Here is a 144,179-nt window from a genome sequence, read left to right on the forward strand (position 1 = left end):
TCAGGGATGCGAGAATTCATATTCTCAAAAACAGCTCAGTACGCATAATCATGATGATGTAGCAATGGGCGTTATATGGGTGGATGATGTAACAATGGGTGTGGCTGATGACGTAGCAGATGATGTGGCAATGGGCGGATGACGTGGCAATGAGCATGCTATAGGTGCGGCAATGGGTGGATGATGTGGCAAGGGGGCGTCCCATAGGTGCGGCAGTGGGCGGATGATGTGGCAATGTAGGCGTGGCAATTAAGGCGACGTGGCCTTCTGTGATTGGTGCGTAACAAAATTCCTTAGCTACACTACTCACGTGCCATGCAGACTGCCTGTGATGTCACGGTTGTTCTTCCTGGCGCGCACTATGTATGCTTTCGCGCATGACAGAATTGGCCCCCATAGCATCTCCACCCTTTACCGAGACCAGAACACTATCAGTCTATCACCCAAGGGAACTCACCTCAGATTATCCGGGCTGAGTTGCGTTGCCGCACTGCCCGCCGAAGCATAAAACTCCGCGTCAAAGCTAGGAAATATTAACTACACTCATGTTAGGCCGCCACTTCGCGTATGCGAAGGCAAGCAATGCCCCGATTGGAATATGCGTCGGTATGTTCGTTTAGGTCGACTAACTCATGTTCAATTGCTGCTCATATGAAACCCTCCTCTTTTTTGACTTTAAAAACACACTTTCGAATATTCACTATTGCGATCGCGGGCGACTCATTCGGTTCTCGCATGCTACCGGTAGCTTGCCGACATCACATTCGTGATCCCTGGGTTAGAATCGCCATAGCAAAAATACGGAACCAATATCATTACATCAGAAATAACTTTTCAGCTTTAATCATTCATTTTGGGCATATGAAATGACCTTGTGAAATAACCGCTTGACATATATTTCCACAATCTGATGAATCTACTTACTATGTATTGAATATGATGTTACTCGAAAAGTCCAACACCTTGCACTGTAATAAAAGACTGTACCAGATGAGAGAACTTACTTAAGCAGGCGACCCTGATCGCTTCGTTCTCGATAAATGATTATTTTATTTATAACTGCTATTCTAAATTAATGTTCACGGACAACATGAGAAGTAGTCTGGTAATAATTGAAACACAGATATGGCGTTTATTCTTACGGTAGCCTCTTGGGTTAGGTGCAGGAACTATGCGTGCATTTTAAAGGTCATTGCAGCCACCATGTGCAAGATTCGAGTAAATGTCCTCATCCAATCGTCATTGAGTTTTTATTTATTGCGCGGCAATGACATAATAAACGTGTTTCCATTGGGTTATGACGTCCATGATGAATGAGTAGGCCTACTTCAGACAGCCTATATACAAATTATTTACCTGGATAATTTCAACGGAATTCGTTTCCTATTTCTAATTTACATAGTCTTGGCAAGTATTGGAATATGCTCTCTGCTAGCATTTGATTAGAAACGTGCGGGGACGACTTTCAATAGTAGATAAGCATCATTAGGAAGTACTAAGACTACGACATCTTTGTTTTACTATCACTATGTTCGAACAGTACTACTCATCTGAAATAATAGGAAACATTGGTAATTCTGCAGTAAATTGCAAGATTCCATGAGGATATTCTTCATTAATTCTGAACTCTCTTCTACCCTGATACGAATTTAACCGATATCAATTCTAATATTCTGACACTACAGGTGAATATAGAAAAACTAGTAGTTAACTACATCAAGCTATTACAATAATCAGAGAAGATATCACTTCGTTTCGATGGCAGAAGGAGGCTACGACCACGAGAGCGAGAATATCAAACCAGGTGACTTCTTATTTATACCATTTGTTCGACGTTAGGGCTGGACAAAACCGAATATATGCTTACCTGAGTATGCTGATTCCAAAACGAGTGTTGCGTTTGAGTCCAGTATCTCTCATAATGGCGTCGCAAAACGTTGTACATTCAGATTTGTTGTATATATTTCATGCGAATACGAAGGAAACAATAGCAGTTCTACCCCGTAAATATTTTGGTATCTTTTGGCCCGTATATCACTATGCCATGCTTTTTGTGGGAATGCTATCCGGTATTGAGGTGTGAAAAATCCGCTTTTTCCAAATTTCATCGACACAGGTTGCCTAAATACGTTTGACACCAAGTTTGGTCATTTCCGACCGGACGAGGAGAGCGAGGGAGACCAAATTGAAATTTCGGCCTATTTGGGAAATAATAGTATTTACGGGGGAAAATTGACATGCCTGAAAAGAGAGACGTGGGAAAGAGAGAGATGGAGAGAGACTAGAAGAAAGATAATAAGGGAGAGGGAGTGATAGAGATGCTTGTTCCATGCGATTCCACCTTGTCAAGGGCCTGTGATATAGTGTGAACAAACACGGCGCTAATTAATTGAAAAAAATTAGGACATTGATTAGTTGGAAATTAATCAACTTCATTGAAATAGCATTGTTCGAACGATTGTGATATATTTCGGAAATATTGTATTTTTCACTCTGAAAAAAAAATTGGAACCTAACAAACAAGTAAAATAGAGGTTAATATATATTTCTCAAATAATCTTCAATATTTAGTGTTATGACATCTTTTATCGCACTAATGTAGATTTATGCACGGCATCTAAACGAAGCTACGATATTATTTGCTTTTCAACACTCTTATATTACCCTCTCCAGCGAATTACGACTGATGTTATTTGAAATTGTGGTGCAGTATTTTCCTCTGCGGGTCGCATTTGTACTGCATTTGTACTTCTGTCTACCCAGATTGCAAGGACGGAACAGTGTCGGTACCGACAATTTCGGCGATCGGCGATATATATATATATATATCCGAGGTTTGGGTCAACCAGAACTGTCATTTTTGCGAAGGTTTTATCGCCACAGATCTTGTTGGCATCGCACGTTGCCAACCCTTATGCTGGTCATAATTTCGTGTCTTCATTTGATCCGGCGCGGAAGGGTTTGACCTCGAAATAGCTGTGTCTCATACGCCTTCACCCGCATATTGCACACCCATACACTAAAGCATCGCAATGGTACCCGAAGGTATTTTACAGTCAAAGCACTGTCGGATAAATCTTTTTATGAATTCAAACCAATTTGTGTAATACTAAGGTCGACACATTTTCGTCTCGCTTATTGAATATAGAAACCAACACAGTGACCATGCAAAGGCGCAAACTCACCACAGGAAATTGCGCGATGAATTTTTTTGTTGCAAATATTTTAACAAATATCACATACATAATAAAACATTTCTCTGGTGCTGTCGCGACCTATACTTCAAGAACGCTAGCCCTATGGCGTACAATAATTATAAAAGCTGTGCCACTCGGATCGGGTGTACTGTGATCATATTAACAATATAAAAACTAAAATCTCGCGTGGTGTCGGGGCTCTCTATCGCCTTAAAAATTTAATTCCTCATCAAACTTTCAGATCAGTATACTATGCCTTAATTCACTGCTATCTCATTTATGGGATCCTAGTTTGGGGACCTGCTGTGAAAAGACATCTGCAGAAATTGCAAGTCTTGCAAAACCGAGTCATACGAATTCTCTGTCGGAAATCTAGATATGAGAATTGTAATAGCATGTATCGTAGCGTTAGAATATTGAAAGTGGAAGAAATATTCAAATTTGAGGTAATGAAATTTATGCATAGCTATCATCAGGGTGAACTGCCACTATATTTTGATAATCTGTTCAAGATACCTTCGGATACCCACCAACATCATACCAGATTTTTTTCTAACTTGTCTCTGTCTGTGCAACACCACTCTACCAGTCTAGTACAAAATTCAATCAGTTTTATTGGTGTCAATGTTTGTAATAAGCTGCCACCTAATCTCCGCAATTTAGACTCTTGTGCTTTTAAAAAACAATGTTTTCATTTTCTTATCTCTAACTACCGCTAAATTGTATTTGCATTGTATTTCAAATTGGTCCGTGATACTGTGTCTTATTTTTCCTTTCGTTTGTTAGTTTATTTTAATTTTATTTTTTATTTATTAGTTATCGACTGTGAAAATTGCTCCTGTCCTGGGTGGCTCGGCTCTGAAGACTATGTCATATCGAGCCTCTCGTCTACCTTGCATGTCGCATTTCACTGTTATATTTTTGTAGTGTTATGTTGATATGTAATGTATACGAATAAAGATTCTCTCTCTATCTCTGTGATGTACCAGATACGCATTATAATGTACCGAATACTATAGCTCAGTGGTTCCCAACCTGTGGTATACACGTACCACTATTGGTACGCGAAGGGATACCAGGGGGTACGAGAGTAGATTCCTTTTTTTCGACCGAAGGGAGTTATTAGTTCAGATAGGGTGGATTAATAAGTTTTATGAAGCCATCGTCGTCGTGGGTAGGGGCAATCCCACCAATGACGGCCTATGTGGAGGAAATCTAGTCGTTAAGCATTGGGATTCTTACCTAACCAAATTCCGTTTCAATATATTTGACCACAAGAATGGTGAATGGATCCACAACAGAAATCATATACTGTGCCTTAAAATGGGGAGTTTACGGTAGAAACATTTTTGACCGCTTTCGACGCTCGTATAGGCTAGGTGGTACGCGAGCACTGCATACAACCTCGAAATGGTACGTGGGTGGAAAAAGGTTGGGAACCCCTGCTATAGCTATATCACAATTAATAGCTTACGCAACAATACTTCATAAGCATCAATACTTCATGCTTCATAACAGGTGGACCGGATGTGCAAAATCGCGCAATATTCATATCACTGTATCCAGCCTGTAAATACATTCGAGAAGCAAATATATCTCCTCATTAATTAACCGCTGATAAAGGACTTATTGGTTCCTTTTGCAGTAGAACAGGGTGACGGAGGTAATATGTGTTCAGCTTGCCACATCTGTCTATAATGATTATCGAGGAAACCCGACACGATAGCTCATGCATATTGAATTGGTATTACCACGAAAAGCTTATAGAGAGCACAGCGCAAATATTTGGAGGGTCGTACCCGGGGGTCTCACGGGGTAGTTCGTGAACCACTGTGTTGAATGGTGGTCCGGTAATCTCGAGCCATGCTTAGTATTTAGCATTTCCTACACGGTGCAGCCTTGCTGACTCCTATGTCGACTAGACCAGGGTGCCCAAATTGCGACCGGACAGCAGCATGCAGTCGTAAAACCATATCTGTGTGACCATCTACACATCTGCAACACCAATGGATTGTGGGTTCGTGTCCGACCGAGCTCGACTTCAGAATTCCTACCTAAGTGTTAGTGGTTTATTTCGCCTCCCCTCGCCATCTCACCCGTGCATTATAAAAAAAAGCCTAGAAGTAGGCCATTCTAACAGTCGGCAGCTAAGGAAAAATTAAGTAACTTGGCCTGGTGTAAATAACCAATTGACCATAGTAGTCGACAAACACCGCGAATACCATAAAGACAGTGCCTTTCAACCTGTGGAATGGTAAACACTTGTGCGAAATAAAAAAATTGCAGTGCGAATAATGAACGTGGTGCAAATTGTTCCAATTAAGACATTAATGAGTATGGATGAAAATCATAAATAATTGCTAATATTTCAGACGTGGAATAAGTCAAATAAACATATTAGGAAATCCAAGGGCAGTCTATCCCTAACCTTTGTAGTTACGGCGCAATTATGAAAAATTGTTTGAATTACGACGCACCACTAATCGTAGCTTTGTAACTCACAAGCCGTTGTGAATTATCGTTTTCACACTATATAATTATTACGTAGCGAAAAGCTTGGTTTGAAAGCCGGTGTAGTGACAGACATGTCTGCCCGTCCGAGCAGGAGACAGGCTGCATGGAAAAGGACGTCAAATTGACTTTCTGCTTTCTTTCGCTGAACAATCATCATATCTTCATAGTAACGGTTCGATTAGCGCAAGATACTGCAACGCAAATTTTTACTCGATTCAAGGGTTAATAAAGTATGGTGCAAAGGGTATAATTTTAGGTCGACACGGTGCCAGAGCTATCTGTCATTATGTATGTAATATTTCTTGAATTTAGTTCAAGAAATCCTGCAATAGTTTATACATATCCAAGGTCCCTCAGTTGGGCACTATATCAAATAAGCGAAACACGCAGAAATATGGCGTGATCATGAGAATGTGCCGACCTTTGGCTTGAATTCATGATCAGATTTGTCCGACTGGTTTTTCTGGAAACATGGTCGTAGACCGTTGGGATGAACTAGTGTAGGGGTGTGCATTGTGGAACAAGTGAGTTCAAGCCTATTCATTCATTCATTTTGAGGCTAACCCGATCTGCGTCGGTGCAATCGAAGATATAAAGTTTTGGCCAACATACCGCTGATTACATGTGGTGCCAACTACATCATCGGTGAGAAAACTTTGGCCAAAAATGACAGTCGCTGAACAGCCACACCTTTCGATATCTATATGCTCCGTTGCCATCAGTCAGCACTGAGTAGTTCAGTTCTTGCAATCTCAGTAGATAGTAGTACAAATGCGACTCACAGTGGCATTTATTTCACCCTCATTTGAAATCGCGTGCGTCAGACATGTTTCGTAGAGCTGTGTTGGGTACAGTTGCGGTTTGCTCGTTCCATATGTCATACATTCCCGTAAAATCGTAGAATATAACAGTCATACTCAAAATGAATTAGTTGTGAGTTGTGATGTGTGAGGCTCGAGTCTCGAGATGCCACAAAAACTCAGGTTTTGATCGTAGTATAAAAGGCTGCTTTAATGTTAATAAAGGGCAATTCCCTGCACAGACAACCGATGTTCCCACCACTACCTCTCCAAATCTCCTGAAATTTGATACACGCACAGATGAGCTAATTCCAAACAGGATGAACTTTATTTTATGAAAATTGGACTTGGGGGTCAAAAGTTACGTCACTTTAAAAATTGACAATTTTCTGCTCATTTCGGGTCTGCACTTTCAGGTTTTATCAATGCAATATTCAAGAAGGTGTAGCTAGATGTTAGACGACAGTTGAGATACGGTTCTTGGATTTATCTGAAGCTTGTCTGATCGTCTATATTTTCAAGTAAAATTTAATGCCCTGTAGGTTAGGGTCAAAGGTTAAATTGAGGGGGAATTTGGTCAATGGTCTAAAATCAGTCAGGCGTTACACGATTTAGACTGCGGATTGCTCAAAAACATATTAAAATATTTTGGAAAATAGGATCTTAAATGAAAGTTTGCTTCAAGGAGACTTCGTTCATAGCTGTTTGATTTTGGCTATTAGACTGTAAAGTGATGAAATTGCAGTTTCAAGAGCACACTTCATTTGTACATGGAAATGCAGTAGTAGTAGGGTGCGTTCGGACATCATGTCTGGGATGTGTTCCGACATCATGTCTTGGGTGTGTTCGGACTGTGTTGCCATTGAAACGTAGTGTCTGGGGTGAGTTCGGACTGTTTTTCCCCTCGGACATCGTGTCTGGGGTGGGTTCAGACAGTTTTGCAGCTCGGACATCGGGCCGAGGGTGTGTTCGGAATGTGTTGCCATTCGGACATCGTGTCTAGGGCGTGTTCGACATCATGTCAGGGGTGTGTTGCTACTCGGGCATCGTGTCTGGGGGGGCTCGGACATCATGCCTGGAGTGTGTTAGGATTGTGTTGTCAATTGGACATCGTGTCTGGATATTTTTGTGCTTCGCCAGATATGCCTCAGACGTGATATCTGCGCACAATTCTTGTCCAGACATGCTCCGGAGCTGATGCCTGCGTACTAAATACCTTCGGGCATTGTCCGAAACGGATATCTGCTCACTTAGTGGACACAGACATACGTCAGACGTGATACCCGCGTACTAAACGACGCGTGACGTATGACCTCTTTATTTGCGGTTTTTGCTTCTATCTGCGAGAGCTGGGTATATTCACAGTAGTGATAGCTGAGAATATCCACATCCACAGTAGTGATAGCTGAGTATATCCACAGCTATCACTACTCTGGATATACTCACCTCAACTATCACAGATATCACTACTGCGGATGTGGTAATACTCAGCTATCGCTACAGTGGATATACTCAGCTATCGCAGATATCAACAAAAACCGCAAATATAGAGGTCATAGGTCAAACGTCGTTTAGGACGCGGGCATCACGTCCGACGCATGTCTATGTCTATTAAGTGCGCAGATATCCGGTTCGGACCATGCCTGGGGGTATTTAGCACACAGGTGTCAGCTCCGGAGCATGTCCGGATAAAAATAGTGCGCAGATATCAGGTCTGAGGTGTTCGGATTGTTTTGCAACTCGGACATCATGTCTTGGGGGTGTTCAAATATTATGTCTTATGTGTGTTCGGACTGTTTCGCAACGCGGACATCGTATCTGGGGGGAATTCGGATTGTGCTGTCACTCGGACATCGTGTCTGGAAGGTGTTCGGACATCATGCCTGTGGTGTGTCCGGACTGTGTTGTTACTCAGACATCGTGTCTGGGATATGTTTGTGATGCGCCAAACATGCCTCAGACCTGATATCTGCCACTATTTTAATCTGGACAGTGGACATGCGTCGTAGCTCTTACCTGCGCACCAAATACCCCCAGGCATATTCCGAATCTGATATCTGCGGGCTTAAGGGACACATACATGCGTCAGACGTGATACCCGCGTCCTAAACGACATTTGACCAATATATGACCTCTATATTTGCTGTTTTTGCTGATATCTGCGATTGCTGGGTATATCTACAGCAGTGATAGCTGAGTATATCCACATCCACAGTAGTGATATCAGTGATAGCTGAGTATATCCACAGTAGTGATAGCTGTGGATGTACTCAGCTATCACTACTGTAAATTGGGATATACTCAGCTACCACTACTGTGGTTATACCTAGCTATCGCAGATATCAGCAAAAACGCGTCGTTTAGGACGCGGGCATCATGTCTGACGCATGTCTGTGTCCAGATATCCGTTTCGGACAATGCCTGAAGGTATTTAGTGCGCAGGCATCAGCCCCGGAGCACGTCTGGATAAAAATAGTGCGCAGATATCAGGTCTGAGGCATGTCTGGCGCAGCACAAACATATCCCAGACACCATGTCCGATTGACAGAACAATCCTAACACACTCCAGGCATGATGTCCGAACCCCCCCCCGCCTAGACACGATGCCCGAGTGGCAAAACAGTCCTAACACACCCCTGACATGATGTCCGAACACGCCCTAGACACGATGTCCGAATGGCAACACATTCCGAACACACCCTCGGCCCGATGTCCGAGTTGCAAAACTGTGCGAACCCACCCCAGACACGATGTCCGAGGGGCAAAACAGTCCGAACTCACCCCAGACACTACGTTTCAATGGCAACACAGTCCGAACACACCCAAGACATGATGTCGGAACACATCCCAGACATGATGTCCACACACACCCCAGACTCGATGTCCGAACGCACCCTACTACTACTGCATTTCCATGCGCAAATGAAGTGTGCTCTTGAAACTGCAATTTCATCACTTTACAGTCTAATAGCCAAAATCAAACAGCTATGAACGAAGTCTCCTTGAAGCAAACTTTAATTTAAGATCCTATTTTCCAAAATATTTTAATATGTTTTTGAACAATCCGCAGTCTAAATCGTGTAACGCCTGACTGATTTTAGACCATTGACCAAATCCCCCCTCAATTTAACCTTTGGCCCTAACCTACAGGGCAATAAATTTTACTTGGAAATATAGACGATCAGACAAGCTTCAGATAAATCCAAGTGCCGTATCTCAACTGTCGTCTAACATCTAGCTACACCTTCTTGAATATTGCATTGATAAAACCTGAAAGTGCAGACCCGAAATGAGCAGAAAATTGTCAATTTTCAAAGTGACGTAACTTTTGACCCCCAAGTCCAATTTTCATAAAATAAAGTTCATCCTGTTTGGATTTAGCTCATCTGTGCGTGTACCAAATTTCAGGAGATTTGGAGAGGTAGTGGTGGGAACATCGGTTATCTGTGCAGGAAATTGCCCTAAACTGTTATGAGATTTCAAGTTAGATTGAGCTAAAGAACCCAACACACGGTATCGTGACATTCCTTGCTCTTCTTATTTACACGCGAGACAGAAAATAAGTAATCGAGAAAAAAAAATACAACACAAATTGGAGAAATGTGTTATAAGGTAACGAGCTCTAATGTGCCTACTCTCCTTGGTCGTTTTCGAGTTTATTTTTCAAGACATTAGGCAAAAGCATCAATACAAACGTATGGACTTTTCACCCTTTCGACAAACGGAACCTCCGGGATTTTTGTGTCATCTCTCGATAACGAGTTTCCTTCGCGGAAAATACGGTGTATTTTGGATGGGAGTGCAGAACAGTTTGTAGGAACTGATCATCCAAGCACTAGTAGACGTTTTTGTGCAAACCCAATAACTTGTTTGGCCGAGAATGGTAACATTGAAAAAGTTGAAATCAAAACGAAGGAAAAGAGTTCTTCTCATAAATACAATTATATTTAAAAACAATTTTAGTGACGCACATAGCAACTATGGTCTTTTGCGTCACTGCTTAACAGTTGCTAATCGAATCGTTATGGCGAGAAGTAAATACAGTCAAATTAGCATTTAATACTGTCTCTTTGTCTTCGCTATGAATTCCCACAGTATAGGTAATATATAATCGGTGGTCAATATATTTTCGATGGTGAATGGTACTCTCAAGTCTCGTACGGTAGCTTTAAACTGGTATCTTTCGTTGGCGCACTTCGCACATTCGTTAATAACGTGCTCTGCAGTTTCTTCAACATGGCAGCATGTGGTACAATCAGGGGTATCGGAACACCCAATTTTGCCAAGATGCGAGTTGAGACGACAGTGTCCGGTCCGCAATCTGAAAATGGTGACTCCGCCCGGCGAGGCGTAGTTATAGTTGGTAGTTGCGTGTATACGTCACGGCAGATCTGCTTGAAATGTGCTCCAGCTGCGGTTTCGATGAAACGTTGGCTCCAATATTGTCTACAGTGACTTAAAAGCAATGAGTTGTCCTCGCTAGAAGTGATAACTCCACTTTGGTCCGTGAAGTCATGGACCGCAGCGTCTTTCGCAAGTCGTTCAGCGACTTCATTCCCTTTATTAGCACAGTGTCCTGGAATCCATTAAAAAGAAAGATATCTATCGCTATCATGTAAGAGATGGTGAGTCATTTCTAATATTTGATTGGTGATATTGGTATTTTCACCGAGATTGTTTTTTAACAACAACACTGCACTCGAAGAGTCACCCACGACAGCAACTCGTTCGATGGAATTCTCTCAAATCCATATCAATGCATCGAATATTGCTCTGAGCTAAATTGTGAAAATTGATAGGAGTTTCGAACATACTTTTGATGTTCTTATATTGCGATCGGGGATGTAGAAGGAGTACCCATCACCAATGATGTTTTTAGATCCATCAGTGTAAATTCGCATTCTGTTTTGTTATTGCTCAAAAATATAATCTGAGAATATAGTATCGGCAATGGGAGGTGGTGAGTCGCATCCGAGGGCTGTTTGCAATGGTGTATCAATCATAGCGCATTTCAATGCCCAAGGGCATATGGTATGAGGATGGTTACCTCTGACTTGCAAATCATCCAATATTCGAAGTCGGGATAAGATATTGAAAGTCACTCTTCGGTCGGAGAGTAGATTGTAAATATCCACTCATGGACCTTCCAATAAACTACGAGCTGGGTTTGATTGTTGTGTTCTGATCTTGGATCGGAATTCGAGACAAAGATATTGGTGCATGAAAAAGAGGCATATCGTTAATTATTGTATAATAAATATGCAAATTGTGTGAATTTGGGAGAAAATGCTCAAAATCTAGTTATTCATGAACATCATTAAAAAATCCCAATAGTAATTGAGGGTTTCCCGATTTCTGTTCACTCATCCTGACTACACGTTAGGCACTGCCTCACTTGCCACCCCTAATCCCAAGTCACTGATGCATCACAGCTTAAAGTGGGTAGGACTGTATACTGCTAATGCAGGAATATCTAGAACTTTCTAGATATCCCTTTGGTAATGTTTTGCTCCATCTACACATCTGATCATGGATTATCGCATTTAAAAGGAGCATCACAAAGAGCCTACGTTCTCGTTGCTGAAGCTCCGCACGCTCAAATACAGCTACCTGCATGATTAGTACGAGTTTTAACAGAGAAAATGTGGCGCTCACGGTGAAACGTGAATCCCATGTAATGAGTTCAAATTAGTACTACCATGACGTCAGTAATATTAAATTGTGACGTAACAGTTGATTGGTATGTGTGGCTCTTTTGGAGTTAATATATAAAATAGGGCCCATATGCGGAGGTGGTCAGTAACGAAGTACTTCTACTTTTTCGAAGTACTCAAGTAGTTTTCCTCTACTTCTGATACTTACTCAAGTAGATCTGATTTTCGCTACTTCTACTACTTCCTAATATTTTGTGATCTACTTACTTACTTGTCGCTATTTTCAGTTTGTCAAGTAGAAGTAGTTCAATCTTTCAATCAGGAAGATAGCCTGAGGAATTTCGGAGCTGTTTTCACGGAGTTTTAACATTTAATTTTCATAAATGTTTAGTAGAGCCCAGAATTTTTGTCGCGCTTCGCGCGCAGTGGATACGGAGTGACCAGTATGATTTCACGAAAGTATCGGCGAATATAATTTAGGTGGAGGGTTGGCGTGGTTCCGTTCACGCCACATTGTCACCCTTCGCCCATATGAAATAATTCATCACAGTATATATGGCTCATCATAACGTTTGAAACTGCTGTTTCGCAATCTAGCATTCTCTTGTCATATCGTAATTTAGCATGTCAATGGCGTGTCCTGATCTGGAAAAGTGGACTTTCGACTTTTTTAGTTTTAGAGCTGTTTTAGCATACCAATTTTAAAACTTTCTAGACTAAAAACATGAAATACATATTCTGCTTTTAGAAGTAGTATTAATATTTCACTTTCTATTCCCAGTATCATATACTTTGAGTTATAATTAATATCAGTTCTTCTGTCTGGATAACATACATGTTGAAGTAAAGAAGCAAGTGCAGTAATGCCTTTAATTTCTTGAAATAAAGCTACGCAATATGGCATTTTTACGGTCCACCATATTTTTTATTAACCTTTAGTAATCGCGCAAAGTGTTTACACCGTATCCTATACAACTTCTCCGTATTGCTCTTCGACTAAACTACGAGTCTTATAATATGGGGGATGGCGTTATACCATGCTATTTTCCAAAACGTGCTGTTGGATAAAACAGAGGATTAGCATCGCATTTCCTTATCAATACTATCATTTTCATCCCACGATGTGGGCGAATGCTTATGCTATCGAAAATTGGATACCTGCTGCTATGAATCAATATGAATCAAGCTCGTCACCTATCACATAGCTCAGTTTGCACCTTTTTATAACCCATCCAATCAGGATCGTTTTCACAACTAATTACTTACTTGAGTACTTTTAAAGTCAGACAATTCTACTTCTACTTCAAGTAGTTTCAGGTTGCTTATGAAATAAGTACTTCTACTTGTACTTGAGTAGATTTCTTCGTCGCTACTTCTACTTCTATTTGAGTAGCTTTCTTGACTCCTTTGACCACCTCTGCATGTCTCTTCGGACGGTAAATCTCCCCGACCCCTGTTCTACAGGTTCTGGGAGCTTCCTAAAATACTAAAAATATATCTATCCTGATGCCCATTTTACTGTATCACTTGCATTCAAATAGGCGCATGATAGATTTGTCCATTCATGCACTTACTTTGGTTGGGACAGAAATTCATTGACACCGACAAAGGTTTACGAAAATGAACGATGAAATTGTTTTGAAGATGTATACATATTTATATGACCGAAACATTTTTTACAGATGCAGAGAAAACACCGACTTCTATCGCTGACAAAATAAGATTTTTTGAAGGTGAGGATCAAAGCTATTAGTTCTATTTATATATCAAGCCTTTTCAGAAATGCTTCCAATATTTTCATTGCAAAAGCCAGTTTGTAACACTATTCCTTGTCATAAGCTCCGCCAAAGCCTACACTGTTAGAAGCTGCACTGCATGATTAGTACGAATTTTAACAAAGAAAATGTGGCGCACACGGTGAATACCATGTAGTGAATTCAAATTAGTGCTACCATGACGTCATGAATATTCAATTGTGACGTAACAGTTGATTGGTATGTATGGCTCTTTGGGAGTTAAATATATAAAATAAGGCCGATATGTCTCTTCGAACGAAGAAGACTCCCGACCTCTGTTCTACAAATTTATGGAGCTTCCTAAATACTAAAAATATTTGCAGCATGATGCCAATTTTACTGTATACCTTGCATTCAAATAGGCGGATTCGCGTGATAGATTTGTCCATTCATGCACTTACTTTCGCTGGGACAGAACTTCATTGACCGCGACAAAGATTTACGAAAATGAACGATGAAATTGTTTTATATATGTATGCATATTTATGACACCCAAACATTTTTTAGCAGATGCAGAGAAAACACCGACTTCTATCGCTGAAAAAATAAGATTTTTCGAAGGCGAGGATCAAAGCCACTGTTATTATTATTATTATTATTAATGGCACATTTACAGTGGAGCTTATCGCCTTTTTCAGGCTTTGTACACCACGACACGAATATTTGTAATGTTCATAATTCTTTGCCTTTGTATTGTTGAGGGCGACTTTCACTCTTTCTCTCACTCAGACGGTCTCTCTCGCTCCCATGCGTCCCCATCGTTGTCTTTGCTGCCGACTTCTAGCACGGCTCACTTTCAATCTCGGCTTTACAATGCACTGCAACTGCAGTGGGGTCGGCGATGAGGAGCCCAGAGAAACCTCCGACACATAGAAGTTGGTCCGAACCGGGATTCGAACCACTGTCATTGGTGTCGTGACAACTGCGCCACTCGCTTCCCCATCAAAGCTACTAGTTTTATTTATATATCAAGCCTTCTCCGAAATGCTCCTAATATTTTCATTGCAAAATCCAGTTTGTAACAGAATTCATTGTCTTAAGCTCCGTCAACGCCTACATTGTTAGAAGCGTGATTTTCGGCTGGTTTATTAGGCTACACCTCGTGTCACAATACACTCAGCAGGCTAGACTCATCGTTGCATTCCGCTTTCATAGAAGCAGCAAGAAAATATGTTTTCCCACGTTTAGGATTTTATAATCAATATCAGAACATGCAATAGAACGATCTCGTAACACATCTTTACCACGATTGTTGCTCTAATAATCATACCTTTTTAATATGCATATTGCATACCCTGAGAAGATTAGCCTTGCAATAACATATTATCCAATCTCTGATTTCATGATTTGTACGATCCAATATTGTATTATTTTATGACGGCAAAATCAAACGACACATTATGGCCGATGTCGCTATAGAATCTTTTTATCTCCGATTTCCTGCACAGTATATGGTTATATATTAGAAGAAGATAGAGACGATTGAATCGATGAAAATGAATATAGCTCATGCGTATTCAAGTCACTGACATACATTGTTGCAAGCAGAATAAACTCGAATGTGGAGAAATAATTACGCACACACTAATGTACTACAACATGCGCATTTCAGCTCAATGGCTCAATAAATATGTCCGTCTCGGCAGGTCCGTCAGGCGCGGACCATATTTGATAAGGGAAAACAAATGATGGGCGTTATTCCAATATGTCCTATGGAACAGGTTACTAACCACAGGATTTTATAATTTCTAGGTCAGCCACTCTTGGGCTCTGAGATATGGAGAAAATACATCACGGATAATCATGCAGGTGAAGTATATGATGGCGTGTCTCGCTGGTCATCAATCTTCTAAGCTATTTATCTTTGCGTAGCACTCGTTCCAAAGTACTCGCTGCCAACGGTTTCATTGTTGCGACCCGAAATCCCATTTAAAAAATTTTCGGACCCATTTTCTAATTTGGTAAGCTATTTGATAAAATTTCAACTCATTCTCCAACACCAACTTATTTGGGAAGTCCATGCGGGATATTCGTGGTTTGATCGAACGTGATGACTTTTCTTTAGTTAATATTACAAAATTTGAGTAACAAGTATGTGAATCGGGAGGATCAAATGAAAGTGATGACCTTTTTTAGTCAACTCACCAAAGAATGTTTTCACTCTTGATCAAATAGCATTTCTCATTTGGTAAAAGTGTCCTCCTTTATCGATTCCAAAATACGGTAAACCTAGCATATGGGTAATAGCGAACGCGACGTAGTCATCATATTAAATGCTTTGCTGCGACGATAGCAGACGACATATATGAACGTAAGACATCGGTAGCTTCAACACCCTATTTAACGTCCAGCTGTAGATGAATATAACTTCATTAGTTATGAATTTATATTCATTTACAAGTGGCCGCTAAATATAGGGTGTGGAAGATACCATGATCACACGGTTATCATATTAAAGAAAAAGATCCGAGTGCCTCTCTTCGTGTGCAGTTATTTTCTACAACCAAGAAATTTGGCTGATGTAATTGTAACGTTCCGGCTGTTTGGCTGTAAATCACGCATTAAATGCTCCAATTCCCTTTGAAACCGAAACGTGATTCGATTTGCTATTGATGTTGTGGAGTTTTTCATCCAACCCCAAGTTTCCACTACAATGAGAAAACGTTAACACGTAGAAGTTGAAACAAAAGGTTCGAGTTATATTACCTACTTTCATTATAAGCTAACGTTTAGTAGTGGATGCCCATGAGCAAGATTCGCTATTACGAACAAGTCCAATGGTGAGGATGACTTTGACAAGTCGGTAATATTCTTTCCTTGACCGTTCGATACTTGGCTATGTTTATCAAACAGATGTATTAACACTACCCATAATGGCTTTTCTCTCCCTCTCCGAACAAGTAGAGGAGCAAATGCAATAACCCCGCTGCCGGTCCGGTCCCTCAATCGACCTTCAGAGTGTTTAGAGACAAATGTACCTGTTCAATCCGGGTGTGATGTTTGTTATGTATTTTGGTTGAATGAAAGAATAAAGACTAATGTAGACTCGCTCTATCTCTCTCTCACTCTCCCATCAAGATAACATCGACTCTCGCCGTGTACTACGTCTGAAGTACCACATCATTATGGCAGCAGTCTCTACGCACCCCACTATGCAATACATAACCTGTTACCTACTTGTCATATTTCGCTATATCAATGGAAATTTGTTTTCTAATAACAAAATATCGTCAAACTTGGCAAAATAATTGTGGTGAATTTTGTATTATCCGTTGCAAGTGTGTTTTTGTTTAAAAAGAAATTGGTAAATCAATTATTTAGTGACACTAAAAGGGAAGTAACTATATGATATTATTGCATTTACTTTTGTATTGAACCCTTCAACGAAAAACATAGTGATTTACAAGTGGATTTTGGCGATGCGAGCTCAAATCAAATATTTCGAAGCAGATAACAACAATCAATTTGCTGCATATATGAGTTAACTGAGCTTCTCAATTACTTCAATTCTTTTTTAGTATGATAGAACTGAACTCACAGCTCAACAATGGTGAAAAATAGAAAATTGGATTTACGTTGTTGAACATGTACTTAAATACTTTATTCATATTGAAATGATCTCGAATATTTTCGGCTGACACTCGTCAGGCGTTATCGTCAGCAGCTAGTGGAGAATTCGAAAGAACATCGTATATCAGCAATCGTATTACAAAATATGACATCAGCAACATACAATGTCGAATACGAGAGCGTTTAATGTACTATTTTCAGATGGTACACGAACTCTTTTGGTTGAAACAGCCTTGTCTGTAGTATCTTGATAAAAGTCGCATCCAACGCACACAAATGAAAGTGTAATCGGCCCCTTCCGAGCTACGACACGAAATCTGACGTCTCTATAATTTTCCGCACAGGCGGGATTATCCGAGAAGTGTTTCTCAATAGCAGAATTTATGGCCTTTGACTCTTCCGCATCCATCTTAAGGCCGTAAGGTACTGCTGAACTAACAGAATTTTCCAATTTTTTTTATTGCAGAATCCTAAAGTATGAAACTAGTTCTTTTCAAAAATGCATTGCTCTTGTCTGATTTCGAATTAGAAGTATGTTAAAATACGATTTGAAATCAACCGTTTTCGTAGGAATTCACCCCCCATACAAGTTCATTTATTTAAACTCACTCAAAATTGTCTATAATCCCTCTGCCGTGCTGATAATATACAATAAATAGAAGAGCCATATCTGTAATCGATGAAGCGAGACATTCAAAACATTCAGCAGGCCAGCAGCAGAGATGAGCATGGATTAGGATTAGGTTTTGAAAAAACAGGATTTGTGAAATTTTGTCGGATTTGGATTGGATTTGGATTAGACATTTTTTTCAGAACGGATTAGGATTTGGATTGGATTTACCTATTTTCTGGGAGATTGAAGTGTCCTGTGACGAATGGCGCCAAACTTTATTCAGATCAGCTATTATTGTAATTATGGTTACCAAGTTATCTTGAATCAAGTGAATCGTTGCTTGTGAAAGAAAATTTTCGAATCCCTCCATTGCATAAATTAGTATTTTTTCTGAATTTTCAGGTGGAATCGGATTAGGATTGGACATGGACTTGAACATGAAAAAGTTATGGATTAGGATTTTGATTTGTAGGTTCGGATTTGGATTGGATTAGGACATAAAAATTTCAAATCCGCTCATCTCTGGCCAGCAGCCGTTCGCTCACCTGGGAATAGCTGAAAGCTGTCAATATTATGAATGTTGTTTATCATATTGTGTATTTTTCAAGATTTCCTTAGTATATTTTGATAGCTAATGGTTTAATTGACCAGTGGGACAAAGACATACACTACGAATGCATTTGGCAAAAGTAAAAGATAAAACCATAGTAGAAAGGTATACCAATGGTTCCTGAACAGCTGAACTGAACAATCTAAGAAATCTTCTGAGAAAGATTGAAGCTTTCACCGCATTCAACATCTGATAATGGTGGTTTGGATTCGGGGGAATCATTTTCCTCACAATTTCTACATTTTTGATGCAGTCGTTCCAAAGATTGTGAATTATCTGACTGTGGCTCATCTGTCAAAGGATATTGGAACTGCATACAGGCTACTGCATAAGGGTTATGCAACTCAAATTCGTATTGGAGTGTCATGATGAAATTGATGCTAAAAATTGTATGTTTGAAAGGTCTCGGGGGGAAATATGGATGTAGTATCTTCACCCATACCACCTGAAATGGGTATTTTGACAATGTCGCAGTATTCTTGATATGTTGTTTCATCTTTACAACATCTAAATGATGTCTAATCCAAGGTTTGCAAATTTTTCGAATATGGTATAGCGGTTTTGAGTAAAAAATCATCAAATCACTCATACTTTATATGACTGATTTTCCAGTTAGGTTCATCCAGTTGTCTTCAAATTTGGCTATCTACTGAATACAGCATGCCTGCACCATTTAAAAGCAACAGATTTCAAATACCTGCTCTACTTTTTCACCAAAATATTTTTCAATTTTCCAAATTGATTTTCTCCCAGTTCTAGTTTTTGGTAATATGGTGTCACGGGGACAGGAAATTTTGATATCAGAATACCTTCGATCCTGATCAAACTTATCTCAGTACAAGCAGTAGGACTGTTCTACCTGCTAAGACTATTGCTTTTGCTATAGGAGGTATAGTGTACTTACTATGGTACTTATTATCTGAATTTTTTGAAAAAATATCGAAAATTCCGCACCAGACTAGTACCAAACAAATATTTCGTAAAATTTTTCTTAAAATCGAAAGTTTCACGCATTTCAGCAGGTACTTAGAGGCCTCAAGACACTTTATAAAGCATTGCTTAGAATCTCTTGGCATCCATGGATCAGACAGGCGTTTCCTCGTGTCAACCCTCCGATTCACCAATCTCCCGCCCAATTTGGGCCCAAGGAATCAATGTAAAATGATGAAATTTATACAGCGTATGAAGTTGAGTATGAATAGCTTACACACCAATTTTTGGGAGTCCAGCATTTACTGTTTATAAAATATCGCAATTTGAAAATTTTGTGAGTCTAGCAGTACCTTACGGCCAAGCGGATGAGTCACGGGCGAGCTTTTCACAGAGCGTGATATGCGTGTTCTAATGGATCTAGGGACATTCTGATTTATCCGTTACTGCAAGCGCTTTGACGTTCTTCTCACGTAGCCACAATCACAGTGACACCTGAATTCGTAGACTACATTACTTTGATGAAGTGCAGGAAGCACGTCTTTACGTGTTGCAGAGAGCGGTTGCTCTACTAGTTGCTGACGACTACCCCTGACGAGTGTCACCCGAAAATGTTCGGGTTCATTATAATATGTATATATTATTCAACTGTATATTGAGGTTCTTTACCTCCATAAACCTGTTAAATATATAGTGCAGTTTAGCCCTACGCACCTTACTCCACCCTCACCCACATAAGGTTAATGATACGTGATAACGGAGAAATAATTACATTCACGGAATCTGTGTCTCCAAAATAGCCGAAAACAAGTGTAAAATCGAACCGAATGAAAAAACATTTTCTGATATTTTTACTTATATTGTCTTATTGATATACTTATAGCGCCAAGAGAAAAGATCACTGTTGAAGTTGAAAAGAATGGCCAAGAGTTGACGATAGGCGATTGCACAGTGACTTTTGATCGAGGAACTTTTACCGATGTTCAGGAGGTAACTATCACAGCTGAAATAAAACCTGAAAACTGGCCTCCTGGGAGACAAGCAGTTACTCCGATGCTACATGTCGAAGCGCAAGAGCTACTCAGAGATGCGACCGTCAGATTACATACCTGGTGTGCTTATGATGGTCGACAGCAGACGGTAGAAGTCATGCGTTACGACGAAACAAACATGAATTGGGAATCAGTACAATTCTGCAGTGTCCGTGAATCGCGCTACATTGAGTTCAGCGTGAAACATTTCAGCTGGGTTATCGCGGTCTTAAAAAACAATATTTCAGCATCCTATGTCTTGAAGCCGATCGTGTACTATGCCAACACTACCTTCATGTTGGTTCTTCTGCGAGACACAGAACTTCAAATACAGAAGTTTCAACACGAAATGAAAACGCTCTTTACTTCCGGATATAACGAAGTGACAATACAAGCGATTGAATGTAAGGAAGATGACGACATAGAGGCTTCGATTTCCTGCATCAAACCAGCAAGAGGCTTTAGATTTTTACCGGATACTATTTACATTCATTCAGTCAGATACATCGTCACAAATTCCAAGCCATCCTACCAAATACGCGACTTGACTAGTGATAAATCATCTCAACTAATCACGATTGAAGTTCAGTTGAATAAGGAGATGGAGTTGCTGTCACGAGATTGCTTTAGCTTCCGCTGGAATGCTGATAAAGGTAAGGACCAACCCTAAAGCAACCACCCAGCAGTGTTGGGATCAAGTCACTACGTTCGAGTCATCTCGAATCATTGCACATTTTGACTCGAGTCAAGTCAACCGAAACGATTTTCGAAGGCGACTCGAGTCAAGTCAAGTCTATTCAAGTCAGTAGTCAAGTCTAGTTGAATGTTTGAACTACAAGGCATGATTCAGAGTCATTGCATTTTCTAGCTGTTTAAATACAGATTGAGTCCCCATTTATTATGAACCAAGGGACGAATATAGATTTGATTATGTACGCAAAAAGGCGTTGTATCGCTATACATCTTACGTAGAACTCCTAAACCATCCCATCCCACCTATGTCTGTGGCATCGACTTCACGCGTGATAGGTTCTTTAACGCAACTTCTGTCACGCATTAGTTCAACATTGCAACGCTATAAAACAGGCACACAAGATGGCTTTTGTCAGTTTACGAGCCATTCGCACTCATTTTATGAAAGAATCGCATATTAGGTACAGAAAGGGGGCGCCCAACCGTTTTTGTTATAAAATCACGTTTGGTTTACTAATGATTGTGCGAGCCACTTGAGTATGCACCGGTAATTTGTACTCTTAGGCATGACTGACCTCATTTTCCTATTTGGCATATTCCAAATCAAAGATGAAGAATATATTTCACTGGTACACGCACGATTCTAAGAAATCAGATGAACGTCAAGTAGGCAAGAAAACAAAAATTATTACTGACATCATGATACTCTTGGATCACGAGTAGAGGGGACGTATGAGGACGTAACGATGTGGAAAATGGAACTTGAAACGAAGCAATTTTATAAAAGTAACATGAACAGTTGTGACTGTCTCCACTATAGAGACTGCAGACCAGTGCTTCCCCAACCTTTTAGAGAGCGAACCAAATCTGGGATTAGTAAGCGCTTCGTGTGCTAATCTATGATAATAAATGTATGAATTCCGTCTCTCGTTCAAAACAGAGAGTGTCAAAACAGTGAGTTTAGTAAAAGAGACGCAATCCAAATGACATTTCACTCAAGATATCAATTGACAAAACCGGTAGTCTATAAATAAGGAATGTCATAAAACTGAGAGAGTCAAGATAGCGACTCATTCCAGATCGAGATTATCAAAACAGCGAACGTCAAAACACGGAAACATTCAAAACAACCAGTATCAGAGCAATGACTAATACAAAATGACGGATTCCATATCAGATGGTAAATGAATCTAACAAGCATTAGGCACAAATACAGTTGGTGTCTAAATTAGTTGCTACATCCAGTTGACATCAAGCTCCAGCACAACTACAACTTACTTTACGCGAACCCTGCCGCCAACGCAAGCATTGACCCTGATGACTTTGAATGAGCTGTCACTATGACATTTTCTGTTTCGATATTGGTTTCCAATCACAACTCTGACGCCATCTATTTGACAATCAATATTTTTGACGATTCAATTAATTTTCCCGCGGTATACATTACGAGATAGATTTTAAAATACGGCTTCAGATTTACTCATATCAGTACAATCGACTATCACAAATTCAAAGATTTCTTGATTGATCGTGTTCAGATAAGAGTGTGTCTAACTGGCCATTCACTCACAAACACATCATAATACCACGTACCTTCCGAACTCTGAATTTGAATGTTCCTGCTGAACACAGTAACGAAATTGGATGGGCGATAGCTAGGTTGGTTGATCAATCGTCTGTTTGACAACATATCAATGAGATACAAAACATTACTTTAATTCTAAAAGTGGTTTTACAGCAACCGGTTGTTAGAATGTTAAAATGCTATAAACAAAACACACAGCAAACAGGATAGTACGGAATAGGTATTAGGAATGATGCGAGCATCTGACAGGTCCTGGTTGATGTGAAAGCGAACCTTCCGGAAACTTTCCAAGCTGCGGAAGTTTCCTAACGTAGAAAGATGTTTGTGCGGCCGACGACACGTAATTCATTTAGTACGTGAGAGAGAAAAAAATTATATTCCTGTTCGCCTGCACTATCGAGATTCTTTGACGACAGAGATGTATATGACCGCGAAGTCATCTAGTCAGTAACCCCGATTTTTCTCATCGATGCTTACTAGTGGATGTTGAGCGCTCAGTTCTGTGGTTCACAAACCTTTTTAGACACGACCCCCTTCATGATACTGAATAATTTCGCGCCCCCTTATCGTCCTATCACAATATCCAACCGGGATGCTAGCATTTCCAACAGATAGTTTGATGACAAGGAAGGGGATGACCGTTGATTAGAGCATTCTAAAATATGAAATTCGGACTATATAGAGAGATAAGTATGAGTTTAAGGTAAATCGCGCGGAGCGCGATTAAAATTTTGAGTTGACCGCTGCTTCGTGCCCCCTTTCTGATGCTTTAACGCTCCCAGTTTGAGAAGCACTGACTTAGCAGGACAGCCGCGGATACTACTTTTCAAATCTTTGGTCTGACCCGAATGGGGATCGAACCCACGAACTACCTATCAAGATGCCGGACGCATCATCATTACCCTATCTCGCTCGTTATGTGAAGCTACTTATATTGATGGGGGAATTCATGACCGTTCCCATCAACTGGTATTAACATAACCACTGACCTGACAATTTCGGAGCGTATGCTAAGCCGATATTTAGTCGTCAATTTGTGTGGAGTTCGTCGGAAATGGACATGGGCAGTTATACAAGGATAGTCGGCGTTCAGTTATAGTTCATTACGACCATGCCCTGAAATGCGGCCGTAGGCTACATGAGTAATAGAAATGCGGTCATGAATAGCTAAAAGGTTGGCCACCCCTGTTCTACGGGATCGCGAATGTGAACCTATATGACGTCAAGTGACGTCATGTTCTTAATTTTAACCCTACATTTCCGTGTACCGGCGTAAAGTAACATAATAAAGTCCACGATAACTAGCGACGGCTCAGTCCACATTTAAACAGGGTGCTGAAGTGAAAGCTAACTTTACTGTTTCAACGCCAACAATCAAAGACTATAAAATAATTCCATAAAATGAATATGTGTGTCATTTTCCCCACATTTATACAAGGGCTTGCAACGGAGTTTAAGTTAACGCCTAAACGGTCTGGGTTAGACTGGAAAAGGTATTCTCAAATCATCTGACTATTGCTACCTTGATATTGATAGGAGTAAAATACAGCTTTCTATACCTGCGGCAGAGATTGCCTCAAAACTAAGTTGTACAATAGCCAATATCCCGATCGAGCATATTTGATTTTTATGATACAATTCACATATCAAATCAAGATAAATCCGGCAAGCCTGCTGTACCATTAACATTTAACAACAATGCATTGTTTATATCAATTGCGTTGATGCCAATGATTGATGATGATTATTATTGCGCGCCAAGCTTACAGGAGGAAGTCACTAAAAATTCACAAACGAAAGCTCTATATTTTGAGTAAACTTTCCTAACAAAGCAGATATAAACATTTAAACGGGCAGGGTGCATGCTCGTTTGGTGTTAAATTATTTTTTCGCTTCCAGTCCCATGCAGAGAGTGGTTCGGATTTCAAATGGAAAGTATTTCAACCAAAGATGGTATGTTGACGTTAAAAATTGTGATACATGAAAATGTTCACATTGTAGAACCAACCCAGGTTCAATTGTGTACGCGAACCTACAAATTTCTGACGTCCACAGTCAGAACGCGAACATTAGGGTTGTTCAGAAATGACCGACTTTCAAAAAGTCTAGGTTTTCAGTCCGTTTCCCATGCCTCATACGTTAAAAACAAATTCTGATTACTTTTGTTTATAGTTCATCCCCTGCAGCTGTGCTGTGCGCATGTTGCCGTTTTATCATGCACCCAAAAACTTCTTCGGAATTAGGGGATTTCCCCGTTGTCAGTAACTCGGCAGGAATCGCATGTATTCTCATTGACGTGAAGCGTATGTTCTAGCGTTGATGAAGCGCTTGGCACCAGGGCTTTGGAGCCGGAGCCCGGAGCCGGAGCCCCGGAGCTGTGCATTCTCACCAGAGCTGGAGCCGGAGCCGGAGCTCTATATAAAATTCAGCCGGAGCTGGAGTCGGAGCTGGAGCCCGTTATTTGAGGAGTAGCTCCGGCTCCGACCTATATCCCAAGATGCCATTATATATATATGCAACAACCACATCTGCTGATTAATCATAATTGAACAGCAGGCCTGAATTTTAATGCTGTGTACACTGTACAGCAATGGCATAGAGTAAAAAGCAATCTAGTGCAAATATGATGTTGTCGACAATTGACAAGTATTCAGTATGACGTCACCTGCCAGCACGGCGGCACCTATATGTCTTCGTTGCTACATCGGATGTTGCTGACGGCTGACAGACTCTAGATCAGTGGTTCTTAACCTTTTTTCTTCCAGCGCCCCCTTGCCAAAAATATTGTGCTCCAGCGCCCCCAACTTCATATTGTCAGGAATGTAATAAAGACGATAAGTAAGAGGGAGGGCAGTAACAGCACTTCGTCAACCCCCCTAAAAACGATTGCCTTGCGCACCCATAGCGTGATAAACCAAAATTCTGAGGTCTTCGCCCCACGAATCCCATGGCGTAGTGATTTCGATGGTCAGCAAAGTTTGTGTGGCCTGGTCGCCCTAGGTACCAAAATTTTCTATAATGCATGAATGAATAGGTGGTAATCACATCGCTATAAACTTCTTATCCTCTCAGCCCACGTAATCAGATTTACCAGTAGCTCTGAGTGAGCTGTTGTATAGGAAAATAAAGGGCACGTAATTAATAATTAAACATATTCGGGCGTGCCCTCAGATACAATTATTCGTTACCAGGGCCGTAACAGCACTTCGTCAGCCCCCCCCCCCCCAAACAAAAATCGTTGGTCCTGGGCCCCCATCGGGTGATAAACCAATCTTCCGGGGGACTTCACTCCCAGACCCACATTAGGCTGTCCGCTATTTGCTGATAGCCTATTAGGTATCTACATTGGGTGTCCATTTACTGAGGCAGCTATTCTCGCCTAGTCGCGTGAAGGGCGAAAAATTTCACTAATTAATGATTGAATTGGTCAATATCATCGGTAATTGCATGTAAATTGAGATCAATTTTTATCCTCTCTCTGCTCACGTAAACACATTTACCGGTAGAGCTGAGTGAGGTGCAATGTGCCCTCTAAGCTGCGCACGTGCGCAGCGCTGACATGGTCTCTGCGCACAGAAAATCTACGTTGCGCATAATAAATCCGGAGTTATTACCTATTTTTAGTCGTTACGCACTGTTGTCCAAGGGTCAGCGCAGTGAGTTGTTGAGTGTGCGCAGACTCATCAAAACTTAAAGCGAACATTGTGAGGTTTCTTGGAAACTGTAGGGCCCGTTACTAATAATTAAACATATTCGGGCGGGCGAACCCGTTGGTATGACTTCGTTGCATGATGTTATTTCGTGACCCCCTGTCTGCAATATCAAAAAATATAGAATCGCTCAACGGGGATATCGCCCAACAGGAATATCTCTGTCGCCCAATCGTACTAAACTAAAAGACGCATACGATTTCAGATTGGTATTTTTTCACTGACGTATAATTTTTCCCTGCCAGATGGAATTCGTCTTCTGGGGTTCAGATTGCCAAGACAGGAACATTCGGTGTCAGTCATTTAGGCGCCCATGGACAATTAAACCTATATGTATTTTGAAGGCTATATGTAACGAAGTTTTCGGTGTTAATTTGCTCTGAATACTCATAAAGGATATGTAGTTATGTACCATCACCACATCATCTACTGCGAAGCCATTTTTCTCCAGCGCCCCCCATACCGCCCCCCTGAGCCCAGCACCCCCCATATCGCCCCCTGAGCGTTTCCGCCCCCCTTCAAAATCGCCAGCGCCCCCTGGGGGGCGCTGGGGGCAAGGTTAAGAACCACTGCTCTAGATTACTATAGATCAGTGCTTTTCAACCTTTTTGAGCACCATTCGCACTTATTTTTGAAAAATCATTTCATTCGCACCAGTCAGCCGAAATTTAGTACACGAAAAGAAAATGAAGAAACTAATCACTTTTGTATTCGAAGAGCTTCTTGGGGGTACAGAGCTTCATTGTTGTTCATTCGGCGTATCGTATTATTGACTAACCAAGCACTAAAATCACTGCAGTAGAAAAATCATAGATATTGCACTCCCCTTGATCTCAAGAAGTTCGTTGCATTTTCCGGAGGTATCGTGCAGTGATTTCCTTGGAAGCTTAAAGGGCAAACCCAAGAACAATATTTACTCGCAACAATATCACTTTGCCACTAAATCCACATGTTACGTCATAGCGATGTGAATGTGTTTGTCCTCATTTTTCGGGTTTTTGAAAATGTCCTCCGAGGACGCCTAAATGTCCTCCTTTTTGAGATTTTGTCCTCTTTTTTAGGAATTTCGGTCAAATTTATAGCAAAATTCGACTGAGATGCCGTAAATCAGCACCGAAGTGACGCTCCGGAGGGTATTTCGGGAGCAGAGCGAAAGTTGACTTTTTTCTTTATATTTTAGTCAACCGACTACGAAGTGGTAAAAATTTTGAAATCGTGTCCTCCTTTCCCGATTCCAAAATATGGTAACTCCTAATGTTAGACGATTGGATGGTACGGTGGGCGTTAAATTCAGGAATGCATTGCTATACAAACCCACACAATCCGAGTAGTTGATGACTGTTGTTTATGGATAAGCTTAGGCTTCATTCACTTCTTGTCTATGCAGTACACAAATCAACATATCTTTCAAAAACAACGTTCCGCATCCTTGTGTTGTCAAAGCCAACACTTTCACCGTCTTGAATAATTATTACTCACATAAGATTCATGATTAACACACAGTTATATCGGCCCGGGTGGCCAACTGCGGGGTGGCTCTTAGGTCAATCGTACAATATTGGAAAACTGACTGAAATAATGCCAAATTATCTTTACTATCCCACATATCCTTATACATAAAGAGTAATAAGGTTCAACAGTCTATTTAAGCTTAAATTAGGCTGCATAAGGAATATCGTATGACATACGGCTTGGCGGATTTGATTTTGCTCTGCAGAGGGTGCTCACTGCTCAGTGCTCATCTGCTCAAGCTAAAGCGGTAGAATTCGAAGTATTACAAAGTTTGCAGTACAAAGGCTGTGCGAACACGAACTAAGCCAACTTTTCTTATGGATCAGCAAGCTTAGTGGAATCACCAATATATTATATAGGCCTATGCCTTTACGATCTAGACTTGGCCTGAGATCATCAGTCCAAGAACAAGAAAGCGTGTCTAAGCCTAAAAAGTGGAGTTCGCATTACAAACAGGCCATAGCACTGGTCAATAGTTAAATTGCCCAGTGACTTAATGATTCGATGTGATGCAAGATAAATATTGATTGGACGTAAGACACTAATGTGCTTACACTAATTTTTATTTACAACAGCCTCTAATCCTTGGTTAGGTACACGAGTTAACAACACTTGTTATAGATCTAATGTGCTAATTGTTATAGTTGAAGAAACGCTAAATTCTGCTGTTTACCAACATGAATGTGTGCCAAAATTCCAGTCTTTCGCATTTAAATATGCCAAGTGTCAACACTGGCATCAGCTACTATTAGGCCTACCTACATTCCTACAATACGGTCCGTATACAATATCCATACACGGTGGATGCTTCCGGAGCAAGTGAGCAACTGATACCGATTGAACTCCTTCTTTTTTCCATGCAGTGACGTAATCCTCTCGCGCGGAAATATTATCTCAAACTTTGCAATATACACGCATCGGGAGCGTTCCTCACTTGTGAACTAGAAAAGCCTAGCTACCAACAAGTTTTTAGAATTGCTTCCAAAAGACAAAATCTACGGGCTCACTGTACTTAATATCGTGTTTATTTGAATTATTCCACGGCGGTTAAAGTGAGAAACATGGACAATTTTCATTCGCACTCATCCGGATTTTTTATTCGCACCATTCGCACCACGCTCGTCATTCGCACTGATTTTTTTTTCATTCGCACTAGTGCGAACCGTCACACAGGTTGAAAAGCACTGCTATAGATAACTAACCTATGGGTAGATTAGTAATCTATATAGACCAGGAATGGCCAACCTTTTCGGCTTAAGTGGCACATGCAATTGACGAACGAGTGTGCGGTCCACTAGTCGCGCCAAGCGGGTAAAATTATCAAAGTTAATAAATAAACTAGGTCAATAATATTTTTACGTGAGTATTGCGGGTCTATTGTATACCGCCCACTAGGCTCAGTTTGCAAGGACACGACTATTCGGCGTCTGGTCACGTCGATATCGAAAGTCTCCGATAATATGCGACAATCATGTTGTGCCTACATTTCACCGTCGACGATCTTTATGCGAGCGCAAACGCGTAAAGCCTTTCTCCCGTAATTGCGAATACAGTTAGACTCAATCGGGTAAATTAGGCGTTTTTTTCAATTTAAGTAGAAGGTAGGCTACCTTGCAAGAAATCGTGTGACAATTGAACACGCGAAGCGTGAAGAAAAATTTCGAATCTATTTTAGTTTATTGTAATGTACGACGATTTACTGAAAATATGACTGGACCCTGGATCTGCCAATGCGTCAGAAGTCCGAACTGATATTTTAGTCTGCAACATCCCAAGTGTTGCAGCCAGTATTATAATTTTGGGTTGGCATTGCAAGTTCACAATCTGAGCAATTCATTTTCGATAATATAATAGGAAATTAGGCTACCTCGCGGGCCACATTTGGCACGGGGGTTGGCCACCCCTGCTATAGACAGGCCCATTCGATAATTTCAGAGCCGGAGCCGGAGCTGGAGCCAGTGCAGTGGTAGTAATGCGACTCCGGAGCTGGAGCCGGAGCTAATGTATGATAGAAGAGAGCTCCGGAACCGGAGCTGGAGCAGGTTAAATTTACGGCTGCTCCAAAGCCCTGCTTGGCACGTCAGTGAAATGGGGATCATTGATTAGTTACGTGATTTGCTGCTTTGTTGTTGACGTACTGTGTTTCGATTGAGGTGCAAGACTTATCAGGTGGCTTTTTGTCTCATGCTGTTAGCGAGTCTAGCGCGGGATCAGTGATTATTAGGGCAAGTTTTTGCAATTTTTGCAACTTTTTTTACAGCTCCTGGAAGCTTCGTAAATACTCATATTGTATGTAGTATGGTATTTTAATCTGTTTGGAGGAGTTTTATGTTGCAATTTTTTGCAACTTTCTGCCTATATTTTTCATGCAACTTCTTTCTGCAACTTTTATCAAGTCTTGCGCAGAATGTGCTAGAAGACTATAATAAAGACTAAATTAATGGATTTCAAGTGACAATGCGGCCCACCATAGGCGACGGACGCAGGTATACTGGGTATGCCGTGTTTACCTAGCAATTTTTTCGGGTATGCAGCATACCCACTATTCCGTTAGTCATGAAACTCCCTGAACTAACTGGTAAATTGTGCGATTCGGAAATAAGCAAAGTATTTTGTTGACGTGCTACTGCTTACGTGAGCAAATTATCAACACATTGACGAAACGTGAGTAATTAGAAGACGCGACGCGACACGACAAGACCGGGAGCTCGATACCAAAGATTTTGATTTCTACACGCGCGAAATGTTGTAATTGTCCTCTCCTGCTCTGTAGAAATATGATATCTGACTCGCCGGCCGGAATCATTACGTCTACTGCGATTGTGATGTCATACTGGATCAAGACTAAGGACGCGGACGAATTTGATTAAAATACATACAGCATACTGGTTGCGAACAGACTCAAGCGGCGTAATTGATTTTGTTTTGCGATCAGAAGATGTGTTGCAGGCTAGAGATATAAAAAGTTTTGACGCATCTGAAATTGGTGTCACTCTACTCAACAGATTCCAGTTAACATATTTCCGCATTTGTGTAAATAGTTATTGTAACTTTAGTTTGTGACGATATCTAGCCGTCGCCGAAGATGCGTATAGCTTGTTCCAGGGGCAGAGTGATTGAAATCTCCTTATTGTCTACGTGAGTCGTGGGCTACCGATACCTTTTCAGTGAAGTTACTCTGCGAGTCGTCGGTAACTTACAAAGAATAACTATGAATTTTAGATACTTGTAACCGCAGAAATTTCAGGCCTAATCTGGGTACACAACGTAGCACTTCAGCTGTCTTCGCTCCGGTTGAAACTCAAACACGCGTCTTCTTGGGTGAAGTACGGTTTTTAATGATCCAAATTCCCAGCGATTATACAAGTGACCAAATAATTTATAACAATCCAAATTCTTATACAAACAAATAATACGAATTAAATAACATCAAAGCCGAATAGAGCCCTAACTACAATAATACGCTCCTAAACTAAACGATTCAAGCCAAACTATAATATGCGACTGATATCATGCAATGAACCACGTGAAGTGATAGATTCGTGGCGCAAATACCATCATTCATGCGTCATAAAGAATCATTGGTCCATAGCGAAGGTGGTATTCTGCGACAACAATACTGTATCAATATCATACAATATAAATTATTAACATTTATACAAGAATGCCAAAAGAAACAAAATCGTCACTTACCAAGGCGCAAGCCTACGTTGCACGCTACGATGCGGAATTCATGGTCATTGCCCGCGGAGAACTATTTTGCACACTTACTTCGTTTCCATGCTCGGCCGATGGGCCAATTTTCGAGAGACTCGGCCGACGAACGAGAGAATTTTGTTGCGCATTTACAGTGATGCACACCCACGTCGACCGACTCGTCGGCCATCTAGTAAATCCTTCGGCTTAGCCCTTCGGCCATGCTTGCGCTGTGTCTTCGATTAGGTAATTGGCATTCGCTACTTACAATACACTTTTCGTATCAAATTAACCATGGCTGCACTCCGGACGGATCTTGGACGCCTTGAGAAACCAAGAATTATGATCGCAACGGAATTTAGTAGTACCGGTACTGCTACGAATTACCCGTAGGCTACCGAAATCTTCGCGATCTGATCACATACGCTGCTGCCACAATTCGAAGGTTTGCGTTCTATGGTGCATGGATACAATACAAACTATACCGCTTGACCACAAACTAGGTGAACTTATTCACATTCCCCTGGTAAGCAAATCATCGACAGGATACTGGACGTTCATGTCTGAATCATGACGACGAAACAGTAGTACCGGTAGACTACTGGAGAAGTTACTATTCTGTGCTCGAAATTATTGGACCACGATATCCCATATCAATATCCCCCACATACTAAGATGTGCCACCAATTTTCATCTTTTATCCATCTTATTTTGTCTTCTGTTAGTTTTAAGCAATTGGTTCATCGTGACCATTTTACATGTTGGATGCATTTCGTGGTCAAGGTCAAAGCGTGTTGTTTGATTGAATGACCGCTACAAGTCTTTTCGGCTCATTCCTACCGAGTCATTTATCGCAATCTTCTGATTATTATGAAATTGTGACTGAGTAAGTAAGCCAAAAACGTCATCGTGATCGCTTCGCCCACCCAGTTCGGCCAAGTCACGGTTGGGTTACGTCTGCTCATGGAAAACGGCCGACATGTACAACGCATGCGTCATGGCCTTTCGGCCGACCGTCGGCCGAGCATGGAAACGAAGTAACTGTGCTCCACAATTGTTTCGCAAGACAGGAGATTTTCAGTGGACAAACATGTTCAGAGTAGAAAGCATCTCAAGGCTCTGTCATCAACATCGCAACAACGGCAGCAACCGCTACCAGCAACGAGTTTCGAATGGAATGATTATGTTGGCAAAGTGACAGCTGCTTTGCTTTCAGCAGATATTTCCCTCAACAAACTTAACAATCCTGACCTAAAGGCTCTATTTAAATTTGTTGGACGAAAAGCTCCATCTGAGTCAGCATGCCGAAAGCGAATTGATACCATGGGTAAACAATAGTTGATCGAATCTACAATATTCTATCAGATAAGCTCATTTTCATGGTCATTGATGAATCTAATATTTCAGGATTCAAATATTTAAACACTCTAGTCGGAGATATAGAATATCCACAAATCAGTTTTCTTTTGCATTGTGACATTCTTGGCGCATCACCAAATCAGCAAACCATTGTACATGCAGTAGACGATGCAATACGTTCACTACGAACAGACAGAGATAAATTTATCCTGTTGATCACAGATGCTGCAAGGTACATGACAGCAGCATGTCGTGTTGTTAAAGGAACATTTCCGAGAATGTTTCACATCACCTGTGTAGCTCATGCGTTACACAATGCAGCGCAACGAATCCGGAATAATTATGAGGATGTTGATAACCTAATTGCAGCAGTAAAAGATTCAGTGGTGAAAAATAAAGATCGAAGACCCAAGTTTTCAGCAATCAATAGTCCCCCACAACCTGTGGTCATCAGATGGGGAAGATGGGTGAAGCTATCCTAGAAGCCTAAGGGAAATATGTCAATTTTATAATCAACTTGTTGATGAAATAAAAAGAGCAGAGAGCACAGAATATAGCATTGCTCAAGCCCATGAAAGAAGTTACACATTTGACTTTGGCAGTGATCCATCAAGAATAAAATTGTGTTTGGATCATCGATCTGAACTGAACAGGGACCTTAAAGCAATTGTGGAAATGACCCGACCAAACATCAGTCCAGAACTGTATGCCAAATTGTTAAATTGCCAAGCAACTTCATGCTATGTAGAACGAAGTTTCAGCATGCTACGCAAACTGTTGGCAAACGATCGTCATTACTCCCCCGACAATGTCTGGAAATATTTGGCACTATATGTAAATAGATCGCTTGATTAATTCAATGTCGATCAAATTTGAGGTCTTTTCCTATTTCTCGGACGCCCAATCGATGCGAAAGAAAATGATATTTTAACTGGGTCAACTTTTCCAGGAAGCCTTGGATTATGTTTGCAGACCTAGGGAGGTGGTTTGGGTGTGATATTTGATTTGGGGGGAGTATCGCTTATTATTTTCGATATTTTCTTGCTGCTTTCATGTAGGTTTCAAACCCTATGTAAATAAAAATGTAACCATGGTCGATTGAATAGCGAAGGAAGAGACGGAACAAGCAGACACCATGCAAATTTTAAACTGCTGGAACCTTTCGAGTATCTCATACCCTCATCATTTCAAAAGATTGTATAAATGCAACTTCTGCAACTTTTGTTAAAATTAAAAAATTAAATGCAACTTTCTCAGGTTTTTAGCGCAACAAAAACTTGCCCTATAGTGATTATAGTATTAAAGCAGTGTTCAATAATTCGATCTAATGGACCTGACACTATATTCTTGTCTACTCGGATAGTAAAGAAAGCTTATAAATGTTTTCCAGTGAGAGTGGAAAACTGCCAATCAGTTACTCTGAATTCTGTGTTATTTCCTAAGATAGCAATATACCGGTATGAATATGTCCAATTTAGGAATAATTATCTACCATAATAAATAACTGGATCTAATCCATCTATTCTTGCGCATAAGTTGTGTAGTATATATGTTTGACCTAAGAGAACTGAAATGTTATCAACTATTCTTTGTTGCTTGACTGAGTTGATGTATTTTTATTTTTCTAGGATTAGCTTCTGTGCCAAATGTCCGGGAAAAAAGAAAATTGTCATCCCCAGAGGTGGTCAAAGTAGTCAAAAAAGCTACTCAAGTAGAAGTTGAAGTAGCGACGAAAAAAATCTACTCAAGTGCGAGTAGAAGTACTTCTTTCATAAGCAACCTAAAACTACTTGAAGTAGAAATAGACTTGACTGACTTTAAATCTACTCATGTAATTAAGTAGTTGTGAAAACGATCGTGATTCGTTCGCATGGACTGTCAAAAGCTGCAAATGGAGCTATGCGGAAGGTGTAGGTCGATAGTCCACTTTTCCAGATTAGAACACGTCATGGGCTGCTAGGTATAATAGGTAATTGCTTGATTGCGAAACGGTAGTTTCAAACGTTATGGGGACCATATCTACTACGATGAAATATTTGATATAGGCGACAAATGCGGTGTGAACGGAACCACGCAACCCGGTATCTAAATTATATTCAGCGATACTTTCGTTAAAACATATTTGTCACTCCATATCTACTATGCGCGAAGCCCAACGAAAATTCTGGGTATTACATGACTTTTTTGAAAATGGAATGTTGGTACTACGTGAAAACAGCCCATAAATTCCTTAGCTATCTTTCTTATTGGGGGATTAAACTACTTCTACTCGACAAACTGAAAATAGCGAGAAGTGAGTAAGTAGTTCACAAACTATTACGAATTAGAATTGGAAGTAGCGAAAAAAATATCTACTCGAGTAAGTACCAGAAATAGAGGAATGCTACTTGAGTACTTCGAAAAAGTAAAAGTACTTCGTTAGTGACCACCTCTACATATAGTGCAATAGTATCAAAGAAACTAGAAGGACACGATCGCAGGCCCAACATTTTCTAGTTGGGCCATCTGAGGAAGCCATTACGAGATCGAAGCTGCCTACTCTGAGGCAAGTTATGCAGTATGTGCTACACCTAAGAGAGCATTCATATGCGGAAAATTAACCAGTAAAGTGACACATCCAGGACGCAGTAGATGAAGTAATAGGTTTATGGTTACTGGCTGGCATACAGACCATCAAAAAAGTCATTGCCATTAAAAGATTAGGGACAGTGAGGAAACAATGGCTGTTGCTAAAAAAAATCTACAGGCCAGCAATATGTATCAAGAAAAAAAAGCGACTCTGAAGCCAAACTGAGTAAACTAAGTGATATAGAAGCTCCTGGCGCAAAAGCGACATTTGAAGGAAGTTGACTTCTTTCCGACGATAAGAAACGTGAAGACATAGCATTTTATCAGGATCAAAGGGGTCCGAGATTAACAACGATTGGTGGCAATGATACAGTGAGGAAAGTGAAAACCATGCAACAAAAGAGACGGACCATAAGTGGGAGGAAGTCTGGACCAGCATCACGTGGCGAAAGTGAATTTACAGAGAGCTCATCTATATCTTTGCAGGTAACTAACATTTCCCACAGCACTGATTTTGAAGAATTGCACAGTCGACATCTGGTCATTCCTTTAATTCTGTGACTCTAAAAGCTCTTGTAAACATATTCATATTCAATGACCAAGACCTATGCCAGGTTTTTGATCGCTTGAAAGTCAGCGATATTGCTGCTACCATGATAACTGCAGCACTAATTAAAGCTTGCGATGGTGACCCTAATGACGTTCATCTTTTAAGATCTGGAACCTATCGACAACGCATTGCAAATCGTTTGAAAATTTCCGAGTCTATTTTCGAAAAAATATCAAACGATCTACCAAAGCGCATTGCATTGCACTCGGATGAAAAGCTCGCTAAGAGTCATTTAAGAGATCGATTTGAGGCCTTGGCAGTGATGGCATCGCCTGCGTATTCCAGAGCATTTAAGAAAGGCACACTTCTTGGCATTCAAACGTTATACAGGAAAAGCTCAGGCTGATGCGCCTGATGCTGGAACTCTGGAATTTAACAGAAAATGTCAGAGCACTTGTGTTTGACACAACATCCTCAAATAGTGGAAAAAATAAAGGTGTGGTTCCGTTACTCGAACAATTGATAAACAGGAAAGTTTTCTACAATGCCTGTGGCCATCATATATATGAACTAGCCATTCGGGAGGTTTGGAAATGTGTGTTTGGATCGCGGCGACCACATGCCCTGAAAATACAGATTTGAATACCTTCAAGAAGACGTGGAAATCAAGAAGCAATGAAACACTTCGGTTTAATGAAGGCGGCTGGTTGGCGCTGAAAGCCGATAGAAGCAAAGCAAGAAAAAAATCCACTGAATAAACCCTATGATCGAAAGCAGAAAGAAGTCTTGATAAGAGATGACTACAGAGAATTTGAAACAGGCACCTTGACGATTTTAGATGACCAGTATGTTAATCATCGTTTTCGCAAGCATGGCGCAACTCATGGCGCTAGATGGATGAGTCTAGTGCTGTACCGTCAAAAAATGTTCATGAGGAATGAAAAAATCGGCTATTCTGAAGAGTTCAATAAAAAGTTGGAACAAATCAATACATTTATTTCCTTGTTATATGTCCCAGCTTGGTTGAAATCTGGTATTGCATGTGATGTGACCAGGGCCGTAACTGCCGCACCCCAAACCCCCCAATTGGGGGGGGGCCGAGCTCGAAGGGGGCCCAAAATTATTTCCTGAATTAGCATAAATTATAGAGTATTTTTTGAAAATTTAAGCAACTATATCAAAAATTTTTCGCGCTGCGTGCGATTTCAAGCTGCCAAGTATTGGCTACTCTTCCCACAAGAAAAAATACGCAAGATTTATAGAAATGGGCATATCAGCGTCGGCCATTACCTCGCCACGACGCACCAAGACGTATAAATTTTTAGGCCATGTAACATGCGACTGCAAGAAGTGTGCCAGAACGATCGGCAGCGAGAAAACCTTGGCCGAAAAGGACTGCCCTTATGTTGACCGAAAACTTCGTTATATATGCAAGATACATGTGGGTTTAATAGTCCATAGGCGCCTAAATGACTGGCACCGAAATGTTCCTGTCTGGACAATCTGAACCTCACAAGACAAATACCACCCCGCAGGGAAAAATTATATGTCAGTGAAGAAATACCAATTTGAAATCGTGAGATCTTTTAGTTTAGTACGTTTCGGCGATTGTATATTTCGGATATAGCAGACAGGAGGTCACGAAATAACATCATGTAACGAAATCATACCAACGGGTCCACCTTCCCGAAGATGTTTAATTATTATTTACGGGCTCTATATTTTCCAAGACAACACCTGACTCAGCTCTACCGGTAAATCTGATTACGTGAGCAGAGAAAGGATAAAAATTGATAGCAATATATATGCAATTCCTGATCATATTGCCCGATTCAGTCATGAATTATAGAAATTTTTCGCGCTTCGCGCGTTTAGACGATAAAAACTGACTCACTAAATAGACACCCAATATAGATGATACGCAGTGGTAAAGAACGTACAGTCTGAGGGGGGTCTGGGGGGCTAGGTTTATCACCCTATGGGGGGCCCAGGACCAACGTTTTGGGGGGGGCTGACGAAGTGCTGTTACGGCCCTGGATGTGACGCACAGTGGAATGATCTTAAATTCCTTCATGACATGAAACTTTTCATCGTGCGATTTCATTGAGGAAACGGTGGTAATTACAAAGTTCTCGGCTAATCCAATGATTTCTGACAAACTGAAGAAAGCGATGGCAGCTAAATTACCGCAAAGGCCACACATTAGTAGCATAATAGATCTTTCGTGATTTGCCATTTTTTGCATGGGACTCTTATGGGCCCGCTCGATCGGTGACTGGAAACTCGTGTTGAACCGGTGACCGTTTGGACCCCATCTTTTGCTCAACCGGTGCCTGGGCTAGTATGGGCACCTCTCGCACGGTAACACTTTTCGGTATAGCGATCGCTCAGCCGTTGCCGTTGTTTCTTATGGGTGCGCTCGTGACCTGTCTGTCATGTACTCTTACGAGATCTCTGGTGATTCACCCTTATCGCTATAGGCTGTGTTGGTAGTTCGCAATGTGTTCTTATGGGCGCATTGGCATGTCGTAATTCGTATGTCGTTTAATATCAAGTATATAGATCATGTGATGGATCCTTAGTTAATATGTATATTAGGGTTGTCCATAATTTGGAAAATCTCAAAATTTATGCGTATCCATGTCTCATTTTATAGATTATAGTTAAAAAAACGTCAATGAGCCTGCAATAAGCTCACAGGAAAGTCGTTAACATTTGTCTAAATGCGTTTGAAAGTAGCTGCCGTAGAGTGGGCGTGTCAGCGACCATAGAGCGACAAGCAGACTAGTAATCACGAAATCACGGCGCTTGATTGGCTAATCTGCTATGCTTCTATGATCACGACGGTGATGCCTTGCTGATCAGCTGGTCAAGGAGTCGACTAACGGCGGTGATTCTGTAAGCGCATTGTAGGTTGGTCCGCAGATAATGATTTATGATTAATTCAGAACATGTTGAGTGACGAAATAAATGATGAACAAAGAACAGCTGCTTCACAAAAACTTCAAATACATGACTTTATGGCTTATTGTGAAGGCAACCGTTGTAGCCTGTATGCCTTGTTTTCATCGAGGGAAAGCACAAAAACACGAGAAGAAATATTGCAAAGGCGTTTATGCAAGTGGCGAACGAACTTCTAGTTTCAGGGGGGATGTTCCATGATTAAATACAAATATAAAACTTGACATTGACACTACCGTGTCTGAACTTATATCTTGTCGTGGTAGCCTATATAATTGAAGTCTTAAAAGCTGTATGGGCTGGATGAATCAGCCATTTATGCTTGGCACTTGTCACATTCTTGCAGCATAATGAATCATACCCGCGAGTGCTGTCTAAGTCCTCAATGATGCCCCGGAAGGAGGTCTAAAGGCAAGCATAGACTATGCTGGTAGGACCAGCAAAAAGACTGTTCGCATGCATTGTTTAGCATGTCCATAATGAATCTTGAATCATTACCGGCTGCATCACGACTAATGCTTGAATCAAACCAGACATGGAAATAAAAAAGAATGTATTGAAGCGGTGCGGTAGTTGCATTTCTTTAGAGTTCCAATGCAAGCTACATGGTCGGCCCACATATCTTCGGATCATGCAGGATTGTGTCCAGAATCCATCTCACATGATGTGCTGCACCAGTTTGGTGATAACTAATGGACTTTACCTGCACTGCACCCTGAAAAGCAGGACCACTTGGCGTAATCTCAATCATATCAGATAGGTATTTCTGGGATCTATAAGTTCACATGCATTCGCTGTTTCACCTCTGTCATGCCTGCAAGAGGGTATTGTTGTTCTGAACCTATCGTTATCTAGTTTTAACACAAAAAATTCAATGACCAAGTGTCTCATTTTAGTATTTAATCACCAACGTACAATGCGCTTACAGAAACATCATTGCCGTTAGCGTACTTCTTGAACTAGTAGAAGCAATAATCAGCAAGCCGCCGTGGTCGTGATCATTGAAGCATAGCTGATTAACCAATCAAGAGACGACTTTCGTGATTATTAGTCTTTTCGCCGTTCTATGTCGCTAACACGCCCACGCATCTTTTTTGAGATTTTCCAAATTTTGGACAACCCTAGTATATATACAAAATGATTATATACGACCGATTCGAGTTAATCCTAACATTTACGGTGAGTGCGACTTACTATATCGTTACTCTTGTGGCTGCGGTGACATGTCGTACTTTCAGCAAAAAAGGTGTGAAATAGTTTGCTAAATCTAGGAATCACTTGCAAGGTAATATTTTAGTAATTAGTTTACCACAGAGCCGTCGAATACCGACAAATTCTCACTTTTTTCTGCTTATTCAAAAAGGTGTGAAATAATTGTAAAATCCTACGATTGCTCACAAGATAACATATCAGTTATAGCCATCTCTCGTGGTTTGGTGTTACAGATGTAGGAATCACGCACAAGTAATATTTTGGTAATTAGTTTGTCACAGAGCCAGCGTAGACAGTGATTCCAATACCAACAATAGCCGCGTTCACAAACTAACACTTCAAAAAGGTGTGAAATATTTGTAAAATCCTACGATCGCTCACAAGATAACACCTCAGACATAGCCATATCTCGTGGTTTCGTGTTACAGAGGTATGAATCATTCTCAAGGTAATATTTTGGTAATTAGTTCGTCACAGAACGGTCGCAGACGGTGATTCGAAAACCAACAATTTGACACTTTCCGGTGATCGCTATGTCAGTGTTTTCACACCTCTTGAATAGTGGTTGACTTAAGTTGCGTGATACGAATCATGAGAATATTCAATCAATGTGTCAATTCGTCAACTTGAAATGAAACTCACTGTTGAAAATGATAATTTTATAATGCTTGAGACATTGTTAGACTGTTGTGAATAATGTTCGCTGTACTAGTGTTAGAAGTGTTTAGGAATATTGATTGTGTTGTGTCGTCATAATGCCGCGTATAATATCTGGCCAGTGTGTTTGCCCAGTGTTGCCAATTTAGCGATTTTCGCGCTAGATCTAGCGATTTTTCATCTGGTTTAGCGCCAAAAAATATGGATCTAGCGTCTAGCGATAAATCTAGCGATTTTTGTAAAAGTATTTAGCGATTATTTAGCGCTTTTTTTACCGAAAATAACCAATAAAGATCAGTTCTGGCCGACGACTGCATTGGCTATACTGACCACCAGAGTGCGGAATCCGATGATCCAAGTTATAGATTACTCTACGGATAGATACGCAACTCCTATCGGTTACGCATGGGCAAACAGAGTCTCTTATTGTTAAGTAATCTAAAAGTAGCATAATTGGCAATGCTACATCTGGCGACCTGAGCGCTGAAATTTAATATCATTGGCCTTGATCGAAAGCTAGTGTCGCAGTGATTTCGAAAATACAAAATAAAATCTCGTCAGGACAATGGAACCAGGCACCCCGAAACAGCCCTCAAAGTCTGAAAACCGGCATTGCCCCAATAATGGCACCGCCGCAATACTATGAACATAACACTGACCAATTTCGTCCAGCGATTGTTCTGATAAATGCCGATTTTCAGACTTTGGGGGCTGTTGTTAGGTCGTTCCATTATCTTGACAAGAATTTACTTCGTATTGTCGGATCAGTGTGACACTAGCTTTCGTTTAAGACCAGATTCATTACATTTCATACCCCGGGTTGGTACTCGGATTATTTTCTTAAGTCTCTACTTATAGTGGCTGGCAAACCCTGTTGAAGTCCTGTTGTGTCGGGTCAAGTCGCATGTCGTGTTCAAGTACTCATCTCCACGGTACATCGCATCACGTATTCACGGACGCATCGAGCAAGGCACGCTTATATAGTGAGCGGTTATTATGCCTGCAAACCTGGTCAGTGGTCACGCAGAGTGATCATTGCGCAAAGCGATCTGCTTTATCGAAATGCATTGCACGTTTTGTTCCCGCTTAGATATGACTATTGCGTATTATGAACTAGAAATATGATAAGTGACTTTGGCCCCAGACGAGTAAAATATAGTTGAGAAGAATGTATTGATATTATGGTTCAATTTAACAGCTTTAGCAATTGAAATAGATTTAGCGATATTTTTTAGCGCTTTTTTCTCAATATTTAGCGACATCTAGCGATTTTTGACACCAGTTTTAGCGATTTTCTTCCGTCCGGAGTTGGCAACACTGCAGTTTGCCTCGTGGCACAAGTTTTAAGAAAGTTCGAGACGTCGCTCGCTGTTTGAACAGGTACGCTGTAAAATACTCTGCTGTGTGTTGGACTGGTGTTTGAATAAGAATCTCAAGCCGCAGGTAGATCGGAGAAGGTTCCTAGTTTTTCATCAAAGGTTATGCGCCCTTGCTAATCTGCTCAACAGCAACGATGTCATCTGCTAATAATATGGATAAGTTGAAGTGCGGTAGAATGAGTAATTGGCCTACGTTGAAGATACAAGTTAAAGGTGAATTAATGGCCAACGACTTATGGGAATACGTTGCAGAAGGAGACGTGGAGAATGCATCCAGGTCGAAAAAGACTAAAGCCGCCGGAATATTACTGCGTAATCTTGATGGCTCTGTGTTACCGGCTATACCGGAAGAACATCATAGTGATCCGAAGAAAATATGGGAGGATCTGGAGAAGAAATTTGAGCCGAAGAATTCGATGATGTTTCTATCACTGAAACGGCAGATTGAATTGATGCCGACTTTTACGGATACGAATATTATTGAAAAGATTCAAGAATGTCAATTGCTGTTTCAAAGAATGGCTTGTATGGGTCATGCCGTTAGTGGTAGTGACCAGGTTTTTGAAGTGATAAAGCATTTGCCGTCCAGTTTTGATGTGACGCGTTCGTATCTTGTGAACGAAATGCAAAGTAAACCGGATTATTCGTAGGAAGATTTGCTGGTAAGAGTGCAAACCGTGATTTCGGTTTCTCCGCCGCAAAGTGTTCAAGCCTATCAGGCGAAAGGAAAGTACGGTAAGCCCAAATTTACTGGTACATGTGATCATTGTGGTAAAGTTGGACATAAAAGGTCCATGCGTTGGGATCTGAAAAATGATGGTAATCCCCGTGGTCGGGAATTTGAGCCTCGTGGTTATGGCCGAGGAAGATCTGCTGATAGAGGCAGAGGATGTTTTCAGCGTCGAACTGCTCATTATGCTGATAGTGGAAATGATATATCCCGAGAGGATAATTCGATGCGTGTAGAAGAGAGACATTCACTGTTTTATTCATCTGCTGTTTTACCCGTGGAAAGTAGAAACCTGGGTATGTCGCATCGTGGTAATAGCGATCGTTTTCGTGTGAGTAAGCAATATCTGATGCTTACGTCTGTTTGCCTGTCTCGACACAGACTGTCTGTTATCTGTGACAGTGGTGCGACCAGTCATTTGAGTTGCATTTCTGAGATGTTTATTGAACTGACACCTTTTCGTGTGGAAATTGAATTAGGTGATGGTAAAGTCATATATGCTGAGGGTATTGGGACCCTTCGTATGGCCATGTATGAAAATGGCGAGAGAACCGGTATTGCGGATTTACAAAACGCACTTTATGTCCCCGACTTATCAACAACACTGTTTTCCGTGAATGCCGCTGTTGATAATCCCAAATATGAGTTCGTTTTTGATTCGGATGGTATTCGCATTTTTGATAGAGATGCAGGGCTAAATGTCGTTACTGGCAGTGTCGTGGACAATTTGTACATGCTGGATTTTCGCCCTTGTAACGAAAAAGAAATGCGCGAGCCTCTGTCACGCCCAATCGACAAGGAGCAATGTTCTCCTAAAAGTGATAATAATACCAACAAAGTAAACTGTTTTCGTGGTTCTGGAAACAGAGATGATAAACCATGTGTTATTGCCAGTGAAGTCGGTGATGTAGGGTCTGCTAATGACTCTCAAATCACGCATGGCTCAGAAGGAGTGGTGCCTTCCAAATTATCAATGGCTGGCACAGATTGTAATACTTGTGATATAGCGGATGATTTGCCGCAAGATACTGTTAGGGAATTTGTGAAAGACAATGTTATTGAAAATTGTCTGGCTGGAGCCGTTTCAGCTGAGTTGTGGCACCGTCGTCTTGGCCACATTGGACATGATAATTTACAAAAGATGGCGAATAACAAAATGGTCAACGGTATGGAGTTTAATGGTCCGTTGAAAATTGATTTTTGTGAACCTTGTATAATGGGGAAGTCTACGAAGTTGCCCTTTCCTAAACGTTCAGAGCGACGGGCAATGCGTGTGTTGGAGTTGATCCACTCTGATGTCTGTGGACCGATTGCTCCCGAGTCCCTTGGTGGCTCGAAATATTTCCTTACATTCACGGATGATTACAGTCGCGTGAGTTGGGTGATTACCCTAAAGAGAAAAGCCGACGTGTTTGCAGAGTTGCGAGCGTTCGTGCTACATCAAGAAAATTTTCGGAAACAACGTGTTGGATGTATTCGTACGGACAATGGTGGCGAATATATCAGTAATGAATGTGAATCCTGGCTTAAAGAGAAAGGAATACGGCATGAGAAAACTGTGATGGCTTGTCCTCCGCAAAATGGCGTTGCTGAACGTCTAAATAGAGTACTCTGTGAAAGAGCTGCTGCTATGATTCATGGATCGCAGGTACCACCGCATCTGTGGCCTGAAGCGATTATGACCGCAAATTATTTGAGGAACAGAAGTAGTACTGTTGCTTTAGATTGTAAAACACCGTTTGAAGTGTACCACGGCACCAAACCTAGCGTGAAGCATCTGCGGGTGTTTGGGTGCAAAGCTTATGCGTTTTTGCCGAAGAGTGAGAGAAGAGGCAAGCTTGCTGCTAAAGCTGAAATATGCACATTTCTGGGATATGGCCTGTTAACGAAAGGTTATCGTTTATGGAGTGATGAAAGGCAAGAAGTAATAATACGACGTCATGTTCGTTTCGACGAAACACGATTTGGTCAAGAAGGAGAAGTGGCTGAATCTCAGCCTGAAATGCCTGCATCGCGTTTCATCTATCCTGAAATGGATGACGATCAGGAAATACGTGATGATGGGAGAAGTGGTAACGAGGAAGAAATTGTAGAATTGAGGAGATCTACACGTTTGAATGCTGGTAAACCACATCCGAGACTTACATACGATGAAAGTTTCCAACAGACTGAAGAACAAGTTGAAGATGATCCTTCAGTCTCATTATTGTCGCATGCAGTACCAGCTATTGATGTGCTCTTGGCAGAGCCAAGAGGCCTGAAAGATGCATTGAACTCTGAGCATTCTGATTTATGGATGGAAGCTGCACGAGAAGAAATGAAATCAATGCATGATTTGAAAGTGTGGGAGTTGACCAAAGCTCCTGCTGATGCAAAGATACTTGGATGTAAATGGGTACTGAAATATAAGTATGATGAGAATGGGCAAGTGAACCGTGCAAAAGCACGCCTTGTTGCACTTGGAAACAGTCAAAAATATGGAAGAGATTATGAACAAACGTTCGCACCTGTGGTGCATGCAAGCTCATTTCGTGACTTCATTGCTTTAGCGAATGAGAAGAGTTTGCAAATTCATCAGATGGATGTTAAAACTGCTTTTCTCCATGGGAAACTAAATGAAACAGTGTATATGAAACAGCCTGAAGGATTTGTAGTAAAAGGGAAGGAGAGCATGGTGTGTTTGCTGAAGAAATCAATTTATGGGTTAAAGCAATCACCGCGTTGTTGGAACCAAGTTCTTCATGAAAGATTGACTGGAATGGGATTTAAACAAACTGTATCCGACCCATGTATATATATTGGAACACGATATGGGGAAAATATTTATTTGGCTGTGTACGTCGATGATATCTTAATTGCTGGAAAATCTGAGAATGCGATATCTAAAACAAAATCCTTGTTTCAAAAGGAATTCAGTTTGAAAGATATGGGAAAGCTGCATTATTTTTTGGGAATGCGTGTGAAACAAGGAGATGATTACATATGGATTGGGCAAGATAGTTACGCTCAGTCGGTGCTTGAAAGATTCAGAATGTCTGACTGTCGACCGGCATCTACTCCAATGGATCCTGGTGCAAAACTAGAAAAGTCGAAGTCAACTGATACAAAGTTTGATGGATCTACTTATCAAGCAGCAGTTGGAAGTCTGCTTTATCTGGCACTTTATACCAGACCCGACATTGCGTTTGTTGTGGCGAAACTGGGTCAATATAGCAGTGATCCAACTGTGTACCATTGCCAGATGATAAAGCATTTGTTACGATACATTCGCGGAACTGTTGATTATGGGATACTTTACAAGCGTGAGCCGAATACAATTATGGCTTACGCAGATGCTGATTTTGGTGGAGATCGAGATGACAGAAAGTCAACGTCTGGATATGTAATAATGAAAAACAATGGTCCTATTGCATGGAGATCGAAAAACCAAACTGTAACGGCACAGTCTACTGCTGAAGCCGAATTCATTGCGTTGAATCTTGTCGCTCGAGAAACTGCATGGTTTCGTCAGTTGCATGACGAAATGGGGAGAAAAATTGATGGACCAATCACAATATATGAAGATAATCAAAGTGCTATTGCTATGTGCGAGAATCCTGTCAATCACCAAGCAAACAAGCACATTGCAATAAAATTTGGTTACATCAAAGATGAACTTGATGGTGATAGAATTGAAATTCGTTATGTACCAAGTGATGATCAATTGGCCGATATCTTGACAAAGCCTTTACGTCGACAACCTTTCTGTTACTTGAGAGATAATATTGGTGTTACTCAAATGCCAGTGTGATGAACAGTTAAAAATGTCCCAAGAGAAGGAGTGTTGAAAATGATAATTTTATAATGCTTGAGACATTGTTAGACTGTTGTGAATAATGTTCGCTGTACTAGTGTTAGAAGTGTTTAGGAATATTGATTGTGTTGTGTCGTCATAATGCCGCGTATAATATCTGGCCAGTGTGCTTACCTCGTGGCACAAGTTTTAAGAAAGTTCGAGACGTCGCTCGCTGTTTGAACAGGTACGCTGTAAAATACTCTGCTGTGTGTTGGACTGGTGTTTGAATAAGAATCTCAAGCCGCAGGTAGATCGAAGAAGGTTCCTAGTTTTTCATCACTCACTACACAAATCAAGTTGATTCGTATTTGAATGTGTTGATTCGCCAAAACTCTAATCCTTTGAGAAATCCATTTAACGCGATCTGTTGATTCGAACGTAACCTGAATATTACTGACGCCAACTTTCAAACACGTCCGATTATTCACACATTCCGCGCCGCTGTTTTCACATCACACCTACATAATCAATACCAACTAACTCTACAAGAATCAAGAATCACAAGTATGCACATTATACAGTCATTGTATTTATCAACTTGAAATCAAACTCTTAACAAAAACACGCATCTTATCACTTACCAACTCTATCATGAAAATCCTCGAATCCTTATTATTAAGAATGTTATAGTACGGCGTCGGAATCCATTCGCGAGATGTTCTATAGGTTAATTGAGATCACCCTAAATGAAATATTTTGACTTTGGTGTAGTGTGAATTGAAATAGGATTAACAAACATGACTACCAATTTTCACCCAGTCACATTTCGAGATTATACGCTAGGGTTGTCCAAAATTTGGAAAATCTTAAAAAGTCTCCGTGATTGTGTCTCATTCTATAGATTATTGATAAAAAACAACAATTAGCCTGAAATAAGCTTACAGAAATGCCGTTAAGATTTCGGTCAAAGCGTTTGAAAGTAGCTGCTCAAGAATGGGCGTGCCACCGACCATAGAACGGCGAGAAGACTGCTAATCAAACAACAACGGCTCTTGATTGGCTAATCGTCTATGCTTCAATGATCACGGCAGCAGCAGCTTGCTGATTAGGTGTTCAAGAAGTCTGCTACCGGCGGGGATTCTGAGTGCGCATTGTTAGTATTTTGGCAGGTGGTGATTTAAAATTGATTCAGGACATGTTGAGTTACGAAATACATGATGAACACACAACACCTGCTTCACAGAAGCTTTTACAGCATGACTGCTTTATTGTGAAGGAAACGGCTGAAGCCTACATGCCGTGTTTTCATCGAGGTAAAGCAAAGGCGCTCATGCAAGTGTTGAGCGAATTCACCGTTTCAGTACGCATCCATCATCAGTGAATACAAATATATATAGCTTAACAATGACACTATACTTTGTGTTATCTTATTGGGCTGAAGCTGTAGTATATAGGTGACGTTTTGAATGCTCTAGGGATTGGCGGAATCAGCCGGTTATGCTTGGCACTTATCAGATGCTTACAGCAAATTGAATGCACTTGTAGGCGTTGTTTAAGTCATTAATGAAAACGCAGAAAAGAGGTGGTAATGTACGCACACTCGTACAGGCTATGCTGGATATGGTATCTCAAAGTCCCTATTGATCCCGCTGAAAAGAGGTGAGAAGAAAAGCACAGACTATGCTGCATATAGTATCCAGCATAGTTTGGATATCATATCCAGCATAGCCTGTGCTTACCTTACACCTCTTTTCTGCAGCATCAGTAAGGACTTTGACAACTCTTATAAAGTGAATTCAATTTGCTGTAAGTATAACTGCCAAGCATAACCGGCCGATTCAGTCGATCCCTAGAACCTTCAAAACTTAAACTATATACTACAACTTGGGTCCAATAAGATCACACATATTAGTCAAGCTTTATATTTGTATTCACTGATGATGGATCCCTTCTTAAACGGGGAATTCGTTCACCACTTGCATAAGCACCTTTGATTTTCCTCGTAAAAAAAAGGCATGTAGGCTATATAGCCGCTTCCTTCACAATAAAGCAGTTATGCTGTAAAAGATTTTGTGAAGCAGGTGTTGTTTGTTCATCATGTATTTCGTAACTCAACATGTCCTGGATTAATCTGAAATCATCACCTGCCAAAATACTAACAATGCGCACTCAGAATCCCGGCCGGTAGCAGACTTCTTGAACACCTAATCAGCAAGCTGCTGCTGCCGTGATCATTAAAGCATAGCCGATTAGCCAATCAATAGCCGTGGTTGTTTGATTACTAGTCTTCTCGCCGTTCTATGGTCGGTGGCACGCCCATTCTTGAGCAGCTACTTTCAAACGCTTTGACCGAAATCTTAACGGCATTTCTGTAAGCTTCTTTCAGGCTAATTGTTTTTTTTATCAATAATCTATAGAATGAGACACAATCACGGAGACTTTTTAAGATTTTCCAAATTTTGGACAACCCTATTATACGCACATTGATTTGAAACAAGTAATGAAACATTACAACTCTATTTGCGATCCGGCTTTACGTTTGTGAAAGATAGTTTCAGAAATACTATCACCATGACATCTCAACATTTCAACATATCGCCATACGCAAAACAGTAAAATACAAAAACCTTGTCAAGTCAATCCGTTTGTAACTTACCAGACCAACTCAACAGTATGCGCATGAATAGTAAACAAGATTACGCGAATACATACAACCACTACAACCTAAAATCCATAACAAACTCGGTTGAATTCATATTCCGACGATGCGTTTTTTTTATTCAAATTTGAGTAGTTACTATTCTGTAAGATAAAGGAATTACTACGCGGTATATTTTGCAAGACAAAGTAATTACTACTCGTTCTATTTTGTAGGACAAAAGTAATTACTACTCGGTGCAGGCGACTTGAGATTAACATAATATGTTCGAGTATACGAGATTTGAAAGTCTGACCAACTTAGTGGAGAATTCATTTCTTACAATCGAGCGCTGGCGTTATATTGAGAGGTATCATGCTGTAAACATAAGGATTGACACATGTAATAGTTGATCTTGACTTGATTGTTAAATTATTCGTGTTAATTAGACCCGGCGTTGTGGTAAAGGTTCTTATGAAAGCAACAAACTTTTCAATACCATATTGAGTTGTAAGACTATGCGTGTCTGGAATGTTCTTGATTGGAAAATTATTCCACCTCGGTACAAATCGCTCTGCGTATCGCGGATATCAGAGAATATTTTACAAATGTTATTGTTTCCAGTAACCAAGACTAAAGATGAAACAACAATTTCGTTTGCTGGTCAACAACCAGCGCAGTACTTTATTGTCAGAATCTCTGACAGCGAATTGAAAAATATGCACATTACACAGTACGAAAATATCACCTTGGAATTCGGGGGCATCATTTAAACCGTGTTAAACTCTTTTCACACTCTCTGTCGAACGCGTGAGATGTAAAACATTACGAGGTTACACTTAAAGATTTTGATCAGCACAAGAGTAATTTGGAATATCTTTACTGGATGCAATTTATTCTACTAGACTTGAGTAATATACAAAACTCACAGCATTAACAAAATCGAAATATGCGCTACACTGAAATCTACTAAATGTGTTTGTATTGTTGTTCATAGTAGTGATCATACATTAGCATTTGAATCTTCTAAAGTAATTGTAATCATTAAACCAAACTACTGAAAGTCATTACCACTACAAAAACAATTTGTATGATATTTGCAAAACGCATCCTAACTCAGTGTGCCGGAATTATTTGGAGAGCGCAGACCGCCAAAGAAATCAGGAACAGTACCAACACCGAAAATCATAAATGTGTTTCGCGTTACTATTTATACAAGTTCATTTCTATCTGGCGAAGAAAATGACATCACAATACTCAGAGCATGCAAATGTCTTGGTTGATATGAATTACGATTTGTAACACCAAAGTCGTATGTCCAATTAATAGTTGATAGGAAACTAGTTCATGTACCTCAACCATTACAGAAGAGTATAACACCATTGTCCGACAATATTTTACAAAAAGGATCACAACCAACGCACTCAAAGTCGTTGCCATCGCAAAAACAATTTGTACTACGTTTGCTAAATGTATCCTATAGTTAGGTGTACTAAAATTATTTGTAAAACACACTCCGATAAAGAAATCGACAAGATGTTCTAGACCTAAATCTGGTAAAACCATTTTGTACTTTTTGTTCATTAGTAGTATCCATTTGAATTTTACCATTTCCTTTCGTCAAAGTAAATGTAATCATAGTCACTAAAAAACGTACTTGGATGTGTTTGAATTCTAGATATAGTTCTGATTTACCCTGCGCAAGACCCAAGAACAACCCTAGTTTTCAACCCAGCACACATATCGAAAATACCGCACACTCCGCTATTCCTAAAGCACAAACACCCGATACAAAATATATGTGTTGTGCTGTTACGGTATCATCTTCACAATATCACACACAATACAAATGATGTTTATGTGTAACATGCTATTGGTTTGAATCACATTAACCTGGAAGAGGATTTACTCACTCCGTCCTTACATAATGGATATTAACCAACCTCACGCCATCAGTGTGTATCGTGTTTTCTAGATACGAATTATGTTAGTGTGGCAGATCAATCAATCCCCAACTGTCATCAATACAACAATTACCAAATTGCTGGGTGTGGTTGTCATATTTCAAAACGAAAATGTTATTTTTATCAGGTAAACACCGCATCTCCAAGTAAAAATGGTGCTGTTACTCAGGTAAATGACATCTTTCCAAGTGAAAATGTATTGTTACTCTGGTAAACGACAGGTTTCCAAAGGAAAATGATATTTTTACTCAGGTAAACGGCGGACTACCAAGTGAAAATGTATTGTTGCTCGGGGAAAAGATAGATTTCGAAGTGACATTTTAATACGGCTCTATCTACTCGTTGTTTTGTTGTGAGGATAACTATATGATGACTCAGCACTTTTCGTTTACAAAGTAGATTGTTTTGTGTGTAAGATTTGAGAGTCGTGACTAGAAATCATATCTACTCTTTTGTGGAAGTAACTCGATTACTGTGATGACATTGATAGGTGACCGTGTTTTTGTTTTTGAAAGATTTCGTGGCGCATGTATAATGTTTTCTAAAAGTCAAACTCGGACGGATATGAATGTGTAGGACATACGATAAACATTGTGCACATACAACTTTATTACAAGAACTATGATATTTCTGTAAGTACTATTGTTCTGTATTGGATTATTTGAATATCTGGTTACGTCACCATTCGTGTAAAAATACTCTTGTGATATCTAAACGGTTTGTAGAGTCTAACTAAACATTCTTTAGTTTGAAAGTCTACACCGCCATTCTACAGGTCCGTAGTATGGGAATATCGAGTGAAGTCGAATGTTTCGCGTTATGTAAACATCTTACGTACCTTGGTGTTTGTTTGTAGTGATATTCAGTCGTTTTCTACACAGTAACTAGTTTTATTAGTTTGAAAATCGAAGATGGCTAACATAATATTCCTCAATACAGTAACAACATCGGTATCAGCGATATGTAGCGTACGAAAAGAGTTTGTGACTAATTGGATTTAATGTGTTTCGATTATCGTAATGGCAGAAATCGACACGATGTTTTAGTAATGGATGTGTATTATTCGCCACGTTCCCCAATCGGTAAATGGTTACGATATCGAATTTTGGTTAGAACTCGAATTGGTAAATATACAGTAACAGATAAGACTGATTGTATTCTTGATTCACAGATGAACGTTTGATATGGCAAGCTCGGCCATTCCAGTAGGACGGGTTTCGAAATATATTGTTATGGTCTGGCAAAACGATTCATTAACTGAAGATTCACACAGTGGTTTTATAATCGGACCGAGGGAAAATTGATTTCTGTTACACTAAACTATTTTCTGCCACACTAACATAATTCGTATCTAGAAAACAAGATACACACCGATGATGTGATGTTGGTTAATATCCATTATGTAAAGAGTGAGTAAATCCTCTTCCAGGTTGGTGTGATCCAAACCAATAGCATGTTACACATAAACATCATTTGTATTGTGTGTGATATTGTGAAGATGATACCGCAAGAACACAACAAGTAATATTTTGGATCGGGTGTTTGTGCTTTAGGAATAGCGGAGTGTGCGGTATTTTGGATATGTGTGCTGGGTTAAAAACTAGGGTTGTTCTTGGGTCTTGCGTAGGGTGAATCAGAACTATGTCTAGAATTCAAACACATCCAAGTACGATTTTTAGTGACTATGAATACATTTACTTTGACGAAAGGATATGGAAAAATTCAAATGAATACTACTAATGAACAAAAAGTACAAAATGGTTTTACCAGATTTAGGTGTAGGATATCTTGTCGATTTCTTTATTGGAGTGTGTTTTACAAATAATTCTAGTACACCTAACTATAGGATACATTTAGCAAACGTAGTACAAATTGTTTTTGCGATGGCAACGACTTTGAGTGCGTTGGTTTCGATCCTTTTTGTAAAAGATTGTCGGACAGTGGTGTTATACTCTTCTGTATTGGTTGAGGTACATGAACAAGTTTCCAATCAACTATTAATCGGACATACGACTTTGGTGTTACAAATCGTAATATTTCTAAAATGCTTGCTGGTATCATCAGACACAAATCGAAATTCATATCAACCAAGACCTTTGTATGCTCTGAGTATTGTGATGGCATTTACTTTGCCAGATAGAAATGACCTTGTATCAATAGTAACGCGAAACGCATTTATGATTTTCGGTGTTGGTTTTGTTCCTAATTTCTTTGACGGTATGCGCTTTACAAATAATTTCTGCATATTGAGTTAGGATGCGTTTTGCAAATATCATACAAATTGTTTTCGTGGTGGTAATGACTTTCAGTAGTTTGGAGATTTGGAGATTTCAGTGTAGCGAATATTTCGATTTTATTAATGCTGTGAGTTATGTGTATTACTCAAGTCTAGTAGAATAGGTTGCATCCAGTAAAGATATTCCAAATTACTCTTGTGCTGATCAAAGTCTTAGAGTGTAACCTCGTAATGTTTTACATCTCACGCGTTCGACAGAGAGTGTGAAAAGAGTTTAACACGGTTTAAATGATGCCCCCGAATTCCAGAGTGATATTTTCGTAGTGTGGAATGTGCCTATGTTTCAATTCTCTGTCACAGATTCTGACAATAAAGTACTGCGCTGGTTGTTGACCAGCAAACAAAATTGTTGTTTGATCTTTAGTCTTGGTTACTGGAAACAATTACATTTGTAAAATACTCTCTGATATCCGCGATACGCAGAGTGATTTGTACCAACGTGGAATAATTTTCCAATCAAGAACATTTCAGACACGCATAGTTTTACAACTCAATATGTTAATAACAATGGTACCGAAACGTTTGTTGCTGTCATAATAAACTTTACCACAACGCCGGGTCTAATAAACAGGAATAATTTAATAATCAAGTCACGATCAACTATTACATATGTCAAATCAATGTGTCAATCCTTATGTTTACAGCATGATGCCTCTCAATATAACGCCAGCGCTCGATTGTAAGAAATGAATTCTCCACTACGTTGGTCAGACTTTGAAATTTCGTATACTCAAACATATTATGTTAATCTCAACTTCTCAAGTCGCCCGCACCTAGTAGTAATTAGTTTTGTCTTACACAATATATCGAGTAGTAATTACTTTGTCTTGCAGAATATACCGCGTAGTAGGGGAGAGGTGGTGCGGATGGATCAAAAATTGCAAAATGATCTCTGGCCCACATATCTTCAGCCGAGAAAAGCGGATATATTGCTATCTGAACACTTTGATACAAGTTCTAACTATCGCGGGCATTAACATCGATATCCTCCTTTTGAAAAATTCTTCCTATGCGTTTAAATTTTGTTGCTCGAGCGTGTCATCAGTCCCCACTCGGTGGGTCCAATGGCACACGACCATGGGACCTACGAGACATACGCTCAAAACTTAAATTTTTCAACTTGTTTTATTCTGTACTATAATCTAAGCTACAGCATGCCAATGAAGAATGTTTCGTCGCCACCTACAAGAATAAAATAGATTATATCAACTCCAATTTTTGGATAAAATGACGTTTTGATTTCCGCCAAAACTTACAAAATTAATGTCACATATATATTACCGGAAGATCGACATTTTGACTTTCAAATACCACGTAATAGCGATAAAACATCACAGATAACTATAACTTACAGCCTCTATATATGTAAGCGTGTTTCTGTTGTTAAGGGATTAGTTGTTCCAACTATTTTGCTTGATTTGGCTATGGTACAATAGTTCCCCCACCCTCTAAATATTGTAATTGAATTGAACATAGTCCACTCGAGGATGGTATTGATTCAAAAAATATATGCCAATATATACCCTGATACAAGCCCTATAATTCACATCAAAAATTATTGCGAGTTTGTTAGTATGGAAGGTGGTATATAAAAATTTATATTCGGTCCAAATGTACTTTGCACCCCCTAAAACGAAAATCCTTTGTCACAGATCCAATAACTCATGCAGGTCGAAGTTTTTTTTGCATGTGAGGAAAGATTCTGCCAGCATGCCATTGTAGACAAAGTCGCGTACTGTAATCATGGGATTATCACAGATAATTTTTCAAGTATTTTCGGTTCCAGTGTCTCATTGGTACCACATCTCCCCTAATTCCTTTATCTTACAGAATAGTAACGACTTGAAGTTGAAAAAAAGACGCATCGTCGGAATATGAATACAACCGAGCTTGTTACGGATTTTAGGTTGTAGTGGTTGTATGTACTCGCGTAATCTTGTTTACTTTTCATACGGATACTGTTGAGTTGGTCTGGTGAGTTACAAACGGACTGATTTGACAATGTATTTTACTCTTTTGCGTATGGCGAGATGTTAAAATGTTGAGATGTCATAGTGATAGTATTTTTGAAACTATCTTTGACTAACGTAAAGCCGGATCGCAAATAGAGTTGTAATGTTTCAATACTTGTTTCAAATCAATGTGCGTATAATCTCGAAATGTGACTGGGTGAAAATTGGTAGTCATGTTTGTCAATCCTATTTCAATTCACACTACACCAAAGTCAAAATACTTCATTTAGGGTGATCTAAATTTACCTATAGAACATCTCGCGAATGGATTCCGACGCCGCGCTATAACATTCCTAATAATAACACTGGTCAACAAATTTTTTTTCGTTTCTTGTTGCATGAGATTTTTTAACTGATTCTACACAATTTTAGGATGCTGATTTCAAATCTGCAATCAGTTTCTTTATGCATGCTCTAGTTTTCATGCAATCGACAATTTAATTTTTTTTCGTTTGTGGCACATATTTAGTGCATAAATCTGATCTGCATCGAACACTTTTTATCTATCCAGCCCATTTTCTTTTTGTATACATCATCTGAACCATTGTGAACATTTGCTAGTCATTGCTGACTGACTTGCACATGGTGGAGGAGTATTTTTGCAGGCCTGCTTGCTCAGCAGCATGTTTTACTGCTACTCAGGTTTTCAAAGTTAGGCTATTTGTGTGTGCGTTGTCTGTACTATGGTACAGTACCAGTGTTTCAGATAGAAGCTTTCAGCTCTTTTAAATTGTAGCCTACTGCTGTTAAAGGGCATTTGAAGAAGTTAGGCAACTTGATTATAGTGAGGTATTGCGAATAGATGCTGTAGGATATTCTATAAGCTCTATTTTACACTCGTCTGCTGGTAGCCTTAATTAGAACCATGGTTTTTTATTCTTTTTGGTTGTGTTAAGCACATAGATATCACCAGACTTTCTTTCGATTCTGAACTTTTTTCAGATTTGGTCATGGCTTCTTCTAGTAGATTTAAATGCAAAAATAAACCTGATTCATTTTGTTATATCTGTGGTGTGTACACGCTTTCTCGTCAAAGACGAAATATAACATCGTTCGTGAAGCGTGCCTACAGAGCTTACTTTGGCATTCATCTTGGCGATCAAGATAAAAAATGGTCTCCACATGTTGCGTGCCATAACTGCGAAGAAATGCTCAGAGACTGGACAAAAGGAAAGCGGAAGAGTCTGCCATTTGGCATTCCAATGGTGTGGCGTGAACCCCAAGATCACACGACTGACTGTTACTTTTGCATGGTAAATACAAAAGGTGTTGACAGGAAGAGCCGACAAATGCTTTCTTATCCAAGTATACCATCAGCTATACGACCTGTTCCGCACTCTGATAGATTCCCTCCTCCAGTCTTTAGTGGTTTTACATTTTCTGAAGATGAGGAAACTTAATCGCAAAGGGAAGAGGTTATGGAAATGGAGTATAAAAGAACAGATACAGGATCTGAATCTGAACACTCTTCTTGTGAAACCAGAGTAGCTGTTCAGCAGTTTAATCAATCAGAACTGAATGACTTAGTACGTGATTTGGATTTGTCCAAGCAAGCAGCTGAGCTCTTAGCCTCCAGACTCAAGGAAAAACAGGTTCTGGATCAATCTGTAAAGGTATCCTTTTTTCGAAAAAGAGAAGAACTCTTTCTTCCCTATTTTGCAGAGGAAAATAAGCTGGTATTTTGCAACGATATACCTGGTCTTCTCGGACAATTGGGTATCTCCTCGTATGATCCAGGAGAATGGCGATTGTTTTTGGACAGTTCCAAGCGCAGCCTCAAGTGTGTCCTTTTACACAATGGAAATGTTTATGGAGCTGTTCCAGTTGGTCACTCCACTGTCTTGAAGGAACGGCATGATGACATTAAAACTGTTATGGGTTTGCTCAGATATCATGAGCACAACTGGATAATTTGTGTTGACCTCAAAATGGTTAGTTTTCTGCTCGGTCAGCAAAAAGGATACACTAAATTTCCATGCTATCTATGCATGTGGGACAGCAGAGCACGTGAAAAACATTGGACACAGAAGGAGTGGCCCTTACGTGAAACATTTCAAGCTGGCATGCCTAATGTAACACACAACCCAATCGTAAGCAGAGACAAAATTGTTTTTCCGCCCCTGCACATCAAACTAGGTCTCATGACACAGTTTGTTAAAGCTCTAAATCCTGACAATGAATCCTTTCGTCATCTTCTTGATACTTTCCCTGCTTTGTCATATGATAAAATTAAAGCAGGAGTGTTTAATGGACCACAGATACGTACACTTATTCGTGACCAAAACTTCATTTTGCATCTTTTCATCGATAGCTTTAAGTTTATACTGTGGATTGTCATCATTCTTTTCAATGTCATTTTGCAACAAAAACTCGCTTATTACATGTATTTTACCAGCAAAAATGTTCTTTGTTAGATTTTTTCAAACATTTGGTGCCTAATTGTCTGTAAATACAATTGCTAGTGGTAACACAATAATTTCTGGGAACCTATTATTGTTTTGAGGTTGGTTATTCGACTGTAAGCAAGAACGTCACTTGACAAATCATGTAATTTTTCAGAAAATTTGAATTTAGTAAAAATAAAATAAAAAATCTCGATTTGCAAAAAATCTAGACCTTGCAGAAAAAAACTAAGGTCAGATTCGGATTTAGCGCCCCCAAATTAGGTAAGAACAAGTGTTGGTAGAAATGCAACAAAATTTTTGTTGACCAGTGTAAGGATTCGAGGATTTTCATGATAGAGTTGGTAAGTGATAAGATGCGTGTTTTTGATAAGAGTTTGATCTAAAGTTGATAAATACAATAACTGTATAATATGCATACTTTTGATTCCTGATTCTTGTAGAGTTAGTTGGTATTGATTCTATAGGTGTGAAAACAGTGGAGCGGAATGTGTGAATAATCCGACGCGTTTTAAAGTTGGCGTCAGTAATATTCAGGTTACGTTCGAATCAACAGATCGCGTTAAATGGATTTCTCAAAGGATTATTAGAGTTGTGGCGAATCAACACATTCAAATACGAATCAACTTGAGTTGAGTAGTGAGTTTCATTTCAAGTTGACGAATTGACACATTGATTGAATATTCTCATGATTCGTATCACGGAACTAAAGTCAACCACTATTCCAGAGGTGTGAAAACACTGACATAGCGATCACCGGAAATGGTCAAATTGTTGGTTTTCAAATCACCGCCTGGGACCGTTCTGTAACAACCTAATTACCAAAATATTACCTTGAGAATGATTCCTACCTCTGTAACACGAAACCACGAGATATGGCTATGTCTGAGGTGTTATCTTGTGACAGATCGTAGGATTTTACACATATTTCACACCTTTTTGAAGTGTGAGTTTGTGAACGCGGCTATCGCTGGTATTGGAATCACTGTCAACGCCGGCTCTGTTACAAACTAATTAGCAAAATATTACTTGTGCGTGATTCTTACCTCTGTAACACCAAACCACGAGAGATGGCTATGTCTGATGTGTTATCTTGTGAGCAATCGTAGGATTTTACAATTATTTCACACCTTTTTGAATGAGCAGAAATAAGTGAGAATTTGTCGGTATTCGAATCACCGTCTGCGACGGCTCTGTGGTAAACTAATTACTAAAATATTACCTTCGAAGTGATTCCTAGATTTAGCAAACTATTTCACACCTTTTTTGCTGAAAGTACGACATGTCTCCGCAGCCATAAGAATACCGCTATATTTAGTCACACTCACCGTAAACGTTAGGATTAACTCGAATAGGTCGTATATAATAATTTTGTATCCACGCATTAACTAAGGATCCATCACGTGATCAATAAACTTGATATTAAATGACATACGACGTATGCCATGCCAACGCGCCCATTAGAACACATTGCGGATTACCAACACAGCCTACAGCATGGGCGGGCAACTTCTCCAGTCGGCGGGTCGGATATAGGAAAATTAGGTACTTGGCGGGCCGGATTGCTGAATCGATACATTATTCGCATTTAATGAATGTATTTTAATGACAGCAATGCAATTTCAAAGCCATTTCTCGCCAACAATGACGAAGACTGCGGATTTGAGAACAGCGTTGTCATACAGGCACCACCATGACAGCTTCTCTCTGATCAATCAACAATCAACACAAGGAGCAATCCTAAATCAATATTTCAAGGCCTTCGATAAGCCCGGTACCGAAAATTTACCAAGATATCAATTCATTAGGGTTTAGGAGGTGACGAGATAGCGTGGTTGTTCAACTATGTGGCCTATGTTCTCTCGATATTGAATTCATGCTGCCAGCGGCCTCGACGAAATTTGAAAGTGGCCCGCGACCCGTTTTGAGTTGGCGACCCCTGACATAAGCGGTGTCTTAAAAAAGCCCAGAAGTGTGCCGAAGTGTGTCTTCCAGAGCTCAGAATTAACTGAATCTGATCTTGATCGAACTGCCACTTGACTCCGAAAATGTAAATGAAAATATGATCAGGCACTGAACCACTTAGAATTCGCCCTTCAAGTCCTATTTATCGGCATTGTCCGAACAATCGAAGAGCCGCAATTGGTCATTGTTATGGTCATTGTTTTGCGATCATCCGATTGTTCTGAACAATGTAGATTTTAGATGTTGAGGGTGATTTGTCATCTAAGTACGGAGCCTGACCATATTTTGATTGATATTTTTGGAATCAGTGCGACGGTAGCTTTCGATGAAGACCAGATTCAGTAAATTCTGAGCTCTGGAAGACAACTTTTGGATTGCCAGAAATCCTACAGTAGTTGCCGTGAAATAAGTCTGAGTAAAGCTTCAGCGAAGCTGCAAAATCGGTCGTTACCATTCCACGTTTACATTCTATAGTACCGTGCTACAAGTCGACGGTTGCGGAATCAAAAATAAGAAATATCGGCATGGTGTAAATGACCATTGTAGTCGACAAACACCATGATTACCACAAATGACGTAAGGGTTGAGTATATTGTAAATGCCGATAATGCAAGTCTTCTCGCTTCGACAAACTACGCGTTAGCTCCCCCATGTGTATAATAACGTACAGTCACTGAAATTAGAGGTATGCAAGCATGTAGTGGGGAATCTAAGAAGACTGGGACCGCGGGCCACATTATCATGTAAGACGGAAAGCCGTCCGCGGGCCGGACAAAATCCCTTCGCGGGCCGGATGCAGCCCGCGGGCCGTATGTTGCCCGCCCCTGGCCTACAGCAATAAGGGTGAATCATCAGAGATCTCGTAAGCATACATGACAGATATGTCACGAGCGAACCCATAAGAAACAATGGCACCGGTTGAGCGTTAGGGGGGTCTGAAAATACGAATCACCACCACGAGTTTCGCGGCACCGGTTGAGCGATCGCTATACCGAAAAGCGTTACCGTACGAGAGGTGCCCATACTAGCCAGACACCACCGGTTGAGTAAAAGGGGGGGTCAGAAGGGTCACCGGTTCAACACGAGTCTCCAGGCACCGGTCGAGCGGGCCCATAAGAGCCCCACGCAAAAAATGGCGAATCAGGACCGATCTACTCACTAGGGTTGTCCAAAATTTGGAAAATCTCAAACTGATGGGTATCAATGTCTCATTCTATAGATTATTGATGAAAAACAAAACAATGAGCCGGGAATAAGCTCACAGGAAGATCGTTAAGATTTGCCGCAAAGCGTTTGAAAGTAGCTACCGACGAGTGGGCGTGCCAGCGACCATAGAACGGCAACAAGACTAGTAATCACGAAATCGCGGCTCTCGATTGACTAATCGACTATGCTTCAATGATCACGACGGCGGTGGCTTGCCGATTAGTTGTTGAAGGAGTCTGCTAACGGCGGTGATTCCGTAAGCGCATTGTAGGTTCGTTGGCAAATAATGATTAAGGATTAATTTAGGACATGTTGAGTTACTAAAGACATGATGAGAACAACCAACAGCCACTTCACATAAACTTTTAAAGCATGACTGGCTTATTGTGAAGGAAACCGCAGTAGCCTACACGTCTGTTTTGACCGGGGAAAGCACAGAACACGCGGAGAAATATTGCAAATGCGCCTATACAAGTGGCGACCGAATTTCTCGTTTTAGAAGGGATGCACAGTGACGTGCGGTGCAATGAGGCAGGTGAGGCAGTGCCTCACCTGTCGTCAGGGCGAGTAAGTAAAAATTGTGAAAACCCTCCATGAGTCGATCATTATAGATATTTTACATCGATGTTCATAAATATCTATATTTGAACATTTTTCACCCAACATCGTCAGTTTGCATAATTTTTATTCAAAAATACAGCGCGAAAGGATAGTTGAGGCACAGGTGAGGCACGGGCGGGTCGTGCCTCACCTGCGACAAAGCAATTCATCATAAATAGCTCGGAATTCAGAACAACCGGTATCAATGAAATGCTATCGTCACACTGATTCCGAAAATCCAAATATTACCAGTGTCAGACCACCAGAACCCCCTCAAAATCGCCAAGGAAGGTGACATTCGATTTTATTACAGACAATGCCATCGTAGAGAAACAATGACCAGGTGAGGCACAAACGAATCTGCCCCATACACTATTCGCTAACAATTGGACAATCGCAGCACAGTGAAACGCGCTATCGATTTCGGAATACAACAGTCTTGACTCTTGACTGTCTTTTAGGAAATGTATTGTAGCGACGGCCAATACATAATGCGGAGCAAATACATTTCCTTACTTATGTAGCTGTTATTTATTTTCCGTTAAATTATGGTATGTGATAGCTACTTGTATAGGCTGCATTGTCGTTTCTTTATGCTTCGAATAATTTATACCGGTACTTGATGAGATAGTAATTGTTATCCGTCTAAACTTGCTTATTTAGCACAATACCAACCTGTCCTACATGTATTGTATAATGTGGAATCGCAACAGCTGTCAGTGTGCAAAGAAAGTGCTCTCTATACCCGGTACTGTTGTTATACACATTTAAGATCTCTTCATCAGGTAAGCTAACGTACTTTACGTGCGGGCGTGTTTGTATGTGTTTGTGTGTGTGTGTGTGTGTGGGGGGGGGGATTCCGTGCCTCACCAGCCATGAACCTCACCGCACGTCACTCGGGATGCATCATCACTGAACACAAATATAAAGCTTAAAAATGACACTACTTTGTATGGTCTTGTTTGACTCCAGTCGTGGTAAATATTTGAAGTCTTGAATGCTCCGAGGATTGGCGGAATCAGCCGTTTATGCTGGGGATTTATTAGTTCGTACAGCAAAACGATGTACGTAAGTTGTCGTAAGTGCTGTCAAAGTCGGCAATGATGCCACGGAAAGATGTGTGAAGGTAAGCACAGTATTGCCGGTATGACCAATAAAAAGACAGTTTGCTGGTATAGCTTTTTCAGGTATGACAGAGATGAAACGGCGAGAAATACCTAGTCAGATATGGTTGCAATTTCATTAGTGCTCCTACTTTTCAGGGCGTAGGTAAAGTATGCTAGGTTAGTCATCGCAAACTGGTGCAGCACACCATATGTGAGATGGATGCCGCACAAAATCTATCTGCTCAGAAGCTGTTATATGGGCCGAAAAGATAGCTTATATATTGGAACCCCAAAAAACTGTACCTATCGCACCGCTTCGATGTATTTTTAGCTCGTTTTATATACATGTCTGGTTTGATTCCAGCATTCGTAATGTTGTAGCTGATAATGAATCAAGATTCATTCAGGACATGCTAAGATATACCAGCAAACTGTCTTTTTGCTGGTCATACCTGCATAGTGTGTGCTTACCTTTACACCTCTTTCTGGGGCATCTTTGACGACTTGACAGCACTTACGGGTGAATTGATTTTGTCGTAAGAGTCTAATAAGTCTCCAACATTAACGACTTATTCAGCCAATCCTTAGAGCATTCAAGACTTCAATTATACACCACGACTGGAGCCTAATAATATCAGACAAAGTAGTGTCTTTGTTAAGCTTTATATTTGTATTCAATGATGGTAGCCTACATCCCATTTGAAACTAGAAATTCGTTCGCCACAATCGCCTTTGCAATATTCTCATCGGGTTCTGTGCTTTCCCCGGTCAAAACAGACTTGTAAGCTACGTCGGTTTCCTTCACAATAAGCCAGCCATGCTATAAAAGCCTACTTGAAGCAGCTGTTGGTTGTTGTTCATCATCATTTATTTCGTAACTCAACATGTCCTAAATTAATCCTATATCATTATCTGCCAACTAACCGACAATGCGCTTACAGAATCATCGCCGTTAGCAGACTCCTTTAGGAACTAACTACCGTCGTGATCATTGAAGCATAGCCGATTAGCCAATCAAGAGCCGTGATTTCGTGATTTCGTGACTAGTATTGCAGCCGTTCTATGGTCGTTGGCACGCCCGCTCGTCTGCAGCTACTTTCAAACGCTTTGCGACAAATCTTAACGACTTTCCTGTGAGCTTATTGCAGGCTCATTGCTGTTTTTTTATCAATATTCTATAGAATGAGACATTGATACCCATCATTTTGGAGATTTTCCAAATTTTGGACAACCCTACTACTCACATATCCGCATTTTGTGACTACTCAGAATTTGTGAATATTGTTGACGCAGCAGAGCGTATGGTGAAGTGAATACCGATTTCGCTGCCTTCATAACAGATGACAAAGAACAGCGAACGAGCCTCTTACAAGCCGTGGAAGACCACTGGGACAGATATGCTGATTTCTCTAAAGCAACTATTTCATCCACCTGATTTAAGTAGTATTTGCCAAGTTGATCTATTTTTTTTGCCTAAGTGTTTCGTTTCCTCTGAACAATGTGATTTCATAATGTGGCTGTGAGTGAACGGTACATTTACAGTTGTATTATTGCACATGGTGATCAAGGAAATTGATGAAGAGTCTCGGGTAGGTTTGAGGAGTGTAGGATATGTGATCCAACAAAATGACTATCAGTCTTAGGCAGTTTTGAGTGTTTCAATGGAGGGTGGGACATGAAAATGATGACCTGAACTGACAATACTTTTACATGGTGATGTTTTGTAGCACCCCAAACCGCAACAGCTACACAAACCTAGCTTATATCTGACATTTCCTGGTCTAGGCCGAATCTTGACACTCATAATTTAGGGGAATCCCCCATCTTTAGCCGATATTTTTCCAGCCCAACAGTCAAAATGCACACAGATGCAAGAGATGAATTAAGAAAAAAGTGGCTAGAATATGTTTTTATGGTACAAGGCATGGGAATCGTACTAAAACCACGACTTTTCGAAAGTCGGTCAATTCTGAACAACCCTACCGAGCGTGAACCTCACGTTCAAACCGTCCCTATGAGGTGTGACGTATTCAGCTCGTGTGATAGTTGAGTTTTTTTCGTCAACATCTCAATTGAGAGGGGAGGGGTCAAACCCAAGACTGGAAAGTAACTTATTGCTGTACTATACAAATATATGTATTACTATATTACAATATTTAGTATATTTCAATTTATTTCGTTTGATGAAGTACACTTGGATATCATATTGTTTTCAATATTTTCATGTCATTGCATTGGCTAATTTCCATCCAGGGATTGTGCCACCCATGTTGAGGACCCCTAATATATAGTTTATTGAAAAACATTCATTTTACAGCATATGAAATATTAAACTCCAAGATCGAATAAATCTACCAACTTTTCCAGCTGCTATACACATACGAACTATCTCATTAATATTAAAATAGGTGCTGCAGTTAAATTTCGCAAACCACTTTTAAGGATTACTGTTCTGCTGCATTAACTATGGATTGTTTTCTTTTGAAAGTGTGAAGTCAGTCAAGTCACACACGGTTCTTATTCTAATTATACTGTGCTGAGACGCAACTGTTACTCTCATTGAAGGCCTTGTTTACAGATTACCACCGTTTTATCTATTACAGAGGTCCATATTATACATCCACCTGACATATCACAAGATAATTTTGATCGGGAGAAGCCACGATCAGAAGCAGGTAAATTTATACAAAACATATGAATGATTGACTGGAAATGAAATGTAGGCTATTGTTCGTAGAAAACACGTCGGCGTGGACTTTGTGCTGCCGCGTGCATTGATATTTCTAAATTGAAAACAGGGAGTTATAATGTTAACAGATGTTACTATGTTGATGCGGTAATAATAATGACCGAGTCCCCATCGCTGTTCTGTGTGGTTCGTTGTAATAGCTTTGCTTCTTTGCTTCGCTTGAGCCAAGTGTATTTATGCACTGCATCATTTTTCCTATAATAACTACTCAGATTATATTTTGATTTTAATTATATAATGATTTGAGGGTTTTGATTTCCATAACGCGCAATTAATGGTGACTTGTGGACTCAATTAATTTTATAGTTAGGTTGCGCGGATGTAGCCAAAGGCATTTTGGACACAATTCTATACGGGACCGACTTCAACTGGAAACGAAATCTGATGCGTATATAAAACGCTATAATTCCAAATATTCACTAGGTTCTGATGGATCAAGTTGAAAGAGGAAATGTGCCCAATCACATTATACCACACATATCTGCTAAAATGTCTCAATTTATCAATATTCTGTTTCATTTACCCGAATGGTTTTCCTAATGAACAAATAGTTCGTGGTAGATAGTTTCGTTACTACTTGCTGCAAAGATCCAATAGCGCTACGTAGCATAAACTTTTCTACTCATCTCGTAGACACGACAGTACTCTACAAAAATCGTATCAAGTTTCTCATTGCCACGCCCCAAATTATTTCCTTTCGAGACCATTCGGGATACAGCCCGGAGGTATGTGTAACATACGCTGGAGCCATCGCAGTATTTATATTTTTTTACTTATAGGTTTTTCAGCAAAACTATTGAGGAACGCAGCGGCTCTACTTGGAAAGGTTACAAATGCCAGTAAGTGTCACAGTAAATCTTCTCCACGCAGTGTCGTTACATCTATATACCATTATACATGTACCTTCATTGGCCAATGGTGAACGTAATCCGACTTGCGTTGGTTATAAATACGGAGGATAAATTATGTAAGCAATTTAAGGGACATGTGTCAATTAGAGTTGTTGAACCGGCATATACAGAATGCATGAAAATTCAACGCGGTATATTACGTGTAAAACCAATGAACGTTGGACAAATTACTGTGAAAATATAGATAAAGATATTCACACTATACTTTTATATATTGAACCATTGTAACAGGACCTTCTAAGCGAGTTGTCCTTTGAACGAGATACGGCAAATCAGTGTTCAGCCCAGCTTTAGAATAAATTAGGATGTGTGCGACTCGTGGCTTTTATGCCAAATTCGCCCTCCCCCATAGAATATTCATGGTTCCCGAAATGGCAAAAGTATCCCTGCCTTTATTTCATTGTTTGTTTGTTTTTGAGGTATTCATGGTGTGTGTCGACTACTATGGTCATTTACAGCAGGGCAATTTTCATCATTTTTATTCCGTAGCTGCCGACTTGTAGCACGGCCCACTGTAAGGCTTTTATAAGACACTGATTATGCGTATATGAGGCGAGCAGGAGCCTAGGTAAACCTCCATCACTTAGGAATAGGAATTTTGAAGTTGCCCTCGGCCGGACTCGAACCCACAATGAAACGTTGATGATGAGTGGGGCGCAAACTGAAAAAGAAAGTTCTTTACATGACACTTTCATACACAAAATTCGATTGAAGATCAATGGAATATTTTAATTCCGTGGTAGGCGCGCCGTAAAAGGCAGGTTGTGATACCCAACACCAAGAATTAAGTGTTGCAGTCTGGAAATTGAATAGCATTGAAATACTTCTTAAGAATTTGCTCATTAGATGTTTTTGAAAAGAGTATATATTTAGTGTGACAAAATTATAATGTTCAATTAAATACCTTTTCATACTTGTGCACTCCACGCATATTTTTTCGTACATGCCCGGGTGCACCATGTGCGCCGGTTAAAAAGTACTGGTATAGAGAGTATACAAGGTCGATGGTTCTATGTCAAATCTCTAAGGAGAGACATGCAGACATATTAGTGGTTCTTAACCGGTGGGCACTAGTGGTTCACTTGGGCGGTCTGGGGGAAGTCAAGATGCACATTCTGCTCTCATACAAATGATTTGTGATGATACACCATTCTTGGTCATCATTGGTTGCTGGTAACTAGTATGGATGGTGTGAACGTGAGGTTCACGTTCTGTGTGTGAACCTCGGATACGTAAAGGTTCACGTTCACAAACGAACCTTGAAAGGTTCTGCGCTGTCAACCTTTTTGATATATTGCAATTTTCACTTCATTATAACATCTTTGGTTGCAATTTATTGCATTTAAATTCGGGCCACTCTATGCATGGCGTTGACAGTATAAAAAAAATCAACACTAAACGAGCACACGCCTTGGCGATCTCAAAAATTTTACTTGCTTCGTAACATAAGTATGATCAAAATATCCAGCTTTTCGTTTGTGAATATTTAGTGACTCTCTGCTGTGAGCTTACTCGCAATGACACAACATCAAAAGAAAAATACACTACATGTGATAGTCAGCTAATGATCACTTAGTCAAAAAATCAATAGAATAGGTATCGTTGTCTGATGTAAAAAAAAACTAGCAAATGTACGGGGTCAATCTTGACTTTGTATGTTTGTTAAATCATAAAACAGCTTCATTGAGGTACAGAACTTCAATATACAATTGAATAGTATATTCATATTGAAATGAACCCGAATATTTTCGGCTGGCACTCGTCAGGGGTAATCGTCAGCAACTAGTAGAGAATTCGAAAGAACAGCGTATATCAACAACCGTAACACAAAATATGACGCCACCAGCACGAAATGTCGAATACGAGAGCGTTCAATGTACTATTTTTAGATGATACACGAACTCTTTTTGTTGACACAGCCTTGGCTGGTGTATTTTGTAAAAGTCGACTCCAAGGCACACAACTGAAAGTGTGAGCGACCCTTTCCGAGTATGCGAAATCTGTCGTCTCGATAATTTTTCGCACAGGCGGGATTATCCAACAAGTGTTTGCCAATTGCAGAATTTATGGCCTTTGATTGTTCCGCATCAATCTTGAGCGGATGAGTTAAGGGTGAGCTTTTCACCGAGCGTGTTCTAATGAATCTAGGGACATCCTGATTTATGCGCTCCTGCAAGCGCTTTGACGTTTTTTGCGCGTAGCCACAATGACAGTGACACTTAAATTCGTAAACTACATTGCTTTGCTGAAGTGCGGGAAGCACGTCTTTACGTGTTGTAGGGAGCAGTTGCGTTGTCGTGAAAATCACGTTGGTCTTCACTGTGTCGTAACACTTATTGACCGCTGAAATCAATTGCTTTTCAAAGCGGGTGGAAATAGGCCCTATCCAAGGTAGATGGATGTAAACATCTTTGGTTGTTCGATCGGTAGGCTCTGTTGACTTTTCTGCATTGAATTGCGTTACTTTCCTCTCTATGCCGCGGTTGATGACATGTTCAGGGTAACCGCTATCAAGTAAGATTTTCCGGATATTGTCAAGTTCTGAGTTCACTTTATTACCCGAACATATCATCAACGCTCTATGCACGAGGGTACCTATGAGGTTGATGTTTCTGCGTCTAGGACTATCTGAATTCCAACGAAGGTATTGGCCAGTAAATGTCGGTTTCCGGAAGATTGATGTTTCAAATGTATTGGTATCATGTTTTTCGACTAAAACGTCCAAAGATGACAATGAGTTATTTCGTTGAACGAAAAAAAAAGAAAAAAAAGAAAAAGAACGAAATAACTCATTATCATTTTGAACAATCAAAGGCCATAAATTCTGCAATTGGCAAACACTTGTTGGATAGTCCCGCCCGTGCGAAAAATTATAGAGACGACAGATTTCGCATACTCGGAAAGGGTCGCCCACATTTTCATTTCTGTGTCTTGGAGTCGACTTTCATCAAAATACACCAGCCAAGGCTGTGTCAACAAAAAGAGTTCGTGTATCATCTAAAAATAGTACATTGAACGCTCTCGTATTCGACATTTCGTGCTGGTGACGTCATATTTTGCGTTACGATTGTTGATATACGCTGTTTTTTCGAATTCTATACTAGTTGCTGACGATTACCTCTGACTTGTGTCAGCCGAAAATATTCGGATTCATTTCAATATGAATATATTATTCAATTGAATCATAAAAACAAAATCTGTGCGTTTGAGATGTTGGCTACTGCTGTATAACTTGTTAATGGGGTAATATCGGCAGCAAATATAAACACCCCTTTCACACTCTGCTCAAAGGCTCAATATCCACGTCGCAATACTCGGACGACGAATAAATTGTCCGGTATGGTCGAGACCGTTAAGGCGCAAGCTTATATTCCCTTGCATGCCGTTGTCGAAATTGTAGGCAAAGCGACAGATGATATTGATTTTATGGGATTATTATATCATATGATTGGCCAAGTTAATACATTTGGCGACGTTTAAAACGTCAATATGTACTCCAGTATAGTGGCATTATGTGGCCCGAGTCGTCGCAAGGTATTGTGTAGCCTACTTGTACAATGTGCATCAATATAGGCAATCACTTCACTGAAATGTAGGGTTGAAATTAGCAATATGATGGAATTTGCAATATGACGTCACGTGATGTCATGAGGTTCACGTTCGCGTTCACACAGAATCTTTCAAAAAGATTAGCGGTCCCACGAACCTGAACCTTTCATAGGTTCACACCATCCCTAGTAGGCCGATCTATGCCCGATCAGTAGCAGTGTTGGGATCAAGTCACTACCTTCGAGTCACGAGTCATCTCGAGTCATTGCACATTTTGACTCGAGTCAAGTCAAGTCAATAGATTTTCGAAGGTGACTCGAGTCAAGTCAAGTCACTCGATTTTTGGAGGTGACTCGAGTCAAGTCGAGTCAAGTCAAGTCAAGTCACAATTCAAGTCAAATTGAATTTTCGAAGTATGAGAGATCATTCAAAGGCATTACATGTTGCTAGCTGTATGAAATACAGATGAAATGGCCATTTATCCTGAATCCAATAATGAATATAAAGTTAAATATACATGCAAAAAGGCTTTGAATCGTTCAAGCACACCTGGAACTGTCATTAAATACATGGTCGAGTTGTATATCTACATACTCAGTCAAAAGAAGAGGATCGAATACACAGCCTCGAGAAGTTTAAACAAATTGATATGGTACAATGCATTACCAATCTATATATTCACGAGAGTATAAATGCATAAACTATATTCGTTCAATTTGAATTATACAAGTGGGTTGGTAAAGCGGAGTACTGTGCAATGTGAGCACTTAGTCGTCCAAGATTAATCTACTGCGGCAACGTAAGCTGTGATCATTTCGTTTGCGGTCAATTTATTTGTTGTTTAACAATGAAGGATCAGTAAAAAACGTTCAATCAGTGAATGTCTGGTTGTTCTCACAAGTGACACCGGCGTATCGCGAACAATCCGAACATACATAACATAGGGTGATTTATTTGACACCGTTTACTTGATGACTTGAAATTGACTCGTAAATTTTGCTCCGAGTCACGAGTCAATCCACATTTCTGAAGGGCCGAGTCAAGTCAAGTCAAGCCATATTTCCAAAGTGACTCGAGTCAAGTCAAGTCATACGAAAAAATTGACTCGAGTCTGACTCGAGTCAAGTCATGACTCGAGTCATCCCAACACTGATCAGTAGTCGAACTGTGACTGTTGCGGTGATATCTCGTGTGTAGTGGTGTATGCAGGGGAGCTTGGGGTTCAAAATATAAACCCCGTTTTTTATGAATGTTGCGCTTCAGAAGGACGGTACAATGGCACTTCTAAAGTTGAAGCCCTGCATTTATGAGAGGGAACAGAAGAGTTCATGGTATAATTCCAAAAATTGCATCAATTTGTGACTGCATCACGAACATGCCTATTGCGATTTTCTACCTCTATGCAACTGTATTGTAATTTGCAAATGATATCCATTTTCTCTGTATCGTCACCAATAACAGTGATTAATGGTACATAAAAGACCTATTGTAGTTAATATTAGTAATCTAAAGATAACGTTGAAAGCAATTCTTTTCAAAATTAAGAACTCGGATTCGGAGTCGGAGTCAAGGTCACTTTTACAAACTCCGACTCCGACTCCAATCAGTATTTTTTCCACGACTCCGTCTCTGTATTCGACTCCAGACACTATAGTTTTCACGACTCCGACTCCAAGGTGTGCTAAAATGAAACTCCGACTCCATTATGCCAAATTTAGCCCAAATTCGACTCCACATATCGAATAGTAATGCTCGGCATATTTCGGATACCCATGTTTAGTGCGTAGTATATGAACAATTTCAACATTCTAAGTTTAAAAAAGTGGCGCAACGAGGCAATAATTCCTAATTTTTTGAACAATTACCGTAAAAATTTGTGAATTCAGTCAAAAGTATTAGCACAGCATCTCGGAGCCGGAGCAACTTTTCTAATAACCGGCTCCAGCTCCGGCTCCAGCTCCATCACAATTTTATTTCGAGATCTTGGTCCAGATCCGGCTCCGGGGCTCCGGCTTTTTTCTCCAGCTCCGGCTCCAAAGCCCTGCTTGTAGGTAATAGCAGCCGATGCCAGTGTTGAGATTTGCCATATTTGAATGCAAAGTATTAGAAGTTTGGCATATATTCATGTTGGTTGGCACCAGAATTTTGCGTTTATGATGTTGGCACTTTCGACTTTCACTATAACAATTAGCTCATTAGATATGTAACATGTGTTATTTACAGAGGTGGTCAGTAATGAAGTACTTCTATTTTTGGAAGTACTCAAGTAGTTTTCCTCTACTTGCAGTACTTAATCAAGTAGTAATAATTTTTGCTACTTCTACTTCTACTTCATAATATTTTGTCATCTACTTACTTACTTTTCTCTTTTTTGAGTTTGTCAAGTAGAAGTAATTTAATCCTCCGATCAGGAAGATAGCCTGAGGAATTTCGGGGCTGTATTCACGGAGTATCAACATTTAATTTTCAGAAAAGTTGAGTAAAACGCAGAATTCCCGAAGGCGCTTCGTGCACAGTGGATATGGAGTGACAATATGATTTCACGAAAGTATCGGTGAATACAGTTTAGGTAGCGGGTTACGTTCACACCGCATTGTCGCCCATATGAAATATTTAATCACAGTATATATGGCCCATCATAACGTATGAAACTGGTAATTCGCAATCTAGCATTCACTTATCATATCGTAGTTTAGCAGTCCATGGCGTGTCCTAATCTGGAACAGTGGGCTCTGACTTTTTTAGCTTTAGACTTGCTTTAGCATATAACCTTTGAAGCTTTCTGGACTAAAGACATGAAATACATTTCCGCTTTTAGAAGTAGGATTTATATTTCACTTTCAGTCACCAGTATCATACTTTGAGTTCTAATTAGTATCAGTTTTACTGTCTTGAGAACATACATGTTTAGTTATAAAAGGAAGTGTAGTAATGCCTTTAATTTCCTGAAATAAAGCTTCACAATATGGTATTTTTACGATCCACCATATTTCTGATTAACGTTTGCTAATCGAGCAAAGTGTTCACACCTTATCTGATACAACTCCGTATTGCTATCAGACACGGCGTAATCGCGATTAGTAATCGTAATCGATTACGACGATTACAGCATTTTCAAGTAATCGTAATCGCAATCGATTACATTCGAGAAAATTACGAAGTAATCGTAATCGACTACTTCCCATATTTAATCGATTTCTTTGTGAACGAACGAGTACTTTTTATTTGCACAAGACTATATGACATAAACTGAACATTGGTGAACAAGGAATAGGGATTGTACCAGTTAGTGATGACACAAATGTCAGATTTTCAAATGCCAATGCTCATTATTACGTCAGAAGTGGTCAATTAGCTTTGCTCGTCAATACATAAGAAGTATCCAGCTATCCTAATAGTGAATAAAGATATTGGATGTACATTGTACATTAGTGTGATTGTAAGAACACTCACCGTGGTGTATATAAAGATCAGCAGCAGGATCACCACTCTGCTTAGTTTATTATAGTAACTTTTGTATTGATGTTTTGTTATGCTTAGTTAAACGCAGTTTGACCGTTGCTGCTTGGCGAACAGTAGGCCTATGTAGTACGAACGTACACCGGACAAGGGTTTGAAATTTTGAGGCCAAAACGTAGCAGACTAACAGAAATATTTGTGTGAGACGCACCTAAACGTCTTTTATTATAAATTTTGCATGCTTTTTTCCTTAATGAGGAGACGTAGGCTATGTATTTCGAAATCAAGATATCTAGAGACATTTAAATCACGATGCTCGTAGACAATTTTCAAGTTCATTAAATATCTCGAAAATAGTCTATAATTTGTGTTATTATACGAAATACTTTTGAGTCCCTTTCGAGCTCGCTCCCCACCCTATTAGGAAATTTGGGGTGTGGCAGTTGTGGACCTATGGCCAGAATGCAAATCGTTGGGTGCGATAAATCGTCCAATATAAAATGAGCATTTGGTACTTTATGACTTAAAAAGCAAATGTTGCATCTTTTTAAAGAAAGTTGTTATCTCATTAAGCCTTTTCAGCGCAATCCATATATTGTCATCCAATGTAACTTCTAAGATTCAAAATAAATGTAATCGTGAGTAATCGTGATTACTTTTCCAATGTAATCGTAATCGACTACTTCCTGATTTTGCTGTAATCGTAATCGTAATCGCGTCATTGAGAAGTAATCGTAATCGCAATCAATTACATTCACGAAGTAATCACCCCATGTCCGATTGCTATTCGACTAAACCTAGGGCGGCCAACATACGACCCGCGATGGGATTTTGTCTGGCCCGCGGGTAGTTTTACGTCTTGGTTGATAATGTGACCCGCCGGCCGGTTTCTGGTCAATACCGAGAAAAAAATGACTGAGAATGGACACCACCGAGAATGGACATTACCTATAATGCAATGTATGCAAAGCAGGCATGGCATGCATATATACAGGTCGTGTGCAACTGTGCATGTGCATGACGGCTTTGTCACATTTGGTGTCGATTCTCAGATATAAATTTCTCGACAACGCCTTCTCTGTAAGCAAGTAGTGGGGAATCTCGGCAGACTAGGGCCGCGGGGGTTCTATACCAATACCGAGAAAACCATTAGCGAGAATGGACATTACCGAGAATGCGTGCGAGAGTGGAGCTTACCCGTAAGTTCGTAGAAGCGAGAAGACTTGCATTATCGGCATTTACGATGTACTCAACCCTAATGGATTGATATCTTGGTAAATCTGGGGTACCGGTCTTATCGAATGCCTCGAAATCTTAATTAAGGATTGCACCATGTGTTGATTGGTCAGAGGGAAGCAGAAACTGCGGCGCCTGTATGACAATGGTGTTCTCAAATCCACATTGTCTTCGTCATTATCGGCGAGAAATGGCTTTGAAATGACATTGCTGTCGTTACAATACATTCATTACATCCGATTTGTTCCTTGTGTATGTGGATAAATAATCGAATAATGTATCAATTCAGCTATCCGGCCTGCCAAGTACCTAATTTTCCCACATCTGGCCCGCCGACTGGAGAAGTTGCCTGCCCCTGGACTAGACTATAATAAGTTGGAGGGTGCCATACCATGATATTTTCTGAAACGTGCTGTTCGAGCAAACAGAGGATTAGTGTCGTATTTCCATATCAATATTCTCATCTCCATCCCATCATGCGGACGAACGGTTATGCTATTGAAAAGTGGATACTTCCTGGTATGCATCAATATGAGTCAAGCTCTGCACCTTTCGCATAGCTCAATTTGCAGCTTTTGACAATCACTGCCAACGAATTACGATCGTTTTCACAACTACTCACTTACTTGAGTCGATTGAAAATCAGTCAATTCTACTTCTTACTTTAAGTAGTTTAGGTGGCTTATGGAAGAAGTACTTCCACTCGTACTGAGTAAATTTTTTCATCGCTACATCTACTTCCACTTGAGTATTATTATTATTATCCTTTATTCACAGTAAAACTGGTAAATACACACATAATCCGGGGAGCAACCTGCCCCCAAAGGAAAATGGCGAGATTGGAGTAAATTTTTATAATTTCAGTAATACGTTCAAATTGATATTCCTATGCAATACATGGAGAAGTCAGATTACAGAATTGCAGCAGATGAAGAATTGGCAAGGGTTACAGAGCAGAGGTAGAGATGATTGAAGATGAAGAATTGAAATTACAGAAATTATGCTGTGATTCACAAGTGTAATTTTAGTCCAGTGGTGCATTCAAGGCCTTCCGAAGAATGTGCACAGTGCCCAATAATGTGATCTTTTGGATCATGTCGAATCGAACGTTACCCGGAATTTGTTGGATATGTCTCATGAGTTTTTTGCTCACGACCCCTGTAGCGCCAATGACTATCGGTACAATGTTTATTTTGCATCGCCACATTTTCTCACATTCCATTTTGAGGTCTGCGTATTTGGAGTGTTTTTCTGATTCTTTTTGCAGTAGGTTGTGATCAGCTGGGACAGCCAGTTCAATGAATAAGCATTCTCTTTTCTTTTTTAGTTTGACGATTATATCCGGGCGGTTGCTTCTGATTTCGCGGTCAGTTATAACTGGTACATCCCACAGAATTTTTACTTGTTCGTTTTCTGTCACTGGTGCTGGGCTGTAATCGTACCAATTTTTTGTCGAAGTGGTGATGTTAAAATGTTTGCATAATTCAAGATGAATGTAGTGACCAATCCTATTGTGTCTCCATGTGTATTCGGTAGCTGCAAGTGCACCACAGCCGGACATGAGATGTGCTACAGCAGGTGTCACCAACCCGGTGCCCGCGGGCACCAGGTAGCCCCCGAGGACTAGATAAGTAGCCCGCGAGCCCATTCTAAAAATAGGTGGAATAGCAGTATTTACCAATATTCGTCGGATTATTACCAGTGAGCTTTTAAATATATATATTGATTGATTCAGGTATTCTTGTTTAAAACACACTAACTTGTAACTTACATATATAAACACTTGAAAATATCTTCAATTACAATTAGTAATATATAGATGTACGTGATAGAATCACCAGAAATTCAAGATAAGGCGCAGTGCCTATAAAGGCGACATGACGGAATGCCGTCCACGGTCTTCTTGAAATGTTGGGGGGTTCCGTTACGATAGCTCGACGACCAGGACAATGCCAAAATAGTAAACAATATCACAGATAGCCGTGAAGTACTAGCAGATTTTCAATATATGTAATCGTATACCCATTAGGAATTGCATCTTTTTGCACTGCTTGTTTCTGTTACACTCAACGCAGTTTAATATACCATGTTTCTAACTTTCTGTAATCGTTGCTGCTGTCCGGTATAATGAAATCTTGTCATTTCTGGATGCTGAACAGTTGGAGATTGAAATTGTAACACTGCAAAATGACCCCCACCTCAGTCTGCAGCAAACGTTTGGTGCATATTGTTGATACGGAAAAGTACAGTGGTGTATGCGCAGCAGCTATGAAGGTTGGAAGCGTCTATGGTTCAACTTATCGTTGTGAATCAGCCTTTTCGGACATGAACTTCATCAAAAGCAAACACAAAACACGCTCAATCAATGCACATCTGGAACACTCACTCAGAATTGCAGTGTCAAGTTACATACCAGAGTACAGCGCACTAGTTAATATCATAAAATGCCAGGCATCCCACTGATTGCTATAGAAACAGATAACGTGATGTCCAGTCCTGCCCAGTGCTATGAATATCAAAGCGGAAATTCAGTGTGGTACGGGTAAACGGTGGGAGTAAATAGTAGCCCGCCGCTTCAATCATTACTCAAAAGTAGCCCTCGGTTGCAAAAAGGTTGGTGATCCCTGTGCCACAGTTTCATTTGGGTTGTGGCACATTCTGCATTTGCCGTCCGTGTTTTGCTTCAGAATTCTTTTGCGATAGTATTTTGTAGGAAGCGATTGGTCTTGTGTTGCGAAAATGAATCCTTCGCTTGCCGGTTTCAGGCCAGAGCTGGATAGCCAGGTCCATGAAAGCTCGTCTACATGGGGCTGTGAAGTTAACTTCTTGTGATGTCCATGAAGAGGCATCGACTCCCATATCGTTTCTCTCATTTGAGCGTTGCATTTTTGTATCGGACTCGTGCTGCTTTTGCTATTGTTGTGGGTTTAGCAACAGTGTTTTCTGCAGTGTACAGGTTAGCTGTTTCCATGCTGACTTCTCTGACGTACTTGTCGTGACGATAGCTCAGAGATTTTGTTTTGCGCTGTTTGTCTTCCTGTGCAATGAGTTTGCAGTAAATGTTATCGCTGTGGTTGATGTAATGTGACAAGCCGATGATTTCTGTTTTGAAAGTTTGTTCAATTTCTTGTAGTCCTCGACCACCTTTTTTCTGGGGATGTACAGTCTTTTTGTATCAGATTTTGGGTGATGCATGTGGTGCATTGTCATCAGTTTTCTCGTCTCTGTGTCCATTTTTTCAATTTCATCTTTGCGCCAGTTCACCACACCAAAGCTATATCTCATGACAGGCACTGCAAGACTGTTTATGGCATTGATTTTGTTTTTGGAATTGAGTTCAGTTTTGAGAATTGACTTGAGCCTGCTGATGTAATATTTTTTTAGACTTGATGTCATTGCAGCATGTTTAATGTTGTCGCTTTCACATATCCCTAGATATTTATAGTGATCTTCGGCATTCAATTCTGTTATGGTTTCGTCCATTTTGAAGTTCATGTCGCCAGTGCTGGTGGCTCTTCCGCGTCGTATGGTAAGTTTTGAGTATTTATCCAAGTCAAATTTCATTTGTATATCTTCCGAAAACTCATGAACAATTTTCATTTGGTTATTTAGGTCCGTATCGGATTTCGCATACAGTTTCAGATCATCCATGAACAAAAGGTGATGAATCTTTTGACCTTCAGAATTTGCTGCTTTTTTCATCACGTATCCTGTTTCATTTTTTCCCAGCAACTCACTGAGTGGAGCTAAGCTGAGGCAGAATAGAAGTCGTGAGAATGAGTCGCCTTGGACAATACCATTGCATATCTGAATTGTACAGGTTTCTGTTTCACCTTGGTCATGTTTGATCAACAGTTTGGTATGCCAATTTGTCATTGTGTTTTCAATAAATCGGATGATGATCGGATTCATTTTGTACATACGCATTGTTTTCAGTATCTGAATCGAAAGCTTTTTTGTAATCTATCCATGCCATGCTGAGGTTAGTGTGTCTCCTCTTGCAGTTTTCAAGAATGGTTTTGTCAAGGAGCAGGTGGTCCTTACAGCCAAGGGCGCCTTCCTTGCATCCTTTCTGCTCAGGCGGTAGAAGATTTTCTTGGTGTTTGTAGCTTCGTTTTGCCAGGATTTTGGTCAGTGTTTTGTACATGGTTGTCAGGCATGTTATTGGCCTGTAGTTCTTCGGGTCCCTGGTGTTTTCATTTTTTGGAATAAGATAGCTGATCCCTTGTGTGAACCAGGCTGGGATCTCGTGCGAGCTGGTTGAGGATAAAAGCTCATTGTAGGTCACCGCTAGGTAATTATGTGTTGCAGTTAGTTTTTTTAGCCAAAAGTTTTTGATCTGGTCAGGGCCAGCTGCTTTCCAGTTCAGTGAACTTTTTAGGGCCTCCTTGATTTCTTGTTTTGTGATTTCTGACCATTGTTGTTCTGGTGTTTGTAGATGGTCAGTGTGGGGGTCTTGTATCCAATTTGCATTTGAGTTGTGCAATTTTTTGGTTTCCCATATTTTCTTCCAAAATGATTCCACATCTGCAGTGGCTGGTATTTTGCAGCTGGTAATTTTTTGATTTGACTATTGTTTCATCATTCGGAAAAATTGTCCAGGTTTGCGAGCAAATAACAAATTTTGGCGATATTGTGTTTCTCGTTTTTTATATCGTTTCAATCGTTGCGCTTTGGCGCATATTCTCATTTTTAATTCTTCTTGCAACATTGTCACTTTTTCTGTTGACTGCAGTTTGGTTTGGTGCTCCAGATCTATTCTTTTTACTTTATTTTTTACTTTGCAAGAAACATTTCCTTTTTTTAGTTCTGAGAGTATCGCAACGTCACACCTTAGTTTTGCGATCTTGTTTTCAATTCTGCGTTGCCAAGCTGGCGTATGCCTTCCCCTTTTTTTGTTGACAGTTCTTGGTATTTTGCAGTGCCTTTCTGAGATAACTGCCGCAGTGCTGTAAATGAGGTTGTTGATTGTTTGTTGTCAAGGGACATTGTGGTCTTTCTCCTTGTTTGTCATTTAGAGTTGCAGGTAGTATGGTTTCTGTCAAGATTTTGTTCGCTACTGCAATATCAGTTTTCAGTTTCTTTGTAATTTGTAAGTCAGGTAACTGCACTCTGTCATTTACATTCATTGTCGATTTCATTCGGTCGATGATTTGATTTTTTATCTCCTATTCTAATTCCGTGTCTATGTCGCCATCGTTAGGTGTTGTTGATTCATCCGGGTGCCCGGTGGTATTTTGTAATTCTACTTCTGCGATGTTCGGGTCATCAAGTAATTGTTGTGGGTTTAGGTCATCTTGGCCGAATTGCAGTTCCATTGCCTCAGAGTTTCTATGTTTCTGTTACACATTTCTCCCTCGACTTCTGCGAGTTCTTGTTCGGATAATTTTTTATTTTTTATTACACAACGTCTCATTGTTGCCAGGGTATTGGCAGTCATGGTTGGAGAGTTGTTCGTTCTCTCTTTCCATTTTTGAAAAGTTCCTTCGGTTACTCCTGCCGAGTTTTCAAGTTTGGCTAAGAAGTAACATCTCATTATTTCTTTATACTCTTCTTTACTCCATCTGTGTCTCTTCTTTTTTTTCTTTTGCAGCAGAGCTGTTTTGTGAGCCACAGTTCGGTGTTGCACAGGCGCCATGTTTAGAAATATCTTCTCTTTGGTGTTCCTGTGTGGTCGGAGTTGACGAGTCCTCTGGGGTCATCCGCTTGGTCCCACGGCGGGTACGTCCAGGTGCGATATATCCAGATCGTTTCGCAGGCATCCACAGCAGTGATGCGTCAGTTCAGAAGTTAGGTTAATTTAAAGTAATTAATTATTAATTAATTATTAATCATTATTATTAATATTATTATTATATTTAAAAACAATTTTAGCGACGCATATAACAACTATGGTCTTTTGTGTCACGACATAACAGTTACGAATCGAATCGATATTGCGATAAGTAAATACAGTCAACTAAACATTCAGTACTGTCGCCTCGTCTTCGCAATGAATTCCCACAGCAAAGGTAATATATAATCAGTAGTTATTATATTTTCCATGGTGAAGGGTACTCTCAAGTCCAGTACGGCAGCTCTAAAATGGCATCTTTCGTTGGCGTACTCCGCACACTCGATAATAACGTGCTCTGCAGTTTCTTTAACATGACATCTGGTACAATCAGGGGTATCGGAGCATCCAATTTTGCTAAGATGGGAGTTGAGACGACAGTGTCCGGTCCGTAATCTAAAAATGGTGGTTTCGGCACGGCGTGGCGTGGTTAATGTAGGTAGTTTTGTGTATATGTCAGGGCAGCATCCTTGAAATGTGCTCCAGAGGCGGTTTCGATAAAACGTTGGTTCCAGTCCTGCCTACAGTGACTTAAAATCAATGAGTTGGCCTCGCAAGAAGTACGATCTACACTTTGGTTAGCGAAGTCATGGGCCGCAGCCTCTTTCGCAAGTCGGTCAGCGACTTCATTCCCTTCAATACCACAGTGTCCTGGAATCCATACAAAAAATATATCTATGGCTTTCATGTAAGAGATGGTGAGTTAGTTCTAATATTTGATTGGTAATATAGTTATTTTCACCAAGATGTTTTTTTAACGACAGCAATGCACTCACTTGACTAGCTTTCTTGACTACTTTGACCACCTCTTATTTACTCGTGTAGGCCTACCTTACCGAGTATTAGAAGCTGTTAGGAATAAAATTAGAGTAAGCCCATTGGTGTCTTAAGTCCGACGAATCTTTATCTTGAGTTACATCGAAATAATAAATCACTGGGCAGTTTTATCTCCTGACCATTGCAATAGCCTGTTTGTAATGCGAACTACGCCATTTCGGCTTAGACACGCTTTCCTGTTCTTGGACCACATAAGCTAAGGCCGAGTCTAGATCGTAAAGACATAGGGCTATGTATAATTAATAGGTGATGTCACTAAGATTGCTGATCTACAGGAAAAATTGATGTAGGTCCTAAAATGGGCCATTGCGAGGAGCTGGCGATATCATAAGGCGGTATAGAGGGCGCTGAGTGCAGCCCGGAGCGCTGTAGGTTTAGAAGGTTACTGCCGCGTTCAGTGTTGAAAAGTTTGATTAATAAAGCAGCTAAATTTCCAGTAAAATGCCGAATTGATTAATTTAGGGCAATTAAGTGTCGTCTGTCTATTAATTTAGCTGTACCAGAAAGGTCCCTTGTTACTCGACCATGTTGATCCTGCCCATCAATGGACTAATTTAGCAGTAGGTAGTATCCCTGAAAAGCGTGCTTCGTTGTGTGCTGTGGGAAAAATGAAGTATTTCATCAGTTATTGCTCGCTGCAAGGTGCTATGGCTTTTTAAGAGATACTATCGATGTCGCTACCGTACCGACGGGCATATTTTCCAAATTTATGAGTAAAATATATCCTATCTTAGTTATGATTAAACCTGAAAACGGTGAAAATGGCAATGTCCGGATTCAGTGATGAGCCCGTGATATTTCACCGAAATTTTGCGACACGTGAACTGTTCCAATTCTCAGTCTTGCATGCTTTACCGGTCAAGCTCGAATACCCGATTTTGATGCAGAAACATAAATCAGGTCTCACAAAATTACACTAGGATATGGTGATTTCATTCCAGGATATATTCCAATAAAGAATTCCTCACCGTACAATAATCGATTATGTGAACTTTCCGGCCACGAAATGATTAAGGAGCTAATTAAAGTGTAGTGTAGAACTATTTTGAGATCACGCCAAAGTTCAATATCTCCAATCAATCGTTCTGGATGCACAATTGAATCAAATAGAAATACTCTCACTAAAGTCGAGATGACTTTTTCGTCATAGCCTATTCCCGCTCATATTTGATATAACGTGTTTTCAGTGCCATGACAAAGTTTCTGCTTCACAGCAGAAACCGAATTGACAGTCGGCGTACGTGAAGTGGACACTGAAGATATAAAATGAGATTGTTCCTATCAAAACTCAAACCCAATATGACGAGGATGATAATAATAATAATAATAATACACCAGCTTCATCCGTCTAATTATTAGCTGTAATAATGCAGAAGAACTTTCGTTTTATGAATTAGACGTGGTGAGGGTGAGGGTGTCTGGGACGCCAACACTTTATTCGCACTTTATTCACTGGTGTATTGCATAGATAGGAAGTGAATGAAGCCTAAGCCTATCCATAAATAACCGTCATCAATTACTCGGATTGTGTCCATTCCTGTTTTTGACGCCCACCGTAACATCCAATAGGCTAACATACCTTAGTACGGTGAAGCATATTTTCGGATGTTCTCAGAAAATGAACCAAAAGTGCTAGTCGCAACGTTGATGCTACGATTTAAATGCCGTTTCACTCTTTTGTGCGTTCTAAATGCGAACACGTTAACAAAGCGATGACGTAACATGTCGTTTTTGTGGAAAAGTGATATTGTGGCGTGTGAATATTGTTCTTGGGTTCGGCCTTTAAGCTTACAAGGAAATAATTGCGCGATAACCCCGGAAAAAGCAACTAACACCTTGGGAACAATGGAAGTCCGATATTAGGCTAAAGATTTTTGTATTGCAGTGATTTTAGATTTGATTAATCACTAATGCAATACGCTGAATTGAAAACAATGAAGCTCTGTACCTTCAAGAAGCTCTCTGAATACCAAAGGGATAAGTTTCTCCATTTTCTTTTTGTGTAATAAATTTACCGCTGCCTGGTTGGCATGAAATTTTTAAAAAAGTGCGAATGGAGCTCAGAAAGGTTAAAAAGCACTGCTGTTGGCATACTAGTATTCATTTAGAAGAAATTGCTTGGATTTCGAAATGAATGCGGACATGCTCGACGACTCTCGGATATAGCTGGCAAAAGGCTGTTCCACAATTGGGGTCCGGAATACTTGATGGAGCAAGACGTGTTTTCTTGTATTCCATCCTGATCTTTTGGTAGTTGTTTTTCTTTGACGCCCTAGTGCCGTACTTGTGCGCTTTTGATTCCGAGGCGAAGTAGTTGTTGAAATATGAGGGGTTGTGACCGCAATGGAACTGATTCATAAACTTGCCAATTTTTAGCTTCCTCATATCTTCTATTTTTAGAACACAGAATCTGTTGGGTAGCGATTTACAAGTTGCACATCTTGGCCGCCGGGGGGCTTTGGCAATAATACGGATGATCCGATAATGTGGTTTTTGCAGTGGGCCGATCGTTTTCTTGCAGGAAGAACCCCATTAAAGATTTCCTCATTGTAACTTTGATAGAATAGAGCAGGGGTTCTCAACCCGCGGCCCGCAGACGCTTTTTCTGCGGCCCGCGAGATCTTTCAAAATGATTGCAATTAACAGCCGGCACAGTATTGTTACATATTAATTTAGCTGCTTAAGCTCTCTTATCGCACCGTCTCTGTTTGGTTTGATATATTCTCATTCTTCAATGTGTTCTGGTTTCTTGATATATGGCCGAGTTTAGATTCTTATTGTTTTCAATATGTCTTCGGACAGTTCCATCTGGACTTATAGATATCACCTAATCTTAGAAAGAAGCGTTGCTAGCTAGGCTAGCTATTTTGAGGCATTGTGGAGATTGCCGACGACGTTAAAGACGCATGGTTCAAAATTGCTTGGTATATCGCTAAACCCATGAAATCTGCTAGAAAGGGTGTGTGTTTCAACAAAACGTTACTATACTGTGCGAATCTTCGCTGTTTCCAGAATTTAGCAGCAAGGACAACTTCACCTAACAAATTTCGAAGCTGCAGTTGTCTGATTCAGCCGTGACAAGAATAGTAACAGCAATGTCAGTTGATCTATTGTCGAATGTTTTGAAACACGTTGCCGCGTAGACTACTTTAACCTATAGCATTGGACAAAATCCACGGACATCGCAACGCTAATTGTATTGGAATATTCTATCGGAGAGGATATATTTGTAGACGTAATGCTGGTCGGGCAAACGTGGGAAGAGGGGACTAGCAAACAACATCAACTTGACAAAGCTGACTTCTGTAACTATTGGTGCAGGGCATCAGCCGTGGAAGGAAAGGAGAGGGGTTGATTGGCTTGCTCAGAAATTACCCCGAACATGAGACTTCTTCTCATATCACTGAGAGCCCAAAGTGACAATGGCCTATTCAGGGATTTATAGAACTCCGGAGTTCTATATATCCCTGGACCTGTGTTACGAAAAAGTTACCGTCATTTTATACTTGCTCGCTCACGTATTGAAACAGAGCCAGTTCAGTTCTTTGGTGCAAGGGTTTGAAGGTGCACAACTGCACATACCTACTTGAGAACGAATGCAATGCACGCTTCATGAAGGGATTTACTCGTTCCGTCGGAAGATGACATAATCTCAGCAGCTGAAAGCTTACGAACGCTGTCCATTAATGCTGTAGAATGCATACAAATGTACTAAATGCCCACATACGACTGGTAAATAGGCTATATTAGCCTAAATATAATAGTCGTACATAGGGCTGGGCAAAATCGAGTATCTAAGTGATTCGATTCTGAATCACGTAATATGCTTCGAGTCGAGTCGAGTAATCGAGTATCACTCATTATGACGTCATAACAGAATGCAATATGTCAAAGTTCAAATATGTACCGTTTATGCCACCACAAAGAATATAATGACTGTTATCCATCACATTATAGATAATTTGGTATTTTTTCGACTATACCGATTTCATTGCACTTGGTGACAATGTTGTGAGATGACCATGACTTCTGAAATGTGCTGTTTCAAGTAACGTTCGTAGCTTTGTACTATATGTTTCGTGTGCTACGAGACGGCCAATCAAGGTTTCAAGGCTTAAACAGTGAAAATTAGTATCGTAACAATAATTCTCGCTGATAATTTAACTTTCAGTGGCGAGGAGCGTACAATTTCAGTACTCGAAAAATCGCCTTTTAGTACTCGACTCGAATCATTAAAATTAATACTCGATTCAGATTCGAGTACTCGAATCATAGTGCCCAGCCCTACGTACACCAATATACTGTAATAATGGTCTGCGGCCCCCAGCGGTTTTTTTCTGTTGAAGGGGCACTGCGCTCTAAAAATGATGCGGTCTCAAATTGAAGCGCAAAACGAAAGAAAAGTTTTGGCCGCAGCCGTTCTCTTCAGAACGCCACCGTAATGGAGCTGTAATGTATTGAAATTCCCGGAGTTGCAGCACGCTCCAGGAGTCACGCATAGATCGAACTTTATATAGTTGTCAGCCAATGTTATGAAGGAAATATGTCGTACACGCCAAGGTGGTTTAGATACCGCGTTCAACGGAAGATATCCAGTCTGGAGATTTATGTCAAAATCGGGCCTAGTGTATTCTATTTCCTTCATAACATCGGCTGACAACTATATAAAGTTCGATCTCTGCGTGACTGCTGGAGCGTGCTGCAACTCTGTAAATTTCAATACATTACAGCTCCATTACGGTGGCGTTCTTAAGAAAACGGCTGCAACCAAAATTTTTCTTTCGTTTTGCCCTTCAATTTGAGACCACATCATTTTTAGAGCGCAGTGCCCCTTTAGGATGTGACCCGTTATGCAGGGAAAGTTGAGATCCCCTGGAATAGAGTGCTGAAGAGTATCAACAGAACCCTAACTGGCAGAGAGTAACTAAGGCATCGGAACAGACCACATACCTTCGATAGTTGTGGTTCGAGTGATTTTATGTGACTTTTCCAAAACATGTCCGAATCCAGTAAAACACCAAAGTATTTGGCATTTTTAGCGTTTGAAATTGGTTGGCCAGCTATGTCAACACTTGGGTTAAGGTAGGAGCCCACCACCAATAATTGGGATTTCGCAGCGTCAACCCGAAAGCTATTATGGGACGTCCACTCATGCATTTTGGACATTTGATTGCGGATGACGGCATTGAAGCTTGCAGTAGTACATAGGGGCCTACGTGACATAGGAGGTGAGTATCGTCAGCGAACAGCGTGGTATTCAATGACGAGGTTTCAAAGATGTCATTGAGATATAAAGTAAAAAGAATCGATCCAAGAACTGGCCCTTGCGGAACATCACAGGTAAAAAGGTGGGGGGAGTATAATGTGTTGGATATCGAAATCATTTGATATCGCCTAGCCAGGTAGCTTTTCCTGAGCTCTAGTTGTGGACCTTGGAACCAGTGCGCGCCAATTTCGAGAGAGGAATACTATGATTGACGCAGTCAAACGCTACTTTTAGATCAAGAAAAATGCTACACCGCACACTTCGTGTCTACAATATGTCATAGTACTGATCAGCAACTGTTGGCAGGGCATGCAAGGTTTGATGCTATTTGCGGAAGTGAAGAAATGATAGACATCTTGGCTAGGAACGAAGGTATAGGTGGGAGAGGAGCAATTTGTCGAACACAATTCCAATACACGGTAGGACAGATATAGCTCGGTAGTTGGTGACATTAGTCCTATCTCCGGCTTTGTAAACCGGAAAAACTCCAGCAGTCTTCAGATAATTTTGGTAGACACCATTTTCTATCATGAAATGGAAAAAAATGGGCAATGGAATGGCCGATGTGTAGACTAATCAGTTTTAAAAACCAGGTTGAATTCAATCAACTTCGGGTGATCGCCACAAACTGCCTGAAATAGCGGCACTGCTTGCATATGATCGAGACTACCGGAAAGTCCAAGAGGTAAAGTGGATTACAAAATGATCTGCCCGTCAATATAAATTGTCTTGAATGAGTTGATTGTAAGGTAGGTTAAAAAGAAATAACACTTCTCGCAAAACATGTCATCCTTGATTTGGCCCGATTGCACCACTAGCTATTCAGGGCATTATTCCGCTTCGAGCCTAAACCCTGTGAGATCTGAATCAAATATTGACACGGACGAATAGTAGCGTTATATTATGCATTATTTTATTATGGAGCGAGATGTGTCGCTGCACATTTAATAGTTCCCTGCACGTAATCGAATGACGGTTAAATAGGAAAAAATAGGAGCGATATGGTCAAATCGCGTCTATAATACCACATCACACCTAATAAGATATCATTGGAAGTGGATTGGATAACATTACGTAACTGCATTGTTTTGTTTGGCTCTATTATTCGATGCAAAACTATGTTGCCAAGTTCGAAAACCGGAATATTGTTTCATATCATCGATACTTTTCAATTTATCAATCCACCTTATTTTTTTCGGAAAAATAGCTAATTTCAAATTGTATGAGTGAAGTAATTTAGACCAACCAAAAATCAAATAATATTATAATAAGTAATATATTACGGGCGGTTTGTTTTGAAGTCAGCTTCCGTGTGATGTTATTTTTCCATTTCGTGAAGAAAAATTTTCGCCAGAATTATTTTAGGTTAAAGTTACATATGATTGATTTTATAAAGCTATTGGATGCTGAACGTGGTTTTGACCCATGACCCCATTTATAGAGGAAATAATTTTCAATTCAGCATCGAAAGATTCTTTTATTCTGTGATTACACACTATAAATCGACATTACCAACATAATTATGAACTTTTGTAGCCGTTACTGTCGCATGCGACATCATGGCAATCGAATTTGAACGTTGGATTAACATATATTAGCCCGGTGGTTTTTAACCTTCCCTCCAGCGCCCCCGAAAAGGTGATTTTGATTTTGAAGGGGACGGAAACGCTCCCAGGGGCGATATGGGGGGCGCTGGCCTCAGGGTGGCGGTATGGGGGCGCTGAAGCAAAATGGCTTCGAAGCAGATTGGTTAGGATAGTAAAACATATCATTAACGAGTTTTCAAACCAAATTAACATTCGATGAAACATGTCAAATCTCGAAATCTTTTGACGATGTTTGCTACATATGTTTTCTCTAAAATTACACATCATTTTTGATGATTTATAATAGTTTTTACTATTTTTTCGTGTTGCGCGCCAATTAACGCATTATTTAACGAAAATAGAATAGGCATTTCAACGTAGGCCATCACCACGCCACGATGCATGAATACATATGAAGTTTCGGCCAATATGGGACTCCGAGAAGTGTGCCAAAATATCGTTAGCTGAAAAGGATTGCCTTTCTGTTGAACGTACATTTCGATATAAATATGTTTAATTGTCCATAGGTGCTCAAATGGCTCGTGCCGAGTTGTCATGTTGAGAAAATCTGAAGCCCACAGGATAAATAACATCCATCGCAGAAAATTATTAGCCAGTGAAGAAATCCCAATTTCTAATCGTGTGCCTGATTTAATTTAGTACGTTTATGCGATTTCAATAGCTTATGACTATAAAGAGGATAGGTGGTCACAAAATAACAACATGTAACGAAGTAATGGTGACGTCTGGCCCGCCCGAATATGCATAATTATTAATTGTGTACTCCACATTATCCAAGACAATATTTCATGCCGCGCTACCGGTTAATCTTATTACGTGGGCTGAGAGGATAAAATTTGTAGCGATATATGCATAGGCCTATGCAATTACCAATATTCTCGACTGATTTATTCATCTATTAGAGAAAACTTTCTCGCCTAGGTGACCAGGCCACATAAACTTTGCTCAACATCGAAATCACGCGACGCGAGGGTCTTGAGGGCGAAGCCTCACGGAAGTTTTGTTTGTCACCCTATTGGGGCCCAAGAGCAACGTTTTTTCAGGGGCATGATGCCCCTAACTCTTACCCATTGTTTTATTACAGTCCCTAAAATATGGCGCGGGGGCGCTAGAGCACGGAAAGTTTTGAAACGGGGCGCTGGAGGAAAACAGGTTAAGAACCACTGTATTAGCCATTTTAGAAATAAGATAACTCTTCAATCGCTGGCTCAATTTTTACTATAATAATTTTCTGTTCTGAATGCTTGATACCAGATCTACCCCTTAATCTGCATGCAAATTGGACTGGACACCCAGTGGTCAACGATTGGGTCATTTTCCATTGAAATCGTCTGCATACAAACCAATTAGATATTTGTAAAAGCGAAGGTCGTCTCCTCAGTGACGTATGAGTATATGCAGCCGCTCATGGCTTTCATTGCAAATAGTTTGAAATAGTTTCGACGACAGATATAAAGCAGATATGAGTGGATTTGAAATTGCTATGTCCTAATCCAGGGGCGGGCAACTTCTCCAGTCGGCGGGCCGGATATCGGAAAGTTAAGTACTTGGCGGGCCAGAATGCTGCATCGATACATTCTTCGCCCATTTATCCACGCAACAAGGTAGAAATGGTATTTAATGAATGTATTTTAACGGCAGCAATGCAACGTCAAAGCCATTCCTCGCCAATAATGACGAAGACAATGTGGATTTGAGAACAGCATTGTCATACAGCAGGGGTGGCCAATCTTTTTGCCAGTCACGGCCGCATTTCGACTACTCATGTAGCCTACGGCCGCATTCCAGGGAATAGTCGTAATGAACTTGAAACTTTCAAGAATCATTAAAATATTTCAAGAAATCGGGAGTCAATTCGTAAATTCAAATTCCACGTCGACGGCGCACAAATTTGCTTCTACGGCAGCAGGTTGGCCACCATGTCTGCTTCTCTCTGATCAATCAACACACGGTGCAATCCTTCATTAAGATTTCAAGGCGTTCAATAATCCCGGTACCCCAAATTTACCAAGATATCAATGCATTAGGGTTAAATAGGTGACGAGATAGCGTGGTAGTTAAACTGTGTGACCTGTCTCTCGATATTGAATTCATGCGGGCCGCCGTGTCGAAATTTGAAATTGGCCCACGACCCGTTTTCAGTTCGCGACACCTGGCATAATCGGTGTCTTACAAAAGCCTAGAAGTGTTCGCCGTGCTACAAGTCGGCGGTTACGGAATCAAAAATAAGAAATATCGGCCTGCTGTAAATGACCATTGTAGTCGACAAACACCATTATTACCACAAATGACACAAGGGTTCAGTACATCGTAAATGCCGATAATGCAAGTCTTCTCGCTTCGACGAACTTACGCGTAAGCTCCACCCTCACTCGCTGCGCATACATGAGTATAATAACATACAGTCACTAAAATTTGATGTATGTGAGCAAGTAGTGGGGAATCTCGGAAGACTGGGGCCGGCGGGCCACATTATCATGTAAGACGAAAAACTGTCCGCGGGCCGGATCCGGCCCGCGGGCTTTATGTTGGCCGCCCCTGTCCTAATCCAATCCAAATCCAATGCTTCAAATCCTAATCCCAATTGTTAACTTTTACATATTCAAATCCTAATCCTGATCCTAATTCGGTTAAAACTTGGAATTTCACCTACAAACTGAAGCCTACATCTTATACGCCTATATAATTCTGTTAAAAGCAATACCAAGCTGAATGGGTGCCAAAGTACCTGTAGAAATAACTTTGCTAACAATGTAAAATACTGTTAGGACGAGAAAGATTGTCGCCATTTGCTAACGTGCATCAATCTCCCAGAAAATCGGTAAATCCAAACTTAATCCTAATACATATATAAAAAAATCTCAATTCCTAATCCAATCCAAATCCGACAAAATTTCACGAATCCGGTGTTTCCGTTTGAGTGATTTGAGTGATTCGTAGTAGGAGCCGCCGGTAGTTTGCGTTCGTTTTTCACATCAAGTTTTTGTAGTCATTGGTGTATGGTTGGGGTTGTGTGTTGGGTATTCGGTGCGTAGTGGTGGTGGGGTTGGGGAGGTGGGGGTTAGATGGGTTGAAGATGGAATTAGGGGTGGGGTAGAGTGGGATTGGATGTGTGGTTAGGGCAGGGGGGGCAAACTTTTGAGCTCGCGGGCCGCATTCAACATCTGAATCCATTCGCGGGCCGCACTGTATAAAATTGAGATTATAAACCAAAACGCATTATTGGTGTTTGATTATATAGTGAGGACATGAAGATATTATATATGCCAATTTAAAACAAACAAAAGATTGCTTTGATGATATCGTACACACGTCAGAAACAGTGGCTAGATTTCATAGGCTGGCCGACCTCAATAACCAATTTGTCAAAACTATAGTAGAGATGAAAGTCGGTTATCCCGAATCTTAGAACAAGATTGAAATTTAAATCTGTGAAGAGCGATCTGTTCATGGATTTAGTAATTCCGCTTTCGGTTCAGTTCCAGGCCACACAATGCTGACAGCATCATAACCATGGTAGCTTCAAACACGCTTCTACCATATGTGTAGATAAAATATAAATACCCTAATTCTACGCATACAGAGAACGAATCTACCTAATTAAGACAACGCGCGAATCATTTTTTATAAGCACATCACTGAAATGATTAAAACTGGAGTGGCCAATCTGAAATCACACTCGTGAGTCGTGAATCGAATTATGTCCATGTCGTTTAGGATTTCTGTGATGTTTAGCAGTTGAAACCCTTCAAACTTCGTGGGTCTCGAGATCGGGCTGTCGCGCCAGAAATTAAATATAAGAAACAATATTGTAAGTATTTAACTTAGAACAGTTGTTCTTTTTAAGACATGCCCCCCTTATGATGGTGAAAGATTTCACGCCCCACTTATCGTCATATCAGAAAACGTGACATACTCGGATGCTAGCAAACATAGCCGATAGTTTGATGGCATGGAAGGTTACGACTGTGGATGAGAGATTTTTAAATATGAAATTCAGACTAAATACAGAACAATAACTATGAAGTATATGTAAATCGCGCGAATCGCGAAAAAAATTCAGTTGAGCTTAGCTTCGCGACCCCTTTCAGATGTTTTCACTCCGCGCCCACCCCAATTTGAGAACCACTGCCTTAGAATTATCATGGTGAAATATACTAAGAAAAAATTTAATCATGTCCCTGCATAAATTAGATTTTTAGTACGCTTTTTATCAATATTTTTTTAATCTGTTTCTTTAGACTCTCGCGGGCCGCACAGAACGGTGTTGCGGGCCGCATGCGGCCCGCGGGCCGTAGTTTGCCCACCCCTGGGTTAGGGTGATTGGGATATGTTGTGGGTGGGTTGGTTGGTTGGGTTTTGTGGGTCGATAGATACGATACGATTTATCTCGTGTTATCGGAGCGTTCAGTAGGATCGCTTAACTTTTTCGGTATATTCTACTTCTTATATCGTGGATGCGTTGGTCAATATTTTGGGCGTAATCATTTTGGATGTCGAGTGCATTTTTCCATTCCCACACAAGGATTTTCACGTTCATAAATGCTTTTATAATGGTCGCAGCTTGCGGTGCGTCGTATACGTTGTGCATGATCTCGTCGGGTGTAGCATCTATAGTCGTTTACAGGTCGTTTTCGAGATCCTGTATTACAAGAGAGAACAGTTTTTTGTAAGTTGCACATTCGGCGAAGGTATGGCGCAGAGTATCTTCGGCGTGTTGGCAGAATTTGCATTTGTTTTTCAATTAGGCGTCTTTTCTTCGTATCCAACCCGCGTTGGTTTTTCTTGAGCCTGTAAAGTAACTCTCAGTGTTAATGCGATACGAGATCTCACGTTGCTTGTTGTCATTGTGATCCTTGATATTGGTTTGGTATAGCCATATCTGTTTCCAGTCCGACATGCAGGTTCCTCCTTGCTGCGTCTTCTTTTTAACAAGGATCTGGTAAATTTCTTTCTGGCTTAGTTCTTGTAGATCTTGTGATAGGCCTTTGATTACGTCGAAAATTTCCGTTTCCTTCTTCCATTCCTTCGTCAGGATGTTTCTGTGAGGGTAGAGGTTGTTGTATGAATTGCTATTTATATCGCTCACCTTCGTTGTCAGATTGTATATCGCTTCAGCGTGTCAGACATCACACGGGCTCTCCAGTCGGCTTAGTTGTTGTAGCCTTTTTGCTCTCTTTGCTTGTGTTGCAGATTCAATATCTGGCATATCAATCTCTCCATCTGGCTTGGGTCTGATCAGTTGCATTCCGCTTTTTTGTTCGAGTTTTTCAGGACTCCACAGTAGACCGAAGACGAGGCGTTCAAGTTGCTTGAGCTTGTCGTCTGGAGTCTGCTTGTTGGCATATGTATAGTGTATACGTTATTTCGCTAATTATGTATGCCTTAGTGGCCGTTATTTTACCAATCATAGAAAGCTGTTTTGATTTATTATGCCTTACGCTTTTCTCGATTCCTTGCCAGAGCCTGTCGAAGTTCATTTGCAATTCGCTTTCTTCATGGTATAAGCCCCATTATCTTAATTACTGTCTTTAGCATATGTGCGTGCGTAGTCTTTTGCAGTCTCATACGTGATTTTTCGTTCAGCGGCAGGATTTCCGTCTTGTCTGTGTTGATATCTTGACCTGTCACTCTACGCAAACTTTGATATTCGTTAAGGACTCTGGTAATAGAGTCAGTTGTTCTTAGATACAGCGTGACGTCATCAGCAAATTGGTCTAATTTATGCTCTATCCCGCCGATTCGGAGACCTTTGATGATGCCATTAGGGCATAATTTGTGGGCTAGCGGGTCCGCGCTAATCGCGTATAGTGTCATACTCAAAGTACATCCTTGTCTAATGCTCCTTGTACAATTTACATCGGCTGCTTGGAGGCCATTAACCTCGAGGGTCGAAATAGGATTATCATTAATGGCTTTTATCACTTTAAGCGTTTCTCCCGTGACGGGCAATTTGTCGAGCACTTTGAAAAGTATTTGGTGGTCGACCTTATCAAAGGCTTTCCTTCCATCTACAGTCGTTATGTAACCTTCCAAGGGCTTTTCTTTGTGATAATTGACAATTGCACTCACGTTGTGATGTATCGCGTCCATTTGTCTCCCGTGAATTCCCTCTTTCCGCTTTCTGTGACTTGTTAATGTGGCTCGAGATTTCCTCAGCCAGTCTGTTGTTGAGAATTTTCGCCCATCACTTTGTAGTCCGTGTTTAGCAGCGAGATGGGTAGCCAGGTCGCTAATTTCTTTTTGTCTTTTCCCTTGTGAATCCAGGTAATTTTAGCACGTTTCCAGCTATGTGGTATGTTTCCGAATACTAGCGCGTTGTTTATAATTTCTGGTAATCTCGTGCCAATGCTTTGCCACATAGCGAGGTAGAATTCCAATGTTAGGCCGTCGGAGCCCGGTGATCTCGCTCTGTTCATTGCTTTCAGTATCTGTAATATTTCACTAGATTGTATTAGCGATATTTGTTCATTGTCTCTCCAGTGCATGCCGTCGTGCCGATACGATGATAGATATTCGTCTCGATCTGACGGATTAATGCTATCATGTCGCGTCCACAATTCTGTGTAAAATTGCCCAATCTGGCTAGCAATAATATTAGGGTCAGTCGTTACCGTTCCATCTCTGAGCTGGAGTTCTTTAAGCTCGCTCTTGCGCCGTCTCACCTTCAATTGTTGTCAAAATTGTCTCATCGTGCTAGGTTCACCATTGCGACGGTCCATTTTGATCAACATGCGCAATTTTCCTTTTACCCTCTGATACGTTTTCTGGGGGGTCACAGATTTGTATTTGTCTATTTCATATCGCTTGCTTACGTTGGCAATTCCATCTTTTAGTTAGTCCGTCCCACCATTGTTGAATTCCTTGGCAGTGTTGAATGTTATTTTCCTCTATGCCAGTGGTTCTTAACCTTGCCTCCAGCGCCCCCCAAGGGGCACTGGCGATTTTGAAGGGGGCGGGAACGCTCTGGGGCGATATGGGGGGTGCGCTGGGCTCAGGGGGCGATATGGGGGGTGCTGGAGACTTCGCAGTAGATGATGTGGTAGGACATGTCCTTAATGAGTATTCAGAGCGAATTAACACCGAAAAGTTCGTTATATATAACCTACAAAAGACGTAGGCCTATAGGTTTAATTGTTCATGGGCGCCTAAATGACTGGCACCGAATGTTCCTGTCTTGGTAATCTGAACCTCAGACGACGAAGTCCATCTGGTTGGAAATAATTATATGCCAGTGAAGAAATACCAATTTTAAATAGTGTGCGTCTTTTAGTTTAGTACGATTGGTCGACAGGGATATATAGAACTAGATATCCCTGTTGGGCGATATCCCTGTTGGGTGATTCTATATTTTTTGATATAGCAGACAGGAGGTCATGAAATAACATTATGCAACGAAGTCATACCAACGGGTCCGCCCGCCCGAATATGTTTAATTATTAGTTACGGCCCCTGCAGTTTCCAAGACACACCACAATGTTCCATTTACGTTTTGACGAGTCTGCGCACACTCACTAACTCACAACGCAGACCCTTGAACAACAGTGCGTAACGACTAAAAAAAGGTCATAACTTCGGATTTGTTGTGCGCAACGTAGATTTTTGTGTGTAGAGACCGTGTCAGCACTGCGCACGCAGCTTAGAGGGAACATTACACCTCACTCAGCTCTACCGGTAAATCTGGTAACGTGAGCAGAGAGGACAAGAAATTGATAGCAATATATATGCAATTCCCATCTCTTATTGACCGATTTTATCATGAATTATCGAAAATTTCTGCGCTTCGCACTGGCTCGCTAAACAGTACAGCTGATTTCGTGGCAAAAACGAATAACGTGATGGGGGCGGTCGGTTTATCACCCTATGGGAGCCCAAGACCCAAGTTTTTTCGGGGGCCTGACGAAGTGTCGTTTCGTTCCTGCCAACGGGTATACGCCCGAAGATGCATAATCATTATTGAGGGGTCCTACCTTTTCAATCACACATCATTCAGATCTACCGGTAAATTTGTTTACGTGAGTAGAGAGAGGATAAAAATTGATATCAACATATATGCAATTCCCGATCATATTGACCAATTCAATCAATAATTAGTGAAATTTTCCGCGCTTCGCCCGTCTAGGCGAGAATAGCTGGTTCCGTAAATGGACACCAAATGTAGATGACCAGTACCAGCAAATATCGGATAGCCAAAGGGGGTTCTTCGGGCGAAGCCACCCGGAAATTTGGTTTATCACCCTATGGGGGGGGGGGGGCAAGACCAAGGTTTTTTTGGGGGGGAGGGGCTGACGAAGTGCTGTTACGGCCCTGGTAACGAATTAATTGTACCTACGGGCACGCCCGAATATGTTTAATTATCAATTACGTGCCCTTTATTTTCCAATGCAACAGCTCACTCAGCGCTACTGGTAAATCTGATTACGTGGGCTGAGAGGATAAAAAGTTTATAGCGACGTATATTTACGTAATTACCACCTATTCATTCATGCATTATAGAAAATTTTGGCACCTAGGGCAACCAGGCTACACAAACTTTGCTGACTATCAAAATCACGCTACGGGGTTCTTGGGGGCGAAGCCTTCAGAAGTTTGGTTTATCACGCTATGGGTGCACAAGGCAATCGTTTATAGGGGAGTTGACGAAGTGCTGTTACGGCCCTCACTCTTACTCATTGTCTTTATTACATTACTTACAATATCAGGTTGGGTAGGGCGCTGGAGCACGATAATCTTTGAAAGGGGGCGCTGGAGGAAAAAAGGTTAAGAACCACTGCTCTATGCTTATGAGATCAGATATTTTATCTCGGTACACGTCATCTCGCAAAAGGTCATTATTACACTTCCATTTTTTTCTTCCCCATAGAGTGCTTGGTTCTATTTCAAGTGTTATTGTCGGACTTATGTGGTCAACCACGAGGTTATTTTCATGATCTGCCTCCTGGACATGGTCCATGAGTTCACGAGATGCGTAGAATCTAACTAGTCTCCTCGCGTTTTTCCAGTGACGTGAGTGAATACTTCGCCACTAGGATGTTTACTCCTAAACACGTCAATCAGTTCCGCCTCGTTAGTTAGCTTTTCAAAGTGCCTCTCGGCGCTTCTAACATGGAGGTTCTGTTTGATTAAAGTGTATTTTGTCAATAATTAGGTTGAAATCACCACCCATGATAACCGGGACTTTAATTTCATGGATTTCTGATTCGAGTCGCATTAGGAAATCGTCACGTAACTTTCTCGCATCTACGGATTGTCCAGATGGGGCGTAAATATTTATTATAGCTATTGGACATTTGTCAATTTGAATGCAGAGGTATTGGCTACGGTTTTCGATCATGTTATAGTGGCGTGAAATTTTACCTTCGTGATGTTCCTTGATCATTATTGCGGTATCAGTATATTGTCTCACTTCGTTCTTTGTGTGGAAGTAGATAATAAATCCGATATCGGCTGCCCAGTTACGTATAACCACATTATCGATCTTATGCGTTTCCTGAATCAATAATATATCCACATTCGATGTCTGTATATATTGTTCCAAATCTCGTAGTCTATTTGATAATCCATTTACGTTAATTAATGCTAGCTTCAATAGGTTCGCCATTGATTCTGTTTTGGCAGTCTTGCCGGTGTTTGGCTGTCTACTTTTATGTGTTTTTCCAAACCCTAATCCTAATCCATGCTCATCTCTGATATGAAGGTAATACACATGCAGCTTTCACATTCAATTGTTAATGAATTTCCATTCCTCACGAACATTTTTATCATCAAGTCCCATTAAATCTCTCGACCAGACCATCACTACACGGATGGTAAGATGTTGTTCGAGTCTTGTCAATTTCAACCAATTTCATGAGATGGCGAAACAGCTGAGATTGAACTGCGGTTTCACGATCAGAATGAATGGTGAATGGAACACCATATGTCGTGAAAAATTGATTGACCAGCGCCTCCACGGTTTCTACAGCTTTAACATCTTTGACTGGGTATGCTTCCACAAATTTTCTAAAATAGTCCGTAACACACAATATATACTCGTTGCCATTCTCGGACAATAGTAATGGTCCAATATGATCATTGCCCACTCTATCCATAATCTTCGCGCATGGCATATTTCGCAAGTAGGCATGGTGTTGTCGCAATGGCGTTACTGCAGCAAAGCACGGTGTATATATCCTGGTCCAATCAGCTATTTGTCGATACATATTAGGCCAGTAAAATCTTAATCGATTTTTTTAAAACTTTTCGCTTTGCCAAGATGACCTCCCGTTCTAGATTCATGTAGTAACCAGTAGATGTCCTTACGCAAGTTCCATGGCATCACGATTTGAAAGAGCTCAACACTGCGCGGTTTTTGTGATAAAAATACTCGGTGCAAGACGCCATCAAAAACTCGCAAGACATCCCATTGCATACATGTGGTGCGGACATCCCTCGGGTATTGTAAAAGTTCAGTGCCTTTAGGAGAATCATCTCTCATCTCCTTCCAGTTCAACACGACCGATATGCACTCATCCTTCATCTGCAGCTCTCTAATTTGACTTGGACTATATGATTCTAGCCAAGAGAACATTATTTCATAAGTTCTGCTTACAGGCCTGGTTGAATAGCAGTCACTTCCGATCCGAGTAGGAACAAGTTGGTTCAATGCCCGGCTTGTCTCCGTATGTAGCACAGCAATCCCTTTCACATTTACGTCTGCTGAGGGAAAGTCAATCTACATTGCCATTATTTGCCCGCGCTCGATGTTCAATTTTGAAGTTGAACGTATCCAACATGCTGACCCATCTGTCGTAATGCATTCTAGGTTCCGAAAGTTGTAGAACCACTGCAAGGAACTGTGATCTACTCTCAGTCGGAATGGCCTTTCCCACAAATAGGACCTAAAATGATTCACGGTCCACTGCACAGCATATAATTCCCGGAAGGTGGCACAATATCGTCTCTGTTGCTTGTTTGGCGTCTTGCTGGCATACGCAATCACCCTTTCTTCATTTCCCTGTACTTGGGAGAGAACTGCTCCTGCACCAAAACCAGAGAAATCAGTATCGAGAACAAACTCTCCTGCAGTCTCAAGCGAACAAGCGAATATTGGTGTTCTTGTGAATTTCTGTTTCAGAGACCGGCATGCCTCATGATAATCTCGGACCATTCAAAGGCAGCATTATTCCGAGTGAGCTATACCAATGGCTCTGCAATGGTTGAAAACTGGTCAATGAATCTTCGATAATAGCTTGCCGTACCGAGGAACGCTTGAACATCCTTGTGATTTTTCGGTACCGACCAATCCTTCACAGCAGAAACTTTGTCATTAGTATACCTCAGACCATCCGGAGAAATCACACGTCCCAGATCCTCTTCATCCTGGTGAAACAATTTACATTTTTTAGGCTTGAGCTTAAGACCAGCGTCACGAATTCACTTGAACACTGCGTCCAGATTGCTCTTTGGTCCAATTTCTTCTCATACGCCAAAACGTCGTCTATGAAGGCAAGGAATTTATTCCATAAGATTCCATCCTGTAGCTTCTCTATCAATCCCATGAACGTCGCAGGGGCATTACATAAGCCAAAGCAAAGCACTGTCCATCGAAATTGCGAATGCCCAGGTAAACTGAATGCAGTTTTATCTCGGTCACTTGGATTCAGGGGAACTTGCAAATATCCGGATTCCAGATCAGGAGTGCAATACTTGCCCCACCCAGATAATCCACGATATCGTCAATGCGGGCAGAAGATGGGCATCCTTTACCGTGATCGTGTTCAATTTCCGGAAGTCGGTGCAGAAATGGTACCTGTTATCTCGCTTTGTAACCAGAACAATCGGCGCGTTGTACGGGCTTTAGGGCTTCTCAACGCCCAGTTTTTTCATCTTTTCGATCTGCTCATCCACAATTTCTCGTGCTTTCCAACTCAAACGTCGCGAAGGCACTTTAACTGGTACTGTTGAAGATAGCTCAATTTTGTGTTCAATCAAAGTGGTATATCCCAATTTCCCATCAGGACCCGTTAATATATCTTGATACTTGATGAGAAGATCTCCTAACTGTTGTCGCTGTTGTTCATTCAAGTGGTCTGGTTCTTCTACGAGGTGTCGCAGATGATTCGGCAGATCCAATAACGTTTCGACTTCCACGGCGTCAGGTGCCGCCACAGACTGACAAGTCGCAAACGGAACTAATGAACCTACTCGTTCCCCAGCAAGGATTACAATATCATTTTGCGATAGGTTTAGCAACACCACCGTCACCTCTTTAGATGCAGGTTGGACCAAGCCAGGCAATAGGCCTACACACAAACCACGATAATCATACTGGCTCTCAAACACACGTGACGATTAAACCACGCCATACTGTGAAATGGGCGGCAACCAAGGCCCACTTACTGCACTTATCGTTTAATATGATCACATGATCACTTGGGCTAAGAATAAATAAATATTTTGCAGTAATACATGAAAGCACCAATATTATCGATTAAATACATTTTCCAGAATGAAGTCCCGCCGCGGTGCGAAGTTTCTCAGTAGCCAATTTAACATGGGCAAGAGCATAGGACGTCCAGATTGGCTATGACGAGTCTCTGCCGGAATGTGGCCGTATGCTATGAATGAAATCGAAGCGCGGTTGTGAATAACAAGGGATTAGGACCCTTCGCAAAATTACTGACAGTTACTCGTTACTGCAGTTTAACAGGCCATTGGCAAAATTGTTTAGCTTCAAAATCGCTGCAGCCGATGTATACGGGGACCTTAATGATACTGATATATCATTCTCGTGGTGATTTGACCTGATTCAACCTCGTTCGCGAGACTGGGGTCTGTCATACGGAAATTGTAGGCCCTAGCACCAATTTAAGTATAGTACATAGCAGAGTTGGATCAATTACAATATTTTAATTCAATTACAATTACAATTACAATTAATTAGTTCCTTGCATGTTTCAATTACATTACAATTACAATTACTCAATGCTAAAAATATCAAATTACAATTACAATTACACTTACTGTTAAACATGTAAACAATTACAATTATAGTTACAATTACAATTACTTTTAAACAGGTAATTGATTCAGTAAAGAGGTGTTCTTTGACAACCGTAGCGACGTAATTAGCAACAATCTCAAGCTATTCATATTTCATTCCTGATGTGTAGGATACCATTTAATTAAAAAACTCGAACGTATTCGAACTATTCCTGATCATGACTACTTAAAACTACAAGCACATAAAAATTTTTCGAGCGTCTGTTAAGAACCAAAGGTTTGAGCGACTAACAGCGAATGGGCTACAGGACAGTCAAGATACTCAGAGCTGAGTCAGGATAATGAAATGTAATTGGTAAGGCGTCAGCGATAAGGATGATACCGATAAGGTGTGTAAAATTAAAATAAATGCAGAAGGAAAGAACCTCCTGATAGCTAAGGATTACAATATTTTGGTTCGCATTTACATTTTCACTTGCTCGGAAACTGTTAGATTGCATTTGATGAACATAAGGGTGCGAAAAGTTTCTGGCCAAGATTGGTGGTAAGATTGGGATAACATCTCTACAAATGCGTGGTCAAGTTTGACGAAGCCTTGGTTGGAAACTTCAATTTTTTTTTGCTATTGCTGCAACAAGCTTCGGTACTGGTCAGAGATTAAAAAAAACTTTGACCGTGGTGTAGGAAATGGTTCAGCCCAGGTTTCAAAAGAATTTATTTGCTGTTCATCCATTTTTGAAATATTAAGATTTAGTTTAGCCAACTTTTTCAGACACGCCTCCCTTTATGACAGTGAATATTTCGTGCCCCCTTATCGTCATAGCACACAATGAAAGCAGAAAGTTAGAAATCTTTACATATAGTTTGATGGTATGGAAGGTCATGACTGTTGATGAGAGAATTCTCCAATACGAAATTTAGACTATAGACCGAGCAATAACCATAAAACGGAGGTGAATCGGGCCAAGCGCCAGCGCGGAAAAGATTTCAGTTCACTGGAGCGTCGCGCCCCGTTCAGATGCTTTCACGCCGCCCAAGGGGGCACGCCCCCAGTTTGAGAACCACTACTTTAGCCTATATTGTAATTCACAAAGTTTTCTGATGCTACTGAAGTAGGGGAAACAGTTTAGCGTGACTGAATTATCTAGTTATAACGCAACACGCATAGAATACCGATGTAAATAGAACTATTACATGTGGTGACTGTTTGCAGGCCTTAAGGCCCCTCGTCCTCATCCTGGTTCGTACCGGATTTTCACTGGTGCGACGAATAAATGATTGATTGAATTATTATTTTATGTTGTGATTCTCAGGTTTTCATGAAAATGTAATTGAGATTGTAATTGAGCAAAATTTTGATCAAATTACAATTACAATTACAATTACACAAAATAGAAATGCTTCAATTTCAATTACAATTACATGAAAAAATGTAATTATTTCATTCTGCTCAATTACAAATTATAATTGATCCAACTCTGGTCTGGAGTAGGTTCGGACTTTGTTATAAATCTAACAAAATAGTTGATAACCTGATTTGTATTTTTTAATTAGGAAAATCATGAGGCAGTTTCGCTTCATTACTAGTAAAACTCAAGAGCTCACATTAGCAGAATATCCGTCTGAGATGAAATATCCTTCTGTGCAGACTCATTTTTATTGCTAAATTGCCAGTTGATACAAACATTTTGCTCATTAGAGATGTCTTGTTGTTGATGTGGCAAATATAGAAAGTTGGATTAGTAGGATCAATCACAGTGACTCCGAAATGTTTACAAAATTCCATTTTCTCCTGTGATATACATGACCATTTTTTCATAATAACTTCAAGATAAGCTGCTAGATAGAAATGACCAGACTTGAAGTTATATGTCTATTAAAAAAAAAAGTTTTTCAATTTGGTGCCATGTTGCGATCATACCCAAATGTGTCGTCGGAGGCGGTATGCGTTATTATTACACTCGCTACCGCCTATATATGTGAAAATGGATTTTCAGCACTCGTTCATATCAAATCAAAGACGCTGATTTTTAAGTCACGACCACGTATTTCAAGAAATACAGTTGAAGAATTTGCTTTGAAACAATAGAAGTCAACCCGATATCTACACGAATATAGTGTGATCTTATTTTCAAGAAATGTCATTTTGTTGCTGTTTATCACAAAGCCTACAGTTATCATTTGCTCAAAACAGATGTCGATTGGACGATAATTGAGCTAAATTTGAACTAAAACTTCGTGGGGGTCTGCGGGGGTCCGTGAAGGTCCGAAAGACGTCTGCAAAGACAAAAAGGTTTAGAACCACTGTCCTAAAGCTTGTATTACGTCAAAGCACTCTCTTTACAGGGTATTTTATAACAATAATTTTTACAGAGTATATGTTGAGGCCGATCGTGTACCATTCCAATCATACCTTCGCGGTTGCTCTGCTGCGGGACACAAGACTTCAAATTGAGATGTTTCATCATATAATGGAGAAGAACCTTGGAGGCGAATATAACCGTTTGATACTAAATGCAATTGAATGCAAGAAAGATGATGTCATAATGGCTTCGATTTCCTGCATCCAACCAGCGAGAGGCTTTAGATTTTTGCCGGATTCTATGTTCCATCATTCAGTCCGATACATCGTCACAAATTCCAGACCATCCCACCACATACTCCTCTTGACTAGTGATGAACCATCTCAGCTAATCACGATTCAGGTGAAGTTGAATAAGGAGAGTGAGTTGCTGTCACGAGACTGCTTTAGCTTCCGCTGGAACGGGGATACAGGTAAGGACATTATATCCAATTAATAAGCACAATATATCCAATCCTAACCAGAGGTGGTCAAAGTAGTACAGAAAGCTACTCAAGCAGAAGTAGAAGTAGCGACGCTATAATCCACTTAAGTACGAGTAGAAGTAGTCCTTCTAAAAGCAGCCTAAAAGCCTAGAAATACTTGAGGTAGAAGTAGAATTGACAGACTTTAAATCTACTCAAATAAGTAGTTGTGAAAACGATCGTTATTCGTTCGCACAGAAAGACTGTCTAAAGCGTGGGTGGGCAAAATTTGGAGCTAACGGGCAGCCTTCAACATCTGATTCCATTCGCGGGCCGCACTATATAAAATTGGGATTATAAACCAAAACGTAATATTGGTATTTTATAATATAGCGATGAAGTGGAGATAATATATGTGCTTATTTGAAACAAACCAAACATTGCCTTGATGATATCGTACACGCACCAGAAACATATAGTGGCGAGATTTCGTAGGCTGGTCGACCTCAATAACCAATTTGTCAAGCCTACTGAGATGAAAGTCGGTTGTCCCGATTCTCAGAACAGGATTGAAATTTAAATCCGTGAGCAGCGATCTGTTCATAGATTTACTAATTTTAGTTTTGGTTCAGTTTCAAGACACACAATGCTGATAGCTTCATAACGATGTTAGCTTCAAACACGCTTCTACTATGTGTAGATAAAATATAAATACACCAATTCTACGCATTAAGAGAAAGAATCCATCTAAGACGCGCGCGCCCGTTGTAATTGTTATGACAGGATCTGTTCATAGATTTACTAATTTTAGTTTTGGTTCAGTTTCAAGACACACAATGCTGATAGCTTCATAACGATGATATCTTCAAACACGCTTCTACTATGTGTAGATAAAATATAAATACACTAATTCTACACATAAAGAGAAAGAATCCACTTAAGACGCGCGCGCCCGTTATGATGGTTAAGACACACACACCCGTTATGATGGTGAAAGATCCCCCCTATTATCGTCATATCACAAAACGCGACCAACGCAAACATATCGGATAGTTTTATGGCATGGATGGTTGGGACTGTGGATGAGAGATTTTTAAGTATGAAATTCAGACTGAATACAGAGTAATAATTATGAATTAGATGTAAATCGCGCCAGCGCGAATTTCTATTTTCAATTGACCTGAGCTTCGCGCCTCCCTTCAGATGCTTTCACATTCACGCCCCCACCGCCACACCCCAGTTTTAGAACCAATGCCTTCGATTTATAATGGTGAAATAATATACTATAAAAACTTAAATCAAGTCCATGCAATGATTCGATTTTTAGTACGCGTTTTATCGATGATTTCAATAAGATTCATCAGACTCTCGCTGGCCGTAGGTTGCCCACCCCTGGTACAAAGCGACAAATTGAGCTGTGCGAAACGTGCAGAGCTGGATTCACATTGATGCATCCCAGTGGGGAGAAAGTTTCGACAGCATAAGCATTCATTCGCATCTTGGGATGAAAATGATAGAATTGATATGGGAATGCAATACTAATCCTCTGTTTACTGGAACAGCCCATATCTTGGTAAATATCATGGTATGGCAGCCTACCTTATATTGTATGGCCCGTAGTTTGGCCAACGAGGAACACGGAGAAGTGCTATCGGATATAGTGTTAACACTTTGCGCGATTAGTAAACGTTAATAATAAAAAAAATACTTATCGTAAAAATGACATATATAATAGTGTAGCTTTATTTTCGGAAATAGAGGCATTACTACCCTTGATTTTGTACTTAAACATGTATGTTCTCAAGGCAAAAGAACTGAAAGTAATTACAATTCAAGTATGATACTAGGAACTTAAAGAGAAATATAAATACTACTTAAAAAAGCGGAACATATATTTCATGTCATGTCCAGATAGTTTCAACAGTGGTCTGCTAAAACAGGTGTACAGCTAGGAAAGTCAGAGTCCACTTTTCCAGATTAGGAGACGCCATGGGCTGCCTAATTACGATATGATAGGTAAATGCTAGATTGCAAAATGTTAGTTTCAAACGTTATGATGGGGCATACTTGCTGAGATGAAATATTTCATATGGGCGACAAACGGTGTGAACGCAACTACGCAACCCGCGAACCTAAATTATATTCCCTTATACGTTCGACGAAAATTCTGGTATTTACTCAACCTTTATGAAAATTAAATGTAGATGCTCCGTGAAAACAACCTCCAAATTCCTCAGGATATCTTTCTGATTGTATTAAGATCTCGGTTGCTTTCACGCCTTATTTAGCGTGCACTTGCGACGTAATAATTTTGCTTATAACACGAGCTTTCAGAGCTCCTCTCCTTCATCTGGTGATAAAGTGGAAAAGGTGCATCTACTTGACAAACTGAAAATAGCGAAAAGTAAGTAAGTATACCACAAAATATTACGAAGTAGAAGTAGCGGAAAATTGGATATACTTGAGTAAGTACCTAAGTAGCGGAAAACTACTTAAGTACTTGAAAAAGTAGAAGTACTTCGTTACTGACCACCTCTGACCCTAACATTATTCAGTGTATAGGCTACCTGCGATCGTGTTGTATTCAAACTTAACATACTTCATATACTAATATTATTTGAAGAGCTTCTTGGAGGTACAGAACTTCAATATACAATTGAATAGTATATTCATATTGAAATGAACCCGAATATTTTCGGCTGACACTCGTCAGGGGTAATCGTCAGCAACTAGTAGAGAAATGGAAAGAACATTGTATGTATATCAACAATCGCATCACAAAATATGACGTCACCAGCATGAAATTTCGTGACTGAGAGAGCGTTCAATATACTATTTTTAGGTGGTACACGAACTCCTTTTGTTGACAGAGTTTTGGTTGGTGTATTTTGATAAAAGTCGACTCCAAGGCACACAAATGGAATTGTGAACGGCCTCACCCAACGATACGAAATCGGTCGTCTCGACAGTTATTCACACAAATCGGATTATCAAAGGCCATTAATTCTGCCATCGGCAAACATCTGTTACATAATCCGATTTGTGCGAATAATTATCGAGACGGCCGATTTCGAATCGTTGGGCGAGGCCGTTAACAATTCCATTTTTGTGCCTTGGAGTCGACTTTTATCAAAATACACCAACCAAAACTCTGTCAACAAAAGGAGTTCGTGTACCACCTAAAAATAGTACATTGAACGCTCTCTCATTCACGAAATTCAATGCTGGTGACGTCATATTTTGTGATACGATTGTTGATATACAATGTTCTTTCCATTTCTCTACTAGTTGCTGACGATTACCCCTGACGAGTGTCAGCCGAAAATATTCGGGTTCATTTCAATATGAATATACTTTTCAATTGTATATTAATAATAATTAATACAGGTGACGATCCGTATCAACAGAGATACGACAAAAATGACGGGAAAGCGGTAATCAACGTTCATGGTCCAGCATACAGAGCAGACAGGGACGTAATCACAGGAAATGCCATCGGAACCTTGAATGAGGGGGAAATTCACAACGAAAATTACGAACGTACCACACGAGTAACGGCAAGGAAGGAAACAACCCCCGACAGTTCCATTTCAATGGAGATGAAACAGGAGCTGAATTGCGGGATGAAAAGCATTGCAGTAGACTCCGGTATCACGCATTTATATTTATTGTCCGAAATATTCAGACCTGTATCAGAGTTGGATCAATTGTAATTTGTAATTGAGCTGAATGTAATTAATACATTTTTTAATGTAATTGTAATGGTAATTGTAATTGAAGCAATTCTATTTTGTGTAATTGTAATTGTAATTTGATCAAAATTTTGCTCAATTACAATCTCAAATACATTTTCATGGAAGCCTGAGAATCACAACATAAAATAATAATTCAATCAATCATTTATTCGTCGCACCAGTGAAAATCCGGTACGAACCAGGATGACGCCGAGGGGCCTTAAGGCCTGTAAAAAGTCACCACATGTAATAATTAGCCTATTTACATCAGTGTTCTATGCGTGCTGCGTTATAACTAGATAATTCAGTCACGCTAAACTGTTTCCCATACTTCAGTAGCAACAGAAAACTTTGTGAATTACAATATAGGCTAAACCAGTGGATCTCAAACTCGGAGGCGTGCCCCCTTGGGCGGCGTGAAAGCATCTGAACGGGGCGCGACGCTCCAGTGAACTGAAATCTTTTCCGCGCTGGCGCTTGGCCCGATTCGCCTCGGTTTTTATGGTTATTGCTCGGTGTATAGTCTGAATTTCGTATTGGAGAATTCTTTCATCAACAGTCATGACCTTCCATACCATCAAACTATATGTAAGGATTTCCAACTTTTTTCTGGTTTCATTGTGTGCTATGACGATAAGGGGGGCATGAAATATTCACTGTCATAAAGGGGGGCGTGTCTAAAAAGTTAGAGAACCAGTGGGCTAAACTATATCTTAATATTTCAAAAATGGATGAACAGCAAATAAATTATTTTGAAACCTGGGCTGAACCATTTTCTACACCATGGTCAATTCTTTTTTAAATCTCTGACCAGTACCGAGGCTTGTTGCAACATTAGCAAAAAAAATTCAAGTTTCCAACCAAGGCTTCATGAAACTTGACCACGCATTTGTAGATATGTTATCCCGATCTTACCTCCAATCTTCGCCAGAAACTTTTCGCAACCTTATTTTCCTCAAATGCAATCTAACAGTTTCCGAGCAAGTGAAAATGTAAATGCGAAAACATATTGTAATTCTTAGCTATCAGGAGGTTCTTTCCTTTCGCATTCATTTCAATTTTACACACCTTATCGGTATCATCCTTATCGCTGACGCCTTACCAATTATATTTCATTATTCTGACTCAGCTCTGAGTAGCCTAATCGTTTGGTTATATTTCATTGACTGTCCTGTAGCGTATTCGCTGTTAGTCGCTCAAACCCTTGGTTCTCAATAGTCGCTTGAAACATTTTATGTGCTAGTAGTTTTCAGTACTCATGATTAGGAATAGTTCGAATACGTTTGAGTTGTTTTTTTAATTAACGGGTATTCTACATATCAGGAATGAAACATGAATAGCTTAGGATTGTTGCTAATTACGTCGCTATGGTTGTCAAAGAACACCTCTTTACTGAATCAATCAGCTGTTTAAAAGTAATTGTAATTATAATTGTAATTAATTACATATTTAACTGTAATTGTAATTGTAATTTGATATTTTTAGCATTGAGTAATTGTAATTGTAATGTAATTGAAACATGCAATGAAGTAATTATAATTGTAATTGTAATTGAATCAAAATATTGTAATTGATCCAACTCTGACCTGTATACAGTATTAATGACTGACGTTTCCGTAGCTGTCGCATCAGTAGGACTGGAGACGTGTAATGCATTTCATAATCAACTTTTTTGGTCGTGCGTTCGTTGCATTCCTACCGAAGTACTAAATATACAACAAAGCTAGGGTTACCATATTTTTGTGGCACAAATTCCGGACGCTCTTTAGCGCCCACCAACGGATTTGAAAATGAGGTATGAGCACATTGCAGATCAATATGACATCACACCAGCAAAGCTTTGTCTATCGACTAGAGGTGGTCATGATCTGGTTCAGAGGTACCGGTATGTGGTTGAGTATTTTAAGATGTAACCGACGAGATAGCGTAATGGTGAAGCGTCCGGCTTCTTGATCGGTAGGTCGCGGCCGGGTCAGACCAAAGACGTGATTAGTAACACTGGTATCCATGACTTCCCTGCTTTGCGCTCATGGATTACTGGGATAGCATGGAGGGGTGTTGCATGACTTAGAAAGCCGTAAAGGCTATATCTGCACTTACATGTCCAGCAGCATATGCGCATCATGCAGTCATGGTATGCATATGCACAGATCGTGTGTATGTGTATCATGAGTCGGTGTATATGCCGCAAAAAACATCAAGGACAAAAATAAACTACGTCCTTTCCTTTCCTTCCAGCGCCGAAGCCAGATTTTTTCAGCCCCCTCCCGCCCGAATAAATATTGGTCTCGGGCCCACCGTATGGTAATCGATAGGGATGGTGTGAACTTGAGGTTCACGTTCGCGTTCTGTGTGTGAACCTCAGAAATTTAGAGGTTCACGTTCACAAACGAACCTTGGTAGGTTCTGCACTGTGAACCTTTTTTATATATTACAATTTTAACTTCATTATAACATTTTTGGTTGAAATTTATTGCATTTCAACTGCGGGCCACTCTAGGCACGGCGCTTGCAGCATGAAAAAAATCAACACTATACTAGCATGCACCTTGCCAATCTCAAAGATTTGACTTGCTTTGTTACAAAAGTTTGCTCGAAATATCCAGATTTCCGTAGTGAATATTTAGTGACTCTTTACTGTAAGCTTGACCCGCAATCACACAATATCAAGAGCGAAATACACTACCAGTAGGTAGTCAGTGAATGATGCTTATTCATTAGATTCAACCAATCAATGAAATTGATATCGTTGCTTGATGTAAAAAATCTAGCAGGCGTACGGAGTCAATCTTGACTTCATATGTTTAATGTATCATGAAAACGATTGGGGTTGGTGTGTTGGCTACTAATGTACAACTTGTTAATGGGGTAATATTAGTAGCAAGTATAGAAACCCGTTTTACACTCTGCTCAATATCAACGTAGCAATACTCAGATGCCGAATACATTCGCCCGGTCTGGTCTAGACCGTTAAGTCGTAAGCTTATATTCCCTTGCAAGTCCTCGTCGAAATTGTCGGCGAAGCGACGAAAGATTCTGATTTTATGGGACTATTATATCATTTGATGGCCCCAGTTGATACATTTGGCGACGTTTAAAACCACTTCATTGTACTTCAGCATTGTGGCATAATGTGGCCCGAGTCGTCGTTGGGTATCGTGTACATTATAGATTACCACTTCACTGAAATGAAGGGTTGGAATTAGCAAAATGACGTCACGTGATGTCATGAGGTTCACGTTCATGTTCACACAGAACCTTTCTAAAAGGTTCGCGTTCACACGAACCTGAACCTTTCAGAGGTTCACACCATCCCTAGTAATCGATGCAACTTCTGGGGGCTTACTGTATGAATCTGGTCGTTAAATGATTTGAATGAAATATGTCAATAATATCCCAGCTAGCACGCCCACTTGGTATCCAAGTGGAATTTAAGTGGTTACGTGGGATGGATAAACGGAATGGGTTAGTAACATGTGACCCACATCGAAACCAAGCGGGATTTCCATCCATAAAGATGCGTGGTTGTACCATACCAATCCCAGGTAGATTGCAATAAGTCTCTTCTCATTGTACGTATCAATTTGAACTCGGGGAGTTTCACTTGTTGAGTTTTTGTAATCAAATCATCTTGAAACATGAGAAATCCACTTATAGAGGATCTTAGAATTCCCATATATCACCCACACAGGAACCAACCTTATTTTCCATCAATGTTCTTTGGTTTATTTCAACGAATAATAAGGTGGTTCCGTATGTAGTAAAGTTTTCTAGCTATTATGCGATCCCTGTTGGTTGCTCGAACATCGAACATTAAAACCCCTACCATGCTTTACTTCGTCAATGTGATTTGAACTGTTTAAAATCGACCGTTTGTCGCACTAAAGTTAACTTAAATTTCCGTTGCTAGAGTACTCAATTCCTCACAGCGTGCGTTATAATCTTCTAGCGTATATCCCATTACCTTTATCCCATATCTGTATCTACTATTTTTAACTCAGGATTAATTTTACTCGTAAAATTTCTGTGATCAAATAATTGGAACTTGTGATTTTCGTCAATGAAGACGGGTCGATTTTCCATACGGTTCCTACATGTGACTGAGTAGTTTTCCGAAATAGATGCTTCTTTTATATTTTCCTACAGCAAGGTCTGTTCATCTATATCAGTGGTTCTTAACCTTGCCCCCAGCGCCCCCCAGGGGGAGCTGGCGATTTTGAAGGGGCGGAAACGCTCAGGGGACGATATGGGGGGCGCTGAGCCAAGGGGGGCGGTATGGGGGGGCGCTGGAGAAAAATGGCTTCGCAGTAGATGATGTGGTGGTAGGACATATCCTTAATGAGTATTCAGAGCGAATTTACACCGATATATAGTCTTCAAAATACATAATAGGTTTAATTGTTCATGGGCGCCTAAATGACTGGCACCGAATGTTCCTGTCTTGGCAATCTGAACCCCAGAAGACGAATTTCATCTGGCAGAGAAAAATTATATGCCAGTGAAGAAATACCAGTTTGAAATCGTGTGCGTCTTTTAGTTTAGTACGATTGGGCGAAAGGGATATTCCTGTTGGGCGATATCCTTGTTGAGCGATTCTATATTTTTTGATATTGCTGACAGGAGGTCACGAAATAACATCATGCAACGTAGCCATACCATCGGCCAACGGGTACGCCCGCCCGAATATGTTCAATGATTAGTTATAGGCCCTACAGTTTCCAAGACACCACACAATGTTTGCTTTAAGTTTTGATGAGTCTGCGAACACTCAACAACTCACTGCGCTGACCCTTGGACAACAGTGCGTAACGACTAAAAAAAGGTCATAACTTCGGATTTGTTGTGCGCAACGTAGATTTTCTGTGTGCAGAGACCGTGTCAGCACTGCGCACGTGCGCAGCTTAGAGGGAACATTGCACCTCACTCAGCTCTACCGGTAAATCTGGTAACGTGAGCAGAGAGGACAAGAAATTGATAGCAATATATATGCAATCCCCGATCTTGCTGACTGATTTTAACATGAATTATCGAATGTTTTCGCGCTTCGCACTGGCTCGCTAAACAGTAGAGCTGATCCCGTGGCAAAAGCGAACAACGTGATGGGGGAAGGTCGGTTTATCACCCTATGGGAGCCCAAGATCCAAGTTTTTTCGGGGGCCTGACGGAGTGACGTTTCGTTCCAGCCAACGGGTATACGTCCGAAGATGTATACTTATTATTGAGGGGTCCTACCTTTTCAATCACACATCACTCAGCTGTACCGGTAAATCTGTTTACGTGAGCAGAGAGAGGATAAAAATTGATCTCAATTTACATGCAATTCCCGATCATATTGACCTTGACCAATTCAATCATTAATTAGTGAAATTTTTCGCGCTTCGCGCGTCTAGACGAGAATAGCTGCCTCAGTAAATGGTCACCCAATGTAGATACCTGGTATCAGCAAATAGCGGACAGCCGAATGAAGGTCTGGGGGTGAATTTCCCCGGAAGTTTCTTTTATCACCCGATGGGGGCCCAGGACCAATGTATTTTGTTCGAGGGGGGCTGACGAAGTGCTGTTACGGCCCTGGTAACAAATAATTGTACCTACGGGCACACCCGAATATGTTTAGTTATTAAATTCGTGCCCTTTATTTTCCTGTACAACAGCTCACTCAGCGCTACTGGTATTTTATCTGATTACGTGGGCTGAGAGGATAAAAAGTTTATAGCGACTTATGTATGTAATTACCACCAATTCATTCATGCATTATAGAAAATTTTGGTACCTAGGGCGACCAGGCCACACAAACCTTGCTGACCCTCGAAATCCTGCTATGGTGTTCGTGGGGGTGAAGCCCTCAGAAGTTTGGTTTATCACGCTATGGGTGCGCAAGGCAATCGTTTTTAGGGGGGTTTACGAAGTGCTGTTACGGCCTTCCCTCTTACTCGTTGTCTTTATTACATTCCTCACAATATGAAGTTGGGAGCGCTGGGGGAAAAAAGGTTAAGAACCACTGATCCATATAATAAATTCATATTATAATCGGTTTCCGATTTGTTCATTTGCGATGATGTTCGCTGGGACATTTCCAAATTGAATTCCATCTCCATATGAATTGAATTCGGGTACCGCCTATAAATCGGGCGGTCTCGGTTCGATTCCCGTCGGAGGTTTGTCCGGGCTCCTCTTCTTCCGCCATGAGACCCGAGAATGACTCGACGAAAGAAAGCACTCGCAAGTTATGGAAATCGCTAGCAAGGGCCGTGGCCTCGAAAATGATCAACATCGAGAGTAACTGTGACGGCGGGCACTCTAAGCCGAGGCCCGAGGTAGATGTCAGTCTAAAAGACGGCAACTGCGCGTCGGTCGGCATCCTCCTATCTGTTCATTACATCGCTTTGTGTCTTATCGCATTGTACATTTTGTGTGTCTTGTTTAGTTGAAAATATAACTTAACGATTAGACTAAACAGTGATGACGGCCTCACTCACCCACCGGAAATATTATTATATACTCAGATTGTTGTATATATTGGTTTGAGTGAGTAGTGGTAGCAGGTATTTACTGTACAGTATACAATGTTAAAGTTAAATGACGTGTAGGGAGTACCTAACATCGCCTTAACACATGTCTACGTCGAATTCTCGGCCCACTTACATTGCCACAGCTACAAGGACCGGGGTCGTAATATTGTCTTCGCTACCAGCTTAGTGGGTTACCAACATGGTTCCCCATAATATACTTCTGTAATATGGGGCCCAAAAGGTACGGGTCCCGATTGGTTTCCCCACCTGGTTACCATAATTCATCTCACCTTGATACCTTGTGGTACCCAAGTAGGCGTGCAACCTGGGATTGGTTCTTCCATATGCTACTATATAATTTTTATGCTCTCTCCGTCCACATGATCAGATTTACCGGTAAAGCTGGTGGAGGATGACGACTTCGAAAATGCAAGGAGCGTAAATGTACGTCGCTGAGTCATGTTTATGTCGCACCGACGAGATTATTTATCAGTGTAAACTTGACTCTAAAGGCTTCTCTACACGACAAGTCGCCGTTCCGAACCAATCCGGATTTCTTTAGTTTGTTCTATTATGTATATGGTTCACTGAACACCGGTTTGGTTTCTCTCCTAATTTACGGATCGGTTTGGAAGCTTTCGCTCAGCGACGATCTCGTCGGTCTGCGGGACCGTAGTCTCGTCGGGAAATTATAGTTTCTGTGGAGTGGAGTGGAGACGGATATCGTATGGTATAGTACACAGTATATAGTATAGTATACAGTATATAGTGCACAGTATAGTATATTGTATAGTATACGGATACATTATAGTCGTATAGTATATAGATATATTATAGTAGTATAGTATAGTATACCGATATAATATATAGTAGTATAGTATAGTATAGTATACAGATATTATAGTATTCCTGAAGAAGAACAGTATCTTTGTGGGTTCTTCTGTGTAATTCAACGGGTGAGGAATCGGATATGAGTATATTTTGTTGTTGTGAAATATAGCATTTTACCATAGCCTTGATGAATGTTTACAGTATCGGTATATTATGTTTATTTCTTTGAACAGTGATGTAGTGGTAGTGGTACCAGTATACATTATGGTACCCTCAAGACGTTTCAGGATTCGACCCAATGAAGTAATGACGTGGCAGCAGCAGATGATGGGAATGCTTAGGTATTGGAAAAATGTACTGAAAAAGAAACGCAAAAAGCGTACATTTTGGGTGGGTCCAATTTTATTGCGACGAGAGCGGTATGGTGAATATCATCGCCTCATACAAGAGTATCGTCTGGAGCGTGTTTCGGAATATCGTCGATACTTCCGGATGACCCCTGAGAAATTCGATTGTTTGCTGGACAAAATCAAGCATGCTATCGTCAAGATGGAGACGAATATGAGGAAACCAATATGCCCAGCTGAACGTTTAGCAGCAACATTGAGATTTCTTGCAACTGGAGATTCTTATCAAACTATTGGTGCATCATTTAGAATATCTCCGTCGACTTTGGCATTGATAATACCAGAAACCTGTTCGGCTATATGCGATATACTTGGACCAGAATTTATGCCCGTTCCTGACAAAGAAATGTGAAAGAAAATTGCCACCGAGTTTTTCGGGTGTTGGGACTTTCCAAATTGTATTGGCGCAATCGATGGAAAGCATATAACCATGCGAGCACCAGCAAACAGCGGAAGGGCGTTCTATAACTACAAGAAATATTTCAGCATCATTCTCATGGCAGTTGTTGATGCAAATTTCATTTTTCGATTTTGATATAGTAAAGCCTTTTGCAATCTGAGCCCGAGAGTACAGGTCTGAACAGCAGAGGGAAATGGTGCGCTTCATATACAAATACCGTGTGCTCCTCTCGAAAGAAATTTGTTTCTGGTACGCTTGGTCGATTCCAATATCTTCCCACTATAACGGCAATTCTGATGAGAGGTTAAGATATAACAAGTCCAGTAACAATTGCACACTCAATCAGTCCTCGTGCAAAATACAGAAACATTGAATTGTTGCAATATCACAAGCTCGATTGGATCATATGCGCCGGCTTTGAAATGTTGTGTTTCCTGTGTGGTCAGACAACATGGATATGGATACGCAGACAACGAGCATACGCATGTTCTACTGTCATATGCGTATGTGGTACAGCAGGCATCCACAAAATGCACCATGCGATGAGGAACTGGCATCCGAGATTTCACCTTGAATCTGTTGATCGCAATATTTTACAAGAGCAACTTGTTGAGAAAATAATGATTGTTATCCAGCCCCACGCATAAAGTTTGGCTTAATGAAAGAATTGTCAACTGAAAGCTGGTTTTCCGTCTTTAACTTCACATTGACCTTTCATGGCCTGTCATTACATTAATTATTGCTGGTTTCTTTGGTCATCACAAACTACCGTTTCACTGGGTCAATCTCAAAGATTTGTTATTATTTGAAAATCTTGTCATGAGATGGATTTGGAACACAAGGACATAGATGGACACAGACTATTTTCGGCTGGCACTCGTCAAGGTTAATCGTCAACAACTAGTAGAGAATTGGAAAGAACATTGTATATCTACAATCGTATCACAAAATATGAGGTCCCCAGCATGAAATTTCGAATGAGAGAGCGTTCAATGCACTATTGCCAGGTGGTACATGAACTCCTTCTGTTGACAGAGTTTCGGCTGGTGTATTTTGATAAAAGTCGACTCCAAGGCACACAAATTGAGTCGCTGACGATTACCCCTGCCGAGTGTCAGCCGAAAATATTCGGGTTCATTTCAATATGAATATACTAGTCAATTGTATATTGAAGTTCCGTATCTCCAAGAAACTCTACAAATAGAAGTTTGTTTGTTCTGTTTGTTTTGGGGTATTCATGGTGTTTGTCGACTACTGTGGTCATTTACACCAGGCCGATATTCTTCTTATTTTCCGTAACTGCCGACTTATAGCACGGCCCACCTCTAGGCTTTTGTAAGACACGGCTGACGCGGATGAAGTGGCGAGGAGGAGCCTAGGTAAACCTCCAACACTTAGGTATCGGAATTCGGAAGTCGGACTCGATCCCGAACCCATTGGTGTTGCAGCCGGGGATTATACCACTGCGTTATCTCGCCACTTTACAAATGGGAGTGTGACACCAGCGGAAACTCTGTCAACAGAAGGAGTTCATGACCACCTGGTAATAGTGCATTGAACGCGCTCTCATTCGAAATGTCATGCTAGTGACCTCATATTTTGTGATACGATTGTTGCTACACAGTGTTCTTCCCAATTGTCTTCTAGCTGCTGACAATTATCCCTGACGAGTGCTTGCCGAAAATATTCGGGTTCATTTCAATATTATTATGCTATTCAATCATATACTATTTAATTGTATATTGAAGTTCTGTACCTCCGAGAAGCTCTTTAGAAACATATTTGTCACTCCATATCTACTGTGCGCGAAGCGCAACAAAAATATTTGGCTTACTTGAGTTTTATGAAAATTAAATGTTGCTACTCTATAAAAACAGCACCGGAATTCATCGGCAGGCTATCTTTCTTATTGGAAGATTAAACTACTTCTACTTGACAAACTGAAAATGACGAAAAGTAAGTAAGTAGATCAAAAAATATTACGAAGTAGTAGAAGTAGAAGTAGCGAAAATCACATCTATTTGAGTAAGTACCAGAAGTGGAGGAAAACTACTTTGAGTACTTCGAAAATGTAGAAGTTCTTCGTTACTGACTACCTCTGGTGTTCAATGCACTTCCAAGGCATTATTTGAGGGGACCTTGTAGACTGGCATTCCACACCCGTCGTTAAAATGTGTGAGGTACTATCGTAATATTTACGGCGGACACGGAAGAATCACATTTTGTAATATTTTGATTTAATTGTTGTTATACTTGCCTTAATTTGTCTAAATCATGAGATACAGACACCATGGAAGGGGACATATGCACCATAACATCGTAAAACCGTCGCGTTACAATTTTGCAGCTCACAGGCATTTGACGTGCCGCAATTATAGTTAGAGAATTTTAGAATCTAATAAGGATTGATCCGTTATCAGTGCATATGAGCTGTGGGACTTGACTGGAGTGACGACTCGATTGTTCTCCTATTGTAGGGTTGCCAAACGTCCGGAATTTCCCGGACATGTCCGGAATTTCACTGAAGAAACTGGGTCCAGAAGGAAATTCTCAAATATGCGTAAATGTCCGGAATTTTGAAGGCTTGCAGTGGGCTCCAAAGTTTTTTGTAAATCAACATAAACAATATTAGTTTCAAGCAGATTTATGCCATTCGAAAATTTTCTTCGCGTTGGGCGCGAGTTCATGCAACATATTTTGATATTAGTATGGGCACCAGGCACAGCCTTCTTCAAAAGTCCAATCAAGAATAAAAATAAATAACCATCATTTTCTGAAATAAGTCTAATTGTAATCACAGGTATATTCCTAGAGTTGGTTAAGGCCGATTGTATGTTTCAATCAAAGACCGTGGTTGCAAATCTTGGGGTCGTCTGCCTTTATCTGGGGATCGCGATGATGTTAGACGTAATCAGCTTCCTAGGCCATGAGTAAGTTTGGGCAAGCTGAAATTTTTGAGCAATCAGCTTATCAAGTTTTGAGCTGGACCAAGGAACATTTACAAGTTGGAAATGAGGTCGCAACCATAACAGGTTGGAAATCACCGGATATGCAACCTGATGGTGCATTTTATAGTAGCCTATTAGCCTATTATATATTATTGACAGAATTAAATCATAAAATTTAACAACCAGATGCATATAGTAAGTGCCCAAGAAGTTACATCGATTACCTGATGGTGGGCCCAAGATCAGTGCTTTTTGGGCGGAAGGGGTCTGAAAAAATGTTGTTTCAGACCTGATTACAACACACAACCAAGATAGCCTCACCGACCTAACAGTATAGCAGTCCGGTCGAACACCACCCCGATAGGCCAGACACGGCCCGCCAGACGATTTCAGTCCGGCCCGAGAAGAAATCTATTTCTGTAGCAATCACCAGAGCTCACATTCCAGATGGCCCAATTCATGACCTATTAGGGTTACCATATTTAGGAAATCTGAAAAGAGAACACTTTTTCAAAATTTTAAGAGTTGCAAATCCGGAGGAAAATCCTTAAGAAATGGTAAATTTTTCCTAGTTCGTGGTCAGTTGACTAAAAAAGAAAAGGTCAACATTCCGGCTCAGCTCCCGAAATACACGCCGGAGCGTACTTCGGTGCTGGTTTACTGCATCTCAGTCGAATTTGGCCGTAAGTTTCACCAAAATTCCCAAAGACGACAAAAGGAATTCCTCCGAGGACACTTATAAAAAAGTCAAAAAGAGGATAAATCCTCTTAAAAGAGGACGTATGGTAACCCTATGACCTACATCCCACTCCATTCCTGTATACCAGGGGTGTCAAACATGCGGCCCGCCATGCGATTTCACACGGCCCGCGAAGCTATTCTGATAAGATTGAAAAATTGTTGCATTATTCAGCACATTTCTAACAAATGTTGTGAATTTTTTGCAGAAAATACTTTCATTAAATAATCCCTCAAGACAGCAAATGTAGATAATGATCATGGGCCACATTACAACCACCCGACTATGACGTTATGGTTTTACACTCTCTAATCCGAAAAGGCAAAAGTGCACACTGACTTCAAAGTGTTATGGAAAAATACACCAACAAGTGATTATTCACAAAAGCGAAAACGCCAATTCGGAACGGTTGTATGCAGTAGCCTATACATGAAAAATATATATTGGCTAGAAAATTTACATTTCAAATATCTAAGATAACATTGCTATGTCACTTCCCACCCAATAGTTCCCCGGACTCAAGAAAAGCCGACTTACAATTTAATGATAATATTCCAAATTCTAAAGTCCTCGTTTAAATGTAAATATTTTGCATTCCACACAGCGTACGTTGGCTACCGCCTGATTGCGACTACAGCAAAGGGAGCATATAAATATGCCAACTTAGATCGTCGATAGCACCACGCTTTTATCGTTTCTTATCTGAACAATCGTTCAATCACCGTATTTTTGCCAGTTCCAGTGTTCGCGAAGTAGGGTATTGCGACCAGACATGGGGTAATCGCGATTAGTAATCGTAATCGATTACGACGATTACAGCATTTTCAAGTAATCGTATTCGCAATCAATTACATTCGAAAAAAATGCAAAGTAATCGTAATCGTAATCGACTACTTCACATATCTAATCGATTTCTTTGTGAAAAAACGATTACTTTTTAGTTGTACAATGAATACAACATAACCGAACATTCGTGAACAAGGAAGAGATATTATACCATGTTATTGATAGCGCAAGCGGTTGATTTTCAAACGCCACTGCTCATTATTACGTCAGAAGTATTTGCTTTGCTTGTCCTTGCGTAAGAAGTATCCACACGTAGTAAATATATATTCGATGTACATTGTAGTGTGATTGTTAGAAAAGTGTAAGCCATGCTGTATATCAGGTTATCAATACACTCCAGACGCCATTACCTCGCAGCAATATAATAATCCCCACTAGTTTCAAATAGTACCTTATGTATTGATGTTTGGTTATGCTTATAGTTAAACGCAGTTTAACCGTTGCTGCTTGGCGAGCAGTAGGCCTATCTATGTAGTATACGTATGTATTGTACGTACACCTGACAATGATTTGAAGTTTTGTACTCGGCAAATAAAACATTACGGTGGTTAAAATCAACAGCTGCGTTTATATATCATAACCGAGCCGGTATTTGCCGTTTCTCGTACCGGCATAACGGCAGCTTGCTGCAGTATCTGTATTAAGTGAAAGGTAGAATTTAAGTTCACTTTATCTTATTCTCATATGACTACTTGAAACGGGAGCCAATCGTCATTTCACAATTCTTCACTCGACATTTATACCTGCCGCCATAGCCATCCACTTATACACCGTGTGTTAGCGTGGGTTGTAGGTACAGTCAGGACCAAAACAGCAATTCGTTCCCCACTCCAAACGTTGGTATTGGTAGGGTTGTAACCAAGTTACAATGTTGCGAGACACAAGTGTATCTCACTTTTATAGTTTTGAATCTCGAGTCAAGTCGAGCCATTTTCAATTCACCCCCGAGTCAAGTCCGAGTCCAAGTCAGGTGGTAAAGGGCCGAGTCCGAGTCATATTTTTTTACTCGAGTACGAGTCCAAGTCGTTATGTTCACAGATCAGTTTTCTGATCAATCCGGTTCAACCCACTTTTTTCAACTTTGCTCGATTGATATAGAATGGCTTCTATTCATAATATATAGTAATTTTCATCAGTTTTCACAGTTAAAGCCCTATTTCCAAGTATCAGAACTGATAGACGAATTACAAATAATGTGGTAACTTTACTCTTCTTTGAAGTTACATGGAATGCCTGTCTTGGCCGTTCTAGTCCCGAGTCATATGACTTGGTTCGAGTCATGCAAAATGACTCGAGTACAAGTCGACTCACTACAAAAAATGACTAGGGTCAAGTCAAGTCACCAAAAAATAGCGACTCGAGTCATTACAACTCTGGGTATTGGGGCCCCATAGGGGGGGTCAGTTTTCAAGTTGATGACTGAATTTCGTCAATAATATTGGTAATTGCATTATATTGCTATTCATTCAGATTTACCGGTAGAGCTGGGGGCACGTAATTCATAGTTATAGCATCTGGTATGTTGTTATAATTTCATTATTGTATGTTGTTAGTTCGTGACCTCCCGTCTTTTATATGATCAAAAAATACTGTAGTCGCCCAAACGTAGCAGACTAAAAGGAAAAACTTTCGTGAGACGCACACAGAAATTGTCATCTCTTCATTCCTCTGTGAGTGCCCCGGGTGGCATTTGCATTGTTGAGGCTCAGATTGGAAGGACCGGACTATTCGTCACGCCCACTGAGCGCGGCTACTGACAATGGACGCATACCCAACGTTTCGGCCAAGGTCACGCTTTGCTAGCACACTTTGTGGAGTTAATTGCATTTTGGCCGAAATTGCATACGTCTTTTGGTGTGTCGTGGCGGGGTAATGACTGCCACCGAAATGCCTATTCCTATAAATTATGCATGCTTTTTTTCTTGAGGGGGAGAGGTATGCATCTCAAAATCAAGCTATTTAGAGACATTAAGTCCCGAAGCTCGAAAAAAATTTTCAAGTTAAATAACTCTCTTGAAAATATGTTTATTTACGAAATACTTTTGAGTTCCCTTAGAGCTCCCTCCCGGTCCTATTGGGGAGTTTGGGGTGTGTCAGTTACGGACCTGGCAAGAATGCAAATCGTTGGGTGCGACGAGTAGTCCTGCATAAAGGTGAGCAATGGGTGCATTATGACGTAACAAGAAAATGACGTATGATTTATAAAGAAAGTTATTATCTCATTAGACCTTTTCATCGCAAGCCTTATTTATATTGTCTTCCAATATCTGTTATCTTATATCTTAGTTCTACGGAGCAAAACAAATGTAATCGTGAGTAATCGTGATTACTTTTGAAAAGTAATCGTAATCGACTACTTCCTGATTTGGCTGTAATCGTAATCGTAATCGTAATCGCGGGATTCACAAGTAATCGTAATCGCAATCGATTACATTCGTGAAGTAATCACCCCATGTCTGATTGCGACTTGCAAGTATAAAACCCCTATATGCTTGATAAGTGATAAAGTATTCAAGTGAAAAGCGGACGCACGATGTAACATTTTGAAATCAGTTGACTGGTCCAGCCCGCAGTCGCATTGAAGGCTAGAATCTGGCCCGCGAACCAATTTGAGTTTGACACCCCAGTTGTATACAGTCGATGGGCAATGCTTTGCTAGTGTAACGTCATATTGACAGACAATGTGTTATACTTCATTTTAAAATCCGCTAGTGGGCGCTCAAGAGTGTCCGGAATCTACTTCACCAAAATATGGTAACCCTATCCTATTATCCTACGAAGAATGGTCACGGTCAGATGGCTGCAGTCAAAACAGGATTGCAATGTGCACTCTAAATTCGAATGCGTACAGAGGAACGCAAAATTACACGCCAAATCCGTTTTTTTAAACTACCACCTAACGACTTAGAGCCGATGTGTGCCTGGCTATCCTGTGTTTAGGGGTGGTGTGTTCATGCTCGTGCAGTGCTCGAAATTAATACCAGCCATCCATGAATTTTTACTCAGCATAGGATCAAAAATATTTTATTTCAAATTGGCGTAGAATTAGAATTATAGCTACACAGTTGTGTTTACAAATTAGATTCTAATTAGAGAAAAGAAAAATATCATAAATTGGTGTAGAGTTAGAATTAGAGCGAAACAGTTTTTTTACAAATTAGATTCTAATTAGAGCAAAGAAAGATTTCACAAATTGGTGTAGAATTAGAATTATAGCGACACAGTTGTTTTCACAAATTAGATTCTAATTGGAGCAAAGAAACATTTCACAAATTGGTGTAGAATTAGAATTTTAGCGACCCGGTTGTTTTCATAAATTAGATTCTAATTAGAGCAAAGAAACATTTCACAAATTGGTGTAGAATTAGAATTTTAGCGACACAGTTGTTTTCATAAATTAGATTCTAATTAGAGCAAAGAAACATTTCGTTATTGGTGTAGAGTTAGAATTAGAGCGACTCGGTTTTTTTACAAATTAGATTCTATTTAGAGCAAAGCAACATTTCACAAATTGGTGTGGAATTAGAATTATAGCGACACAGTTGTTTTCACAAATTATTGTGAGACGATCCCTTTATGCGGATGCCATTCGCCACGATCCATGACTGCAGGTCACCATTTTCATGGGCGCTAGTACGAGATGTGGGGGACTCAGCTTTTTCGATGTTAATTTGACGTAGCGGGCCTGGCATAGTAAAATGTGTTAAGTAAAATAATATTGCCAATAGTCCATGTGTGAATCGAAAGCACAAGATTTATATAAGGTAGAAATGCTCTTATGGGACTTTTGCATAATGAATATGTAATAAAAATACAGCTGAATCGGTCAAAATAGTTCAACAAGCTCAACTCATGAAAACAAGTGATAGCAAATTATGTCGTCAGGATATGCTGTCTAATCGTTGACATGTATGGGGTTTTCCTCGTAATCAGATATGTTCTGTAAATGAGTAGGCCTACTTGGACATATGAAGTTCTGATTACTGTCGAGGGTAAACCATAAACTAGTAAGTTTACTAAGCTTGAATTATCCATTCAGATTTGATCAGTATACCATCATACAGGTACCTTTTGGAACCTCGCCACCTCATCCGCGTCAGCGGTGTCTTACAAAAGCCTATAGAGGTGGGCCGTGCTATAAGTCGGCAGTTACGGAAAATAAAAAGAATATCGGCCTGGTGTAAATGACCATAGTAGTCGACAAACACCATGAATACCCCAAAACAAACAAACAAAGAAACAAACCTTTTGGAACGGCACAAGTAGTGTGTTCACATTCACTTCTTCTTTGCTCTATATGTCCGTGGTAGCCAGCCACGTGGACTAAAAATTCAGGACTACCAAACATTACAGCAGCAGAAAAGATTTTCCATGGTGTGGAAAGAAAACGAATTTACACTGGCTCATTCTAACTTTAGCCTTATCAAAAAAAAACGATGTCATCCAATAATATTTATTCATCATTTATTGTTCGGAAGCCTTTTTTAAGTGCAACCGTTTATTGCACCGTCATAACGTAGAGTCAATCTAAACATAGTCCTAACATATTTACAGCGCCCAAAAACAATTGTGCCACATTTTTGCGTCTGAATGCTGAACTCAACAGACCCCGAATTAGAACATATGTTTGTCGCGCAAGTCGGAAGTTAACATACCCTGAATTAGAACTAACTCTACATGCACCCATGTTAAACCATTAATTTTTCAGACAACTAGCGGTACTTTTTCTGTTAAGCTCGAACTTGTGCCAGATCCTGACATGTAAAATGTGCCAGATGTTACGGAAAACGCTGAACAAAGTTTGTCGAAAATCAGGACAAGAGTCAATATCAGTACAAATCTTACAAATCATGACGTTATGGTACATCTATGTTCGCGAGTGTTCAAATAAACTTATTTTTTTAAATCTCGTCGGCTTGGTTGTTGAATCACTAGATTAATAAATTGCAGGAACAACTTGCCGTTGCCAAGTAATAAAGATGACAAAGGTATAGATCTATATATAAGAAGTATCCCACACATGAATTCGATACATATGTATGATTATTCAACTAAAATTGATGAAACGAATAGATATATTGCATGGTTATTCAACGAAAATTAATGAAACGAATTTAACAGAGTAAGAAAAATCCAATAATGTCGATTTCGAATTGTATTGCATCATAAAAATTATCTTTCGATTGTACACCATCGATCAAACATAAGTATCCGCTGTGTGGCATCGCGCTCACTACCGTACATCTTCAACCAAACAATGGGGAGGTGTCGATATGCTACATACTTCATTTCCATGCATACAGCGGAATGTGGCCATGCCACAAGATTCATCATGAGCTTCCTCAGTAAAGAGAATTTTGATTCACCGAATCCATTGTGCACATATATTAATTTTTTGTCAGAAATCTGTTGGACGGCATTGACTGATAACCGACAGCTCATTTTGAGAATTTTTCAAAGCAGCCCATTCTTTCGACAAATAATTAGGTTCATCAAATAATATCACACAGCTAGAGGAACGATTAATTTTATTTTTCTTTGTGTTGACAAAGCATAAAACAGATTAGGCATAAAACAGATTCAATACACTCAAGTACGATAATATGCTGTCGTCAGCAAATGAAAATGTTGCCCGAATCTGCAGAGTGAGTTCAACAAGAAACTCTTAATTTTTTCCGAGATTTTCGCTCAAGGGTACGGATTCACAGCGCACCCTGTTACGTAATAATTGCTTGTACTGCACCACCACATAGACTTTTTGAAAACAAACACAGCCAGAGACACCAAATCGCCTTATTAGCGTTCACTTTAGCGTATAATATAGTAGTCTAATGTTAGAATGTTCCTTGCTCGTACAATTGCAGAAAAATTATAGATTAGAAAAATAGTGCGCAAAAAAAAACCACTAGAACACTAGCACGACCGAAAAAACACTAGATCTAGTGTTAAAACACTAGGAGTGGCACCACTGACTGCGACGTACCGATCCATTTACTTATGCGGTGTATTGGCCTTTGAACCTGACTGAGTTCCCGCTGTTACGGAGAGAAGTAAAGCGTAAGTGAGGAAGAGAGAGCTAGAGATAAATATAAAAGTTTTTATTCAGTCAACAGTATAAAGCGGAATTCACTGATAATAGCCATGCAGGTAACACTAAAGATTACTAACCAACGTATTTGAGAATTACATTGTAATGAAAATGATTGATTGATTTCCTGAGTTCTATACTGCTGATATGCTACGGCAAATAGGCAATAATGGGGAAACGCAATATAACGGAAGCCATAGTCAATTCAGACAATGATGTGATTGTAATGATAAATTTCTTTTATCATTTTGGTAGGAAAATAAAATGATAAGAGAAACGTTCTTAAAACCGAGTAAATGCAAGAAAGCCACACACTAAAATGATAGAGCGACAGTGATAAAACAGCAGTCCACTTCATGGCTCCTCAGCAATGTTCCCTCCTACCTGCGCTCGTGTGCCATTGCGCAGAGCTGAAACGGTCTCTGCTCACATAAAATCAAAGTTGAGCACTAATAATCCGAAGATATGACCTTTTTTAGTGGTTACTCACTGTTGTCCAGGGGACCGCGCAGTGAGTAGGTGAGCGCTTGCTGCAGACTCGTCAAAATTAGAGAGGCGAACATCGCTTCTGAGCTAGAGACAGAGGGTAGGTGAGCCCGACGGTTTCGGGTAACAAACATTGTTCACATAAAAGAGAATCACTGCCTCCCATCTTATGTATAGGTAATACGTGATCCGAGAATGTCCTGATCTCGACCGAAACAGAATTTTGTCAAAACTGTATCGTTAGGTTGGCTTGGCTCAAACGTACCTGACCATAAGGGGAAGCGAGTGGCGCAGCTGGTTAAACACTGCAGTCACGACACCAATGGGCGTGGGTTCGAATCACGGTTCTGACCCACTTCTACGTGTCGGAGGTTTCTCTGGGCTCCTCATCGCCGACCTCACTGCAACTGCAGTGCATTGAAAAGCCCAGACTGAAAGTGAGCCGTGCTACAAGTCGGCAGCAACGACCTCGATGGGAACGCTTGGGAGCGAGAGAGAATGAAGAATGACTGCGAGAGAGATTGAAAGACGTTCCCAAGAATACGAAAAGCAAAGACCACTGAACAATATGAAATTCGTGTCGTGGAGCACAAGGCCTAAACGGCGATAAGCTCCACTGTGTTGTACCCATTAATACATACATACATACCTGACCATAAGCTACATAAAAACCAATTGATTAGTTTTGTGCTGCCATAAGATGTGCTTCTCAGGAGAGGCATTCAACAAAATGTGTCCTAATTGAGTATATACGGAATGGCTGCTTCGACGTTGTAAAATCTCCTTCGATTTATATCTTTGTTTTGTACACTGAAAGGCACGGCGTATGACACGGCCTTAAATAAGGAACTGTCTTATTTCTTCATAACGTTGTGTTTTCCTACGCAGATGCACATTGCACAGTTGCTTGACAGACATACATACATACATGACAGACCATAAAAGCATCAGTTAACAGCTACAGTCACGCATTCTCGACATCCTCCGTAGTTAGTCCTAATTCATAGACACCTTCTGATCGAGGCAATGTCCGGTATCAGTCACAATGAAAAATCGGTGTATGGCTGGTACGGCGCAACTATAACATTTGAAATCGTATTGTAATTAGTAGGGCGATTTTTTTTACCTAAAAAAGGAAGATTTTGTCCTAAAAATCAAAATTTTGACATTTTCTTTACGTTAACAAAACTTAATTTTTACAAAATTTTGCCCACACGTATGTTTTTGCACCTAATGTTATAATTGTACTACTTTTCTTAATTTCTGGTTGAAACTGTATGTCCTTAAGAAGTAGTTAGGTCTGTAAAAACTTTTTTGACTTAAAAACTGACAAATCTTTACATGAAAAATACTAAATTTTACCGAAATCTTGTCCTATGAAGAATTCCAGTAGCAACACCACGCATTATGGGAGACACAATTTAAATTTGTTTTGTGCAGCGAAAGATACTATCCTACATTCTAGGGTAGAACGTGTCTGTCCTTACTAAGTATATCTTGCCAATAATGAAGAAAGGACGTTCAACAGCAGCAGTTGTTGGCTGGCAACACTGCGGTTGTGCGTACACTGCTGATGACCAGGGCTGTGGAGTCGGAGTCGGAGTCGGTGGAGTCGGAGTCGGAGTCGGGGTAATTTTCGGCTGATGGAGTCGGAGTCGGAGTCGTGAAAACTATAATAGCTGGAGTCGGAGTCGGAGTCGGTGGGAAAATACTGACTGGAGTCGGGGTCGGAGTTTGTGAGAATGACCCTGACTTCGACTCCGACTCCAACTTCTCTATCATGAAATCATTTGCTTTCAAAGAATTTTCAATATAATTTTTATGTATCACCAATCACTGTTATTAATAACCATACAGATCAGGTGCGGCCAGCCCGTGGCACGCAGGCCAAATTTGGCACAGGTGGCCTGCGAGGTAATTCTCGAAATTATTTATGACATCAGGTACAATTGCAAGGCCAACCAAAATTTGATTAGCATGACCGCGAAATTTGATGATGACTAAAACAACAGTTCTGACGCATTGACGTATCCAGGGGCCAGCCACATGTATCCCAGATCTTCGTATATGACCATAAAGTAGAATATTTCATAGCAGATTTATTTGACTTTAAATTTTTCTCGGTACTTCGCATGATTCATTGTCACTAGATTTCTTGCATTCAGTATTTGAGCCCTCTTCTGAAAATTATAAATAATATTATTCACCGAATTGAGTCTAACTATTCGCAATAAGGAGATAATGTGTCGTCCAACATGCGGCTTCGCTTGTGCACTCGCAGCGAGATCGTCGACAAGACATTTGCACAAAATGTTAGAGGCATGTTCACTGATACCGTCGATTTTGCTATGTCTAAACGTCGAAAAATCCTGTCCTTGCTAAATGAGCCCAGTAGTATACAGATGCGACCCTCAATGTATGTTAGCGACATATTTATTGATATAGCCTAATTCAGTCGTTATATTGCAAAAAAATTTCGCGCATTGCGCGACCAGGGCCTGATTGCGCACTGCACAGTTGCATGACATATTGTGATCAATTTAGAGCGTATTAATATAAGTCCTGTTTGCAATGTAACCTAATTCGGTTCGCTCTTATCGACGACTAAAAAAAGGTTATCAACATTCCAGTTGCCCGCGCAATGATTCGTAAATCTCAGGTGTCCCTTTCGCCGAAAAAGTTGCCCACCCCTGATATAGATAAAATTAGACATTACTTGCAAATTACAACTCAGTTGCAGAGGGGAAGAAAATCGCAAGATGAGTTTTCGCGATGCAGTCAAAATTGATGCAATTTTGGGAATTATACCATGATACAATTCAGACAATGATGTGATTGTAATGATAAATTTCTTTTATCATTTTGGTAGGAAAATAAAATGATAAGAGAAACGTTCTTAAAACCGAGTAAATGCAAGAAAGCCACACACTAAAATGATAGAGCGACAGTGATAAAACAGCAGTCCACTTCATGGCTCCTCAGCAATGTTCCCTCCTACCTGCGCTCGTGTGCCATTGCGCAGAGCTGAAACGGTCTCTGCTCACATAAAATCAAAGTTGAGCACTAATAATCCGAAGATATGACCTTTTTTAGTGGTTACTCACTGTTGTCCAGGGGACCGCGCAGTGAGTAGGTGAGCGCTTGCTGCAGACTCGTCAAAATTAGAGAGGCGAACATCGCTTCTGAGCTAGAGACAGAGGGTAGGTGAGCCCGACGGTTTCGGGTAACAAACATTGTTCACATAAAAGAGAATCACTGCCTCCCATCTTATGTATAGGTAATACGTGATCCGAGAATGTCCTGATCTCGACCGAAACAGAATTTTGTCAAAACTGTATCGTTAGGTTGGCTTGGCTCAAACGTACCTGACCATAAGGGGAAGCGAGTGGCGCAGCTGGTTAAACACTGCAGTCACGACACCAATGGGCGTGGGTTCGAATCACGGTTCTGACCCACTTCTACGTGTCGGAGGTTTCTCTGGGCTCCTCATCGCCGACCTCACTGCAACTGCAGTGCATTGAAAAGCCCAGACTGAAAGTGAGCCGTGCTACAAGTCGGCAGCAACGACCTCGATGGGAACGCTTGGGAGCGAGAGAGAATGAAGAATGACTGCGAGAGAGATTGAAAGACGTTCCCAAGAATACGAAAAGCAAAGACCACTGAGCAATATGAAATTCGTGTCGTGGAGCACAAGGCCTAAACGGCGATAAGCTCCACTGTGTTGTACCCATTAATACATACATACATACCTGACCATAAGCTACATAAAAACCAATTGATTAGTTTTGTGCTGCCATAAGATGTGCTTCTCAGGAGAGGCATTCAACAAAATGTGTCCTAATTGAGTATATACGGAATGGCTGCTTCGACGTTGTAAAATCTCCTTCGATTTATATCTTTGTTTTGTACACTGAAAGGCACGGCGTATGACACGGCCTTAAATAAGGAACTGTCTTATTTCTTCATAACGTTGTGTTTTCCTACGCAGATGCACATTGCACAGTTGCTTGACAGACATACATACATACATGACAGACCATAAAAGCATCAGTTAACAGCTACAGTCACGCATTCTCGACATCCTCCGTAGTTAGTCCTAATTCATAGACACCTTCTGATCGAGGCAATGTCCGGTATCAGTCACAATGAAAAATCGGTGTATGGCTGGTACGGCGCAACTATAACATTTGAAATCGTATTGTAATTAGTAGGGCGATTTTTTTTTACCTAAAAAAGGAAGATTTTGTCCTAAAAATCAAAATTTTGACATTTTCTTTACGTTAACAAAACTTAATTTTTACAAAATTTTGCCCACACGTATGTTTTTGCACCTAATGTTATAATTGTACTACTTTTCTTAATTTCTGGTTGAAACTGTATGTCCTTAAGAAGTAGTTAGGTCTGTAAAAACTTTTTTGACTTAAAAACTGACAAATCTTTACATGAAAAATACTAAATTTTACCGAAATCTTGTCCTATGAAGAATTCCAGTAGCAACACCACGCATTATGGGAGACACAATTTAAATTTGTTTTGTGCAGCGAAAGATACTATCCTACATTCTAGGGTAGAACGTGTCTGTCCTTACTAAGTATATCTTGCCAATAATGAAGAAAGGACGTTCAACAGCAGCAGTTGTTGGCTGGCAACACTGCGGTTGTGCGTACACTGCTGATGACCAGGGCTGTGGAGTCGGAGTCGGAGTCGGTGGAGTCGGAGTCGGAGTCGGGGTAATTTTCGGCTGATGGAGTCGGAGTCGGAGTCGTGAAAACTATAATAGCTGGAGTCGGAGTCGGAGTCGGTGGGAAAATACTGACTGGAGTCGGGGTCGGAGTTTGTGAGAATGACCCTGACTTCGACTCCGACTCCAACTTCTCTATCATGAAATCATTTGCTTTCAAAGAATTTTCAATATAATTTTTATGTATCACCAATCACTGTTATTAATAACCATACAGATCAGGTGCGGCCAGCCCGTGGCACGCAGGCCAAATTTGGCACAGGTGGCCTGCGAGGTAATTCTCGAAATTATTTATGACATCAGGTACAATTGCAAGGCCAACCAAAATTTGATTAGCATGACCGCGAAATTTGATGATGACTAAAACAACAGTTCTGACGCATTGACGTATCCAGGGGCCAGCCACATGTATCCCAGATCTTCGTATATGACCATAAAGTAGAATATTTCATAGCAGATTTATTTGACTTTAAATTTTTCTCGGTACTTCGCATGATTCATTGTCACTAGATTTCTTGCATTCAGTATTTGAGCCCTCTTCTGAAAATTATAAATAATATTATTCACCGAATTGAGTCTAACTATTCGCAATAAGGAGATAATGTGTCGTCCAACATGCGGCTTCGCTTGTGCACTCGCAGCGAGATCGTCGACAAGACATTTGCACAAAATGTTAGAGGCATGTTCACTGATACCGTCGATTTTGCTATGTCTAAACGTCGAAAAATCCTGTCCTTGCTAAATGAGCCCAGTAGTATACAGATGCGACCCTCAATGTATGTTAGCGACATATTTATTGATATAGCCTAATTCAGTCGTTATATTGCAAAAAAATTTCGCGCATTGCGCGACCAGGGCCTGATTGCGCACTGCACAGTTGCATGACATATTGTGATCAATTTAGAGCGTATTAATATAAGTCCTGTTTGCAATGTAACCTAATTCGGTTCGCTCTTATCGACGACTAAAAAAAGGTTATCAACATTCCAGTTGCCCGCGCAATGATTCGTAAATCTCAGGTGTCCCTTTCGCCGAAAAAGTTGCCCACCCCTGATATAGATAAAATTAGACATTACTTGCAAATTACAACTCAGTTGCAGAGGGGAAGAAAATCGCAAGATGAGTTTTCGCGATGCAGTCAAAATTGATGCAATTTTGGGAATTATACCATGATACAATTCAGACAATGATGTGATTGTAATGATAAATTTCTTTTATCATTTTGGTAGGAAAATAAAATGATAAGAGAAACGTTCTTAAAACCGAGTAAATGCAAGAAAGCCACACACTAAAATGATAGAGCGACAGTGATAAAACAGCAGTCCACTTCATGGCTCCTCAGCAATGTTCCCTCCTACCTGCGCTCGTGTGCCATTGCGCAGAGCTGAAACGGTCTCTGCTCACATAAAATCAAAGTTGAGCACTAATAATCCGAAGATATGACCTTTTTTAGTGGTTACTCACTGTTGTCCAGGGGACCGCGCAGTGAGTAGGTGAGCGCTTGCTGCAGACTCGTCAAAATTAGAGAGGCGAACATCGCTTCTGAGCTAGAGACAGAGGGTAGGTGAGCCCGACGGTTTCGGGTAACAAACATTGTTCACATAAAAGAGAATCACTGCCTCCCATCTTATGTATAGGTAATACGTGATCCGAGAATGTCCTGATCTCGACCGAAACAGAATTTTGTCAAAACTGTATCGTTAGGTTGGCTTGGCTCAAACGTACCTGACCATAAGGGGAAGCGAGTGGCGCAGCTGGTTAAACACTGCAGTCACGACACCAATGGGCGTGGGTTCGAATCACGGTTCTGACCCACTTCTACGTGTCGGAGGTTTCTCTGGGCTCCTCATCGCCGACCTCACTGCAACTGCAGTGCATTGAAAAGCCCAGAATGAAAGTGAGCCGTGCTACAAGTCGGCAGCAACGACCTCGATGGGAACGCTTGGGAGCGAGAGAGAATGAAGAATGACTGCGAGAGAGATTGAAAGACGTTCCCAAGAATACGAAAAGCAAAGACCACTGAGCAATATGAAATTCGTGTCGTGGAGCACAAGGCCTAAACGGCGATAAGCTCCACTGTGTTGTACCCATTAATACATACATACATACCTGACCATAAGCTACATAAAAACCAATTGATTAGTTTTGTGCTGCCATAAGATGTGCTTCTCAGGAGAGGCATTCAACAAAATGTGTCCTAATTGAGTATATACGGAATGGCTGCTTCGACGTTGTAAAATCTCCTTCGATTTATATCTTTGTTTTGTACACTGAAAGGCACGGCGTATGACACGGCCTTAAATAAGGAACTGTCTTATTTCTTCATAACGTTGTGTTTTCCTACGCAGATGCACATTGCACAGTTGCTTGACAGACATACATACATACATGACAGACCATAAAAGCATCAGTTAACAGCTACAGTCACGCATTCTCGACATCCTCCGTAGTTAGTCCTAATTCATAGACACCTTCTGATCGAGGCAATGTCCGGTATCAGTCACAATGAAAAATCGGTGTATGGCTGGTACGGCGCAACTATAACATTTGAAATCGTATTGTAATTAGTAGGGCGATTTTTTTTTTACCTAAAAAAGGAAGATTTTGTCCTAAAAATCAAAATTTTGACATTTTCTTTACGTTAACAAAACTTAATTTTTACAAAATTTTGCCCACACGTATGTTTTTGCACCTAATGTTATAATTGTACTACTTTTCTTAATTTCTGGTTGAAACTGTATGTCCTTAAGAAGTAGTTAGGTCTGTAAAAACTTTTTTGACTTAAAAACTGACAAATCTTTACATGAAAAATACTAAATTTTACCGAAATCTTGTCCTATGAAGAATTCCAGTAGCAACACCACGCATTATGGGAGACACAATTTAAATTTGTTTTGTGCAGCGAAAGATACTATCCTACATTCTAGGGTAGAACGTGTCTGTCCTTACTAAGTATATCTTGCCAATAATGAAGAAAGGACGTTCAACAGCAGCAGTTGTTGGCTGGCAACACTGCGGTTGTGCGTACACTGCTGATGACCAGGGCTGTGGAGTCGGAGTCGGAGTCGGTGGAGTCGGAGTCGGAGTCGGGGTAATTTTCGGCTGATGGAGTCGGAGTCGGAGTCGTGAAAACTATAATAGCTGGAGTCGGAGTCGGAGTCGGTGGGAAAATACTGACTGGAGTCGGGGTCGGAGTTTGTGAGAATGACCCTGACTTCGACTCCGACTCCAACTTCTCTATCATGAAATCATTTGCTTTCAAAGAATTTTCAATATAATTTTTATGTATCACCAATCACTGTTATTAATAACCATACAGATCAGGTGCGGCCAGCCCGTGGCACGCAGGCCAAATTTGGCACAGGTGGCCTGCGAGGTAATTCTCGAAATTATTTATGACATCAGGTACAATTGCAAGGCCAACCAAAATTTGATTAGCATGACCGCGAAATTTGATGATGACTAAAACAACAGTTCTGACGCATTGACGTATCCAGGGGCCAGCCACATGTATCCCAGATCTTCGTATATGACCATAAAGTAGAATATTTCATAGCAGATTTATTTGACTTTAAATTTTTCTCGGTACTTCGCATGATTCATTGTCACTAGATTTCTTGCATTCAGTATTTGAGCCCTCTTCTGAAAATTATAAATAATATTATTCACCGAATTGAGTCTAACTATTCGCAATAAGGAGATAATGTGTCGTCCAACATGCGGCTTCGCTTGTGCACTCGCAGCGAGATCGTCGACAAGACATTTGCACAAAATGTTAGAGGCATGTTCACTGATACCGTCGATTTTGCTATGTCTAAACGTCGAAAAATCCTGTCCTTGCTAAATGAGCCCAGTAGTATACAGATGCGACCCTCAATGTATGTTAGCGACATATTTATTGATATAGCCTAATTCAGTCGTTATATTGCAAAAAAATTTCGCGCATTGCGCGACCAGGGCCTGATTGCGCACTGCACAGTTGCATGACATATTGTGATCAATTTAGAGCGTATTAATATAAGTCCTGTTTGCAATGTAACCTAATTCGGTTCGCTCTTATCGACGACTAAAAAAAGGTTATCAACATTCCAGTTGCCCGCGCAATGATTCGTAAATCTCAGGTGTCCCTTTCGCCGAAAAAGTTGCCCACCCCTGATATAGATAAAATTAGACATTACTTGCAAATTACAACTCAGTTGCAGAGGGGAAGAAAATCGCAAGATGAGTTTTCGCGATGCAGTCAAAATTGATGCAATTTTGGGAATTATACCATGATACTGTGACGGAGCAAATGCATCGGCTGGTTTTGTAAAATTGTAAAAATGATGTAAATATGACCAAACGATGCTTCCCACTTGACAAAATTAGAAATATTTGTAGTGTAGCTTAGCATAGCTGTTTGGGTCGAACAAATGATTAAAAAAGACTGCAAGTCCCAATCCCAGAATACTTGATTAAGTACATGTAGACTAGACATAGGCTATGGTCTTTGACTACTTAACTAAATTCCATTTATGACCAATGTCTATTAGTAGTAAGAGTGTGTGCTTGTAATCAGGAAAGTGTGCAATGACAAAATTAGTAAGTTCAATCTCTTTATTAATTGCTGACTCATACACAAGAGCTACACTTGGATTTTTTATCTACATTTTTAGTATACAGGATTGGATATCTGCCATATTTGAATGATTTATACATTTCAGGATATTAGAGAGTCCATGTTATAAAAACTTCGTGTTAATTGCATAGTGGATAATTCGAGCAGTGCCACAATGAAACAATTTAGCATGCCGCCGTTAATCATATGTTTGCATATGTTTAATGGTTGTATGATAGTCATTCAACCGACAATGTGGCATATAATTTTCGAAGTAAATTGGAAATAATGCTGGAGTCGGAGTCGGGAGTCGGAGTCGGAGTCGGTACGTTTAAAGACCCAGGAGTCGGAGTCGGAGTCGGAGTCGGTACGTTTAAAGACTCAGGAGTCGGAGTCGGAGTCGGTATATTGAAAATGTGTGGAGTCGGAGCCGGAGTCGGTGGTAAAATTTACCGACTCCACAGCCCTGCTGGTGACACACCATGTTGCTTCATTCTGACAATGTTGTCTACATCACAAGTTTTTACCCGCTTCTTGATATAAGAACCATTCACTAACCGCACAGTCTTGCTGCTTCAGTTAGGATATTGCGGTACGTTGAGCATAATACCATGTCAACCTATTTGTTTCATTTGGCCGTTTAAGATTCACAATGAGCAGACAATGGGCATTATACAACGGCATGTCTAAAACGTAGGCTACAAGCTGTGAAATGTCAAATGATAAGTTCACCCATGGTGCAAAATCTACGATACAAACGAAATGCATGTTGCAAACAAAATTTGACTTTTTAAACAATTTCGACAATTTTTCAACCTAACGCTACAATTTTGAAATAATTTTGATTTATTTTGACATGTCAAAAATAATCGCCCCAGCAATTAGGATTAATACCGTTGGTAATACTTGAAAGTTCCTGCAAAAAATGAACTCGTATCGAGTTTAAGAAACTCTATCTTTCTAAGGCAGGGGTTCTCGACCTGGGGGGGGAGGCTCTCAGGAGGGGCGCGAGAAATTGACAAAGTCAGTATAAACTGTACGTGACTAAACATGTGTTTCACATTCATTATGAGAAGACGATTGATGAAGATGAAACTTATTCCATATTCAAGAAAGCTTGCAAAATACAAACTCTAGCAGCCGCGCTTAACGGAGTATAGGCTGATTTCAACTTCATTTGAGCAAATTATTGAAATTCTTCGAAGATTTTGAGGAATGCCCACGTGTAATTCATTCATTTCTTCATAGCTTTGGCAGTAGCCTTAAGCTCGTCGCGCTGGGCAGCTCTTGTTAGTAGCTGGCGAACTGCACTGCCTAAGACAGACTTAGATGCGATACAGGTTGCCCGTTTTCGCCCTCAATTAGGCTACCCTAAATCAACACAATTTAATTCACTTCCAAAACTGATCAAATTTAGCATGGCAGGACAGAACGACGCCATGCTCCATGTGGTCACTACCAGCATACATCTATATCTCCCACTAATAACATATCGATCACCGCATATTCATGTTAATATCTTCAAACTTACAGGCTTATCATACCTGACTCCAAAATTTGTTAACATTTTGTGGATAAGTCGCTAGATCACAAATATTACAAATAATGAAACGTCTTACATAATTAACATAAGTTATTTGTTCTCATCTACAACTATCTGATGATTTATCGGGATTACTGTTACAATGTTACACGTTCTGTACTTTTGAACATCCCGCTAGACAAGCGAATGGATGGTATTATGAACGGTATTACATGGTTTACATTCATCAAGCGCATGATCATATATCGTTGCCTATTGCACGATGATGTCACAATGAAATTGTCGGATCAGGTGTCACATTGTCTGCACCTGTGTCGCCGAGGTTTCGACTCATGTCAATTTCGAAAATATTGTTATTGTAGGCAGCGGCGTGGGCGTGAATTTTAATCGACATCGTCAATTTGCATGAACTAGTATGAGTGGTAAAAAAAAGTATGTCGAAGATTATCTGAAATTTGGATTCATAGAGACCATTGTAAATGGCGAAGTTGTGCCGCAATGCGTGATATGTTTTCAAAAGCTGAGCAACGACGCGTTGAGACCAACTCGTCTGGAGCGTCATCTCGAGAAAAAACATTCCGCCAATCAAATGAAGCCTCTATCTTTTTTCCAAAGCAAGAAAGCCTCATTTGAGAAAATGAAGGGTAGTATTGGTATAGTATTGGCGAAACGTTGATGAAACCCTGCATGCTACGAGCAACTAGGCTCGTGTTGGGTTAGGCGAGCAGTAAGAAGCTTGCGGCGATTTCTCTTTCTAATTCTACCATTAAAAGAGGCATCGATGAGCTCGCCGAGGATATTGAGTGTCAAGTTATAGATAAGATTCACGCATGACCTTATTTCGCCATTCAGTGTGATGAGACGACTTATGTTGCCCAATTGTCTCAGTTGATGGTCTATGTTCGCTTTGTTGGGCCTACTTCAATCGAAGAAGACATATTATTTTGCAAACCCCTGGAGACGACTACTAAATCAGAAGATATATTCGAACTTGTCGCCACATTTTATGATAACAATGATATAAAATGGGAGAAACTTGTTGGCGTCTGCACTGACGGTGCCCCAGCAATGATTGGATCGCGAAGTGGATTCATTGCCAGGACAAAGCAAAGAAGCACAGATGCGGTATGATCGTACTGCGAGATTCACCGAGAGGCTCTTGCTTCCAGAACTCTACCTACCTACCTGCAATGAAGGATAATTTTGCAATATTCATTCAAATCAGTAACTTTGTCAAAGCAAGTGCAGTCAATACGAGATTGTTTACTAAACTGTGTCAAGATATGGATTCCGATCATGAAACTTTACTGTTTCATACATGTGTTCGGTGGTTGTCAAAAGGTAATATGTTAGCTCGAATCTACGAAATGAGAGAAGAACTGAAGCTATTTGTGGAAGCTCGTGGTAAAAAGGATCTGCTTCTGTCATTTACATCAGAGAAGATGCAACTGCAGTTGGCCTATTTCAAGCCCTCAATAATTTAAATCTCTCCCTACAGGGGAAGGATACGAATCGCATAGCAGACTATGATGCGATTCACGCTTTTGTAGAAAAGCTTGGGCTGTGGTATCGTCGAATTAAAAAAAGGAAATGCGGCTTCATTTTACAACCTTGACACTATCCTTGACAAAAAAAACAAATTGAAATGAAGGGCGAGCTCAAAGCCGAGGTGGAGAATCACCTTCAACTTCTGGAACAAGAATTCGAACGCTATTTTCCAGACTTGAATGATACCGAGCTTCCGGGATGGCAGATGACAAGGAATCCCTTTCGTTTGAATGTGCATATTCTTCCGGACTATTTGCAAGAGGAGTTTTTGGATGTAAAATGCAATTCTACTGCAAGAGACGACTTTGAAGCGCTACCCCTTACTGAGTTCTGGGTGAAATATATCCACATCTACAAGAGTGTGGGTGATGTGGCTATACGCATACTTTTTCCATTTTCATCCACTGACCTGTGCGAAAAGGGTTTTTCTACTCTTGTGAATATAAAGACAAAATCAAGAAAAAAACTCGACTGTGAATCCGATATGAGATGCACATTATCTGGTACTTATCCTAGAATTGAACATTTGGTATTCAAAAAACAGGCGCAGCCTTCCCATTAAGATTAGTCTCATTGCACCTTGAAATAAATTGATATATTGTTCAATATTTTTTTGTATTCTCAAACGAGTTTGGGGGAAATTTGTCAAAATTGTCATAGACGGCATGACTCAACAACTGGAATGCGGATTCAAAATTGGCGTAAGATGTACCATATGTATACTATTAGATGATGTGCCCTTTTTTACATGACGATATGTGCAGAGGAATCAGGGGGCGCAATATTTTTGACCATCGCCAAGGGGGGTGCATGTCCAAAAAGGTTGAGAACCGCTGCTCTAAGGTGACTTCGCGCCTTCCTTCAGGTGCTTTCTCGTCCCACTCCAGTTTAAGAACCACTGTATTAGTTGGATCAGTTTTGAGCATTTTGACAGGTGTATATAATTTAATGATATCACGGATATAGAATCTCACGAACTCCTTAAAATTGATCATTGTTTATTGGGAAAAGCAAAGGATTTATGTTAGCAATCCCTTGGAGACTTGGAGATCGCCTAGATCCGTGCATGGTTCTTGACCCTTTTTCTCCAAGCGTCCCTTTTCGGATATCTTCATGTTCTGGTGCCCCCTCCATAATTCAAGGACAGTACTAAAGACGACAAAGGGGATGTCGAAGTCCGGTCGATTTTTTTTGTGTTTGGACTCGACTATTAACAATATTGCGCCAGATGATCACTCAACTAATTATTGTTCTATTAATTATATGCAATATTTTCGGATCAAATCAAGGTTCTTATAACAACTGTTTGGTACAGGCTCATACCCCGATCCCAAGGTACACACGCCGATTCGGTGACGTTGTATTTTGTATCTCAAGAAAACAAGCATCTTCAGTTATTCATTCTAGTCAGAAATCTTCAAATCACGTCTACTGTAGAAATTGCTCTCACATTCAAAAGCGGTAAAGAATCACGCTTCCGGATTTCAAGACGCAGTGTGCTGAAATATATAATATGCCTTCCTAGTTCAAAACATTTTATCGGGAAGACCCCTACGTAGTGTGATCGAAGTTCGATAAGAGAGATTTGGAGATCTAAAAGTACAGGCATGAAGCGTAAAAACACATTTTAGGTGAAATATATTAACAACTGCATTTTTCGTGGAAATACTAAATACATCTTCGGTACATTTTACGCAAAACTTTCACGACAATGTTGCATAATTGCTGAATTTGGTTAGGAATGAGTGAATGAATAAATTTTGCAACGATATCTCAAGGATATAGGTCTATAGAACTATAGAACTTCGTATCACTATGACATCTACTACACCATGTGTACTGTTATGCTATTTTTTCGGTACCCTCATAACTAGGGTTACCATATTTCAGCAACCCAAATTTGGGGCACTCTTTAGCGCCCACTAGTGGATTTCAAATTGGATTATGACGTCACACTAGCAAGGCTTTTCTCATAGACCCGAGGTTTTCACGGTCCGGTTCAGGAGTATGTGGCTGTGTGTTGTGTAACCGGGACCGAAAGCACATGTTTTAGCCCCCTCCCGCCCAAATAGACAATGATCTTGAGCCCACACTATGCGGTAATCGATGCAACTTCTGGGCGACTCCGCCTCAAATTTGAAAATGTTCCGTGGCCCAGATCAGAATTTTACAATATTAAGCTGCCGAAGGCAGCATAGCGAGAAAAACTAATAGCTACGCCCGCCAGGACGTAGTACAGAGTTTCCCCAATGGATACACCACAGTTCTTGTTCATATTTAAGACATGATATAATATATACATTTAAGATATATATATTGGTAGAAATTTAGTGAACAAGACATTCTGGTGTTTTAGCCAAAGGATCTTCATCCGTAAGCTGTCATAGGCGGGCTTAACCCTACCGACAAGAATTCAAAGCATGGGTGTTTTGGGTAGATATTATGTAACATAAAATCTGGGAGTATATAGGATAAAGAGTTCTTATGGGAAGATAAAGTATAAATAAAGGTAAAGTCATAATAAGGAAATAAGATTAATAAAATAATTTATAGTATAAGCAGAGGGTAATAATATAGTAGCATGAATATGACTCAGTCCAAAGCAACTCTACCATAGCATCTCACGTCGTCAGGGGTGGTAAAGATATAGGTAGGGCGTATTAGCCTCTCCTTTTCTGTAGCAAATACCGGTAATGCTTACGGCAAAGGGATTATAACAATTTTGAGTGAGTTTAAATAGATGAACTTGTATGGGGGGGTGAATTTTTACGAAAATGGTTGATTTCAAATCGTATTTTAACATACTTTTAATTCAAAATCAGACAAAAGCAATACATTTTTGTAAAGAACTAGTTTCATACTTTAGGATTCTGCAATAAAAAAAAATTTGGAAAATTTTGTTAGTTCAGCAGTACCTAACTTGTTTTGGCATTTTTCGATTTTTATTTTTGGTAGTTTTGGCATCGTCCTCTAAATAGATAGTTTCAGCCTCGAATTAGTCACAAAAACGCTTTATTTGGGCTAGTTTGTCAAAAGACACCACAAAATGTGCAGCATCCACGTATAATCAGTGCCGACAAACAATAAGAAGAAGAAAAAACCTAACGATTTCATAGGATAATAATATCAAACGAAACCACAAAATATGCAGTATCCATCGGAATCGGTGCCAATAAGCAAACAAAAAGAAAGAAAACCCTAACAAACACGGCCAACAGCTGATTGTTACAGCTGTTGAATAGACTTAAATCGTTTGCACTGTAACAGTGCTTCCAAACTCAGGTCAGCTAAGTTTCTCCTAAATTCATTTCTCGCCAAGCGAATCTGGGAAATATCGGCTTCAACAGTAGCCGTTGAGGGAAAGAATGTTGCCACTCATCCACAAAAGGTTTTCAGAGCTTCCAAATCTTTGGAGGGCCGAACCGTCTTCCATGCATCATGAAAAGAGATCACTTCGCCAGTGCCATCGATCTCATCGCGGAAATAATTTTCTTCCCGATCCTTTTCCAGCAGTTTCCTGTGTCGTCTCTCAACACATTCTATTTAGTAGCCCGACTATCATTTCTCCTTCAGTCTACCGATATATTTTCGGAGTACTTCTGTCACTTCAGGTGGCTTTAATATTACCAACTCGCATGGAAGAGTCCTGGGAAGGTTAGCTTGTTTAAGAACATTGACGCAACAAGACTGTCTGGCAAAACGAGACTATGCAGCTCAGAAATATCCAGACAGTTTGTTGCGTCACAATGTTCAACTCGATCACAATGCAAAAATCGCGGTTGATTTTGGGGGTTCCAGTTCCATGAGCAGAATATAATTTATATTTTAATAATCAGTACTGCGGCAGCTTCTCATTGATACCCGTTTTATCAAATTTAGCGCTCAACAAGCCGGTCAAAAATGGTCGTAAAGCTGCCTTTGGACAAATGGAAAGTATGACTTAAACCAAATGCAGTCAGCCGTTCAATCTCGCTGTGCCCACACCATTTAGGACACCATGCTTTCACCCCTAATGGGTGGGCTGGACCCAGATTAAGAAACCTGCCTTTCACAAACGCTCTTCTCGCTTGTAACGCGGTCCTGTTAACACAACACCATGAACGAAATACACTATTTGGCAGGATGTGTTATTTTTTGCTACGTGACAAGAAACATTGATGTTATTAACTATTAGGCATAATTTTCCGATTGGTCATAATTTGACAGCACAGTTTCATAAATTGCAACAAAATTAGATGCACATTTGCACAATGCACATAGTACAATAATTGAAT

At 40.4% G+C, this 144,179-nt stretch overlaps 1 protein-coding gene across 1 annotated transcript; it reads left to right on the top strand.

The window, feature by feature from the left end:
- Positions 1 to 1,571: 1,571 nt before the first annotated feature.
- LOC145435391 (uncharacterized) lies at positions 1,572 to 108,201 on the top strand. The gene is made up of 5 exons (XM_080312667.1): positions 1,572 to 1,804; positions 13,848 to 13,898; positions 15,714 to 15,770; positions 20,568 to 21,368; positions 107,876 to 108,201. The coding sequence occupies exons 1-5, from the start codon at positions 1,759 to 1,761 to the stop codon at positions 108,199 to 108,201; spliced, it is 1,281 nt and encodes a 426-aa protein (XP_080168793.1). The 5' UTR covers positions 1,572 to 1,758.
- Positions 108,202 to 144,179: the final 35,978 nt, after the last annotated feature.

Source organism: Botryllus schlosseri, chromosome 3, assembly GCF_051294905.1.
Source record: "Botryllus schlosseri isolate E-star chromosome 3, Bs_hap1, whole genome shotgun sequence".
NCBI classification, from domain to species: Eukaryota; Metazoa; Chordata; class Ascidiacea; order Stolidobranchia; family Styelidae; genus Botryllus; species Botryllus schlosseri.

Coding starts and splice junctions, on each gene's coding strand:
- LOC145435391 (XM_080312667.1), top strand. CDS start 1,759: ATGGCAGAAGGAGGCTACGACCACGAGAGCGAGAATATCAAACCAG. Junction 1,805..13,847: donor GAGCGAGAATATCAAACCAG/GTGACTTCTTAT, acceptor CATTTTTTACAG/ATGCAGAGAAAACACCGACT. Junction 21,369..107,875: donor CCGCTGGAATGCTGATAAAG/GTAAGGACCAAC, acceptor TAATTAATACAG/GTGACGATCCGTATCAACAG.